Genomic DNA, 144,179 nt, shown 5'->3' with positions numbered 1-144,179 from the left:
TGAAGTAGAGTCTGTGTGTTGTGTGGTTGTAGTCTTTTTTTTTTCTTTTTTTCGCGCACTTCTGCGATATCTAGGCATCGCAGTCAAAGGGCACATCAAATCTCAGAAGCGTTCCACATCAGAAACATTTCTTATAATTGCATATCAGTCGCATCTATTTCCCTGTTACAGTGCGAAATATATTTGCAAAGAGGTGCGATTGAATGAGTGCAGGTGCGCGCAGGTTGACTTCTTTTAGATTTATTCGCGGTTTTTCCCTAATAATAATGTAGGCCGTGCTTGTCCTGTGTACTTCTTCCCGTGTATTTCGTCCCATTTGCGCTGTTTCAATATGCTACCATACTGCTATACGGAAATGAAGCTTTCCAGTCAGTACCAAGCTCACTTCCACTGCCACAAATCCTAAGACAACGATCACTTTCAAGATATTCGTCCACAATATGGCAAATGCAATACGTATATTTTAGTTTCACACATTGTCTTCTTTAAAAGCATTTTTTCGACCAGCTCGGGGAAGGCCACACACAATAACCATACGAGCCCATTCCGCGGCAATTCTGGGGCCGAAACTAGGGCTTGCCTCAGTGGTCGTACAAAATGGACACTCGGGCACTGCATGCTTCGATTGCGCAATGGCAATATCCATCCTGGCGTTATATTAAAGTGTTATTACTTTTCCTGATTAGGCTGCTTATTGTGCGTGAGGTAACCATATTGACGTTTACCGCAGCTGATAGTGTGCTGCAGTGTGGATCACCTTTTTTTCTTCTTGCACACTTACTAAAAATTATCTCGTCCTAATCGTCTGCCGCTAGGTTATGTGAAGAGATATACATAACGTTTCCGACAAGTCCCAGTTGGGATTTAGATATAGCCAATGAAATTCAGTCATGAACTTATTGATAATTCACTTTGGGTCATGAAATTTTTGCATTGCACACTTCAGGTACGTCGTTATTCAAGACCATTTTAAATTGCCAAAATCAATTTTAATCGCGGTATTGATTAAACACGTTCATCCAAAAAAGTGCAATCCAGAGCTTTATTTTAAAAAAGCTATATTTGCCGTCGTGCCCCTCAGCGGATGCGAATTCAAATGATTCAGGAACACGAACGAATGAACGAAGGACCGGCCGTGGTTCCTTAGTTGCTTAGGCGTTTGGTTGCTTAGCACAAGGTCACAGGAGCAAATCCCGGCCGCAGCGGTCGCATTTCGATGGAGGCGAAAGGCAAAAACGCGCGTGCACCACGCATTGACGTTAAAGAACCCTTGGTGGGCGAAATTGGTCCGGAGTCCCCCGAAACGGCGCGCCTCATAATCATATCGTGGTTTTGGCACCTGAAACCCCAGAATTTAATTCATTTAATGAACGAAGAAGCTTTGTTTCAAAAGAAAGGCTTTGTAGCCAGACTATGGGGGCAGTTCAGGTAAGGTGACCACATCCGTCGATATACGCCTGCCTCACGAGCTAATTCGGGCACTGTGGGAGCAACGTGTCGCGGGCTCGTTCGTCAAATGTTGTCATTAGAGTGCGCGCAAGCCATAAGGGACGCGCCTAAAGTTGCACTCGTCTTGCACTGAAAAGTGTGCAGAACGGTGTAGCGTGCTTCAAATCATTCTCGCTATAATACTGCTACAGGCATGAAACGAACTCTTAGCCTATATCTGTTCTTTCGTCCGCCGCCACTGTTCCCGTCTCCACATTTTATATACAGCTGTTCTTTCGCCGCGGGCTTTTGTGCCGAAGGTATTGGCAGCCGGACCACTCCCGTATTGAGCGTTCAGCGGTAAATCTACGTATACAGGATGTTTCACTTTAGCTGCACCAAATTTTTAAAAATTGCCTGTGGCAGATAGCACAATCATAATCCTCGATCTAAACTACTCGATGAGGCGGCCATTACTTTGACGAGAAATCAAAACGCCTAATTGAATAATTAACATAATTACGATAGTTAACTTTCTAAATAATTATTTTACGCTACATCTTTCAATCTACGAATTATAGCCGCTCAGTTCTCAAGGCGTATCCACTTGGAACTAATTCTCAGAACTGAACCAGTTTCGAGATATTAATATTCAGTGTCCGACGAAATGCATGGGCGTTGTAGTTAAATTTGTGCTTCATTGCCTAAAACAGCATTTTTCTATTCTTATTATGTTAACTATTCAATTAGTATCAAGGATTATAATTCTGCTATCTGCCACAGACAACGTCAAAAATTGGGTGCAGCTAAATTGAAACACCGTGTATGTATTATACTTGTGATTAGCATGGTGGTTTGAGCTTCTAGTACATTCATTGTCATCGCTATCGGTGGATTCATATGTACGCACCATTTAGCGAGGACTTCCTCGGTAAGCGCGGTTTCCTCGCGGGCCATGCCTATTAATTAGAACTTGAGTCCTTCACGGCAGTATCTGTAGCAGCGGAGGCTGCCACAGATACTGCCAGGACTTGAGCCTTGATGTCGCGAAAGCGTCCGCCTTATGATAACAGTGTTTTAGCATAGTGCAGACGTGCTTGTGTGCTGGTAACCGGCAACGTTTGGCACCAACCCACCAGCCCGCAAGTATATATATACGGTGGCGACGGCATAGTGACGGTGTATTTCAGGCTTTTCTTTTTATGCCCGAACAGGGCGTACGTATATATAAGAGCCTGAAATACTTCGTCATTATTCCGTCGCCACCACCAACGCTGTCATTGTACTATCATTGTCATCACTGCCATTACTTATTCTCTGACACAGCGCCGTCAGTTTATAATCAAATTCTCTTGTGTCAATGGGACGACTACAATACAGCGATGCATTGAAGTTAAGGTATATGAAGAAATGGGACAATCTAAACTTACGCATGCATACATATATGCGTGCGTGCGTGCGTTTTTGAGAATGATAGAGAACCCATACTTGTACTTCCCTGCGTATATGTGTTCGTACTTGTGTGTACATCCATCTTGAATATCTCCAAGTAGCCTCCTAACATCGATGTTACAGATGGCGGTGCTATGGTCGCGTATCGCATGGCAGTGGCTAACGCACTTGGCACGCAGCTAGTAACGGCGTTCAGAGACGAAATTCTTTTGACAACCGAAACTGAGGTTTACTATATTCCCAGCGGAGAATCTCTTTTTCTTTTTTTCCTTGAATGTATTTATAGTCACGCATTCAATGCAAAATTACCTGTGACCTTTTTACTAAGGCATCACGTCATTGTCTTTCGTGTCCTCTGAAATGGCTGGTTCTTGTTAGTGACTTTTTTTTCTCTCCGTAGGAACACCCTCCACGAAGGGAGGAATAAGTCTATGTCTCACTCATGCCGTCACAGTAGAAAAAAAAAGTACAAACACCGATTGTCAGGGTCTCTTTTTTTCTTTTTTTTATTACTGCCCATTTCAGCACCCTTTTGCCTTTTGCTAACATCGTTTCAAATTTTCTGATTTATTTCATGGGTGCACTGCATGAGTGCGTTGTGACCACGCTTTGTGCTGAGACGAATATGACGGTGAACTAACATGTTCGTCTGTATTTTTTTTTCTGTTTTCTTTTTTTAATGTATGCATATAAGGAGATGATGGAGCCTCGTAGAGGCACCGATGATCCCTCTGCTCTGCTTTCTCATAAAAGAAAAAGCACTCCTTCAATGACACTTGGACCGGCATATGACGTCAAACATATTTACAGCGAAAAAAAAGAGGAAGGTTACTCACAAAGTGCATTTTTTAATCTTCAAGAACTCATGAAGGTTTTATAAGGTTGGCTTGGTGGGCAAGTTCGCACATGGTGCTTGGTAAGGGTATGCCAGCAAGCAGAAAACACGAAGCCGCAGCGCCAGCGCGCTGGCTGTCCGCTGCTGGTTGACGTAAGCAGAACGTCGCCTCGAGGGGCGCGGCTTTGAGCTCGCTGCAGCCTCTCAGTTTCGGTTGCGCGCGCTGTGATAGCCGAAATTCGTCGTGCCACAGTTCCGAAGGTAATCGCATTTTTTGCCAGATCCAAAAGTTGATATGGTTGTATGGCGAACTGCCTTCGATTTCCCAATTACGTCGAGCCCGCTGAAACTAAAAGTTTAAAAGTTAGTTAATGAATTTTCGTTAATTCGCCATTACCACGTGTCACCCGTCACCCCGCGGTTGCCATCCCTGACGGCATGTCTCCGAAGGAACCGTCCTATTGTTTCAAAAGGGCTGTGTTTAAATACTACTTAAAGCCTGCGTAGAAACGCCTGGGAGTTCAGGCTGTAATTTAATGTAAAACGAAAACAAAAGCATAAACCCGCCACGGTAGCTTAGCGGCTATGGCGTTGCGCTGCTAAGCGTGAGGAGCTGGGCCCGATCCCGGCCACGGCGGCCGCATTTTGATAGAGTGAAATGTAAAAACACTCGTGTACTTAGATTTAGCTGCACGTTAAATAATCCCACGTGGTCAAGATTAATCCGGAGCCCCTCCACTACGGCGTACCTGATAATCAGAGTCTGATTTCGGCACATAAAGCCGCGGAATTTTTTTTACAAAATCTTAGGGGATGTGGAGGGTGCCCTATCTTAGAATCAGCGCTTGGTTGCCGCATGTGATGAGGTACTATAATCCGAGAGGTAATGCATATCCGATGCTATAATGCATATAGGTAATGCATATCCAAGAGGTTGCAATTTGATGCATGTATAGCGCGCGCGTCGTCATTAAAGATGATTCGCCTAACATCGATTCTCACGGTGCGTGGGATCCATATAATTTTTTTCTCATTTTATTTTATAAGTAATGGGACACAGAAGTTGTGAATAGTACTTCAGGAAACTTCGATAACTTTCATTTACTCACGCCGTTCAAATAAATTTAGCGAACAGTCATTTTGCGCATACTGAAAAAAAAACCTTTGCCCCATGTGTCAATGTGTGAAATGTGGAATGGCTGACAGTCCTGTAAGTGATGTCTGAGGCTACGAGGACAACATTGGCCACCAACAGTGCCAGCAGTGCCACTTGCTGAGGACAACAGTGCCACTTGCCTCAATTTGAAGCACAAAGACAATCTACGTCCAACGCATTCAGGAAACTAGATAATCGTCCTCTGAGTGAACAGACAATACTATAACACCGGCCCCACCGATCATCGGCTCAGAAGGCAGTGAAGGCACTTTTGTGCTTTCTGAGAATGTCTGGCTTGTACGAGCGCCTATGACTCCGTAGTGCTGTCCATGCACGTCTCTCTCTCTCTCTCTCTCTCTCCCCTTCTGTGTCTCAATTCTTTCTATCCCCCTTATCCCTTCCCTCATTGTAGGGTAGCCAACCGGACTCTTGACTGGTTAACATCCCTGTCTTCTTTTTTTATCTCTCTCTCTCTTGTGTCTGCGTGCACGTCATATTATTTGTCTTCGCATTTCACATTACTTAAAGGGGCACTAATGGCAAATGTTAAGTGTGCTAGATCGAAAGATTGTGTTTCTGTAATAGCAAATTCTTCATTCGTAATGAAAACAGAGCTGTTGTAAGCGATAAAATGACGAAAGTAGAAAATCGGAGTGGCACCATCTGTTGTCGACTATGGTACCTCTTATGTGTGGCGTCGGCACCTCTGATTCACAGAGAGTGGCCTCGACCCGCCACTGCGAACGGCATCGCTTTTCTCTGTTTACAACGGCCAAGGTGGCGACGTGCGGCATCTGACCACTCTGCCGGCTCCGGCAGCGGAGGCTCAAGTGACTGTAACTGGTAACCTGAACCAAAGCACAGTCACCGAGTGACTTACGCAAGCTGAACACCAACACCCGCCAAGCAGTACGCTTCGTATATAGAGCTAAATAAAGAGTCTACAAAAGACGCAGCAACGGCATAGAGGATGGTCACGTGGAGATGACGTCAAGTACTCCGGCTTGGCGCGGGCGGTTCAAATTGAGAAGCAGCAGCCGGATCTTCGACAGCAATTTCCTAGACATACAATTGATATATTGGCATGCAGAAAACGATGCTAGACTTCTATACGAATACTCTGTCGATCTAACTCAACTTAATACTTTCCTTTAGTGTCCCCTGAATTATACGAATGGTGACAAAGCGAAATGGTGGTAATGGAGACTGCGAGATTATTGTGCGTCTCGCGGCATTCCACGCTACGAAAGCTACAGCCGCGGCCACAGCCAAAGCCACAGCCACTTCAAATAATAGAGTGCACTGCGTTAGAGTCCACAGCACCTGCTCCCAACAAATTGCCCTAAGATGACTGGCAAGTGGTTGCAATACTTCGCTCTTTCATGAATACCCTTCGCATGCTCTTGAGTAAGCTGCATACTCCGTCAGGCCGAAATGTTTTGCGTGTGTTGTATGCTGATATTCCACTACTTGCAGGCCTCGAGTAGGCACCATGGCTCGCCCACAGCCTTTATGTCGCAAAGGAAGCGATTTTCTAATGGAAGGCCAGAGGTCTGAAGACCCGCATATCGGACTTCCCTCAATTGGTTTTAGAAATCGCCTCCCCACGCTGGTCATTTGTGAACCAAATACATCCGCTTCACTCAGGCTGCCTGGATATGAATCTTACGTCTCGCCCACATGCGATGCGCGCAGCAAAGTAACCATCTACATCCGCACAGATAGAGCCTCATGACGCGGTAGAGCCTCATGACGCGGTAGAGCCTCATGACCACGATCAGTGTGTCCACCTGCATATCAAAAAGAACAGCGTGTCCTTCACGTTTATTGTAGCCTACATATCCTAAGCAGGCCGTTTTGACTGCATGAGGCTTAAATACATACTGCTAATGACCACTAGCCCCTGGGTCATCACAGGTGACTTCAATGCACGTCATCAGCTATGGAGAAGCACCAAGACTGACTTCAGATACAGCAGTCTTGTCTCGATTGCCACCGACCATGATATGTGCTGTGTGAATGATGGCAGCCAAGACATACAACAGCTGCCTGGGCTTGAATTAGGTGTCGTGGTGCTTCGCTTTTAGTGTCCAATAATTTACGTACATGGAGACACGGAAGTGACCATATTCCGACATCCTGCAGGTAGAGATTAGTGGAGTTGATCGGTCCTCCTCTACTATCTTGCGCACAGTTTATTAGTCAAAATTTAAGGAACATATGGCTGCAGCATGTCGCCAAGGCTTTTGACACAATATAGAAGATACAATTCCGGAAGCAATAAAAGCATTCTTCCGCTCGCTTACAAACAGATTTAAATATAGAACTGGAGAGAACTTGCCGCTGTGGCTTAGCGGCTATGTTGTTGCGCTGCTAAGCAGGAGCTCGTGGGATCAAATCCCGGCTGCGGCAGCCGCATTTCGATGGAGGCTGCTGTATCCGTATGACGTCACGCCAGCATAAGGCTGCCGTTATCGACCGAGAAACCGACCGCGGATTATTTTGTGCATCCGCTGCGGAGCGAAAGGGCATGAACCAGAGGATTGCCGGTTCCGTTTGGCAACATGCTTCAAGTGCCAACAGAGGGGTCATATCTGCCGAGCTTGTTTCCGTCGGGAGAGCGAGTTCGTTGAGGGCCTACCAGGGCTGCTGCGTCAGGTACACGCCCTATCGTCTCGGGAGGAGGGCACCGATGTGGGCGCGGATGGTATGTTCGCGCCGGATGCAGCCATGTCAGCCACGTCGGCATCACTCAACCCTTTGTGCGCACCTTGAATTGTGCGGGGGTTCCAGTGGACATGCAGGTCAATACAGGGTCACCGATGTCGGTCATCACGTGGCCCACTTATGAGCAAAACAGAACAGTGTGGCCCAAGCTGCATGATTCGCCACTGAAACTGACTTGCTTTCTGGGAAGGCTTCCCGTGCGTGGACAACTCAAGCTGAAGGTTTCGTGCGGAAACCGGTCGACAGACGAATCCCTGACAATCCTCTGTTGCTCCGACCCCAACCTTCGCGGACGAGACCAGATGCAGGCGTTCCACATGCTCGAGGCGCCAGTAATGAACGTGAGCACGACAGGTGAGCAATTGTCTTTCGTCGGAACTGACGATGTTAACATGGAGAGTTTGGTAACAGAATTCGCTGCAGTGTTTGCGCCAGGCCTAGGTTTTACCAAGGGTCCGCCAGTACACTGTGAGATGCGGGACAACGTGGTACCTAAATTCTGAAAAGCATGCGAATTTCCGTACGCCATTCGTCCAAAAGTAGAAGCTGAACTTGACCGTCTTTTGGTCGCGGGCATTTTTGTTCCTGTACCTCATTCTAAGTGGGACGCACCAGTGATGCCAGTAGGGAAGCGCAACGGCCGCATTCACCTCTGCGGTGATTTCAACTCACGGTAAACAAAGCGTGCCACACTGAGCAATATCCATTGCCCCGTGTGGAAGATATCCTAGCAACGTTGAACGGCGGTGAGGTTTTCACCACGACAAACTTACGTGAGGCTTACAATCAGCTACCGTTCGACAAGAAAACCATGCTATTCACGACCATAAGTACGCACAAGATACTGTTTAGCTTCACTCGCCTACTGTTTGGAGTGGCTTCCACTCCGGCAGTGTTTCAACGTCACACGGATACCATCTTGCAAGGACTTCCTGGGGTTCAGTTCTACTTAGACGATGTCATCGTCGCAGAGAAACACGTGACTGCACCACACTGCGCGAAGTATTGCAGTGGTTTCGGGAATACGGCGTGCGCTTAAATGCGGATAAGTGCATGTTTCGTCAAGCAGAGGTAGATTTCCCAGGACATCGAATTAGTGCTCAGAGCCGTCAGCCAAAGTCAGAAAACGTAGATGCCATTCTTCCGATGCAGGTGCCGCGGAACCTGGCAAAATTTAGGTCGTACCCAGGCCATGGTAAAATACTACCACAAATTTCTTCCCAACGCATCTACGGCCATGACGCCTCTGTATCAACTGCTCCGCAAGGAAGCTAAGTGGGAGTGTGGTCCCAGTCAACAACGGGTGTTCAGCAAGGTGAAGGACCTCCTCAAATCCGCTTATTTCCTGGCACATTTTGACCCACGCAAGACTCTTGTCCTGGAATGCGACGCCTCCCCGGATGGCATCGGTGCAGTGCTTTCGTACGATGTCTGAGTCCATAGGGTTTCGTTCTCAGGTACTGACGGACGCCGAGAAAAATTATTCGCAACTGGAGCGCGAAGCCCTGGCTCGATTTTTCGTGGTCTCCAAATTTCGACAATACCTACTCGGTAACCCATTCCCACTGTTGACTGACCATAAGCCGCTTGTGGGGCTTTTTCATCCAAATAGGGCTGTACCAGTGATGGTCGCCGCACGAATCTAGCGATGCAAATGCAAAAACGCCCGTGTCCCGTGCATTAGGGGCACATTAAGGGTCCCCTGGTGATCAAAATTAATCCAGAGTCCCCCACTACGGCGTGCCTCACAATCAAATCGTGGTTTTGGCACGTACAACCCCAGAATTCAATTCAGAATTGGAGAGATTGCGTGCAGCAGGGTGATAGGTGAAAAGAAGGTATCGGCGCACAAAGCCTGTTCTAGATCTCAGGGCTTCATGACGCATACAAAAGGAAGTCCAGCGTCGCATGGATAAAAATAATGGAAGACAAACGATGAAAAACTTTCTCTCAGTCACTTTATCCAAGAAGACAGATGTCGCACATGGAGCACAGTCTTTCTTCATGTCCGCATCAAAGGCACCCTTTCTCTCTTCTGGCCCACTACCAACGTCGCTCGCAGCTTGAGGAGGCGGAACAGTTCTGTGCACAGGCTGCTGGGGCCATCGTCACCACCAGAGACGCTGCTCCGAGTGTCGTACCTGAGGCACGCGTACCAGAAATGAATGTTCCATTTTCACTCAAGAAGTTTGACGCTGCATTAGCGACCTGCAGATGTTCTTCGTCATCAGGACTAGATGACATCACGTTATGCCACTTTGGACATGGTGCCCGTGGTGAGCTGCTGAATTACTACAGTCAGTCATGGTCCAACGGCGTCTTTCCTAAACAATGAAAATCAAGCCGATTGATCCCCATTCTGAAATCTGGAAAGTCTCCGCTCGAATTATCATCCTATCGTCCGTTTGCACTTTCCAGCTGCATCGGCAAAGTGACGGAAATAATTATTCTTGCTCGCCTAGAATGCCTCCCCCTCCCCAACCTCGAGCGCTAAAACACCTATTCTGACACCATGGCGGGCTTTCGATGAGGTCCTTCATCCATCGAAAACGTTATTGACCTCGTCCCCTGGGTTCAAGAACAAAACATCCTCAAGTGCCTATCAATGGCACTCTTTTTAGACGTCAAAATAGCATACGATCACGTCACCCATAAAACCATCCTAAGCTCACAATGGGCTGTTGGAGTTGGTAGTCAGATTATATGAGACTATTTCACCAAGTGGTACTTCTTGTAGTCCGAGGACGGCCCAACTTCAGAACACTACATTTACTGCGGAGTCCCGCAGGATGAGGTGTTGTGGCCCATTTTGTTCAATCTCCTCCTCGTAGAACTTGCTGATTACTTACCGCGGACAGTTTATATCCAGTATACACCGATGAGACTTGCCTCTGGGTGTCCACGGTGACTCATCCTTAGGTGCGGGCAACGCTTCAGCGGGCGGAAACCACGACTACATCTTATCTTCGAAAACAAGGTATCAGTGTGTCTACCGAAAATGCATGCTGGTTTCCCTTACGCGCAAAGATGTCATCATGCCTCATTTCTATCAATGGCCAACCTGTGTCCTATGTTAAGGCGCATTGCTTCCTGGGCGTCATTATTGACAGCAGCCTCTCGAGGAGCTCACTGTACTTCTATCTGAAGAAGTTAGCTGCTATTGTTCAGGTGTTCAAATTGCTCTGCAGGAAAGCTTGGAGTACAGTGCAAACTATTCTACAGCTGTACAGGACACTGTTGCTGGGACTCCTACCGTACAGTCTGCCAGTGTTGTCAAATACACGCAAGATCAACATTAGCCCTCTGGAAAGTATACATGGTCAACGCCTACATATGTATTTAAAGCAACCTAGACGCACTTTAACAGCAGCAACAACTACCACGGCGAGAAAGAGAAAGATAATTACCATAAGATCCAGACGCACGTAGCTGTCCACTCTCTCAGAGCGCATATTCGCCATCTGTCAGGAATCTCTGACCATCACCTAGCTTCCCTTCCGGCAGAGAAACATCAAGCAACCCTTTTCACACGTGATTAGCGCTCATCAATACTGTACACCATCAACTTATACACCGGCGGTGAAACCTTCATTTCCACTGTGGTGCCTACGGCAACCTCAAGTAAAGATAGCTATTCCCTGAATTACAAAGAATGCCAGTCATTCGTCCCTGGCTCTGAACCGGCTGACGCTACTACTGCACCAGACATACTGAGACCGCATGCGTATTCATGTCGACGGTTTGACCTCGCCTACCAGTTCAGCAAGTTGGAATCAGCTAGCTCAAGACAGGGGTAATTGGAGATCGCAGGGAGAGGTCTTCGTCCTGCAGTGAATATAAAATATATTCATTACGATGATGATGATGATGATGACTAGTTCAGCAGCAGCTTTTGTAGTTCCAGCAAAGCAGGTCACAAATAAATAAAAGGTGACACACATAACGAAAGCAACGGTTGCAGAACTTGCAGCGCTCCGTGCCGCTTTAAACTACGTCACTGATGAACCGACACAGAAATGGGTCGTATTTTGCGACTCTAAAGTATCTCTTCACAGCCTCCAAACTGCTTTCCGCCACATAACCTGCGAGCACATATTATCCGCTATTACAGAAATAAACGATCATGCTCAGGAAAGTGGGCACGACATCATTTTTCAATGAATTCCGGGTCATTTTAGCGCCGCCTATAACAACTTTAATGGCCCCGTCTGCCCTCAAAGCCATACAGACGCTTCCAACTCCTTTGGCGAAAGCAGACGCCGCCACGGAACTTCGTTTATTTGCTTGCACAGACACAACTTTTCTGCAGTTAGGGCGTCCCCGATACCCGACTACCTAACCTAGACTCTATGCTACGGACGGAAGTGCCACCTAGCCTCTCCCGCTGCCAAGCAACATCGTTGTACCGCTTTTGGCCTGGAGATGCGTTTACAAATACTTACTCCCGTATTGCATTAGCCGATAGCCGGACGTGCGACTCCTGTAGAAGTGTGTAGATTTGAGGAAACCATTGAGAAGCTGTTGTGTACCTGACGAATGTCCAACGCCTGTCTCTCTAAACAACTTTAGACCAGCTGGACTCGGGACCATTTTCTGAGTCATAGATACTCGATCCGTACCCACATTCGTCACTGGCGCTAAAAGCTATTCGCACACTAGTGCAGTTCTTGGCGTGCACTGGGCGTGAGTAACCGTTAATAGCCCTACCGTGCATCCTCCCACGTGCACGCAGTGTTCACTCTCTCCATATTTTATATTGTCCCCTTTCCCTTATTCCCTGGGTTGGGTAGCAACCCGTACGCTCTTCTGGCTGACTTTCCTGCCGTTTCACTCCATGCTTTCGCTTTCTCTTTCTCTCTCTGAAATGTTTCGGGAGGACACAAACACAATTTGCTTCTTCTATGATCAGCGGTTGCTGATCGCACTGCTCCAGCGTCGTAGCACTAAATTGCATGTTCATTTTAACCCTAATTGTTGCTTACATTTCTCCGGTGCTTGTGCATATATTAGAAGACGCAACAGTCAACTTACGCGTTGCGCGTGAGCGCCATCGCCAAACATCGTACAGTGCTTATGCATATATATATATATATATATATATATATATATATATATATATATATTGCATGATGTTTGCACGAGGAGGATAAAAACAAAAGTCACACATCCGAAATAATACCTACGCTTTTTGTAGTGCATATGTATACCAACGGTATAACATATCTATAACATGTATACCCACTTTTTCTTATTATTTTGCAGCCTGGCCAGAGGACTACCGGGTCTGGACACTCAAATGCATGTATGGCCGCGTTGAACGCGAAGTACGTATTTTTTTGCACGAGCTGGCTTTTAGGCTGTGTGACGTGGTCGCAAGGCAACAACCCACTTCCCCTCCCCCCCCCCCCTCCACACACACTTTTTTATTGCTTACACAGCATTCTCAGTACCAGTACCTCAGCGGCTGCTAATTCGCGTCCCAGTCTAAATTTCCTTAGTTAAACACGCGACTCTTCCCGAGCACTTGACCAAGTCACGGACTGTGTAATATACCACTTGTTTTTGTCAACGGCTGTTTCATATTATTAAAAATATGTGATTCAAGATAAAATGATGACATTTTACTGATCGCGCTTCATATAAGCGGCATACATCACAGTTTGCGCAATGATCGCCAATTATTAAATAAATTTCACTATTTAACTATATAATTGATTACTTTAGGTGACGTATCGTAATAGCAGAACTGAAGTGAGCCCGTATACTCAAACATATAACCTTTTGCCCGAAACTCTGCGCTTCGCGCCAGTTTTGTAAACTAGGTTACTCAAAATCCGCAGCCAAACGCGTTGCTGTTGGCGTCTATATGTCTCCACACTGTGCAAAAGTGCAGTGCAGAAAGCTATAAAGATGAACAGCAATGCGATTCGCGAAACATTTCGAGTTCGTATTTCTTGAAACTGATGCAAATCGCAGTTTCTAGCAAACTGTTATGCTTTGAGTAACAAGTCTATCATTAGAACATGCCCCCTAAAAGCGAATAATTAAAATTTACTTTAATTCATAATGAAGTTAGCATTGATAATGCAATTATTGAATTATCTATCGTATTCGCGATTATCGCGCCAAGTCTGATGCCCCCCACTGCTACATCGCTTGGTCAGCCAAAATTATTACTTTACCTCCAACCCACTATATTTAATAACCTGGAGAAATCATCGCGGAACCACGCAGCATACTCTTTCGCCTGTGTGGCAACAATGGTGTGTTCGGCGGCACCTGAAAACTTTCGGTATTATGTCTTTAGTTCACGACTTAAAGCAAAAAAAAAAGAATAAAACGAATTGGTTTTGAATAAACGAACCAGGAGCAAATAAATTTTATTGCGACAACAATTATGTAGACACTCCAAGCGGACTTCTGCCGTCGGCGTCACCGCGAGGCTCCGTATAAAGTCCAAGGGCGATGAAATCATTGCCGCGCGCCGTATGCTGCATGTGCGAGTGAGGAGAGCGAACGCACGGCGGAGAGCAAACGCGCCGTCTTCCGTCGTGCGAAAGGCCGTGGGGGTATGGGAGGAAGCGAGGGGAGGCAACGTTTAGCTGCGGCACCAAATGCGTATCTTGCGACCGGACGCAAGGGGAACTGGCGACTCAATCTCCCACGCGACAGGAGGAAAGCGGGAAGGCAGCGCGGGAGGGAGGGGGTGCGGCTTCTGTACTTTGCCAGCAACTGCGTACTTGTACTTTGCGCGGCTGCGAGCTGTCGCGCGCACCGTATTTTGCAAGCGATCTCCACACGGTTCCTACCTTTGTATGCGTTGTGCTTTCGCTGCTCAGTTTCCGTTGAAGCGATAGACCACACGAACCTTCGCTAGCTGCTGCTACCGCGCTTTCTTATGCCAGCATTTTGACAGTGGTTGTCTGCAGTCATCGAGTGTGATCTATTCATGTTTGCCTGTGCACGTGACACCATGCTTGGTAGTTCAGTTAGAAAGCGAATGTGTCCCAGTTTATGCAGCCGATAAAACTACTATCCTTACTCCATATAGCTCTCTACGAATTTGCTATCGCATTTGATGCTTCGCCTTTCGCGCAAAACTGTGACTTTTTTTCATGTGTTTTAATATAGTAAACACGCCGTTATGCATTATTTATTGTGTATCTTACGATAAATTAACTTTGCAAAGTTATGGTGAGCTATCCTGAAAAAAAAATTCAGAGCCCTTCCACTACTGTGAAGATTCCATAGTCACCGCTTCCTTTCCAGCGAAGCGGTGACTATGGTGGGTCTGCTGTAGTGAATATTGTATCCACGATGAGAATGGGCGTATCATCGTTGGGCATTACCCAACCGAATATGTACGTTCCGAACATGTAAATGATAAACGTTACGCTTTAGAAACTCGCGTTGAAACCTGGCCGTCGCACAGGGGAAGTTGGCGCTAGCGTTGCCGAGGCATGCACCACCGTTGTCGGGTTCCTGGAGGGCACGACGACGCTGACTTTTGGCCTCAACATCGAGCGCCCGCAACTCGAGGTCGGCGACACTTTACTGACGTTTGGCCTCAACATCGCGCTCCCTCAACTCGGGATCTGCGGCTCTTCGCCGATGTTTCGTCTGGGCTTCGGAAGCCCTCACGCTAGAATCCGCAAAGTCGACAACGAACCCTTTCCCGAGCGCGTTCACGGCGGCGATGCTCAAACGCGTTAGGACACGTCGTCAGTTGCTCATGAATGGCTCATACCCCCTTAAGCAATGGCTCATACCCCCGTCAATGCGGCCTCCACGACACAGGATAAACCATTACATTGAGACCGAACACCTACTACCTGACACGCTAATCGGTTTCAGCAACACAAGACATTATGCTTCAACTGCAACAAGACATTCTAGATCCACGCCCAATAAGAGCCACTCGTACCATACTGGGCCTGGACGTCTGTAAAGCAGTTGATAATGTAGCACATCAGGCCATCTTAAATGGCCTATCCCAGCTGAATGTAGGCGAAAGAACTTTCGCCTACATTCCGGACTTTCTCAAAGAAAGAACCGCAACCATCCAACTGGGTGAAGTGCGTGGTCAAAAGCTTACTCTAGGGACAAGAGGCACCCCGCAAGGTGCCGTCTTCTCACCCCTACTCTTCAATATCACCATGATGAACCTACCACAACAACTAAACAGGATACCAAACATCAAACATGCCATATACGCGGACGATATTACTATCTGGACAAACAGCGACTCGGATGGTGCAATAAATGACGCGTTACAGGAGGCAGCAAATGTGCAAGAATATGTCAGACCCAACGGGCTAACATGCTCCCCCACGAAATCCGAACTCCTAATCATTAGAAATAAAGCCAAAAAGACGCCAGACACTGACACCCAACAACAGGCACCGATCAAAATTGTCTTGGAAAGCGGCCTGGTTCTTCCGGTTCTGACCATTAGAGTGCTGGGCATGCTTATTCAACACAACACGAAGAATACAGCAGCCCTCACAAAACTGCAGAACACCGCCAAACAAATTTGTGGACTGCTCAGGCGAGTGGACAACAGACACAGAGGAATGAAGGAGATGGACTTGTGTAGGTTGATTCAGGCATTCCTAATAAGCCGCATAGCCTACTCCTTCCCCTATTATCATCTCAGGAAATCAGACAAAGCTAAAATAGAAGTTATAATTCGACAAGCGTACAAATGGGCACTATGTTTGCCTGTTTATACCAGCACTGAGAAGCTCCTCCAACTTGGAATGCACAACACCCTAGAGGAGCTGGTCGAAGCATACAAAACAGCACAAATAACACGGCTATCAGACACGATGACGGGACTACACATCCTAAGTACACTGAACATTAAGCCCATATACACCACGGGAGGCAAAGCACCACTACCTCCCGCAATCAGACATTACCTAATAATCAAGCCAATACCAAAAAACATCCTGGCGGGCAGGCACGACGGCAGGAGAAAAGCCAGGGCAGACACACTACGCGAAAAGCACGAGCAAGACCAAACCGCGGTCTTTGTCGATGCCGCCAACCAGGGACACAACACATACATCCTGAGTGCCGTGGATGGAAAATCTAGAATCGTATATGTGGCCTCAACTAGAGCTGCATATCAATCAAAGAGGCCGAAGGAGTGGTCATAGCGCTGGCCATCATGAACCCAACTACCCATACTCTCCTGAGTATGTCTCTAAGAACGCTAAGAGAACTCTAAGAGCGCTATTCTCAGCTTTATGAGGGGCAGTGTGGGACTAAATACAGCCAAGATCTTGAAAAACTTCAATCAGGAAGACATAACAAAAATCAATCTTGTCTGGGTCCCCGCTCACTCAGGAAATCTCGGCAACGAGGAAGCGCATAAAGTGGCCCGAGGGTTAACAAACCGGGTCACGCTCTCCTTGGAACCAGACCCCCCGATGGGAGAGGTAGTGACTTCCTACAACGAACTTACCAACCTATATAAAGAGAACAGGAGAATATACCCAATACCACACAGCAACCTTACGAGAGCGCAGGCCGCTATCCTCCGCCGAATTCAAACTAACAGCCTTATCACTCCTCATCGCTTAGCGATCTTCACAGATGGGGAGGTTGACCCAATATGCCAAAACTGCGACAGAATTGCCATAGCGAACCAAAGACACATCCTCTGGGAATGCGAGGGTCTTCCCCCACCCAGAGAGCTTCTGCCAGCTCCCTCTGAAACGACATGGGAAACCCTAATACGGTCTCCTGAAGAAAAGCTACAAAAAGAATCGTTGCCTGGGCGGATGAGGTCGCCGCAGACAAGCGGCCACCTACAACGCCCTGACAATTTTCTTAATAAAGTTGTTTCCTCCTCCTCCTCCTCCTCCTCCTCCTCCTCCACGACAGAAGAGAAGTGAAATTCTACGCTGGAATGATTAGAGGCAACGCAGCCAGCTGTGGAAGAAGACGACGACGACGAACGCGGGAGCAGTGCACGAGCACGAGCACAAACCGAGGGGCGCCAACGAGCCAGCTGCGGAAGAAGACGACGACGCTCGAGCCATTGCTGATGCTGATAGTTTTTTTTTTTTTTCTACACGCGGACACAATTCTGGGGGAACTAGGCCTTAAAAGCTTCGCTGTAAAAAAAAAAGAAAGAAACGGGGAGATCACCGTCTACTCTTCAATGGCTCAACTCGAACTCGCGGGCTTTATTCCTGGCCGCGGCGGCCGCACTCCGATGTGAGCGGAATGCAAGAACACTCGCCTACTTAGATTTAGGTGCACGCGAGCTACACCCGAGGTGATAGAAAATTATCCGGAGCTCTCCACTACGGCGTCCCTCTTAATCCACTGCGCAGTCTGAAGGTTTTAAAGTTTTAAAACAAGTCGGTCATACAATTATACCCGTGCTACACGAGCAAAGTAAAGTGCACTTTGAGAGAGTGCACTTCAGCGCGCTGAGTGTCACTTTGGCGGCGCGCTGCTACACGAAAAAGAGAAGTGTTCTTTTAAATTGATGGCCATGGCCATCAGAAGTCAGACGGGAAAGCATATATTTGTCAATAATATAAACATCTGTGCACGAAAACAGTTTATTATTGTTAGAAACAACATTTACAATCAACCTTTACAAGCGCCGGAAACGACGGCAACTTGACCAGCAACAGCCAAAACGACTCGATCCGCCAAACAACTGCGCAGCCATTAAATCCCGGCGTGGTCGTGAACAGCCCGAGAGCGAAAGTAATTTTTTCCTGTTCTTTTTTTCGGTGTGGCACATTTTATTATCTCGTAACGTTAGCAATTTGAAACAATGTTATTAAAAATTACTCCTGACTCTTCTTTCAATATCACTTTGTGTATCTTCTAAGCATTGCTACCGAGGCTACACACTTCGCCGCCACGAAGTGAGTTCGCCGAACACACTCGCCGGCGAGTGCGCTCTGCAGTGAGTGTCACTAAGCGTTCCCGTGTAGCAGCCTGCGAATGACACTAGCCGCGAAGTGCCCTTCCTCGAAGTGCACTTTACTTTGCCCGTGCTGCACGGGTATTAGAAGGGAAACACTTTTGGGACCCAACGAATTATTATTACCGCGATCGTGTCGCAGAACGTGTATTAACGTGTCGCAGGAGATCCGGTGTCGACGTCGGAGACATTGCCCGGCCATGAAAATCATCCCGAACCACCCCGACCGCGCAGTCCCTCCGTGTGGCGCAAGGCGTTAGTGAAAAAAAAATTGAATTTCTCAAAGTAATATCCGTCAAAAAATCGTAAAGTACGACTTAACCACAACCTGCAGACATGATAGCGTCGGACTGTAACATTTAATGTACGATAAAACACAATTATGTTACGAGAAAACTCAAGCACAAACCCCTTTTCCAGCATTTAACCATAAAACAGCGGCGCATCCGGTTAGGTTACTTGCTAAAACACCATCCAGATGGCGCTCGCGTCCACGGCAGGTCAAACTGGGACTTAGCCTGCCTAATGCGTTTTGGACACTCGCGCGCCTCGGGGCAACAGCAAACAATAAAGTAATAAAAAAAGGTCCTAGGGCCTTCACATTTTGATATAAGACGGCTTATATTGCCCATGAAAAAATGTCTCCCCAGCAATGCATTCATATTTAAAAGTGAAGCCGACTTTAAGGAGATTGATGCAAGCTTGGTCTTTGTAAGCGGGCTTTCCCACGTTGTGTGTTGCAGTGAATCCTACTCATAAAGAAAAATGCGATGCGAACGGGGCCCGATAACGCTGTCGCGTTCCACTCTTAAAGGCGAAGCTTAAGCGTCCTCCAATTTTTGCGTGATTAGGGTGAGTCGCCCCACAATTTGATTTGATTTTAATTAATGACTTATATCTGTAGCAGCGGAGAGTCGTCCCTAGGCTATACGGCGTTTCTTCCCTGTTACTGATGGTGCTGCCGATAACGCTCCAGCCGAGTGATGCTGCCGCTGATTGGTGATGCGGCTCATCTAAGACGGTCTCTACCACTCTGCGGCACATTTTACAATAGGTATATAGCTTGCGCTTATCAGGGCTTGAACGTTACATTTGCCATGTTTTTCGTGGTATGTTTATTATCACGCGGGGCGCTGAGTGGCCGATTCCAGTGATAACGGTGGCACAGTGGCGTCCGAGTCAATGAAGAAAGGCGGAAAAAATCTGAAACTTCATCGATCGTTACAAAATATGACCCCGGCACAAAAAGACACCGAATGATTTTCCTAGACTTACGCTTCTTCTACTATGATGCGCTTTTGAGTAAGCCTATCTTCCTGACACTCGGACATGCCCTGACCTACAATTTTACATTTGTCATTCTTCAGGTGAAGCAGCTCATGAACTTCATTCTCAAGAAACAAAGGTGGAGTGTTGAAGAGTTGTCACGGGCATTGTGCAATCCGGTTAGTATGCTAACCTGAACTTGTGTGATACAGTACAATTTCGCCACAAGCATTATTTGACTGTAAACTCAGTGGAGAAAAATGGCGGCTTGTCTCGGAAATAGTAGCGAACTCATATGGCGACGTGCGACTCAAAGGCATGCTTCGCACTGCAGAGTGATTTTGGCCTTGTGAAGCTCGAGTGAATGTCTTTTTGTTGTTTGTCATTTGTAGTGCTTCGTTTGTAGCGCATCCTCTTGATGTGTGGGTTATTATCTCTTCATTCATTTTTAGCTTCTTATTCGCGATAAAAGTTACGGAAGTAACTGGGATATACGCGGTGGTGCGGCGTCGCTCTCGAGGCTGACATGGCGCCGAATCCGAACGATCGCTGTCGTCGGCAGGATGGTGCGGTAGCAGACCATCAGCTCGCTCTAGGCTGACGACAACGTCGACATGACGAAGTGCTGAAGCTGTGTGCGATTTGGTGGAGGTTTAAGGAAGCCATACCACCAACAGAAGTTGCATTCTCACACAGCAATTAACGCAAAGTGACGGACAGACACAAACAAAGAACAGACAAGGACGAGTGCTTTTTTTTTTTTGCGTCTGTCCGGCACTTTGCGCTAAGCAACCGTAGTAAGAATGCAAGACCAACCAGCCCAACAGTCTATAGACAAAAGTTGCAGTCTGACACGGAAGTCCTGAACACGACCGCAGCGAGCTCCTGATGAAACTATCTCTACAAATAAAACTAAGAGTATTGGCAGAAATTTTCGTAAATATGTGTACCCTTAAATAGTTTCGGATGTTCTTACCAATAAACTCTTGCTTTAAGTCGCGCACGATTGTTACAAATGGAAATTGTCGTAAGTGTTGTTTCGTTGAAAGTGCGATAGAAACGTCAAAGCGCAACAAATCGCCTTCTCACGAGTAATATTAGGTGTTCTTGTTTAAACGCCATATCTCTTGAGGGCATCAAGCATTACTTATACGAATATTTTTTCTTCTAAAATAGTTTATTTGTAATTTTTTAAATTGACCAACTCACCCAAATTTCCACCTTGATCATGCAATCCGTCTTCTTTTCTAGTACGAGGTGTTCAAGCTCAGGTTGTACTTCAAGGTGAGTATACGCAGCCTCGATAAACGGCAGCATATGCAACATGCCATATACACAAAGAGGCACGCGGGTTGTAAACGCGGCGCACAATTAAGCAGCAATAAAACGAAATTCGTTATTGCGTAGCTCTCTGCGCATAATATAACAGGTGTTCTTTTTCTCATGCCGAAAACTCTAAAAAGCTGTCATATCTAGGCCCCTGCCCTTTTTGCAGAAAAGCCACGTGGCAAGGCGAATAATAGTAGCAAGAAAATTTCAACAATAATTTCGCTGATTACCTCAAATCTGCTGATAAACTTATAATTGCTTACTGTACGTCACATCTAATTGCGTAGATAAAGTCGATGAGTATAGTGAAGGCATGTCTCCTTAGCATAAATTACTCTAGCGCTCCTTGACCATATCTGACCCTTTGCGCCACTAAGCATCACACATAATCAAATTCTAAGGCTAGCACCACTTACAAAATATGCGTCCCCAAAGTCTGCAACAAAAAAAAAATGCCTAAGCGTTCCAGTTAGATTGGCCCCGAACTGTTAGACGCATGCTTTTGGGAATATGTTAACAGGAACGCCAATATATTTCGTAGCACATTTTAAGGTTGCATATCTCGAAAGTGGCGCTGTACTGCTGAGGATTTCTGCTAAGCAGGCTAGACTTTTCTAATGCTCTGCTTTAATTTCCCAATTGCAACATGTGCCCTAAAGTGAGCAATTAAGAAGTTAATTAGAACATTCTAGGTAATTATCCGATTCAGTGATGAAATTTCTTCGCTGCTTATTAATGTTCGCCCTAGACGCAGAGCCTAGATATGTGTTTTCCTTTTAAGTGATTTACGTAAGAAAAAAACACCTGTGAAAATGGATTCATGGTGCAGCAACGGCTGCCCCTGCTAAGAACAGGAGATTTGAGACAAAATATTCATATTTGCTGACCAAGCTGCACAGCAGTGGCTGATATAAAAATTTGCACGATAATCACCAATACGACCAATAATTAACAAAATTTACTAAGAAACTTCTCATATAATGAAGTTATAGTGCACGTAATTGTAGAATTGAAGTCTGCCAGTACTCAAAGCATAAACAAACATGGGATACGCGCTCAAAATCTGCAGCGAAAAACATTTCTGAACTAAACGTGTAAGTGTTCCCGCACTGCGGAATAATGCGGTACAAGAAATGCTAACTGGAACAATGCCTCTCGAAGCACATTTTAAATCTGTATTTCTCAAAACTGGTACTAGGCACATAGCTTGTAGCAAAATGATGATGTTTCGCATGCCAGATGCTTTCAAACCTGCTATTACAACATGCCCTTAACGTTGTTGTTTTGAAACGTTATTTAGTGATACTTCGTCAAATAATTATTATGTCAGCGATTATCGCCAAACATTTTGACATCCGTCACTGTTATGAAGCTTATCTAGCAAAAATTGTAGTTATTTCTCTAATCCTCTATTCTTAGCAAAGACAGTTGTCGCTGAAATACGCTGTATATTTAAAGTTCAGGGTGCGTATAAGACCAAATAAACGCTTCTTTTCCCTCAAAGTACACTACTGATATGCACGGTTCCAATCGAAGTTCGACAGCATGATGCCGTTAGTATAACCAGAAGTTGACTGTATGCCTAACCTTCTTAGCTCACAAGTTATCCCGTTATGTTGCACCTATAGAGGGTGCGAGATCCGTCAGTTCAAATTGTGCCGCTTCTTGAAACAACGCGTTACGCCTGCCTGAACGATACATAATTTTTTTTTCTTCTAGGGTCTTTCTCCACTTCTTCCTCCCCCCCTTCCCTTGCAAAGTAGCATTTAGGCAATTACTTTTACGTCGCTAAACCTCTCATGCTTTTAAATGAAGAGCTCTCTCTGTCTCTACTTACAAGAGCGGACTTTGAATATAACCCCTTTCGGTATCTTGTATTTCAAGTGAGTTCGTTATCGCGAATTCGCTTGTGGCAGGTAGCATAATTCTTATCGTTGAGCTGGGTTATTCGAAGAGGCGGACAGTAGTAGCACGAGAAATCGAAACAGATATTGAACTAATTAACAAAAGTTGACTAATTAACTCCTTAGTTAATTATTTTACGACACATATTGCAATATATGAATTGTAGCCGGTGAGTTTGCAAAACGCATTCACTTGAAATGAATTTCCAGGATGACACCAGTTTCGAGGTATTATTTCCCAAAGTGTGGGACATGGGCGTTCGAGTTACTTTTGTGCTTCAGTGTATAAAACAGCCATTTTGGTAAAAAAGTAAGCGGAACAACAGTGCATTCTTACGGCGAGTTTGACGGCGCATATCTCCAAACTTGTGTCATTCTGGAAATTCATTCCAAGTGGATACGCCTGACAAGCTCACCAGCTACGATACGTAAATTGCAATATGTGTCCTAAAGTAAATAACTAAGAAGTTAGTTGCGAAAGAAATAAAGAAAGAAAACTAATTAACTTCTTAGTGAATTTTTGTTAATTAGTTGCATATGTGTTTCGATTTCTCTTGCTACGAATGTCTGCCTCATCGAATAACCGAGCTCAACGTTAACAATTATGCTACTGGTCACAGGCGATTTCTAAACATTCCGTGAAACTTAAAAATGAACACCCCGTATATGCGACCTTAAGAAACATTAACGCATACTTCCTCCTCCACGTTTTCTTTCTTTGTTTCTTTCGCGTGCTAATTCTTTTGGCACTCGCCACGGTGAGGGTGCCCGTGCTTCATAATAAAGTCGTTGCTAAAGTGAGGGGGCCCCTTTTGATTCCATCGCATGTTGTGTGCACAGAGATGCGCTAGTCAGTGGTTGGGCCCATGTCACTGGGGTGCACAGTAACAGCGTAACGTGTCATTATTCATTGGTCTGCGGCCGCTACAGCAGCATCTACTTACGCTTCACCCCCCTAGGCAGGAACCAACCGTGTCAGGCCTGGTGGTGAAGCATAGGAAAAAAAGAACATGTACTGCTGAACTCAAAAGACGAAAATAATATAACAATGCAGCAATAATTTTTTTAAGTTACTCCGACACGGGATTCGAACCAAGGATTTCGTATAGTCATGAGCGCCAATGCTTTTGCGCAGTGCCAGGAAACCAGACGGGAAGGTCAGCTATTACACAGGTTCTGTATCGGCTGATGTTGCCCCGTCATTACAGTGCTGTGACTATAGTAAGGTTACCTCGTACTATAGTCGCTACCCGTTCTTTCCTTTGCTTTGTTCACGTTTTTCTTTTGGCCACACTCGGCTAAAAGAATTCCTTTCGTGGAAGTCATGTGACACGCGCTCTTAAAGCGAATAAAGGGCAGGTCAAGGTGCCCTGCACAAGATATACTTTAACTGTATTCATAGCACAACGCGCAATATTAGTCACCATTTTTTACTTTTATTATCATCTTTTTTTTTCAGAAAAGGGCGGATCAGAAACTTCTGAGAGAAGCCACTGTTGAAGCGGACAAGTGCCTTCGCTACCTTCTCAAGAATACAAATAACGCTTGAGGGTTATAAGAAAAAGAAACCATTAAACACAATATTCGAAACCATGACTGTGTTTGATAAATGTGTTTGTGCCAAAGGCACGAAAGAGAGAAAGATGTTTATTTATTGAAAAAATACGTACATATATTAAAAGGCAACACCAGAGGTTTTTCAGGCGAGGTACCTAGATAAGGTTAATTGTTTCGCTCCTGACTAGATAGAGCAGCAAGCTGTCGTATATAGCTTTGCGGTGTTCAGGTTCCCTCTTGGAAGGAACCTGTCGTTCAGTGAAACAACTGAGCTCTGTAGCCCAGCAAGGCAGATTCTTCGCAATGAGGATAGGCCTGGACATGTCCATAGCAGGTGGCGTGCTGTGGCTGACTCACCCGTGTTGCAAGTTCCATAGGTCAGGTGAAGCGACTTGTCAATGTATTGGGCTTTGAACGCAGGCGTGACTGCCGTCCCGGTACGCAGATGGCGGAGTGCCAGGCGTTCCCGGCGTGGAAGCCCAGGAGGAAGCGGATGATGGCCTTCGGGTATAAGCGCTTGTAGAGCAAGCTTTCCATGCTATCGGAGCTGCAAGTGAGCATCAACAGGATCGACATCTTCTGCCGATCGGGCTGCAACGGAAGCAGGGCCAGGAGAATGGGGGTGGTTAAATTTGCTCCCCGCGCGAGCGCGTCCGCTCGCTCATTCCCTTCTGCACCCATATCACTCGGTGTCCAATGAATGTGCAGCTAAATTCCCTTGTGCCGCAGAACTGTTGCTTAGTTCGCTTACGGAGTCTTGCGAATCGGTGTATCTGTGTAGAGGGCTACGACACTGGAGGGGACCATTTCTGGCTGCTTCGACAACCTCTAGAATCGCTGTAGCTCTGCACCGGTCGTGCTTAATGGTGTGCTATGAGCAGTTGCCATGTTGCTACCGTCACTGTCCGTCCAGGCTGTACTGATGTGATTCTGTGAAACAACAGCATTTGTCTAAATGCATTCAGCTGTATTATCGTTAAGGATGGCTCCGCGGTGATGGTAGCGCCTCCGACTTTGTTCATTTTCTCCCACGTTGATTGGAGGGGGGCGAACAATGGCCGCTATCACGGGCAGCCATGGCGCCAAAGGTGTTTGGAGAAAAGGAGCTTGTGGATTCCGACCGACCTGGGCGAGCATTCTTCGTCCTGAAGATGCAGCGGCTAGCCGCAGCACCTGGGAACGCCCTATACGTCCTCCCCCAGTTCTTGAAACGTGTTAATTTGTGCCTCCGAGTAAATCACGTGATTTGGAAAACGCTTCGGCAAACCATATGCTATACACATATTTTGACGATGAGCTGCTTCGAGGCGACGACGCATCGTTACCGCGCTTCGTGTGTATTGTAAGCCGTAAAGAATTCTCGATATGATTACATGTTTCATCACTATAACGAGAGTGTCTTCTCTGAGGCCCGACTTACGACTAGTGAGTCTTCGGAGGAGCCCTTGTGTCGCTCGGCAGCGGCTCAGTGTCTGTTGAAGCCACGCATTGTGGTTGCCTGTGTCCGATGTAGTGAGTCTTAGGATTCTGAGGTCCCGTACTTTTTCGATCGGGCTTCCACGTATTTCCGGCACATTCATTAAGGCTGCTGCTGCTTCCCTCATCTTCTTTGGACCAAGCACAATATACTGTGATTTTGACGGGGAAGGAGAGAGCCTGAGTGCTGAAAGATGGCACTGCATTGAATCTAGAGCTGCTTGAATGGCATCTTGCTGCTCACCAAGTGGCCCTCCCGTGGTTCATACTGTGATGTTGTCTGCGTATACTGAGTGCTGCGTATACTATCTTTGGGATATGGCACAAAGACTACAGCAAATGTCATAAGCAAGGGGGGTAATTTGGAAAGACCGCCTTCCGTCACCTAAACCTGGCGTCGAACGTCCCACGTACCTCGTGCGAACACCACCTAGCTATTTCAGATGGTCGCCACGAGTTGATTTTGATTATGATAATTTCCATACAACAGAACATACCCACAACTGGGGATTGGCCAAGGACCGGGTGGTACATGGCATGGCAAGAACTTTATTTTGGTCCAGAAGAACTAGGGCCCGAGGGCTAAAGCCCCCAGGTTAAGTCAGTGGCTCCGCCCACGTAGGCAGCGGTAGGCCAAAGGCTTTCCCGATGTCGTGAGCTCTCCGGACGGCCAGGAGTTGATCTTGGAGGACTTCGCTAGATATGCGTCGACTCCAGTCCTCCTCACTGTTGAGGTCCGAAGCCCTTTGGTTGGGGCACAGCCAGAACATATGATCAAATAGACACGGAGTGTGTCCACAACTTTTACATTCCGCGGGAAACTCCTGGCAATTTTGTCAAGCACAAAAGGTGTAGGATAAGATTTAGTTTGAATCATTCTCAATGTGACTGCCTGAGCTCGGTTCAGCTTCTGATGGGGGGGGGGGGGGGGGGGAGGAAAAAACCTCCTGCCGTCCCTATGGTGGTACAAGACTATGGAAGATGGATTATGGACAACACATTTTATAAGTCACTGTCGCAGTATCTATATAAAACGGGCGTGCGCGCTTATACTTAATTCCCTACTGATGTTCTGCCGCTTGGCAACCCAAGCCGAAAAAAATCACGCTAAGGCCAACTATCTCTTTGAGATGACCGCCGCATATTGATAATGATTATGGTTTCCGTGCTATGGCGCAGACCCACAACGGGGAATTGGCCAAGAAGCGTCCCGGTACATTTAAAGTAAATACGTACGTAAGTACGTAAAAGAAATGACGAAATTCCGGCCGATATAAGACTTGTCCCATTGCGTAGAACTGGTGCGCGAGAGCATATGCGCGCGCGCCACTTTCCTTTACGCCAAACACGCAGGAATGAAATAGGCAAATTTATAGCATTTCACTAACCACTTCACGAAAGCTTCGCTTCGCATAGATTCGAAAATGTGAGTTGGACCTGGATAACCTTTTGTTTCTGATCAACAACGCTGAACTCTATACACGCACATACACGTCGCCTTTTACAATCGCCGTGGCAAATAGTATTCATATTATTCCATTGACAAATCAATTATGCTTTGAAAGCGAAGCTTTCTTTGACTAACCCCCCTGTGTTTGGCGAGGGTGCTGCTGGGTCGGTAGGTATAAACAGTCGAGGTTTAACGGCTGTCTCGCAAGTGGTGGAGGCTGCTCTCGATCCCTTGGTCCTCTATACGACTTCGAGTTTCCCTGGAGCTTCGTTCAGGTCGCCGCTTGCTCCGCCTTTCCGCCACCATGCCCCAAGAAGATCCACCAGGAGCCTCCAGCGTCACCGTCTCTACCCCACCGGCCGTTCCTTCATGGACCGTCAGCACGCGGCAGCGCGATCCCACCATGTTCGCTGGCATTCGTAGTGACGACGTTGACGACTGGCTGGACAATTATGACCGAGTGAGTGAATCTAACCGGTGGGATGATTTTCACAAGCTTCGCAACGTCACATTCTACCTCACTGACGTTGCCAGGACTTGGCTTCTTCACCATGAGAGCTCCTTGCCTGACTGGGCGGCATTCAAACACCAGCTTCGGCAGATTTTCGGCGCTTCAAGCGTCCGCTCCGAGGTCGCCAAGAAAAAGCTTGATGGAAGCATGCAACTTCCCGGGGAAACATACACCTCTTATATTGAGGACGTCCTCGCCCTTTGTTACCGTGTTGACGCCACTATGACTGAATCTGATCGTGTTCGTCCTATCCTCAAGGGCATTGCCCACGTCGCGTTCAACGCACTGGCCATCAAGAATTCCAATACCGTTAACGATGTGATCGCGACTTGCCAACACCTGGACGCCCTGCAGGCCATCCATTTACAACCTGTCGCCTGTGACCCACCTCCTTCCTCGGACACGACCTGCGTATGCTGATTCGGACTCTCATACACGAAGAGCTCCAAGTGTATGGCCTGCTCAATCCTCCCGTTCTTCAGCCTCAACCTTCGACTCCAGTTCGCGTGCCTAGCTTATGCGAGAAATTTCAGTCCCGGTTTATCGGGCCCTACACTGTTCGGGAACAGACTTCGCCTGTTAACTATCGTGTCATTCCCGTTGTTACGCTTTTGGACGGCCGCTGCCATGCCACAGAGATTGTACATGTTTCACGTTTAAAGCCTTTCATACGGTGTTCACCAGCTTCCACGCGCGGGGGAAATTGTGTGAGCATTATATTACCCCTTCATCTTCTGCATCTGTATATATTCATCATCATGACCAGCGTCATTCTCTTCAGCGCGCGGCCTGCACAATAAACAGTCGATGTTTAACAGCTATCTAGCAGTATATATATATATATATATATATATATATATATATATATATATATATATATATATATATACATTACACGTACGCCGAATGCAAGGGCCAGCAAACGGGCTATATAATATAACCCCTGTATGCTGACCGGCAAAGTAGTGCCAGTGAGCGCACTTGTTTTTCGAGGAGGGCTTTCTTATGGCATAGAAAAACAGAAATAACAACAACTAGAAAATAACTTATAAACACGAATACAACCCTGCGTCGGGCAGGAAGTCCATCAAGGCTCTGTCTATTATGTGTAAACAATGAACTACCGCAACATTGTTGCAACTATGTTGTATACTGTTATATGCTTTATGTTGCAGCTGTATTTTGTATGAACCACATGTCGAAGAGCCAAGGCGTAGCCGGCGCCGTACTTGTGCACCAATATCTCCTTATGCCACGTCCATAAAAAAATTTAGGAAAACTACCGCCTAGAACATGTAAGTACAGTATCGGTTCATACGTATCTCTGACGTGCACAGAACTCGAATTGGAATAGCGCATGATATCCAACGGTTCTATTGATTTGATTTTGTTTCATTTGGCAAATGGGTGTCGGTCGTTAGCTATCTGCCCATTCTTGGCCGATCCTACAGAACAGATGTGTGCCACTGTGACACAAAGGGTATAAAATCCTTAAATGTATTTACAAATGTGTCTCGCTTCTCTGCGAATACGCCTGTCATCCTAATTTTTCCCTGAAAAAGCATCATGCGTCGCCTTCGTCCTCGGGACATGCCTGCATAGTGTCTCACATTGTGCATCCGCCTGATTTGTTGTTTGCATCTGGGCATAGCTTGTAAACGGTGCAGTGCACAAATATAAATATTGCATGATACTAAAGTTGTGACCTATGCGGTGCATTAACCTAAAAACTGCTGCGAGAGATTACTCGTTGCATAGGAAGAAAATAAACACAATTGTACGCATCGCCATTAGTTTTACAGCATTTAATTACACTTCACTAAAGCAGATTGATTCCATGTTCAATCTGATCTTTTTCTTCTTTTTTTTTTTTTTTTTGCTGTCAGACAACAAATTTTTTTTCTTTCTTTCTTTGAACAGCGGTCGAACAAGGAACAAGGAACAGGCTGGAGCCGACGTTTCGACGAAGACAAATGTCCTTGTCGAAACGTTAGCTCCGGCCTTAGAAATCCTTGTTCAATAGTGTTGATCACTCCAAGTCTCTATCTTCCAGTGAACCTCTGTCTTGTTTGGACAACTGCGGTGTTCATTTTTTATTCTATTTTCTGTACAAAACACAAGCTTGCTTGTGTACGTCTCCTTACGTGACATTTGTCGCTCGTTAAAAAATGTATATACATATATACGTACTCCTATTATTCTTTCAGCATACATGCATGTGTCGTGTCGTTGAGCTAGCGATCGGGCGGACAAACAACTAATGCGATGCAATGCAAAAGAAGCCATGAAAGACTGCTCCGATATTTCCATCAATAAAGCCGACAAACATGTATGACAAGTGCAGGGTACAATGCAGATAGTCGGGGAGACAGCTGCCCCACATAAAGCAGCGGGGAAAACGAAACAAGCTTGGTGTCCTTCAAGAGACTCCCACCGCGTGTAAGCAAGGCGCGGAACGCAGAACAACAGTGGCGACCATGAGAGTGACGGTGCTGAGCCTATGCTTGGTGATGAGCGCCATATGCACTGTATGTGCCCAGCAAATGGGGGCCGCTGCGTTCTGCCGTAAGTTTGTGTTTTGCATCTACTCAGAATGAAACTTTCCAGCAAGAATCCTGTCTCGCAGACTCTCCCCAAAAGTAGTCACCCGTTAGTTTGACTTCGTAAGCGTGTTTGCACAAGGAGCGCGAAGTCAGTCCTGTGATAGCGACGTCTGAGTGGTACTGAATCAGAGACTGATTCCGAGTCGCTCAGGTATCTCTACCACATTATTCCATATCTTATCGGCACTTTCACGGTTGTCTAACAAGGGTTAAGGCATGTCTTCAAGTTTGGCGCAGAAATAAGGACACTGCTCAGTTTCCTTATTTAACCATCAGTGTTTTTAAGCTCAGCGTCCTTATTAGTTAACCATCAGTATTTTTTGCCATGGTTGACCACATTGTAGCACAACTTCCTCCTTATGTTTTCTTTATTAGTGAAACGAACAGAAAGAAAATAAATTAAACTTCTTCCCTCAGATGTGAAACCAGAGGCGTACGTATTACGTAAATAGCTGGCAGAAATGGTTCAGCGAACCCCTACAATTCCTCGCTGCATACTAACGCTGCGATGAGGTGAAACTTTCTTGTGGCTTCGGCTTTCTAAAACCTACTGTAAACAGGCGTTGCTTATAGTGCTTATTGCGTTGTACACATTATTTCATACTTGAACTGACCATCCACAAAAACAAAGGGCTATATGACTGCGGAAGCGAAGCAAGAAAAACGGAGAGAGGAGCACGAACAAAAGAACCTGCTCGTCATATCTCTACCTTGGGCGGACATTCAGAGCAACGTTTGCAGAGCAATGATGCCCGCAGAAGTGCAGCCGTCGCAATAGCCGTCTTCCTGCTGCCGAAAGCGGCCTGTCAAGCAGTTTCCTTTTCAGCAACAGACGAGAAGCACTTCGAAAAGCACGCATGCTTGCGAAGAGCCTTCTGAATGTAAGTGTCGTAAAGCGAGATGTACACTCAGCAGGTGACCACAAATCACTCCAAAGAAATGTGATGTCCGACTGGCTCAACTAGTACGCTTCGTCTAGTTTGTGCGTCGAGAGAAAAAAAAACAGGGAGAAGGGAGGGGGGACATGGTGCATGATGCAGGGCTGTACGTAACCTGAACACTCTACTAAAGTTACTGCGCACAAGCTAATTACGTTTGCGAGCAAGTTGCTAGCTCTCAAATATATTTTGGAGCAAGCAGTTAATACTTCAAATGAATTGCATTTTGGCAGTTAAGGTGTACTCACCAGGTGAATCACCTCGCAGTTACCTTTCTTATTAAAGCGGTAGCTATTCCGTACACTTCTCTGGCATGTAACGATGTATAATATGTAGCAATAGTTCCCAGGACAAAGTGCTCGCAGCCCGCTCAGAGTTATCGCTGTATAATAGTTGGCGATGCCCTCAGCAGCTACGGTCTGAATGGTGCATTTGGAGACTCAAACGTCCGGGAGCCTGAAACACTGAAACAAACCCAGCGCGAGCGATAGCAGCATGATTAAACAGCAGTATGTCCGAGCTGGCCTGGAGCAGTCTATCAACAAGTAATACGTCACTACGAACTTAATCAACCATCAGCCGCAGGCTGAAACGAATATAACTTTAAAGAACATATCCTCTATGACCTATAATACAGGAAATCGATATAATTCGTATAGACCTTTTCACAGACCGACGTTTGAGTAGCATTATTGCCCGACATGGGCGACGTCTAGCGTCAGAACATGTTAGGCCGTCATTTTGGACTGTGAGCCTTGCGAGAGCAGGTGGGCCGCACTTTGGTTGTGTGATCTTCGCCGAGCATTATTTCGATTGTTTTCTTCCGCTTCGCTTGCCTTGTGCTGCTTGACTTGTTACATGTATAACGTGCTCGCGTAAGCACTCAGTGTGAAGTGCAATGGCAACAGAAAGCCCAGCCAGTGGATGTGGCGTTTCGTCGTCGGCAGCGCCGGCAACCGCGTCTGCTTCGTCAAGACCTGGCGTGCTAATCAGCGGTATTTTTCGTTGTTATTGCGGGGCACATGTTACTGTAGTCGTCGATTGAATCTGATCACCATTACGTTTCGCGGTTGAGGGTTAACTCATTTAGCGAAAGCAGGCGCGTACGTAGCTATCGGGCAATGCTTAAAACCAGGCGCCGGCGGCCCGGCGACGCGCGTCAGCGGTTGGTAGATATGCGGTGGTTACTCCATAAGCTTCCGACCCAACTAAACAGCTCAATCATCCAAAATTTATTTAATCTGGTGCAGCGCAGGGTGCTTATAACCATATGTCAAAGCAGAAGCGTGGCGCTCGAGCAGCGCGGTACCTGCAGCGAACCGACGTGCGACGGTGATAACAGATGCCAGCGCAACTGATACAGCCCAGGTGCTAGATTTCGAAATTACCTTTATCTGCAGGGCCGCGCAGGGCGCGTGTAAACACCGAGACAATGTTTTGGTGGACACAGGGGCTGCATATCTCTTTCATAGGAAACGATTTTTCCAGATCGTTGCGAAATGTATTTACCGACTAGTTATCTCGCAGAATGTTTCAATTTGTCTTATACCGGTGTCACACGGCCGCTTTTGATCGCGATCGAGCCCGATATTCGACCGCGATTGGCTCCCTTCCGCAGATTGAGCAAAGATATTCGACCGCGATTGGCTCTCTTCCGCAGATTGAGCAAAGAAGTCAATCGCTACCGAGAAATTAGATCCAGTTCGGGCTCGATCACGATCAAAAGTGCGCCTTGTGATTAGGTACTGAATAAAGTCGTGTTTGAAAGAATAACAAATGTAGGCTTTGCCACTACATACGAGAAAATATTGCATCGAAGCTTAAGAGCTGACAATTATCGCAACCTATCGGGAAATGTGCCGAGAAGGGTTTACCAAAATGCGTTATTTAACTGATGTGTGCATTGGTTCATATTAGACTGAAATGCTAAGTTCTCAGGTGATGCAGGAAGCCGGTGCAGCGTGAACATACCACGTCGGCAGTGCTCTCGCGGAATGCTTTGTTGTGGACACACTATAGTCCACAAAATCGTTATTTCCCGCTGGTTTTTTGTGCACCCATGAACTGCACAGTGCTGGCCTGTAGACTTTTCATGAGTATAAATATATATATATATATATATATATATATATATATATATATATATATATATATATATGCCATTATTTACGAGCGCAAGTCATTCGCGACAAAAATAAACGGAAACATTGAAAGAAAGCTACTACTCGGCAACGCAAGCTCACAGTCCAGACCGAACAGGCAACACTAACACATACTCTCGACGCCAGAACGTCGGAAGCGCCCTCGTGAAAACGTCTATAGATACTTCAGTATAAGTTCAAACGCGAAACTATTCCGAAACTACTCCAATGCATTGTTCTGTTTCCAGTTTCATCTCCATTTGTAACAGTGGCTCAATTAAGACTCCAGAACGCACACTTAGGACTACTCCATGCTTAGAAACCGACGACAGAGCGACTACACGTTGCACTTACATGTAATTACGCGTAACAGCCGTTCTGGTCAATTACTTCCTGTTCGCGTTGTAATTTGTGCTGATGGTACATACGAGTTCTTGCACAGGATCTCGGATGATCGTGTGGGATATTCTGGAATAGTGGTCATGTGTACAGTTTTCAATGAGTGACCCACTGAAGACGCACAGAAAAGTGGACCTATATTACTATATAGCTAAAATTTGCCGAATATGTTCCCCAATGGGTCTTTTTTTTTCGTATAACCGATGAACTCCTAATAAACTACGTTTTTCTCGAGAGATATTTTTTGTTTTGTTTTGTTTTTACTCCGACGCCAATTCCGTCAAGTAGTACTCAGCGGACGCCCACTATGAGAGGGCGCCAAGCATCTGGCGCGCCTCATATACCGAACACGTGGTCTTACATTTCTGCGCATGTCCCAAGTCAGTGCAATACCGGGGCATGGGCCAATCCCGGAGCCAGTGCAATACCAGGCCGGCCCACGGCGATTTTTGTTGCTTTTTATGATGCTTAGCAATGTTTTATGGTGGCGGTAGTGCTGTGCGTGAACAATTCTGTGATTCTTTAAATTGCTTTCTGACTGTTCATGGTTTCTTTATGCGTGTATTTCGGTGCTAGAACAGCCTCTCTTTAGTACGGATTTGCTGTAATTATATATGGGCTTACACCACTGCTTCCCATGAAATAAGAAGTGCCTTTCAAGTCGCGGTCGCAAGTAAGTGGTATGTACGAACTAAAGTGTCTGTATGTGCTTTCTAAATAAAAGCTGATGTGAAAATGGCCGCGGACGACCCGAAGGTGTGTGCACCATCGCTCCGCCCGAGCTAGTTAGGAAGGACGTGGCGGCCGATGCTGGCTGTGAGAGGGGCGAGGTGCGGGGGAAGAGGAACATGCCGCTACTACCTACTAAGCAAACATATAGGAGGAATGTACTAACGTCATCGATGCCGCCATATTGCTGTGCAACCAACATGCTAAAAAGCTACTCGTTGCATCGATTCGCTTACCCCCAGCAGCACCGTGGATATTGTGAACAGGACCATGTGCGATTTCGTCGACAGGAAGCATTACTATTATCTCTGCTACTACATTGAATAAGGAAAGGATCTCCTCACACACCAGCAAGGTTATTTAAGACAGGCGCACCAATACCCCGAACTCTACTTCATGAGACGAGACAGGCGACATCGAACACTTTCTGTGGTCTTGCCCAAAATACCGTGATGAAAAGGACGCTCCTCTTGAGAACCTGCAAAAAAAGGACCTTCTGCATGCGTGCCTGCAACACCTTCTGTTCCCAGAAGGGCCTGTTGTAGCCCGCAAGGAAGCATCACGTCTTCTTGTATTTCTAAAAGAGACTGGTTTGCTGGACATGTGGTAACAAACCGCACTTTTCTGGCTCACCTGATGATGTACACGCGAGCGATTCAACTTCGGATGATGAAGACTCCAAGCACGGTACAACGGACGCCTTGACCGCATCATGGTTTCAGAAGCAGCATGCGCATATAGGCACGTAGCGCAATTCGAATCCATTCTATCCGCAAGAAGCGTTTACTTACTCATTACCGAGCAGCCGAGGAAGCGCGAAGACGAGCTTTTTGTTTCTTTCTTTTCCCCGTGGGTTTTCCCCCGTATAATTTCTTGTACAAATATCTGAACACTCTCGCAACCCATTTCCTTTCTTCCGTATTCCTCAGTCGTTCTTCAAAATCAATTTTACTCTGAGCTTCCCTCGCTTCAAAACTAGTCCAGCTTCATTAGTAGTATTCCCGTGAGCGCCCAGCATGCGAGGCGTCCCACTCACCTCTGGTTGCCATCGAGTCTTGATTGTACCCCTAACTTCAAGCACATAACCGCATTTCCAAATGTAAGTCCTGGAATCATTACACCTTTCCACATACGCCAGAGCACCTCGTGCTTGTTGTATCCCCATAGTGCTCTGGTTTTCATTATGGCCACATTTCTCTTCGCTTTAGCTATTATTGTTCTTTCCTGTGTCTCCAGATATCTATCGCCGTCGTTTATCCATACATCAAGGTATTTGTATCCTTTTACCCGAGGTATATCCTGGCCCTGTATTAACACTGTCTGTTCACTTTTTTCGTTAACTACCATACAATCTTATTTTTAATGCTAAATTTTAATCCTAAATTCTCACCTGCTTGTCCATAGATATCAGCCAGACGTTGCATGTCACTTTGCTTGTTAGCAACCAACACAATGTCATCCGCATAAAATAAACCTGGATGCTGCTGCTTAACTATTGCACCCGCTTGTTTTTATGAGAGGCTAAACCCGATATTGATTCCTTCTAGCACCCTTTCCATCCTTGCCATGTACATCATAAGCGACAGCGTCGATAGAGGGCCCCCCTGTCTCAGTCCCTTGGTGATATTAACTTTCTCCTCCCTCCTCATCCCTTGCCATTCACAACCACAATCTCTCTCGGTATTCTCTCGGTATTTTCTCGGTAAATCTCCCTCAAAAGCTGTATACAATCGTTTCTATACTTTCCCCTTCCAGAATATCCCACAGAATGTTGCGGTCTACGTAGTCATACGCTCCGGTATAGTCTAAAAAAGCCACATGTAATGGTCTACTTTATTCTCTGGATATTTCTGTACACGGAATGAGAACAAATAAGTTATCATCAAGACGCCTACCGATTCTGAAGCTATTCTGAAGTTCTCCCAATATTAAATTTTGTTCTGCCTATGCTTCCAGTTTTAATTTAATCACCTGCACTGCTAACCTGTATATTAACGATGTAATGGTCAAAAGTCTACATGAGTGAATTCTATCTTTTTCTTTCTTACCTTTAAAAATTAAATTCATTTTACTTTGTCGCCAACTGTCTGGTATTCGCCTATCTTGTAAGCTTTTTTTTTCTACTTCTTTTAAGAGAGTTTCCTTACATTTTTGGTCCTAGCTCATTATTCAGCCTAATGGGAACTTCGTCTAAACACGTGGCTGTGCCTTTAGGAATTTTCTATTCAGCTTTCTTCCAGTTGAAATTTCTCAGCGCCAACTCCTTTTCCATCTAGTTTTCAGTCATGCTCTTTTTTCTCTCAGAAACCACCTCACCGTTGCCTCGAAATTATTCGGCTGTTATTTTTCGATAAATCTTGTTTCTATACCTTCATCAAGAACTGACGCAGCACAACACTTGAACAAACTAGTACATATATTACATAGGTGGCACCCACCTCATTTCACTCACCATCGTTAGCACTCACTCGATTCTATGCAGCTGCACCTGTTACCAGCTGCACCTGATGCGCTGAAGCGAGCGCCATCTGGTGGGCTTTTTTTTTTGTTTTAGTTAGATGACGATGACGTAATTTGTGTGCCATTTTTCTGCCACGGCTTTCTGATGACGGCAGGTTGCCCAATGAGTCAAGTAATGCTCTCACATTTAAAAAGACGCGCACTGTACGGCCTTCATATATACGAAGTTCTCGCAGATGACTTCAATTGGCAAAATGTGTGGTCACTGTTGACGGTGGTAGCGCCTCTGTGTCGGTAAAAGGAGGCCTTCAGAAAAGCCCACATGGGCCAATGGCGGCAACATAAATGGTCATGATGAAAAGATGCCGTCTGGGCAGGGGACAAACAGGTACAAAGAAATAATACCAAAAAGAATACAGCGAGAAAGAAAAGTGTAAATAAAAGGCTGGGGGGGGGGGGGGGGGGGGCTGAGCTGGTTTAATAAGGACTGAGCCGAGTTGGCTACCCTGCACCGGTCGAAGGAAAAACAGAAGTAGAGGAAGCCTTTCAGTTTATGTCCATTAGAGTCACCGACGTAATTGAAACGCTGTGTCACTGACAGTCATTCTGTCCGGTTGCCTTTAGGAATCGTAAATTCGTAACAGCCCTTTCGTGGCCTTATCCTACTGTGATATGAGAGACCATGCTCCCAAGATCTTGCTCAACGGGAAAAGTCTTCTGTCTACCTGATTTGGAGTAGTGTGGAGGGCAAGCGTCTCATCTTCTAAGGACGAACAGTAGCAAGAAGATGCTCTACAGTTTCTTCACAACAATAGGCATTGCAATCCGTGCTATCGGTCATTCCTATCAAGAATATGTAAGTATGTGGTGGATGTAAAGCCCGGGTGAAAGCAACAAAGTAGTGTTTCTTCACTTATGCGATGACCAGGTAACAGGCGCAGCTGCATAGAATCGAGTGAATTCTAAGAATGGCCAGTGAAATCAAGTGTGTGCCACCTATCTAATATCATATTTGCTAGCTTAATTGCTTAAGTGTTGTGCTGCGTCAGTCACGATAAAGGCATAGAAACCAGATTTATCCCTTCGTGTGTATTCCTAGCATTTTCGTCGACCAGGCAGTTACCGGAGATACTGCAATGACCCGGCAGCCAATTACATGTGCACGATTTTGTGTCCTGCCAGTCTAACGGGGTGTTGCGTTTCTCGTATCTCCGACACAAGCTGTTCTCAGCGCCCGCGACGAATAGCTGACAAAACACACTTTATAGGGCTGCCTTTGATCGCAGAATATCGCCCACCGATTAGCCGATTGTTTATTAATATAATCAATGGCGACTCGGAGAGAAACAAGCTCCGAACGCGCCGGTGTTGGTATGTGAGATATCCTGTGTTTGATGTTAACTGACCTTCATGGCATAACCATTGCGCCGGTGGTTTCTGTCAAAGTAGGATGTTTGCAAACAATCCGGTGTTGCTTGCCTCGAGAAAACAAGCCCTGGGATTAAACGCGTGCTTCGGGTCATTGTAGACCTCACAAAGGTGACATTAAACGTACTTGTTGGGATCTACGTTAAGTGAAATTTTCTTGAATCGTTTCAGTTAAATACTATGCATAAACCCGCCTCACGCGTGAATTTTATTTTATTTCACGTGCCTTTTTCCGAAATAATGACACGAAATTGAGACGCCTTTTCGAGTCATTATTTCGGCAAAAAGGCAGGTGGCAAAGTCCCTTTCTTGCTGACTCCAGTGTCACCTTAATAAACTAGAAGTTCATGATCCGTTCATGATCCGTTTCTAGTTAAATGACCTTCCGATATTATACACCACTTTTCTCAACATTCTGACGTTCCATTTAAGGCCATGTCCATAGACATAAAAGACTTATATTATTCTATTACGCATCAGGCACTCTTGGTTGTTATTGAAACAGCCACCAGGCAGTCCTAAACCGGAAACGATGTGAAAAAAAGTTAAGCGTTGTCGATTGCATGTGACAAGCTGTTCACTATGATCTGCTGCTCCTGAATGTTTCACAGATACCCTCGAATCTTACTATGGGGTGCTGTACCGTCCCATGAAACCTAGTTTAAGCGGTCTTGACGTCAACTTAGTGCCCTAATACCCAGCGCTCTAACTGCAAACTTGAAAACGTTCTCATGCATGGACAAGCTAAGGAGTGATTACGAGATAAGATTTGGTACGGAGAGAGTCAAGGACAGGAGATACCTGGGGCCGTATTCTGTAACGCTTCGGTTTTCGAAGGATTCGGTTTGGCGGTGGCGTCACATTGGGGCGGTCCGTTGACGTAATGAAAACAAGTGGAAGGACAGAGGCCAATCAGCGCGAAGGTTTTCTTTCGTGGCAGTGAACGTCACAAACCGAGTAAAAATATAGTAATTTACGAGCGCTTCTTGGTAAATAAAAATAATTTGTTCATGGTATTGATGAGGTTTATATTTTTCATTATGAAACGTGTGTGAGTTGTACTGGCGGTGAGTGATTTAACGAATTTTGTTAACTTCGGTTGACCTATTTATGCCGCTAGGTGGGACGTCGTACGCTAACTTCGCGTTGCGGCCAAAATACACACTCAAGTTCCTCGCACAGTCGGAGCGCTGTCTCTTTTGAGAATCTGAATTGTCGCCTGAATCCCTCGTCTGTCATCTGAAAGGCGTCTTGTCGACGTCGAGGTCGTCGCTGGCTATCACGGAGGTTCGCTAAAAGCACGATAACAGGCGCCACAGGCGCCGCACACGCCGTCATTTTGCTCCGAGTGCCGCGATCTCGCCCGTGCACACGGCACGCACAGGCTCTGCACACGGCACACCGCGCTTCGGATCAGACCGAAGCAGCGCGCGCGACTTCGCTTCGTAGCAGACGACAAATTCGGTTTCCGCGTGATTGACATGTGCGTGACGTCATCAAAAAATGCGTTCGCGCCCTGAGGCGATGGCGTCACCCAGGCGGCGACCAATCGCTGCACGCAAACCGAATTCTTCGAAAACCGAAGCGTTACAAAATACGGCCCCTGGTAATATTTCTAGGTCGTGAATTAGCTATATTTACTCGGTTCTGAGTCTGCTCCGCACAGAGCGCTTTATAACGCGTTGCTCACCTTTTTGAGGACATGCCGACTGAGTGCGAGACCTTTAAGAGCGGGTTTTTATATGTGGAGCCATTTTGGTACAATTTCTATGCTAATTTGTGGACCATTTGCCGGAAACACCGCCGGGGGGGGGGGGGGGGGGAGGAATTGACGTGCAGGCTGCGAACGTTCCCGTTTATGTGCACAATTCCTCTTTCTGTCATTCCTCTTTCTGCCGTATGTCCACGATTCCTCTCTCTCTATCTCTCTTTTTTACTGCGACATCAGTTAAGAACTCGAAACTGGGTTTGCTTAGTCCGTACGTCCGTCCATTCCGTTCCGATGACGACTACCGTCGTCGTCACCGATGACATTGTGTCGTCGTCAGGCCGCCTCCACATTCTCAGCTTTCCCATCACCATGGCGTGAAGAAAAAGAAAACATAGTCCACCACCATCACTTCATTGCTCACGCTGCAGACAATCCCAGGAAGTCGGTTTATAGAGAAAGCCTTTTGACCCACACAGTGCTATAGCACTGTGTGGGTCAAGCACTTTAGCCAAGCACTGTATACAGTGCTTGGCTAAAGTGAGCTCACGTGTGTTCTACGTACTCAAAAAGTCGCAGTTCCGGGCGAAAGGCGAAGCATCGATTGCGATAGCAGAGAGAGAGAGAAAGAAGGAAAGACAAGGAGGTTAGCCAGTGTGAATACCGGCTTGCTACCCTGTACTGGGGAAAGGGGCAAAGGGAATAAAAGGTGATAGAAGAAAAACAAAAAAAAAACATTGAAGTAAGAAAATTTGCGCAATAACGCGACCCTACGCGCTACAACGTTCAAAGCCGGTCGCACAATTCACAAGCCCTTAAAAACTTCAGCAGAGCCCTTAAGGCCTTGAGTGCCGAAGTCCGTCTAGACCAGTGTCCTAAAACTTTTTCTTCTGTGAGGGGGCGATTGTCCAGTTTTTCAAGCGCAGTCGCGAGCACTTTTCTTGCCACATTGTAGCGGGGACAGTCACAGAGTAGGTGCTTGATTGTCTCCCCGCGGCCACAGTTGTCGCAAGCAGGGCTTTCAGCCATTCCAATGCGGAAGGAATAGGCGTTCGTGAATGCCACGCCGAGCCACAGGCGGCACAGAGCTTCCGCTCGTGGTAACCCTGGTGGAAGACGGAGTTGCAGACATGGATCCAATCTGTGGAGGCGTGCGTTGCTGAAGTCACTGGTGTTCCACAGAGTCTGTGTAAGCTCGCGTGCGAGGGAACGAAGTTTTGTGGCTGCGTCTGTTCTCGACAGTGGTATCGATACAATAGGGGCACCATCGTGGGCCGATCGGGCGGCGTCATCCGCACTGTGATTTCCCGAAATTCCGCAGTTACCCGGTATCCACTGGTAGATGATGTTCACCATTGCAGGTGATTTTGCTTCACCATCACGCCCCTTGTCGGTTGCGTGATGGTGAAGTAGTCGGATGTCTGCGACTAATTGTGCGTTAGGTCCGTGGTTGAAAGGGGACAGCAGGCACTGGAGAGCTGCCTTCGAGTCACAAAAGATGGACCATGACTTTGATAGCAAATTAGTAGACAGGTATACGAAGTAAGGATATGGTTTTATCTGCCGTATAAACTTTTAAACATTCCCTTACTAATTAAATTAACAAGTGTGGTGTCACGCGCGTACAAGCAAACATGAACACATCTCACTCGATGACCACGCACACTCGCTGTCAAAACGCTGGAGTGAGGAAGCGCGGCAGGAGCAGCGAGCACATTTACCTTCGTGTTGCCTCTTGCTTCAACGCGAACTAAGCAGCGAGAACAAAGCGCACACGAAGCTATCAGTACTCGGCGTACTCTGTCTCCATCGCAGATAGCTTTCAAGATAGCGCCCGCGCGGCCGCGCTATACGCAGCCGCCGCCGAAGTAGAACGCCCCCCACTCCCTCTTCCCGCGGTGCCTTGAGTTCGACGGAAGACGGCGCGCTTTCTCCCCTCTTTACTCCCTTGCGCGCGCAAGATTGAGGCACCATCGTTGGCTCACCCTCTCACGCTTTCACTCGCACATGCAGCATACTGCGCGCGTCGACGGTGTTATCGCCCTTGGACTTTGTATAGAACAGCACGGCGACGCCGACGAGGGCGGCAGAAATGCGTCTGGAGTGTCCATATAGTTACTATCGCAATAAAAATAAATCACTACATAATACCAGCATAACAGTATACAGTCGCCTCGTAGGTCTCTCCAAAGCACATTGGCCTGCTAATATAACAGCGCATCATACATAGGGCTCCGTGTTTTCGGTGTTTATTTTTCTTGAAAATCGGCGGGTGTTTATCGGAGTTTATATTTCTGGCGGAAATTCGGCGTTTATCGGAGTTTATTTCCCGTAAATCCCAAGTTCTCCGAAATTGGGAGTTTTGCGTTATTCTCAAAACCCGAAAATCTTAGATCAATTCATATCTGAATACTAAAATAACAAACGAAGCACATTTTATTTTTCCTAAACTGTTTGAATGGACAAAAACGTATACGCACAAGCGAAACACTTGAACACAGAACACCTTTAATTTTGCGTAAACAACCTTAGCTTAAAGCTTATTGTAAAACGCGCAAGCATACTTTGCGAGATTGCTGTCAGTGATCAAAGCACGCTCCTTTCTATTGACGACTCTCAGCTTTGAAAAACGCCCTTTCAACATTAGCGCTAGAAACAGGAAGCGCCAGAAGACGCAGCGCGCAGCGAGAAAGCATTGGCCACTCGACATTATGAAGTCTCCAAAACGACAGGGGTTCAACAATGTTACGTATTTCATAGCACTGATAGTTGGCAAGATCACTCAGGAGCTGGCTCAAGTCGTCAGTCTCAAGAAGCACTAATTGAAAAATAGGCGCATAGGTTTCGAACGCGCAGGGAAGCTCATGCTTCACATTTGGGTTCAAAATTTTAACACAGTACCAAAACGATTATTTGGTGTACTGGAGTTGATCGCACAGGTTCCTCTCAGATGTCTGTCTCCACTTTTCGGCGACAGCAGCGTAGTATCCCTTAAAGTCTGCGACAGTCGTTAAGCGTTGATTCTCGTCAAGGAGGTCCAACATACTTGTGACATCTGATGCGAAGACTTCGGTTGGATCCCGCCATTGACTGATGAGTGCGTGCAAACGAACCCCAGTATGGGATAAACTTGGTGTACCAGGGTACTCTCTGCCTCAAGTTCCTTAATGATTGAGATCACGGTACACGCATTGGTCTTCAGAAACCTCATCTTAACGAGCAAGTCGTGCACAGCTTCAGGCGATGAAACAAGACTCCTGAGCTTCTCACACTTCGTCCCCTTGGCTTCGTCGCTTCTCAAGAAAGACAAAATGGAGCGCCAGTAGTCCAAAATATCTTCTAGAGCTTCATAAAAAGAGAACCACCTCGACGGACATGCGGTTTTCAGCGACTTGATGGTCATACCCATGGCCAAAATCGTGCACTACGTTGAACGAGCTCGTCCTGATTCCATCTTCCAGAGCGTTGTTCAGTAGGTGGCACGGATCTTTGAAGTGAAGCGCCTTGAATTCAGGGTTGGAGAGTTGCAAGTCTTTGTGAAGCTTCTACATGTAGGAAGCTGAGTCAGAGCACAATACAGCTACGTCGCCCAAGGTCTTTCCAACCTTCTGAAGTGCGGTTTGTATCAACATGCCAATTGATACTGTACTGCGTTACACTGCTGCACTATTTGCAAGTCGATCATGAAGGTTCTACGTCCAGAAAGCTCGTCATCGTAGAATGTTGCAAGCACCGCCACGGCCGGACGTCCCCGAAGTTCCAGTGACTCGTCGATGGTGACGGAAATGGGCTCGTCTTTCATCAAAGAGCTTATCGTCGCAAGGTCTTTGTCACTGACCTCATGTAGGTATTTCCGATATTGGTCACTACCTGGCATCGTGCGTGCCGCCGGACACTTGCTTCGAAAGAGGCTGCCAAGAGGTCCATCACCCTGGTGCAGTGGAATCCCAGCATGACATAGGGCACGGCAAAACTGATGCCGGATTTCATTCGCATCTTCTCTCTTTGAGCGGGCCCAAATGATGCATTCTTCCAGCGAACTTTGCTGTGGCGAGTTGCCTGTGAGATAGGAATAACAAGACGATGTGAACAAATCGGACTCCAACCATGCAAGTCTGTTTAGACCCTGGCATAGAAGTAAGCGTGCACGAAGAAACCTCGTGACACTGTACGAAGCATGCTGCATTCACTCTCACGCAGCCGTTAATTCAAAGCACCAACACTTCAGCAAGACCTCACCTGTGTCTGCGTGGCGCTTCTTCATATGGACGTGGCGCTGTGATCGTAAATGCTCCGCAATTCTCACGGCGCCCTTGCCGTTGGCAATGCTAACTGTCACACGACAAAGCTTGCAAACAATGACTCCTTCAGAGGACGTCGACTCTTCGAAATCGCTATACTCTTTTACGTAGTCGCCGCAAAGCTCTCGTTTTCTTCCCATTTTGCTCGCGCGAAATTTCTCTTGACGCGCCACAGAAATGCGTCATGTGAGCATGCGAAGGTTTCCGTGAGCAGGCTTTTCACGCATGGCCCTCATCTGTCGTGGCTGTCTGAAACTGCTCTCTCTCGCACGCGCGCGCGAGAGAGAGCAGACCAATCACACACACCCAATACTCTGCGTGGCTGCAATCCACTCCAATGAAATCTCTTGAGGGGGGCGGCAGCGGGCGGCGAAGCCCGGGGCCCGTATATTCGATGTTTTCTAGGCGCCCTAGCGCCGCTGTCGCCTGGCGCGCCTTAGTGTCGCCAGGGGACCGTATATCAAGATGCCGTCGCGCGCTTCTGGTGCGCCTACATTCGTTGACCTGTTGACGTCTCTCGCTTCGTGCGCGACAATGCCGTTATTAAATGTGCGATGGGTGCGGTCTCCGAGATACTGTCGACGCGCGGTAAACGTAAAATCGGTCAAACCAGAAGTTGTATAAATGAGCGCTTAGAACTTGCCCTTTCGATAAAGACTGGAACCAGATCATATTGTCCCTTGAAATCGGAGTTTATCGGATAAATCCGAATTGTCAAAAATTTTACCGGCGAATGTTTATAGGATTTTTTCGGATAAAACCGAAAACACGGAGCCCTAATTGATATTCAATGTTTCTGTAATAGAGGTAGAACACGTAAGTTGTTGTAAACATATCATGCAGTACAGATCAACGTATACCCAAAACGCGCGGAGGGTAGCCAAATAGATGTTAAAAATAGAACTTTGTCTACCACCGCCACTGGTATTCTAACTCATGTCACTGCAGCAACGTGCACTTGGAAGCCGGACACGCTAACCACTGCGCTATCGCCCAACAATAGCGCCTGATAATTTCTCCAAGGTGTTGCGTTCCACAGATTCTGAGAGTGGTGGCATCTGTGCATGTAATTCGGATGCCACAGAAGACAATTGCAGCTTGTGCATTGCAATGATATGCACGTTGTATGGAAGTTGTTGTTGTTGTTGTTGTTGTTGTTGTTGTTGTTGTTGTTGTTGTTGTTGTTGTTGTTGTTGTTGTTGTTGTTGTTGTTGTTGCTGCTGCTGCTGCTGCTGCTGCCACCACCGCAGCCGCCGCCGCCGCTGCTGCTGCCGCCTTTTACATGTGGAACTTACCCATGAGGGGTACGTTCAATTGACCAAGGTTCGCAACGGAAATTGAGAAGATGGTGGTGTGTAGGTGTGCAATTCTTCGTCCTCATGGTCGTGAAAAAAGTGTCGACGGCACAAATCAGACGTACGTGACAACGATGATGCTAGGTCTCAAGCATGGTGCATACCAAGGATGGAAGATGCGCCAAGAATCCGACGGTTGTCGGAAGACAACACCGAAAGCATCGACAGCGTCACTGTCAACAACGCCATAATTTCTTTTACATAGTAGCTCACAATTCGCAGTGGCCAAACACCATCAACACTGCAAATGTAGAGGGAAAATAGTTCATTCTTTTGCACGAGTCTTGCAGGCCTAGAGCCATCATTTAAATATATTATTCTCTCACTCCCTCTGTCCTACAGGTCTAACTGTATCACTTCGCTCGGGACATATTTCGTAGAAGAACTTATGCCTTATAAGGGGTGGATAATTTCCAGTTCCGGCCTTCAAATCTATACTCACCGAGGTTGAAAAGCGAGAACCTTTTAACACAGCAACTCGTGAAAGACGTGTGCTTACCGTGTACACCAGGCATACTTATTTTCAATTAATACATTACTCTTCAACTGCCCCCAGCATTTCCTTGCTAATGCGAAAGGGAGAAGTTAAAATGAAAATTTACCTGTTAACGCCACAAACAATTTCCATGTGATTCTTGTTCTATTCAGTCCTTCTTGGGAAGCATCGATTATGCACCTGCTGAAGCCTCGTTCACTCTAGTCGAATGTGCTTCTCTAACTATATTGTGTAGCTAAATTGTTGTCTTTTTCGTTTCTTTTAGCTCTGAGAATGAGAGAAAAGATACGAATACTCCAGTGCACGGTGAACAACCTGCAAGAACGAGTAAGTGTGGCACTCTCTAGCTTATCTGTTTGGGCGTTAGGTATGTGTTCGTAATTGAGTTGCCCCCCAATCTGAGCCCACAAGACATTTGCACAGGGATTTTCAAGCTCATAAATAAAAAACAACATTGTTTGGGATTTAGAAAACGCGAAACTAAGCATTCATGTATGTAAAAGTCACATGGTACAAAGTAGCATGTGACAATATTAATTTCGACCCGCCGCGGTAGCCCAGTGAAAAGGCGTTGCGCTGCTGAAGTCGACGGTTCGATACCGGCCGCACTCCGATGGAGGACGTAATGCAAAAACGCTCTTCAACGGTGCATTAGGTGCACGTTAAAGAACCCCAGGTGGTAAAAATTATTCCGGAGCCCCCTACTACGGCATGCCTCATAATCAAATCGTGGTTCTGGCACGTCAATAGTACTCCAAGAATTTAGTTTTTTTAATGTTATTTTCATCAGGCGTTCATTGGCTTTACGAAATGATAGAAACGTACAAAACTCGCTAAGAGTCGGCTATGACGATGGCATTGCTGGTGAGAAAACCGTCTGATTATAATTTCGTTGTGGCGCGCGCTGTATACAGGCCGTTACACGGGCTATTTTTGTAGCTTATGTAACAGGCCATTGCATATGTAATGCAGCTACTCTGACGAGTAGCAGCATAGCAGACGATCGAGCAAGCCGGAGCAAGTGCCCAAAACGTTCCGATTAAAGGTGTGCGAAAGGTAACTTTTGAGACCTAATCGAATAGAAATTCAATAGTGCCAGAAGCGAATAGAATCGAATGCGTTACTAATCGTTTTCGAATAATTAAGAGCTGTTTCACCATTAATATAAAACAATGCTTACATCCCAGTACATTCACAAGGTTAGCAAGCTTCTATCATTACATTGCAAATTATTCAGCGTTGTTTATTAAAAGCACAAGAGGAACACTAGAAGGAAACAGGCAGTTTATTTGCATACTCAGGAATCATTGGTAAGTGCGCATGATGGCAGTTTAACCGGAAAAGCTTGACTCTCTGGGCGACGCAGCGTGCTCCACTACGTAATGTAGCTTCTCTTGTTTTATGTCTACTTTGACCACCGGGAATAAATTTGTCGCACATGTTCTCCACTTTAATGCTTGATCGAGCATAGTTGGCGATCTGAAATATTCGAAAAATATTTGTATTGTGGAATCGCGACGATTCGATTTGAAGACCCAATCGAATAAGTCAATATTCAATTTGTTATTCGAAAGCTCCCAATATATTCGCACACCCATAGTTGCAATGTGCTGCTCCCACGTGACCACCTTCTGCGTCATGACGTCACACCTTCAAGAAGCGAAACCGAGACTGGCTGTAGAAAAGACTAAAAGTTCATAAATAAAAAACAACATTGTTTGGGCTTTAGATAACGTGAAACTAACCATGTATGTAAATGTTGCAGGACAGAGAACGTGTGTTCCAGGTCATGACCTACAATCGCTTGGATGCCAAAAGGCTGGCGAAATGGCTCTGCACGCCGGTAAGGAGACAAGAGCTGCAATCACGAACATAATTTGCGTAGCCACTGTGCAAATTATATTGGATTACAACCTACAATGTACATCATGTTTGCCTTTGCATTTTTACCGAACTAAACGCGGACTTAAACGCCTGCGATGCAGCCAGTGATTAAGCGCAATGAAGAATAGATTGTATTTGCAGATATAGCGCAAAATATGTCAATAAACTAGGTTTTGCTAAAGAAAAATTTTGAACACAAATTCAATTTAACTTCTTTACTCGCGATAATATCGCTCGCTGCAACATACTTCACGCGCGAAGTGCTCACTAGAGAGAGAAAGAATGCATAGAAAGGCAGGGAGGTTAACCAGGTGTAGTTCCGGTTGACTACCCTGTACGGGGGGAAGGGGTAGGGGGATAAAAAGAGAAAGAGAGTGGAAGGGGGAGAGAGAGAAATAGAGACGAGCACAAACAAACTGCGTACACTATAGAGCGGTAGGGGGCGGCGTTCTTAAAGGGACACTAAAGGCAAATAAAAAGTCAAGTTAAAGTGATAGCGCAATGCTCTAGAACGTCTAAGGCATCAATATAATCGCGAAGAGAGCTTTAGTAATCGAGAAATAGAGGTAAATGCAGGACACGATAAGAGACTCCCCAGGGACATTCAGGTACTGATGTCCCTGGGGAGTCTGATGACGAAGGCACTCCTCAAAAAAAATGTCACTAGTACTCAACCACTCGGATTAAAAACATAATTTCGTTGGATTATAAGACGGAAGAAAATGCTACTTGTCTACTTCTATTAGATTCTTATAAAATAGGACTTTTTGGCGTTACCCTTGATAACAACATGGGTGGTGTAAAGGTTTCGTTTTCGCTCGACTCTACGCCGCGCGCTTTCGAGTTGCAGTAGTTCCTATATCGCGTAGTGCTGCGCTGGTGTTACTGGCTCGCTAAACTCGCACTTGAAATTGCAAACAGCACAGAATGCCACGTCCATGTGATGTCGCGGGATGCCCGAACGGTCCGCGCGACGGCACGGCCAGACGGTGACCAGCTTCGTCGCCCGACGTCGCAATGCTGGAGTCCTCGCTGCTTTCGCGCTCGAAAAAGCCGGTGTCGAGGCCACCGTCGTAGTACGCAACGATGCCGGCAGCGCGAGCCCTCAGCAGCATGTCCCGCTCATCGGAGCTTAAATCGCTGAAATCGAGCCCAGCGTCGCGAGCCAATGTGTCATTGTCAGTGTCGTCAACAAGGTCAATTGCGACGAGCGTCGACGGTCATCATGTTTACAATGCGGCGCACGCTTTACCTTCCCTTTCGCTAGAGTGTACTAGACAATGGTGCGTATTCTAGTACACTCTACCTTTCGCTCTGCCGTCGGCTCTTCTTGGCTCTGTTTCTGGCCACGCGTCTGCGTTTTCCGCAAAAAGTCGTAGCGCCGTCTGCGGGCGGCGTCACCGGCGGCACAACGTCACTATGAGACCATGACGACACCACTCCTCACTCGGGAAGGCGGGCGATTTGAATGGCGCTATAGGTACACGGACGCCTCAGACGCAATTTTCTCATAAAATAAGTCTTTTCTTGGCACGAAACAACCGTTTCGAGGTATCTGTGATCTTATTTTAACATTCCACGTTGACTTAATATTTGCCTTTAGTGGCCCTTTAATGTCTATCGTGAAGGCCCGTAGACCACAGGAACCTTAGTAACGCGAGCAAGGCCTTCAGCGCGGATGTTCTGTCGGAGCACAGGCCTAAAGCTTTTAGTTCCGTTAGTGGACGATTGTCCAATTGGTCCAACACTCTGCACATCACTTGTCTTTCGGCATTATAGCTCGGGCAGACACAGATAATGTGTGCGAACGTCTCATCAATGTTGCACATGTCGCACGTGGGGCTGTTGGCCATTCCAATAAGGAAGGCACATGAGTTCGTAAATGCAACGCCTAGCCAGAGACGGTACAGCACTGTCTGTTCACGTCGTGATAATCCAGGCGGTACATGCATCCGTATATCCGGAGACTACGAACGCAAACAGCACATGGTGAGTGTTCGAGTCCCACAGGGGCAAAGCACATTCACCGTTCACGGGACATCAATCGCAGTCCAGCCGCAGCGTCTGTTCGCGAAAGTGGAATGAAGGCACATTGACCACTTTCATGTGCAGATCGGGCGGCCTCGTCGGCGTGGTCATTCCCGCTGAAGTTGAAGTTGTTGTTCATGTTGATGTTGAAGTGCTCACTAAAGGATGAATAAAGTACCGGGTGCATATAGTAATAATATACCCTGGCCTGTAACAATTCTATTGACCCTTTTAGCAGCGATCCACGATTCCATGTTTGATCACGTGTTGACAGGTCCGTTGCTTGCCTCCGCTGCCTACGTGTCTAAAATGGATGTGTATGACGCCATTGCGGCTTAGCAAACCTCTGTTTCGAGAGTTGGTCACAATTACATGATAAAGCTGCAATGCAAAATTTTCGTAACCTGTTCGTGGTTGAATGCCAAAGTTATTTTGATTCACTTTTTCGCAAACAGAGAACCTCGGGATGTCGGCACACAGCGTCGTATCTTGAACCCGGGGTATATACTATATACTAATGGCTTAACGGCATGTCGCGTAAACGTAAACATAACAAACGAGCTTGCCCGACATGTTCTAAATAACTTATAGCGCTGCGCGTCATGCGATATGAGGTAATCTACTAAGGCCAATGCTCCCACCGCAACTGCTGTATCGGCTTTCAGCCTTCCAAGGAAACGTCATGTCTCGTGACACGCAGGCCTGGAAGAAGTTGAAACAATAAATGAAACGCAATGCAGCAGTCCTCATCTTTTCGAATGTGCACTGACACTTGCACAGATGCCGTGGAAAATTTGCCCATGATGTCTGAAGCACGTTGACATTGCGAGAATTTCACGAACTTTTCTTTTAGGGTAACTTGAGACTCCAGTGATATTTTTATTCCCTTAACTAAATTATTGCGAATAGCAGTTATGAGGTGTTTTCTCGCGGCTCCTTCCCTTACCCAGTTCAATTGTTTTCGAGCTACTGCAGCATCTTCTGCCTTTCGTTTTCGAAAAGAAAAGCCCGCAACCGCTACAGGGCTTTTTTTTTTCTTGCCTTTTAGTATATACGATAGGGGACCAAAAAAATTCCCCGACGATTACGATGCAATAATGCGAAATTTTAGTGCAGCTATATGCGTGTTTTCATTACGCGATATATTGGCTGGCGCGGACAATCTCTCTCGTGCAGCACGTTGCAAATCGAGCGAACTGTGGCGCGACGGCCTCGCTAATCGAAAGATCGCGAGAGGCAACGCGTGGGTGAGGCGTGGGCGCGATTCACAGCAGCCGCCGCTAACAGACAGCGCTCATAAAGCCACTAGCCATCTCGCCTCCCACAACGTTTACACCGCAGACAACCTCCAAGATAGGGCGCGCGCGGCCGCGCTCAGGCACGCCATGAGCAGCTACGGCCAGGCGAGACGAGAAGACGCGCGCTCACCTGCCACTTCCCCCCTCCCTCTATTCCCTCCCTACTTAGCGGGAGCTTGATCAAGTGAATGCGCGCTCAGCCCCCCACCGCGCACAATGGGCGAGCGGGAAGACGGCGCGCATCAAGCCACCATCCTTCTCGGCTCTTCTTTCTGGGGTTTAACGTGCCAAAACCAGTTCTGATTATGAGGCACGCCGTAGTGTAGGGCTCCGGATTAATTTTGACCAGCTGGGGTTCTTTAACGTGCACTAAAACGCAAGCACACGGGCGTTTTTGCATTTCGCCTCCGTCGAAATGCTGCCGCCGCGGCCGGGATTCGATCCCGCGATCTCGTGCTCAGCAGCGCAACGCCTTAGATAACTGAGCCACCGCGGTGGGTCATCCTTCTCGGTTCACCCTCGCAAGCTTTTCCTCGCACCTACAGCACACGGCGCGCGGGGCGCGGTACGATCTTATCGCACTTGGACTTTACACGGACCCTCACGGCGACAGCGAAATTTAGCCTGGAGTGTCGCTATAATTGCTATCACTGACAGACTGTCTCCGAAAGAAATTTATTTTCATTTAGGACAATAAAGCCCTTAGTTCCCTTCAAACTCCGACGGAGTAATTAGACTTGCCCAAGTATTTCTCCCATTGTTCGAAGCAACTCAGGAACCCTTCAAGCTTAATGCTGTTGTGTGGCCCCTGCGAAGTGTCCTTCCCCTGGCGCACAGTGGTAAATCTCCTCCCTTTATTGACTATTCATCTTTAAAAATAAAGAAGAAAATCACAGGGAGCTCGGCCCGATGCGTAGGCTGCGTGGGGAACGCCGGTATATCCCTGAGAGGGCCGGCGTCATGTACTAAAATCAGTGTGAAGCTGTATCGGGACTGGCAAACCAAGCACCCGTATTCCGCAATTTCGCCCCTTTCCGTTCCACACATTTTTAATGGCCATAATATCTGCAAGTGAACTTGCTGAATGACAGTCAGTCCAGGTGGACAAACTCCCGCTGCACAATTCCACATACGCCGAAGGAGAAAAAATAAAGAAAAGAAGCGATGATCATGGTCTTAACACGAGCGCACTTGTCACACTTTTTTCCCCGGTATTGATGAAGAAGGCGTCTTAAACTGTGTCTAAACGTGCTTGGTTTCTAGGTCGTACACCCATACCACCAGCTTTCCTCACCAGAGATAACCTCGAAAAAAAAAAAAGCCTAGACAGATCTCAAGAAACAGATTGGAGAAGGTTGCAAACCAGAACCTTCAGAAACCCAGTACATTTAAACAGAGTAAATTCCAGACAATACCCAGAAGCGAGCTGCAAGGTCTGCAAGCACGAACATGCAGACATGGTACACATCTTATGGAAATGCACAGAGATCAGAGCAATATACAGAGAGGACAACATAGAACCGGACCTTCTCGAGGAGCAATGGCTAATCGCTCTGACTAGCTCAGATCTACACGACCAACTATGAGCAATCCAGCGGGACCGGGCAGCGGTGGAAAGGCTATGCCTCACCGAACATAATGCCCGGGTGCCCTGAGCCCGGGCCGGCAACTTCGCAGGAGCTTTTCTCATTGAAGTTTTTTTTTTTTTTTTCGTTCGTCCGTGGGTCACTTGCTATGTAAGTTTCAAATCCTGGCACAAAATCAAACAAGACTTCATTTTTTTTCTTCTTTCTCTGGGAACAAACATTCTGGCAACAAACAGTGCCGCATGTATATATATATATATATATATATATATATGGCCAGTTGGTTCTCATCCACTTTCATTTCCATTATTATATCATTACTGTAATTGAATTATTAAGTACAAGTAATTGTCCCTGTTATTATTGCTGTGTATGTTTGTTGGCTTCTGATGACGTGATTTATATATATATATAGTAACCCCCTCGAGTTTTCTCGATGAACCTTTTCAATGTCTGCTCATTCGAGCTTTTCTTGTCTACCCGTTTGCAAAAAAAAATTGTTTTCTTTCACCGTAATTTCTAATACTTTTGTACTTTCCTTTTTTGTTCTAGGACGCGGCATTTGCATTACCAAAAGTGTTTAAGGTAAGTAAAAAGAAATACATGATGCTGTCGTATCAACAGACACGAGAGTTTACGTGGTTTTTTAATTTGGTATACAATACGTATACTTCATGAAAAACTGAATATATGGAGCATATGTAGAGCTCTGATGTACCCAGAATCGTTCGTTCTCTAACGTAAAATAATTATATGACTTCCCTACGTTAATTCATACTCAATAAATAAGAAAATCTGGTACTTCTTGCACATAGTCGCGATTGAACATTGGCTTTCACAAACGCAATGCGTTCCTTCCTGATTGGGGATTTCCGAACAATGGTGTGAATTTTTTCACAAAAAAACTTTGATTTACAGTATGTTAGAGGCTACTCTTATCAACTGCTACAATTTGCAGTCTGATATCTTCTTTGGTACACGTTTAGTAAATCTTTAAACGTCGCACATCTCGGTAAAATTGTTACGCCGCGCGGACGGGCAAAACAACATGGAATGACACCTGAACAGCTGTCGCTGTAAAACAAAAGACAGCACCGCGATAACGTAAGACTACGTTATCGTAAGACTCTTGCGGTACGTAAAACTCTTGCACAAGTTCGCCTCTCTTCGAAAGCCTGCGGACGAGAGGTGCGAGCCAAGGCAGGGGTAAACAGCGCCGATGGACAGATTTATCGCTGCCTGCATTGCTCGTCTCCTTCAGAACGTAAAGCATCTCACTGTGTGCGTCATTAGTTTTAGGGAGGGATTCTACTAATAAAGAAGAATCCGAACTGTACAACTCGAACAATAAAGACGTGTTACGGCAAATTAAACAACACAAGTCACGTGCCATCAGTCCTTAGGCTAGAATATGCCACACGTTCAATATCCCTAAACGTATTATAATCGCTCCCTGATGCACTCCTCGCTGTATTAAAAGTCAACGCTCTACATTGTATAAAATGTACTTTCACTTTCTTTGCAGAGAAAACAGCTGAAAAGGTTCATCGCAGCTGGCATCAGCTGCCAAAATATACTGATGGGAAACGCTTATGGAGGGCCCTCATCGTACGAGTGACGCACTCGTCACGCATCTGCGACACTCAGCTGTTCTGCAATAAATGACTCATTACATGCGACCCACCTCTATAAAGGAACTCTATCAGTTTCGAGTCTCGGTCAGTGTTTGTCTTTTTTTTTTACTTGCTATATGCCAGGTGTTTTAGCGAAGGCATTGCGCAATTGTTAGAGCAATAGAGAATGCAAAAGTACAAACGCGATAGAGGAGGTCCGGTTCCCTACCCAAGTGAGTGGGAAAGAAAAGGGGATAGAGAAAGAGCGAGAGAGTACTGCACTTTCAACAGATGATCCACACCGCAACTGCCGACAGTCATTCAGAAAGGGGCAGGTGCTCTTCAAGAACTGCAGTAACGCGAGAACTGCTTTTCGCATCATAAATGATGCCACCATCCCAGAACATTTGCCTGTGAATGCGTTCTGCAGTCCACCCGCTTTAACGCAGCATGAGAAAGAGGCACGGGTCGTTGCGCCGAGGACAAATACAAAAAAGTCGCCTCACGGTCAGTGGCGTAGAGCTAGGTTGCCTGTCACTCAGGCACCGTAAGTCTTCTGTGATCCCTCCTCCGAAACCCCCCCCCCCGGGAGGGGGGGGGGGGGGGTTGTAGTAGTAGAAGTAGAAATTCGTTGTTTATTTTATAAAAATGTCGCAGTTTCGCCCGAAATGCGAAGCATCGATTGCGATAGCAAATTAGTAGAGCGTTATTCGGAGTAGCGATAGTAGTTTTACGGCTGCATAAACTTGGACACATTGGCTTACTAACTGAATTAACAATCGTGGTGTCAGCGCGCACAAGCGAACATAAATAGATCACACTGAGTGACCGCAGCCAACGACTGTCAAAACGCTGGCAGCAAGCGCAAGTTCGCGCGGTCTATCGCTTCAACGGAAACTGAGCGGCGAATGCACAGCGCCTACAAAGTCAGAGCCGTGTGGAGATAAGAGACGGTGCGGGCGACCGCCGGGCAGAGAGAAGTTGGCAAAGAAGAAGCTGCCCCCCCCCTCCCCCCCTCTTCCCGTTTCTTGCTTTCGCGTGGGAGATGGAGTGGCAAGATACGCCTTTGGCGCCGGAGCACAGCGCCGCCCCGCCTCCCTCCCTCCCATACCCCAACGGCCTTTCGCGGGACGGTCGCGTTTGCTTTCCGCCGAGCGTTCGCTCTCCGTGATAGCGCGCGTTGGAGTTCGCCCTCCGTGATAGCGCGCGTCCCCCGCGCGCTTTCGCTCGCGCATACGGCGCGCGGCGACGATTTTATCGCCCTTGGAATCTATACGGAACCTCACGGCGACGGCGACGACGACGGCAGAAATCCGGTTGAAGTGTCCATATAACTGCTATCGCAATAAAATAAACCTTGTGGCACTGAATTTGCAACCTCCCGAGGCCACGACCGGCTCCGGTCCATCATCGAAGGCTATTTCGAGGAAGCGAGGAAGCACGTCAAGTGACAACGAGGAAACCGAGTTGTACTGTGCATCAGCTGCTGAGTCCTCGGAAGATGGTTTTGAACCTGTGCTGCACCGCAAGGCTAAACGAAGAATCGTCAACGCATCTTCGGCGTCAAGTACGTCCACCGTCAAGACTGCAGCTAAACGCTGGCCTCATACCATCATGTTTATTCCGGAGAACGCCACTGACAATCTACGCGCCCTCAAGAAGCAAGATATATCCTAGTTTCTTGCAAATGCATCGCTGAATGAGATCAAGGAAGTGAGGCTAAACGCCAGGGAGACTACTATTCAGGGAGACTACTATTCTGACGATCGATATTATGATCAGTGCACTAAGCAATGTGCAACATATTATGCAGCTGTCTAACATCAAGGTCCGATCCGACATCAGAGCGGGAAGTACCACCATAGCAGGCGTAATTTAAGATATTTACGATAGCGTCCCGAATGCAGACCTATCAGTATTTATAAAGCCACGTAGTGATAACACCATCACAGCGCACGTCGATCACCTTGGTAACATACGCTGTGTGCGAACAGTGTTCAAGGGTGAAGGTTGGCCACTTTCGGTACCAGGTTAGACAGTTTATTCCGAAACCGCTGCAATGTTTTAACTGTCAGAAGATCGTCAATGTGAAGGGCGTACGCAACAGCACTGCAGTCTGCGCCCGGTGCGCCGAGCCTCACTCAGAAGACAGCTGTCGTGCAACGGTTTTGAAGTGCCCCAACTGTGAGGGTTCCCATAGTGCCTCCTCTGAAGGCTGTCAAAAATTAAAGAGTTTTCTGATCTCAACTGACAGAGAGGCCGCGGAAACTGTCCGACGAAGACGGCGTCGCCTTCGACGGCCCTCACGAAGGACCACGACAGCTTCAAAAAATGCGACCCGCCGTGGTTGCTCAGTGGCTATGGTGTTGGGCTGCTGAGCACGAGGTCGCGGGATCGAATCCCGGCCACGGCGGCAGCATTTCGATGGGGGCGAAATGTGAAAACACCCGTGTACTTAGATTTAGGTGCACGTTAAAGAACCCCTGGTAGTCTAAATTTCCAGAGTCCCCACTACGGTGTACCTCATAATCAGATCGTGGTTTTGGCCCGTAAAACCCCATAATTTAATTTAATTTTTTTCAAAAAATGCGTCTCCTCTTCGAGAAACAGCATCACCTGCCGTTCCTAGCGGAGCGAACGCCAAGACTGAATGGCACAAAGCTGGGAAATTTCGAAGTACAGAGGAATGGCCTCCGCTTCATTGTACACGACCTATACAAAAGCAGCAGCGTGTGCCGCCACCAGAACAGCAAGATGCTCCTTTAGATGAGGTGCGACCTACGGATCAACAAGTTATATCACTACTGCGATCTATACTGGATGTCATCCGTGTCTTGTTGAACAACGTGCATACAACGCCAGCCAGAAGTACACTGCAAGTACTGGACACACTAAGTCCGGTACTAGCAGCACTTGAGAATCGTGGCTAACCAGCAACTATCTTTCCGGGAGGAGGTCCGAAGAGCATCAATATTTCAGTGGAACGCCCGGGGACTCAAATCACGCATCGCGCATTTCCATCTGTTTGTGTACGCCGACAGGTTCCCTATCATTGTCATCTCAAAGCCGAACCTGTCGAACTCAATCAGTATATCAGGTTTCGAAGCATTTACGTCGTCAACCATCGATGAAAATAGTAAGGTTCTAGTGTTTGTTTGCTGTGACCTCACTTACACTCTTCCGCCTGCGCCGCCTGATGATGATAATCAATACATGTGCCTAACCGCGAAGAAGAACAAACACTATAACTCTCTTGGGGGCTTACTTATCTCCATCAAGTTAGTTTAATTACAAGGGACTACAAAAGATACTCTCATCCTCTTGGGGTCCGGGGGTTATCATCGGGGACTTCAACGCGCATCATACGCTCCGGGGAAGTTCAAATATCAACGCAAAAGGCAAAAACTTGGTATCGTTTGCCTATGATAACGAACTTTGATTTTTGAACGACGGCAGTCCAACGTTTTTACGTGGTTAGGCATACAGCAGTTGCTTTGACTTGGCTTTCGTATCACCAAGACTGGTGAGGCGTGTGCGATGGTTCACAGATATTGAAACGCACGGGAGTATCCCCTACATATGTCAAGATCAGAGGACAGATATCTCGAAGTTCGTGTGACGGTGACAGAAACTTTATTTGGTCCTGAGAAACTGTGGCCCGGGGGAGCCGAAGGCTCCCTCAGGTCAAATCGGAGGCTCCACCCACGACGGCATCGGGAAGCGTGTGGCACGATTAAACGAGTTGACTGGTCTAAATTCCAGTCTGCCTTGGAAGATTTGTGTCTGCAAAACTCATCAATGAACCTAGAAGAAGCAATGAAGAGTACAATGCGCTACCCCACGCGTACACTAACGTGCTCTAAGTTCGCAGAATTTGATTTCGAGTTAGAGCGTCTTCGAGAAATCCGATGTTGTGCTGAAAAAAGGTACAGACGTGCGAGGTGAATCGACGACCTAGGGACATCCAGACGCTTACAAAAGGAGATACAACGCCGTTTAGGTAAGCTCGAATCACAGCGTTGGGCGGCCTTCTGCGAGTCGCTAGACCCCTGCAAGCATTTAACTCATTTATGGAGGACGGTACTAGTCCTCCGAATGGGTACCCCTATTCCGCGGTACCCATTCGAAACTCTAGCCCTCTTCCAACATCAACCAGATATTGCTGTGGCAGAAGATTGTCACGAAACTGTCCAGCCAAGTGAGAGTTCACACCCATCTACCCGCTTCTGTCAGCCCCGCGCTACCACATGATCTCCGCATGGACCTGCTATTTTCTGTCCAAGAACTCAAGGCGGCACTTGCTTTGTGCAGACGCAAATCATCACCAGGACCTGATGAAATTTCATACAGAGCCCTGTGCTACCTTGGTAAGCAGGCACAAGGTGTCTTGATATTTACAATGAATCCCGGCGAGATGACGTGGTTCCCTATAAGCTGGAAGACTAGTCCCTTACTTCCAGTTCTGGAACCTGGGAAATCCCCTTGAATATTTTCATCACAACCCCCAAACGCACTAGAAAGCTGTGTGGGCAATGTGATAGAGCGAATCCTTGCATGGCTGGAGTGGTGTCTTGAGTACCACAATGTCTACCAAGACGCCATGGCAGGTTTCCGGTGTGGTCGTTCGTCGATTGACAATGTTATCAACCTGGTAACGTACGTAGAGCACTAAAACGGCTGTAAGCGTATCTGCGCTGCTTTATTCCTCGATGTCAAAGGGGCCTACGACAACGTCACACACGAAGCGATCCTCGATGCTCTCGAAGCGGTAGGCCTGGGTGGTCGTATGTTTTGCTGAATATACAATTATCTCTCCCTCAGATCTTTTTTGTTAGCACCAAGGGTGGCCCTACTACAGCTTACACCTGCCGAGGCGTCCCCCAAGACGGTGTACTCAGCCCTACGCTGTTTAACCCTGGTTAGTCTACTTGATCACCTTCAAGACACACTTGACTTATCAATGTATGCGGATGATATCTGCATATTGGCGTCCGGGGTAACAAGCCTTCAGGTGCGTGCAAGACTCCAGAAGGCTGCGACTCAGACGAGAAACTGTCTCCGCAACCAAGGCCTCGAAATCTCGTCTCAGAAACGCGCACTTGAGCATTGAGGAAGACACGCGTAAGCACATGGAATATTACAATATATCATTCAATGAGCAAACTGTACAGTATGGGAGGACGCAGAAACTTTTCGGTCCCTTTAGTGAAAGAGACCTATCGTGGAGCGTTCACGTGAAGAAGCCGTTGACAGGTATCTGTCATCTTTTCAAGTTCTGTACCGGAAATAGACGGGTAATATCTGTGAGCGTTATGCTGTAAGTAAAAAAATTCTGGGGTTTTACGTGCGAAAACCACGATATCATTGAAAGGTACGCCATTGCGAATGCAGCCGCCGCAGGCGGGATTCGATCCCGCGCCCTCGGACTTAGCAGCGCAACGCCAAAGCCACTGCATCACTGCGGCGGGTGATGCTGCAGTTATACACAGCGCTTTTTCGAGGCTTTCTGCGATATAGCTTGCCCGCCCTCACCGACGCAAACAAGACAAGCCTACGTATAATCCAAGGTATTCAGGTTCAGGCTCTTCGTATTTGCTTAGGCTTTCTACCATGTGCATCAACGACGGGAACTATCGCGATCACTCGAGATTACCTTATCACGACGCACATTATAGTTGAAGCACTCAGGGTACACATAATGCATCTTGCCTGGACACCTGGTCACCATTTAAATTTAGTTGCTCTACCCACTAAGAGACCCCGTACCTCATGCTGCAAAACTGTATCAGCTCTGCAAAATGAGTTGTCACCATTTGGCTTCACACCTCCACTGACAACTTCGACGCCTCTTTGGTGTCTCATTCAACCCCAAAGCCGCTTGACTGTATACCTGGTATCCACAATAAAGCAGACATCACCACATCACAAACAGCTTGATATGTTGCTCTTATATGAAAGATACAGCGAGTACACTCATATATACACCAACGGCTCGGTCCTACTGAACCGCTGCTTTTGCCATCCAGAAGAAAGCCACCACCATCAATATTAGACATCTCACTGGACGACATCCACAGCTGGAGAACTTGCCACCCTTCCTTCGTGTCGCACTGCGCTTCATTGTTAGCGAACAACCACCCGAATGGTCAATTTTCTGTGACTCGAAGGCGGCTCTGCAGAATTTATTATCAGCATTGCGTCGGAGCCCACATGAACTAATGGTATTTAATATTTCAGAAGCGATACGCCACTTAGCCGAGAAGGGACACTACGTCATTATAACAGCGGAGCTGTTTAAGCTTGAGCTCCAGCCGTGCACGGCGTGGATCGGAAACTATCACCATCAGCATTGGCTCCAGCGTCGTCGTCTCTTTCCGCAGCTGGCTCGTTGGCGCCCCTCGGTTTGCGCTCGTGCCGTTGGATGCCGTGGCAAGCACGAGCGCATGCGCTCGTGCTCGGCACGTCAACCAACGATACGTAGAACAACAAAACGACGCGTAGAACAACAATTTCGGCTCCATGTGCATCCTGGTTTGGCTCCGTGTGCGTGAAAGTTTCTCGCCAGTTGTGCCTTAGCACAGGACGAGAAGAATAGTATGGCGAAGAAGATGGCATTTGCCCACGTGGAGAAGAGGAGGATGAAGAATGGTCATGTGAAGAAGATGAGTGTGAAGAAGCTGACGAAGAAGAGGAAGATAAAATGCGTGACTAAGCAATGTTGACTGATGAAATAAAAGAGAGATGCATTAACTAAGCCATGTATGTTTGTGTGCATTGCATAAACAAATTACGCACAGCTTCGGCAAAGCGGTGCGAAGGCTGAAGGAACAGCGAGCGTCATACCTACTACGCTATACACCCACGCTTGCAGAGCTCCGCTGTTTCGTAAGACTTCACAAGCGTGCAACTAACTGCCTTTAATTTTTTCAGACTGCCCCGAATAGACGCGACCCCCTTATGCCGACTATGGTCGGGTATGGCGTTCACCAATGCCTACGCCTTCCGCATATGAATGGCCCACACCACAGCCTGTGACCCCTGCGGTGAAGAGGAAACAATCAGCCATACCCTGTGCCAGTATCCAGTGTCCACTCTGACTTACTGCCATGCTCAACGATTTCCACGACCGACCTCTTCTCCAACACAGACATGACTTTCTATCTTATCAGTAGACTGCATGTTAAAGCATTGTTGGGCTTCTTGGGATCTACAGGACTCAGTGAACCCCTTTAGTACTGCGGACTGCTTCTTGCTTCTTGCATTTAGTTTTTTAAATGCGAAGCATTTCTTTGCGAGCATTTGCTATTTTGACAGTATCTATCTATCTATCTATCTATCTATCTATCTATCTATCTAATGTCTATCTATCTATCTAATATCTATCTATCTAATATCTATCTATCTATCTATCTATAAATCTAAAAATCTATCTAAATCTAATCTATCTAAATCTAAAAATCTATCTATTTATCTATCTATCTATCTATCTATCTATCTAGCCACCTACGTCTTTGTGCTCTAATGGCCGTTTCGTTAACTTGGTATGTACCAAACTTGGCATACTATGACAAGAGCATATGACGAACATAAATGATATGTCATGACATGAATGTCATTACATGCATGTCATGTAGGTCATGAAACAGAGGCGTCTTGGTGCTCTCATGGTCGTTTCGTTAACTTGGTAGGTACCAAAATTGGCATCGTATGACAGTTGTGTATGACGAACATAAGTGATAGGTCATGACATAAATGTCATGAAATGCGTGTCATGTAGGTCATGACAATGACCCAGCGAAAAAGATTAACACTCAGAAACCACTGGAATGGGTTCGGACGTGGGCACTAAGTGAAGGAAACACTAAATGATGATGGTAGAAATCATAGTCATGAGCATGACTGGCAAAAATGATAATGACTCAGCGAAATAAGATTAACACTCTAAAGCTACTGAAATGGGTTCTGACGTGGGTACTAAGTGAAGGAAACACTAAAGGATTGTGGTAGAAGTCATAGTAATGACCATGACTCTGCAGAAATGAGAATGATTCAGCGAAAAAAGATTAGCACTCAAAAACCAATGAAATGGGTTCGGATGTGGTACTAAGTGAAGGAAAAGGCTAAAGGTTGATGGTCGAAGTGTTAGTCATGAGCATGACTAAGGCTTTCGCGTTAATGTCTCTTCGGTGTAGCTAAAGGGACTCCTGAGGACTCATGACATGAATGTCATGATATGCGTGCCATGTAGGTCATGAAAGTGCCGCCCACGTCTTGGTGTTCTCATGGTCGTTTCGTTAACTTGGTAGGCTCCCCGCACACTTCTTCGCATAACATCGATTCCCACAGGGCGTGGGATCTGCCGGCTTTTTTGCTCCCCTTCCCTTCTTTCCCACCCCCTTTTTCCCCCAACCCACGAGCAGCGTAGCAAACCGGAGATTTGCTTCTGGTTAACCTTCCTGCCTTTCCTCTCTCTTTCTCCCTCTCTCTTGCGTCAATTCCCGGCATCACCATGAAAAAAGTTGGGGTGGACAAATATTCTAAGTTTAGAATACGAATCGAATATTACACACTGACAGTTCTTGTTCGTATTCAAAAAAGAACTATCCGGTATTTTCGAATATTTGAAACTAACCAAATATTTCGCAACAGCCGACTGTTAAAGTCTGGGTACTCTTTTTCATCTGATAAACAAAGTATCGCAAATTGCTAGAAGTGAAACAGCGACAAAAGTTTGAGAAGGAATGCAGGAAAAAAATGGATAATGTAAGTTTTATTTTCAATTTTGCGGCGGAAACCTACATAACAACCTGTGAATATTGCTTGTCTCTAATTTAATACTTCTGGCAGTCTAGTCATGTAGCACTTTTAATCTTTTACGCTACGATAAGAGATGTTTTCCTTCTAACTGGCCCATTTGCAAGCGTTTACGGCACACAAGTCCTTTAGCTGATGTTTTTTTTTTTTTTTTTACCGCAACTTCCCATCGTTTCTTCGGCAACAATTTTCTTGCGTTTTTTTTAACTCTACTCCATACAGCAGCCATTAATTTTTTGAAAGTTTGTTTATAACCACACTCTCACAGTGTTAAGAGCCTAAGAGTGCACTATTTCATAACAATTAATAATCTTCAGTTTAACGCTAATTCTCTGTGCCTGATAATTATTTTCCTTTTTTAGGAATAATCAGTACAGCCGTGGTACGTAATTATGCAGAAATTAATATTCCTGCTGTAAATACGTATATACGTCTGCAGTTGACTATTAGGCATTCGATTCGACATTCGATACTTACTATTCGTATTCGAAAATTTTGGTTGTCACCTACCTTTAAAGAGAGAGAAGGGCGCGATGAAGACAGCGCCAGCGAGAGCTTGCACTACTGTTGGTCTGCACTCGCAAAGGCGAGGGTGGAGAGATCGACGTCACTGGGGCGCTATTTCATATTCGTTTGGGTCCTGGTCCACCCGAAGTGCCTAACTACTCGAGACTGTAGCACCAAAGACAATTTTTTAGAGAAAACGCTTTTGTTGAGTTCGTAGACATGACTTTATGGCTTCGATTCCGGAATTGAAGTGTGCAGGCTATAATCGCCAATGAAACAGTGAATTATTATATCCTTGCTAATCGGCAGCCAAATTTCCCACGATGGCGAGCTCCTAGGGGTCAAAAAACCGTATAACTGGATAGCAGATCGGGCAATAACTCTACACAACTCGCCCCCCCCCCCCTCCTATTTTTTTGTTAAATTTTCTGCAGCTGAATAAAGACACACTATTTGCCACATGTAGTCACGCAGCTACAACAAAATAATAAAAACACGGTTAACCATCGCGAAATGGAATAAAGAGAATAACGTATATACTCGTATACTAACGACGCATGAACCCATAATGTGACATTGAGCGTTTTACACTCAAACTTAATAACAGCTAAAGACTTCCTTCAGAAGTTCTTTTCCCGACAATTGGCTTCTGCAAATTTATTAATTACAGTGGTAACGTTCATATTTCTCGTGTTCTTTGTTTATGGTCAGTATCGACAAGTTTGATAGCTTATCGTCGCTCATGGTGAAATGCAGAGACATTTTGATCCGCCTTAACTCAGAAAAGTTTCTTTCGCATGATGCAACTGACGCAGAGATCGTGAGGAACAAGCAAAACACAACTGTAAGGTTTGGGAGGGTCTCAAACTAGTTCCATTTGGCAATAAATTCCAGGAAATGTTGTGCGAGCTAGGTCTTTGTGGCATCAGGGTTCTTTACGGCCGCCTTGAGGTGCCTTCGCAGCCGGAGGATCTCTGTACCGATTTCATCACCTGAAACCTCGTCATATATTTCAGTAAGACTAGATGTCAACGTCTGAATAGTTTCACGGTCTCCAACGTCATTGAAACAGGCTCAGTGACGCTTAAGATCGATGTCACCTTCTACGTGGTCATTGGGCGGGTGTCCAGCTCTCCGTAGAAGCGGTCAAGGCATTCAAACACTGCCCTTCTGGTCTTTTCTGTTAAGAATAGGCCAGCGTACTCTGCTCTTTCTCCTGACATTTTATTGCGATATCTAATCCGTTGCACTTCAGCCCCAAGTTTCCCGACATTTTCGCGTGGTTTGGGCAATGACCTCTTCCACCACTTCAACGCGCTGCTGCAGGAACATCCTTAATGATTTGAGCTTCAGGGTGCAGCGCTGGAGGCTCAGTGACGCTTAAAATCCCGTCGTCTGCAAGTACTCTGTTTGGTTGACTTATTGTAGGACCTCCAACCACATCTGGAAATACAGTAAACACAGAAAAAATCGCATGCAGCAGTAACCAACTTCAATGCGCCCCTCCTTGTACCACGTTATACTTGGCATCTTGTAGTGATTGCAGCGTCGAGATTACCTGCTCGTAGTTCCTTCCTGTTGCACGCACTGCTTCGTAGTGAGCGCTCCACCTCATCTGGCTGTGATATTTGACTGCCACACCAGCATCCTTCAGTAGCTTCCATCGCCGAAGCGATATTGAAAAAAAGAAAAAAAGAACGTGTACATAGCTACCAAAGGTCCGAAAAATATCAAGCATGCTTTGACGCTTTCAAATAAATGCACGCCGCAGATTCAAGCAAATGCTTGGCACAGGGCACAAACAGGGCCTTTGAATTGACTTGCTTGATCCTGGACCGTACGCCACCGTGAATCCAGGCCATTACTACTGCGTCGTCGTACACTTGGCTGCGGTAAAAGTGTATGTCCAAACCGTCGTCTTCGAGTTGTTTAAGAATATGCGTTGTGCAATCTCAGCGGCTGTTTTTCCCTTCCATGGGGAAGAAAACCCAAGAACTGCTGTTTTACTGTGACTTCGCCCTCACTTACGCATGCGTACCTTATTACTTGAAACATTCATTTTGTCCACATGCGAAGCATCTGAAGTGCTGTCGAACCAAATACACGTGGAAATGGACTTCCCCGCGGAAATGGAAGGCATATTTTTGCCAGAAATAGACAACGTCCAAAAGACGGGGCATTATCTATCTCCAGCGTCTTCTCTCGGGCTCCTTCTCTCGTTGCGAGGCCGCGTCCATTCACGCTTGAGGTCGATGTCCATTGCCCTCCATCGCTTGTAGCAGGACACGTGTGACTGACGACTCGTGTTCCGCTGCCCTATGATTTAGCTTCCATCAAGAAATAAACCTAGCGACAAAGCAGGTTGCTGAAGCTTTTCTCTCGCCAAAGAGCATGCAGCAGAAACCGTAAAACAAATTTGTCGACTCTGAGTACACCATAGGTTCTCAGAACTCGGCTGCCATCTGCGGATGTTTTGTAGAACCAAGACTTCGTTAAACGCCTGTTGAAGGCTTTACTCTGCCCTGCTTCTGTCGTAACACCGGGGGATGGGCCATCCTTTTTGTTTTATGTCGGCTCACTTCCTCTCCTCACTACACTGACATGATCTGGAATGGGTATCGGCTACGTTCCAATGTACATGTCATATTTAAATACATCCGTCGTCTCCGCGTGGTTCGATAATGTGTGAGCTTGAGTGTCTTCACATGACGTCGCAGGGTTCTGCCCTCGTTGTAGCGAGTTGGGCTTCATGTATTGTGGTTGTTGTCTGGTCAGCTAAACTCGGTTGTCGCTGAGTATGCGGGTTTGCGCAGCACCGGACTGTTGCGCTGCTTCTACTCCTGTGTGCGTAAATATACTGGCTTCCGACTTCTGAGAAATGCCCTCTGGCTACTGTATTGCTCCACATGTGCATGAGTCTGATTTCACGTGATCAACTGGTCTCTCTTCAAACAGCATGCACAGGTGCAGAACAAGTGAGAAAAAAATAAGAGCAAGTGCTTACCAACGTTCGTTTAAGCGTTGCAATTGTGAGGTCACCTCAACGCTACTTGTCATTTCGGTGCGTTGGCACATGGCGACAGTGCTTCCGCACCGGTGCCATTATCTACGGCTGAGCGTCTTCAGAATGACCGGGAAATATTTACGCGCTCCATGTCAAAGTACAGAAGTTGGCCCATTCGTGAATCAGAGGAAGCCGAAGGAACGCGCACGGCAATCAACCTTTTTCACCAGAAAGCAAAGCGCAAGCTCGCGTTTCCTCTGCGGCCTCGAAAAATGGCGGAAAGCATGCTTTCAAGAAAGCACGGCAAACAACAAAATGACGCAGAGCACGAATGGCGAAAAGGAAGAAAAAAAATTGACAGTCACTTTAGCGTACGCCAAAGAGGGTGAAGGCGAAAGACTGCGCGCTCAAGAGACATTCATTAAATTACTTGACATTCTCATTCGAATGCAGTTACTTCTTATTACTTTTCTTCCACCAAAGTTAGTGGGTTCGAATGCCTTAATTGACGCTACCTTCATTAACTGTACCTTAACTAACTTCGCCTTAACACCAAATGTCGTGGGTTGACTCCCACATAAGTTCGAGGGTTCGACTCCCACCGAAGGTCGTGGGTTCGAATGACTGAATTAACTCTATCCTAATTAGCTTTGCCTTTTTTTCATGATGAGCGGCATCGGAGCCAGCTGTGGACGAAGACGACGACGAACGCGAGATCAGTGGCACGAGCGCGAGGGGCAGTATGGGAACGCTGGCATGATGACCGGCATCTGAGCCAGATCTCGAAGGAGACGACGACGAACGCGCGACCAGTGGGACGAGCGCGTCTCTGCGCGAGGCGAGCTCACATGCCTTGCCGTACCGCACGCCGCGTTTTCAAGGCCACCGTCTGATGAGGCATTTAAGGGCATTTTAAGAAAAGCTAGAACAGCGCGCCTATATACGCCCAAAACGCTGCCCCTGTGGCACCCTCGCTAGCGGCAGTCGGAGGCGGGAGGGGATGCCCAAAGTGCGCTTCTTGGAATGCACCCGATTTCAGCCGTGACGAGCCCCTCACAAGCTCCTTGTGGGGAGCGGAGAGTGCATCGGGGGCCCCAGTGCCATCGATGGCGGAGGGACGGCGCGGATGTCATGAGCGCGGGCCTGTAGGTTACCGGCGCCTTCTTATTTATTTATGTAGAGTCAAGGCGGCGGACGGACGGACGTCCACAGACATAAATGACACCCCCACCTCTAACTGGCACCCGGGGCCAGTATGTCGACTAGCCTGTGGTCCGTATACTTATTTAGACTATAGGGTTTTACGTGCCAAAACCACGATCTCATTATGAGGCACGCCGTGGGGGACTCCGGAAATTTGAACCACCTGGTGTTCTTTAACGTGCACCTAAATCTAAGCACACGGGTGTTTTCGCATTTCGCTCCCATCGAAATGCGGCCGCCGTGGCCGGGATGTGGTCCGTATACTTTTGCTCACGGGTATACGTAGATGGCAATTACTCTATAGTTGATGTTCACTGTCGTCAAGCATATACGAATCACGGCTGCCGCACCCAGAGAGCTGCCATCATGCGTCGGTGGACGTACTACACGGCCCGTTTGATCTGCTCCAGTGAGCGAGATAGTGTTATTTGCTTAAACCACTACCCCTACTTCGTATAGACCTTTTCATCAGGCGAGGAGGAAAGGGCGCGCGACGAGCCTTTCCTCCTCTCTGGCTTGGGCGAGCCGGCGCGGCGCGGCTTGAATGTGTTGCCGGTCGCGCGCTGTGGAAGGATTTGGAGGTGTTTTAGCTAGTTCTGAGTGCAATTTACGGGATGTCAGTTCTCACGAGGTTGTCGAACAACCACCGTGTAGCCTTTAGGTGCAGCAGTAGCTACAGTATCTGGAAATTTCTCTTGGATGTGCAAAAATGCGACGCGCATCATCAGCCACGGTGTGTGTATGTGTTGTGAAATATGTTGGATGTATCGGTTTTCACTCGACGAAGAGTTGTAAAACATTTCCATCAGCCACCGGCATCGTTCTCACGCATTTTAGGTCTAGTAGACTTCAAATCACTATCTCTACGTTAGCCTCCTACAATAGGCCGAAGGCTTTGCTCAACACAGCGAGCACTCCGGTTGGCAAACCAACATGATATACACAAGCATCGTGCTTCGATCGGCATTGCCATTTTGCTCTGTAAGGCAAAATATACAAAGGGGATCACATAAAGAGAATCCAACAGCTATTTGTAAGGACACAATTTCCCTAAGATGGGTGAATGCATCGTAGATGACTGAACTTACAAGACTAAAAAAAAAAAAAAATCAGAAAAAAAGTTTATATGCCCGCCTTTTGCGGCAAAATATAAATCAGAACAGGGGATAACGACGCAATAAGACTTCGCATGGTCGTGCCGCATGCTTGGACCATGCGCTATATAGAACAGATCTATAACGCAGCATTTAGTATACTGTCTCGGAAGCTCGCGCAGTCTGTAGCTGCTCGTTCGACCACTAGAAAAGTGTGATTCACACTGTACGGTATGCGGTTATTATTAACCAAACTATTTTATTTGTGGGCGGTAACCTTGCCCAACATACAAAGGAGTCGCCCAATGTATCTACAGATAACAACTTGAACGCTTGTCGAAGTAAACAGTACAACTTATTCGCCAGCAGAACGGTACCCACGATGTTAGGATCGTCAAATGTTTCGTAACTACTTGTTGCAGCTAAACCAGAGCTTATAATTACAGTGCTGAGAATGTTGCAGTATGATAACATTCGTGAAAAGAATTTTACGAAATATCTAACTGATATCCGAGGCTGATTGTAAGCTCAAACAAACGCGGACACCTCGCACTGGGTGCTCCGTCCGCCCTAACGCCAGCAGAAACTCCAGCCGCTTAATTACTTCAGACTTAAATTCCTTCACTACGCCTCACAGGACCCTACCTCACGTAGAAGACGCCATTTCATGCTAAATAGACCGCACGAGTGCGAAAAAATCACCAGAAACTGCCGCCGAGCGTATACCATAGCATACAACACGGGCGTTCGCCCAAGCCAGCATGTCAACTGCCCATAGATGGCGCCACTGCCTACGCAATGGCGGCGCCCATGAAAAAACGGTCTATAGCTGTCTGATTTGCTATCGCAATATAGCTGATTTGCTATCGCAATCGATGCTTTGCCTTTCGGGCAAAACTTCGACTTTTGTTCTTCTCTTTCCTTATCTATTCTCCCGTCTTTCCCCTCCACAAGTGTATAGGCAACACCACCTAGATAGCACAAGGCCTACACACTCCGATCCATGACGTCAATGCTGCCTGGCCTGATTGCCATAGAATCTAATAGGGATGCTCCCGCGTATGCAACAGTGATTTTGACGTCACCACTTTCGTCACGCCAGCCTTGGCAATATAAATTTCGGACCAGGTAGCATGACGTCATAGATCGGAGTGTGTAGGCCTTGTGATATCCAGGTGGTGTTGGTATACGGTAAAGTCCCTAGATTCCCTGCTCTTTGCAAGCAGAATAATATCTAGGGACTTTTGTATATAGGGCAGCCAACCGTGCACGTCCTTGGATAACCTCACTACCTGTAACATGATTTCTTTGGTAGCAAACGAAAGGTTCTGAGCAACATCGCTACAGTCGTTTTTCTTGACATCAAGACCCGCCGTCATGGCGTAGTGGCTTTGGCTTGGCGCTGCTAAGCCCGAAGGCGCCGGATCAAATCCCGGCCGCCGCATTTCGATGGGGGCGAAATGCAAAAACGCCCGTGTACCGTGCATTGGGTGCACGTTAAGGAACCCCAGCTGATCAAAATTATTCTGGAGTCCCCCACTAAGGCGTGCTTCATAATCATATCGTGGTTTTGGCACGTAAAACCCCAGAAGTTAAGTGACATCAAGGCTGCTTATGACAGTGTCGCCAACAACTCTATTCGAAGTGGCATGGTCGAGATTAGTCTGCGCAGCCGTATGTACACGCCGCTCACTGACAAACTCGCTGACATTTCAACACCAGATAGAGACATCATTTGGCACAAGTTTATGCAAGGCGTTCCACATGAAGATGATCTGAGTCCGATACTTCTCAGCATCCACCCATGAGGTGGATTCTGAATCGCAGCCATTGCCAAGACATTTCCCACAGAAACTTCAAATTTCCTTCTATGCCAACAAAACCTGTATGGCGAAAAGACCTCCTCAACAATAAGTTATATTGCATTACCACAGTAATCGCAACTTCTGTGACTGTGAAAGGTTACGTTACGTTGTTCTCTGTATAGCTTTAGAGCGAAAGCTCTATTACGCCATGTCTCGCTAGGTCATTCACCGCGTCGCAATGACCTTGAGCCGCCGGAGCGCAAGTGCGGCAGGTGCGACGTAACGCCATGTGATCAGCTGCGGAGAGGCGTCGCAGCTGCGCTCGCTCGGAGCCTCGCCGCTGCGGTACCACGTGACTAGGCGAGGGTTGAACAGCTGCTTCGCCGGCGCTTGGTCGCTCAGTCAAGGTATATGCACGCATGGTAGCGAAAGTGACATATAAGTCCATACTTCCTGCAATGGCGGCTTGTGGAGGAACAGCAATGTCATCAACATTACGCGGGGCCCACTTTTCGGCGGAAAAACATCCACATTTACCGTTTGAGGCTAGTTGCGCCACGTACTCTACTGCTCCAGCTCACATCACATCGCTATGACATCGCAAAACTGAGCACACAATACAAATGAAGCGTAGTAATTGAGAACATTCGCCACAACATCGCGTCACAATCTAACGTGAATACTCTCATCTATATTTATGGACCTCATTCTATAACCGCACACAATACATTGGTGAGCTTGAGAGCTTTGCATGAATTAAGAGCAATGGGTTCACTATGATTTTGAACGAAGTAGCATATCCATGCGTCTTAGTACCAACACACATCTGTTATTCCGTTGATAAGATAAAATCAACATTACATTGACATGATTCATAAAAAATGTCACAGTTTCGCCCTAAGGGCGAAGCAATGAATGCGATAGCAACACACCAATGTGACACGAAGTAAGGTGAGCGGCTTTGGTAGCAATATGAACTGTAGTAAACATGAGCTGATTAAGTAAGCAGGTGTGCTGCGGCGTAAGTAGACCGACATGAAGAGAGACTCGATGACCACGAGAAGGCGCGTGTGAAACGGTGGTGTTGATGAGAAGCGCTTCCCGTGGGCAGCGCGTGCGAAGGGACACACCTGTAGCGCTGCACTGCCGATCCGGGCAGAATTGCATGTGTAGCGTGCGTTGGAAAATGTGGCCCGACTATTACTAACTGAATGAACAAGCGTGGTGTGAGCGCGCACAAGCAAACATAAATAGATCACACTGAATGACCGCAGACAACGACTGTCAAAACGCTGGCAGCAAGCGCATATACGTCGCAGCGGGCGAAGGTACGTGCGGTCTATCGCTTCAACGGAAACTGAGCGGAGAATGCACAGCGCATAGAAAAGGTAAGAGCTGTGTGGAGACAAGAGACAGTGCGGCCGGCGAGCGACGAGCGCGGTTGTTGGCAGAGTAGAAGTGCGCCCCCCCCCCCCCCCCCCCCGCTCCCTCCGGCGCTGCCGTCCCGCTTCCTTGCTTGCGCGTGGGAGATTGAGTGGGAAGTTCCCCTTGCGCCCGGTTGCAAGATAGGCTTTTGGTGCCGGAGCGCAGCGTCGCCCCGCCTCCCTCCCTCCCTCCCATACCCCCACGCGCGACGGTCGCGTTTGCTTTCCCCCGTGCGTTCGCTCTCCGTGATAGCGCGCGTCCCCCGCACGCTACCGCTCGGGCATACGGCGCGCGGCGATGATGTTATCTATACGGAACCTCACGGCGACGGCGACGCCGACGGCAGAAATCCAGTTTAAGTGTCCATATAATTGCTATCGCAATAAAAAATTATAGCTCTTCCACTCCGTGAAGGTGGTCGAACAGCGAAGCTGTGTTAGTTACACCGAGTGTTACATGTGCATGTGTTGCACGTGATGTAATTGCGTAAACACAGATCTACAACACGAACTTAGGCGAGAAGAGGCAGCGACTTCCGACGCTACTCGACGAGTGTCCAGTTCTCTGGTCGAAACCTGCCGAGCCGCCGCCAGAGGCATCGGCTGCAGTCACGGACACCACGCGCGTTCGGTGCGAACGCGGGGAAACGTGAACGGCGTCGGCAGCAGCTCTGCCCGTTGCGCGTTATCCGAAAGAGCGCGCCGCACAGGAACACCTCTATAACCATTGCCTCTCCTCCTCACGGTTAGCGCCGCCTCTCATTGGTCGCCTCCTCCCCCAGCGCACCTCTGCTCTGCTGGTCACGGAACCTGCGCTCCCCCGGCATGGCTTTCATTCTCTCCTGGTCACGTGACCTGCGTGACACCGGCGGACGGACGGACCACGCAGCCTCGACCTAAAACAGCTCCGCTGTTAAAACCACACTTTATTCTTCATTAACACAGCACGCGTACCACCTGTAGTTTTTCTCTGGTATTGAAGACATAGCTAAAATGTAATATTTAGTGAAAAAGCAGTTCAAAAATAAAGTTACTGATCAAATCTTGAGGTTAACACTACATATATAGCCATTACTTTTATGGCTGCGCATAAGAGAGTTTTGACATTACAGTGTTAAATACGATAATACAATCTCGGCATATCTTAGCACGTATCGACACTAGCAAACTTCAGAAGCCTGCACAGTTTTGTATTCATAATTATTCGTGGATGGCAGCAAGCAGCCTGTGATTTCACATTTTCCTATTCTAATGGAATTGTCTGTACTTTTTCAAATGTTTCCATCTGAGACGTATTGGGTGCATAATTTTCAAGTAGTGTTTTGTCACGTTAGATGTAGTCGCCCTTCAATCGCACGACCATAATTGATGTCGCTGCTCATTGGCTTGGAACCGTATTTCAGCCTCGCCTTCGCGACCATGGGAATTGACCTTGGCTCGGTTTCGCCATGGATGGCGCGCCGGCTGGGCCGTCTGTGCGTTAGCTTCAGCGCAAGCGACAGGCTGAATCCAATCATCCAGTAGATATAGCTAGACGGCAGGCTCCGAAATCTCAAGCAAAGGCAAAGTTGGCAGCTGAAACACCGGAGCAAAGGGAGGCCAGATTAGCACGTTATAGAGAACCTTACCAAGCGCGGAAGCGTGCATTAATGAAACACTACATAGTCTTTGCAAAATCAAGCCTAACAGATCTTTTGCTCGTGATAACTAGGTTTACAAGAGTTAAACCTCAGCCATTTTTTTTTTTTTGACATTCGATTTTTTAATGCTACCTGCGCAAGTCCACGAAGGGCTATCGGTCCTTGCCAGAGACTGTTAGGTGACAACAATAATAGTACATTGGATGACCACACAGACTTTGAGTAGCGGTATTCCTCCCAATATAATGGGAGGCGGTATATGAAACGCTTACAAAGTGTCCCGAGGACCAAGGACGACCGCAATTTCATACTTAGAAAAAATAAGGGTCATGCTATGTGTGTCGTGTACCGAAAGTTTGAATTGCGTAAATAATCATGTGTCTTGAAAATAATTAATGAACACTTGTTTTCTCACAATTTTCAAGTGTGATTCGATGCGCGTAGTTCGCTCTCCCGGTATATTCGGTGAACTATGCCAAGCACGTTGTTTACATTTCATTGAAGTAGGAATCACTTTGTAGCTTACGTGCAAATAGGTGTTTGATGTACGTATGTTAATTAGTCTTTGTAGAAGATAACACGTTCAAGCATTCCAGAGTGTAATACTGCCATTTTCCACAATGTTGCCCGGAGTCCCAAGAGAACTATATGACAGAGAGTTCAAATTCAGTAAAAATGAAGGAGGGGGGTATTTTAGGTGTAATGTGTAGCAGAACTTTAACTTCACTGGCTTAATTAGCATTGCAAATAATTGCCGAACCTTCGTTTCATTGGTATTTTCGTACGTTAAACGAGGTCCGTAGTTTGCTTTTCCCGTGTCCTCGGTGATTTAAATGAGCCATCTGTCTATATTTGGTAAAAAAAATGAGGACTTTACGGATAATGTGTAGGCAAAGTTCAGTATGTCTGGGTTTATTGCGGCCTTCGTAATAAATTACGTATTCAAGTGATGCGGAGCCTTATAAAAAAGCATGTTTTATGAGAGGCACAAAATTTAGTACGCGGCCGGCATATTTACAAGTACTATATGGATCAAACTAAGCGACAATTGGGCGACTACTATGGCAAAACCGTACGGGAAATTAAATACGTATGCATCAGATATAGATTTCACAAAATATTTCTTAAGCTAGTGTTGGGAGATGTCATACGTTAGATGTAAGATGTTATCAGCAATGTTTCTCAACGTCCCGAGCGAACTCTACTCGACCCAAAGTTTACATACGTTGGCGATGGGAAGCATAGGGAGTGTAGTATGTAGCGAAATGTTAACCTTTCTGGCTTAATTAGGAGCGCTCAAAAAAATTACCTAACCCTTGTGTTTTCCGTATTTTTCTGTACGTCCCACCAAGCTTAGTGGACTAACAAGCACTTTCTCTCGAAGTGACAGCACAAGCGAACTATGGTTTGTCATGTTGACATAGTTGCGATTATTTTATTTATTATTTTGCCACATTGTACAATGTGTAAATGCTGTCATTCACCCTATTATGTGTTCTCTTCTTATAATCTGTCTACCCCCCCCCCCCCCCCCCCTCTTTTACCCCACTTACACTGCTGCACGCCGCTCATGTGTTCGCATATGTAGCTATAGACAGTTACAGCGCGGTCAGTAGTAATTTTCCTTACTTTCCTTTTCGTCATATTACTTGAAATAAACAATCAATTACTACTACTCCAAGCCTAAAGTTCGTGGAAAAGGGGGAAATATTGTCAATGAAGTGTAGGCAAAGTTACAAGAGTGTTGGTTAATAGCGGCTTTTCCATTAAATCATGTGTTCAAGCGGAGCGCTTGAATACATAATTTACATCATTAGCAGTGCGTTATGTCTTTTACCGATTGGCGCACAATTTATCAACCTACCTTGGGAGAACAATGCCACCAAGATCAAATTTCTCGGAAAGGGAGGGGACGCTATGACAAATTTGTATGCTAAGCTAAATGTGACTGGATCAAAAAGTCTTTGCAATATCTTCTTTTATCAAGATCTCAAAATCGCTGTACATCATTTTACGCTATGTTTCCCAGTGTCCCTAGAGACTGCTACGTCACACCGAGCTTACATTTGGTGGGAACAGAGGGGGAGGGGGGGGGATGGCTTAATTAGGAATTTTTCAAATAATTACTGAAACCTCTTCTCCCTGATTGCATGCGTTATAAGAGGTTTGTACTAAGCGTTCTCGGTTAACTCAATAAGGCACCTTGTTCCTGAAAATAAATTGTAGTTCATGGGTGATATGTAGAAAAAGTTCAAAGTTCGTGGGTTAATTGAGGCCATTACGGTAACTTACGTATGCAAGCGCTCCGAGGTGTGATAAGCGTGTTTTACGAACGGCGCCGAATTTAGCCCGCTGCTCTTAGAGAAATGTGTGCGCCACCGAGACCAAATTTAGTGAAAATTTGGGCCAGTCATGGCCAATGATTGCGAAGTAAAATGTGTGCGGATCAATTAGTCTCTGAAAAAAAATTCTTAGCTGCACGAATGCGTTATATAGGGGGCAAAAGGTAAATTTCAAACGTGTGAGTCATATGCGGGCAACGTTTAAAAGTGTGCGGTTTAATGACAGACAAATGGAAATTTTTAATTTAACTGCTCCAAAGAAAGAGCTTCGCGAGGAATTGTGTTGTGATTCTGCAAGGTCCGACAGCCGTGGCCTAGTGGTAGAACGCCCGCCTCGGCTGCGGGAGGCTGTGGGTTCGATTCCCACCGCCGCCGGGCACCCACTGGTTCAAAAGAGTACAAGCGTTACCCCGGCCTGGCGTTCGGCTTCCTTCGGGGGTGATACGCTTGGGAAAGGAGCCTGCGCCCTGAATTCCCGTCCAAACCAACGTGAGCACGGAAAACCAGTGGTGTCTGGGCCGCTCCCATGGCGGTCATTTCCCATGTGGCACCCCAAGCACCTATTGAAGTGCTCTCACCGTACTTTATTCCCCGCTGCGCTCCGCGTTCGCCATTTCATCTTTCGCTCTGCTCGTTCGCTCAGTTACACCGAGGGACGCCGACGCTCAACACAGGAACGGGCGCCAAGAGCTGCGCTCTAATAATTCATTTTGTTTAATTGTGAGAGTCGGCGACGAAAGATACGGTTTCTTGCGCCGTGTCCACGATATCTTCAAATCGGCCCAAAGTGTTTGCATCAACGCGCCTAGCGCGTTACGGGCTTCTTGCGCCATTTTGTAGTTTGCTGTAAAGTTGATGGAGATTAATTTATTGTCATGGTGGCACTGGACCCAAGAAGCACCTACCGAGCTTCTGTTTCACCAAGTTTAGTCGTCTTATTTCGCATAGTTACATAAACGTATACACCAATGGTCTGGTATCACTACAAGTATACCCGTACCAAGTAGAGCAAACTTAGGCCACACTGAAAATTCCTTTGAGCTTTAAATAAATATATTTATTTATTAATCACGTACATATTTGGTCGGTAGACTCAACGCAGGGCTTTCCATTTCTGTTTCTTTCGCCGTCATTGTCACATGAAGCACTGACGTGACACGTGACGGCAAACACAACCGCAATGAACGTCAGAAGTTTCAACACTACATCTTTCTCTCATGAGTATAGTTGGATTACAACTGCAGCACACCGAACGCGTACAGCATTAAAACAGAATAAGTTGGAACAGAATTGTTTATGTCCCTCTTTGGGGGCGAGACGCATAAAGCGCCCGCATTATTTATCGCTTAAAAGGCTTGCACAAGAATTAACAACATACACGAGTGTCAGAACTGAGTTGGTTATTTGAAGTAATTTTAGCACAGTTAAACCTCGACATAATGAAGTCAGTAAAATTGGCAATTTGGTTTGTTATATCGAAATTTAGTTGTATACAGATTCGACCTTTTATGCAAATGAGTGCAGCCGCCGATCAATTTTTCTTACACGGAAGGGGCCACAAAATTTTCCAAATTTTCGGGCAATCTAAGAAAGATAATTTGAATGAGAAATTCACCGACGATTACGATACTCCCTAATGCGAAATTTGAGCGCAGCTCTATAAGTGTCTTCATTTCGTGATATATTTCGGACATTCTGTCTCGTGCGGCACGTTGCAAACGGAGCGAAGTGTAGCGCGACTGCCTCGCTAATCGGGAGATCGCGAGAGGCAGCGCGGGGGTTGCGAGTGGGCGCGATTCACAGCAGCCGCCGCAGACAGACCTCCGCTCATGCAGCACTTTGTTTCCATATATGGTATCGTTGAACGTGGCCGCCCCATGCCATCGGTGAATAGACGACGACGCGCTACTCTGGCGCCATCTCGTAGCTGCCGTCGCCACATTACGTTTTTTCACGCTTTCGCCATACCCTCCTCTGCTTGCCTCCTCGCGCTCTCACCGTACTTCATTCCCCGCTGCGCTCCGCGTTCGCCATTTCATCTTTCGCTCTGCTCGTTCGCTCGGTTACACCGAGGGACGCCGACGCTCAACACAGGAACGGGCGCCAAGAGCTGCGCTCTAATAATTCATTTTGTTTAATTGTGAGAGTCGGCGACGAAAGATACGGTTTCTTGCGCCGTGTCCACGATATCTTCAAATCGGTGTTACGAAGCGGAGCCAGCCCAGCATTCCGCCCCCGCGGCCGAGTGTCGTAGGTGTCGTCCGCAGTGGGACGACGCCATCATGAAAAGCGCCGGCAGCGGTGAGCGAATGCATCGTATGCTTCTCGCTTCAACGCGTCTCGGACACTTAGAGATTTCGCAACCTCCAGTATTAAACACGCAGGGAGGCACAGGATGCTATGCCATCTAGGAAACAACCGCTCTTTGCACACGCGGCTGATTACTTTTAAAGCATGGCGCGGGGGCTGCGGTCAGCCGCGCCGACAGCCATGGGCAGCCAAGGACGCGCTAGAAAAAGAGACGCACGACCCCCCCCCCCCTCCCCTCCTCACGCGTGCATCGCGTTACCTACCACGAGCACGCTCCCCTGCCCCACCCCCCTTTCCCCTAGCTCGCGCGAGAAGGCACTCAAGCCACCATCATTCCGGATCACCCTCGTACGCTTTCACTCGCAGCCAAAGCGTACACCATGCGGGGCGCGATAAGATCTTATCGCACTTGGACTTTGTGCGGAACATGACGCTGCTCAGCTTCGGCGGTGGCTCTTGTTGGCGCGGCGCGCGATTTGAGGGGTGCGCTCGCAAGCAGTCGCTTGTAATTCAACCATGCATAACATGCATACCTGCATGGTTGAAAGAAGTGCGAAGAAACTAAATCCGGGAGATCTTCCGACCAAGGAGGGGGGGGGGGGGGGTTAGTCGGTTACGCAACCCCCCCCCCCCCCGACGTCTACATTTTCAAGTACTGACAGGAGAACTTCGTTATAATTTTTTTTACAGATATACAAATGACAACATGTACATCCATGTCTCACTTCTGCAAGCATTTCGTTGTTGCTAATGACATCTTCAAAAGTTCTTTAAAATTTAATTACATTCTCGGGTTTTACGTACAACTACCATCTGATTGTGAGGCACGCCGTAGTGGGGAACTCCGGATTAATTTCGACCACCTGGGGTTCTCTAACGTGCACCCAATGGACGGTACACAGGCGTCCCCCCCCCCCCCCCCCCCCCCCTTCGAAATGCGACCTCCGCGGCCTAGATTTGATCCTGCGAACTCTTGCGTAGCAGCGCAATGCCAAGGCCACTAAGCAACCACGGCGGGTGCTCAAAAATTCTTCAGATAATGTTTGATTGTGAGAAATTTCATTTCCTTCACATTTTGCGAGGATGGCGTTTCCCAGCGTCTTAGATGAGCGACACATGGACGAGCGGCACTGCGTCCTCGCATTTTTCCCGGTGTGACATTGCCGCTCGCACTGTGGTATCCACAAAATGCCCAACGTCACTTTGGCTGAGCACTACATTAAAATACTTGAATTTTTTTTTTTTTTTTCCGCTAGCGCTCCTTGCTTCTAAAGGCATGACTGACCGCAGGCCTACGCAATGCCAGAGAGGCCGACGCCAAGGAGAACGATGGAGAGTCGAGTGTTGCTAGTTGCGGAACGCGCCATTTACTCGCTAGATTAATGAGGCTAGGGCCACTAAGGCACCCAAAAACCCCGTTAGCGTTAGAAGCGGCTCTGCGGTTAACGAAATAGCGCATGTATAGGGTCTCCCTACTACTTTCTTAACAATGTTTTGCGCGATGAACTTCCAACTGGATTGGATTGGGTTGGATTCTTTTTGCCAATGTGGCCTGACAAAGCGCTGGACACGGATACAAACGGGACACAACCGCAATTTCCGGGAGATTTTAATATCAACCAGAAGAAATGGTCCAAATCCGGGAGTCTCCCGGGGAATCCGGGAGACTTGGCAGGTATGACCATGCGAGCATCTGCGTCCGCGGAAGTTTCCTTATATTGTCTCGGTATTCCTTCTCGGCGACAGTAAAATTTCGTTATATTTAAATCGCGTATAAACGCACTTCGTTATATTGAGGTTAAAATTTAAATTGTGGGGTTTAACGTGCCAAAGCCACGATCTGATTATGAGGCACGCCGTAGTGGGGGACTCCGGAAATTTGGACCACCTGTGGTTCTTTAACGTGCACCTAAATCTAAGTACACGGGTCTTTTCGCATTTCGCCCCCATCGAAATGCGGCCGCCGTGGCCGGGATTCGATCCCGCAACCTCGTGCTCAGCAGCCCAACACCATAGCCACATATTGACGTTCTAAATACATGGTGTTGTATAGACAAGTTATGAAAATCGCTACGAGAGTTTCGTTATCTGAAGTTCGTTATATCGAGGTTTAACTGTGTTAGCATGGGAATCACAGGAGGCTTTGAGCTTTTGTCAATGTTTTGCCTCTTATTTGCACTTCATATGGTCCACCGGACCTTCTGAATCATTTGTCAAATCACTTTGGGACGATTCCTCTAATAAGTTCTGGTTTGGGTTCAGCTCCAAGATGGCAGAAAAATAATAGTTCAGCTCCAGTTTTTGGTTCAGTTCTGGTTCAGTCTGACACCTTACAGAGCACTGAACGAGTCTTTCGTTTCTTCAAAATGTAATGTAATCCTAGTTAATAAATTCATCCAGAACAGATGCTGTCCCGATCTCATGATGCCACGATGAGCTAGAGAGAAGCTTCAGGCCCATCGTTCATTTTCGTTTTCTATAATTTATCAATACAGTTTAACTTCTGGGTGTCCTTTTCAGCTGTTTTCCTGGGTTGATGTGTGGTGTCAACATTTGTGGATGCAATAAAAACAACAAGAAATCCAAGAAGTTTTACGCTGCTTTGCCAGCGTCCACATTCTTGATGACTTAACATTGACAAAGATGTACTGGAAATAGCTTCTTTTTTTTTTTTTTTTTCATGTCACAAAATTGATTGCCACCTAAGACCAACACAAAAAGTATGGAAACTAAAGCCAAACATTTCATCAAAATATCTAGTGAAATAGCTACTATGGGAAAGGAACTATACTAAAATTAACCAAGTCCAAGTCTGTAAGCGTCAAAATTGTAGCTAAATGATTCCCAAACTAACATTTCACAAACTAAAGTGTCAAAAACGTGCCCTGCTCATCTGCACTCTATTCTATACCATAACAATCTGAAGAAACTGAGTGCAGGAATAAAGCCTTAGAGCGAGGAACACTCCCTAACTTAAGTCACCAATTTTGATGGCATGATCCAATACGTCAAAAACACACATGAGGCATTTTAAAATTGCACAGGCATGCCCCTTCAATAAAAATGGATTTTAAAGACTAGGCTGCACTGTGGCATGAAGGATGAACCTACTCTTTGGTAAAACTAATGCAGCCCTGCACAAAATGCACAAACTTATGTAATTGCTGCAAGCTTTTCTGTTACGATATTGGGCAAAAAACATAGGTAAGGTCATTACACAAAGAGAGATATAAAAGCATTGCCTGGCAGCAATTTTTATTCAAGTGCATTTACTTTCTTTGGCTATGGAGTCCATGTAGTACTACCTTTTCGCTGCATACCAACAATGCCCTCACGACATGTCAAAGTAAATGCCGCTGTGGCATGTGCATGGGTAAGAGTTATCTCATTAATTCTTTCTTCAAAGGGACCGTTATTAAGTTCAAATAAGTAAAGTTTGAACTGATTGTAGCCTCTTAGCTGAAATACCACTTTTCCATTGTGTTATAAAACTTGCAGGGAAAAAAAAGAAAGCTTTGGTTTGGAAACGAAACCAAGAAGCAAAGAAATGCACTTGCATGTAGTCAATGCCAAAAGAGGTCACTACACATACAAGGTTCATTGAAGGTTGACAATGACTTTTGTCTATAACAAACCAATGAAAGTTGCATGCCCAGCATATTTACTGCAGGCACAGCAGCCCCAGCTATCACGGTGGCCAGCAATGTGCCTGCAGCTATGGTGCAGCAGTGCATAATCAAATTCCTGATAAAAAGGGAAGTGAAACAGCATGAAATTTTGAGAAAGTTGCAGGCACAATAAGGCAAAGAAATGATGTTATGGACAAGAGTCTACGAATGGCATCAGCAGTTTGGTGAAGGACAAGAGCCAGTGAGGAATGAACCATATAGACACGTTCCAACAACTGCAGGCATGACTGCCAATACTGCACATTGAATATGGCAAATCATTCTGCAGAAGCCTGCAAGGTGGACCACAAGGAGGAGGAAGGTTCAGGAAAAGAAACATTGTCATGATGGATGGCAATTGTCCCTTTTATGAACCTTCCTCCCCCTTGTGGGCTCCTGCAGAACTGATCGGCCATATTCAGTTTACATGTTCGAGTTGCCGATTAATTTCCCCTTGCACTGTGATTTGCTAGCCCCCTGGTTAGCTGAGATGGTAGAACAACTGCCCCGGAAAGGTGTTGATCCCAAGTTCGATCCCTGGACCAGGGTGCATTTTTCTTCAATTGCAAAGCTTTTTTTCTGAGAAACCCGTATGGGTTTCCTTTGTAGCTTCGTGCTACAGTCGGGTGGATGACAATTTTCTCTTTCATGAATCTTGCACATGTTCAGCATGTCTTCCTTGGGAAGTGGCGATTTAAAGTGCGAGACATTGCAGTTGAAGTGAATATCACTGTCAGCTCGAGAAAATAATTCATGACAATGAAATGTTACGCAAGGTCTCTGAAAGACGAGTTCCTCAACAAGTGACATTTGATCAAAAGTGGCCACCCCTGATCTGTGAAGAACTTCTGAATCAATTTCAAGCCGAAGTTAAGGAACTTTCGCAATCAGTGATTAAATGTGACGAAATGTGGTTGACCCATTTCAACCCTGAGACCAAGATAAACCATCTAAAGTGGTGACACAGAGGCTCACCACCCCCCAAGAAAATAAAGGCACAGCCATCAGCCGCCTAAACAATGGAAATTGTGTTCTGGGACATGCAAAGTGACATTCATGGGGATTTTTTGGAAAGGAAATTACAATTAACACCCGGTACACTGAAGGCTGCTGACACAAGCTATACAAAATGCTTTTTGCAGGGAAAGGCCTAAGAAGTTGTCTGGATAAGTCATTCTCCATAACAATGCCTGGGTCGAAATGAACGGAAATGCAATGGCGCTTTTAACTCATGTGCTTTACAACCAGTACAACAAACAAGTGATAATCACTTGTTTGTACCCATTAAGCAACACCTGAAATGGAAGAAATTCAAGTCATGAAGCCCTACAGGATGAGATCCTTTAGTGGCAATGCCAGCAGCCCAGTTCTTTCAATGCCAAAGGAATCAAGGACCTCCCAAAACAATGGCAGCACTGCCTGAATGCACATAGAAAATAGTTCAAAAGACAGATATGGTTTCGTGCTTCTCAGAATTTCCATTTTGTTCACAGAAATAAATATAGTAGTCACCATTCAACAAACCTTGTAGTAGAAGCCTCCATACTCGAAACAATAACATGCCCTCATGTGCATAGCATGCAGCATACATGACCACGCCAGTCATAGTAAGTAACTCATGCATCAGCAATGTTAATTAGATCAAAAGCCCTCCGCAAGACCAGCAATCGCCAAGTCACACACAGCACGAGTGCCAGAGCATAGCACATTAGCCGCACCACGGGAATAGCATGCTTGCAAGACAGGTTTATTTACAAGGCTAGTTTCAGAAATTCACAATTAGAATGATAAAGACTATGCTGACAGCATGCAAAGCACCAACCGAAAAAATTAAAACGGAGCTGACGGCATGCTACATCCAGTGCTTTGTCAGAGTAGCACTTATCTTTTCTTTAAGCTTGCACTGAGTGCACAAGACGCCCCACACTGTGCAGCAGAAAACTTTTAACAGCAAATACCAACAAGCAACAAACTGTTTCTGGACCACAGTGACTTTTTCAGTGACTAAGCTGTTGCCAATATGACCTGCTTCAAAAACTTGTTTGTATAAACTTGCTCGCAGCAAGCATCCTGCTTGTATCCTTTCACCATCAAAAGATTTGCAATGGAAGGTATACAGAGACAGACGTCCCATACATTTTCACAACCAGAATCACACAGGCACCCTTAAATTCCTTTTATCTCCTTTGTCTTTATCTCGAGGGAGATGCACTCGGTGCCACAGAGCCGCCCTATTGCTAAGGGAGTTTAAAGGAGCTTTTAATGAAGGATGTTCGGCGATCTCCCTTGGCAGCTGAAGGGAGTACTACTAGTACTTTCGTTCCGACGGTGCTTAACATAGAACTAAAATGTTAATTTTCATTTGTATTCTTTTACACTAGCGTGTAAATGTAAAAATATTGGTTCCATTACAGAACAGTTTGCTTGATCACAGTTATGCTTGCTGCTTCCCTATATTCTCAACCCAGAGCGCTCCTCGATTGTACTAACAGACACCATCCTCATTCACTGCGAGGTTTACTGCACGTGTGTCATGTCGTGGCTGTGGCCTGCCGTGCTTCGTAAATATGTGCAAAATGACTGAGAACAGAATGTTGCGATCAGGCCACATAATTACAGCAACAGCAGCAAAAATCAGTAGCTGCGCCACAACATACATAAAAACACGAGTAAGCACAGGTTGCCAGTGTCCCTATGTTTATTGAGTGCATTTCACTTTTTAGAGAAGCAGTTAGCTTTCCATATAAAATGTGTATGATAATTTTTCATTGAAACAACTTTAGGTAAATCATTTTAGGAGCAATCAGAACTGAAACTTTTGGGTGCGTTAAAAACCAAACAGCGCCTAATGAGCCCCTGGCAGCTTTTGTGAAGAAACTCGCAAGTGGCCATGTGACACAACCCCAACTACCTTGAGCTCAAACTCCTTTAGGAAGTTTGTCACTTCTTTAGTTCAAGGGACTTCATGAATGCCTGTGTGACACAGGTATCCTGGCCAACATCAAAGTTTCCATAAGGGAGGGGGGGGGGAGGAGGGACAGCACCTTCCTCGGGACTGTTGCGTGGGGGTACAAAGGCACGCGATGCAGGTTCTGCACTGCTTTTGCAGGGGGATCACGTGTAATAACAGTTTAGAGGGCATTATGGCGACACCCCAAGAGCTCCTGATAGAAAGGTCTATACATATATATATACCTCTAGTACACAGAAATCTTCCCACAGTATATGCCAAAGCATTCAACAGCACAATGCAAAATTTCTCTGAGCATTTTGTTATCCATTTTGGCAAGAAGTGGGAGGCATAAATGGTGAACTTAGTTCAAAAGTAACAGCCGCACATGTTCAAGTATTCGAATTACCAAGAGCTTTTTTTCCCACTGAGATGCATGCAGCTGTAATGAGACCAGAGAGGCTGTTCAAATTATAGATCTATCAGTTATTGAAATATGTGTGCTTTAATTAGTATGATTCCACTACAATTTTCACAACTTCTTAGTTGCAGACTCATGTGTGCAGCTATCGACATGAATATATATTGTAATAATGTACGCAAGGGCATGAAACAAACAAAAAAGAAAGAAAGCAGCTACACTGTTTACCGCACTGCTGACACACAGGTATCACTGACTACATGCACCAATTATTCAGTTCACAGTCACTCCTTGGCACAATGTAGTAATAAAAAATGATTGTATATTAAAATGCTATTTCAGCTCCTTATAACGCCTATTATGTGCACACATACACGATCAACAGAAACAAGTCCTTGAGCTTGTTTTCATAAACCCAAATGTGCACTAAAACTACGTAAAGTTAATATGAGACAACTCCCAATAAACACCAGGCATAATTCGAGGTATTTGTCCAACATTCCTTCACAAGCTCTCCAGTATACACTTTTACATCATTGAGGTAAAACCAAGAAAGCTGACAAAACAGCTTCCCAAAGGGAATGTGATGTGCATGATGTACATGATGAACATTCCTTCCAAAACTTCCTTTGTTGTTTCACAGTCTGTCTGAAAAAAAAAAAGTGAAAGTTTGAAATCTTGTCATGCTCTTTATTCAAACAGAAAAGAGCTGGCAAATACTTTTCTTAATAAGTTTATTATACAGGGTGTTTCAGCGAACACTTTCAAAAATTCTTAAAGGTTGCCTGTGGCAGATAGCACAATTCTAGTTCATGAGCTGGTATACTCGAAGAGGCGGACATTACTTGCACAAGAAATTGAATTGCATAATCGAATAATTACCAGAAATTCACTAATTACCTGATGGCCCACATTGCAATTTACAAATTGCAGCCATGGAGTTCGCAAGGCGGATCCACTTGTAACGAATTCTCGGGATGACACCAGTTTCGAGATATTAATTCCTGAACTTTGCGGAGAAATGCATTGGCATTCCAGTTAGGTTCTTAACAAAACATCGCTTTATGCGTTGAAGCACAAAATTAACCGTAATGCCAATGCATTTCTCTGCAAAATTCGGGAATTAATATCTTGAAACTGGTGTCATCCTGAGAATTAATTCTAAGTGGATCCGCCTTGCGAACTCCACGGCTACAATTTGTAAATTGCAATATGGGCCATCAGGTAATTAGTTAAAACTTAATTAGTGAATTTTTGTTAATTAGTCGATTATGCATTTCAATTTTTTGTGCAAGTAATGTCCGCCTCTTCGAGTAGACCACCTCATTAACTAGAATTGGGCTATCTGCCACAGGCAACCTTAAATAAATTTTGCAAATGTTCGCTGAAACACCCTGTATAGTACAGTACGCTTCTGTTAATTTGACTCCGGTTAATTCGATCCCAACAGAAGGTCCCGGCCGGCACCCATTCATTTCCATGGGCCGAAACTTTCGTTATTTCGAGCCTAAAATTTGTCTTCGCTGGATAACTCAAAACTTGACCAGTCAGCATGCACGTGCCAGACCCCAATGGTGACCCCAATAGCAACCTCTTTGCTAGAAGCATTAGTCTCCGCAGAGCTCATGGGACAGTGAATGCATTAAACACGTCATCTACCATCGAAAATAGCCAATTTTCATCCTGCCCTAGGAAGATTTTCAAGTAATAATGGTAGCTCACAATGTCTGATTATAGTAATTACCTGATTCTAATGCACACCTTTTTTTTTTTTTTTTCACAAGAAAGTAAGGCCGGAAACCATGTTTGTGGCATTCGTCAGCTGAATTGAGGAAACCGTCCGATAATGTGCAACACATCTTAGACCCTTGCCCCTTTTTTTTGTGCTAAAAAAGCGGGTGCAGGTTAGTTTTTCTTTGTTTAGGAGCTTTATTGTTATCTCTACATTAGTTTTTTACTTTGGACACATAGAAAGAGGGCGCGTGTTTAATTCAGGGGCGTGTAAGAATCATGCAAGCACTGCCAAATGAGTCAGCAGTGTGTTTTGAGGTTTTTTTCTGCATCTTGTTTAATTCAATCTGCCAGATAATTCAATCAATTTCATCGCTCCCACAGGGTCAATTAATGGAAGTCGACTGTACATGCCAAAACAAGACACACGTGCAAAGAAAGTTCTTCACTTGTTCCTCGGGGCAGCTCTTTGCTCAACTGCTGTTGTACATTCAGTGAATTCTAACAATAAAATTGTCACCCATGCAATTACAATATCCCTTAATATAATCTTTAGAAAGCACTGATATTGAACATGATGCCCACAAAAACTAACATAACATTAAACAAGCTCAATGTGTACTGCCAAGGTAAATTCACCGTCTAAGGCACCAGTAATGTAACTAGTGACAGCCCAATTCAAATACGATATTATGTCTTTCCCAACAAGTTAAAAAATGCTAACAGTGTTAAGAAAACCGAAAGTCACTCTCCGATTTTGCAGAGAAATTGAATCAACCAATACACTGGGAGGTTTCACTCTGATAATAGTATAACAAACTCAGACAACCTTTTATGTCAACGAAGGGAAAACTACAGAGAGAGAGCTTCTGCACATGTGATAATGCACCAAGTAGTCTGGCAGAGTTTGACAGTGCTTTCTGTTCCAATTTCTCGGTGCACATACTGAATCAGGGTAGCTAGCTACTTGCAGCAGTTTTGCATTTGCTAAAACACGGAAGAGTAAAGCAGCAAAACAAATTCGAATTTAACACTGAGTGGTGCTAAATTTATTATAAGTGCTGTAGCAAATAAGATGTTCAACAATGCCTAGCACACAGGCTTTACAGTCCTCATTCAAATGAAGAAACAAATAATGTACTTCAAGGAACTTCCGGACAAACCCAGTCTGTCTTGTCTGTCTTTTTTCATCGAATGTACAGCCTTCTGCATTTTTAGCTATATCGCGTGAGAACACTACAATATGGTCGTACGTCGTCCTGAAGGGAACATCACATTAGATGGCTCTTGCGCAGGAGAGTGCTTAGTGCACTTGAGAGTACTTCTGCCGGTCTCGCTGATTATCGCCGCTTAAAAGCACTAAAATGACGCATGATGGACGCCCGCGCGATATAGCTAAAAATGCGGGAGGCTGTACAATAAGAAGATACATGGTACATAGCATTTGTGCAACTGAAAACAAGACAACCAACACCACAAGACACTTACCAGGAAGACTGCTTTTTCCTAAGACCTGTTCGTTTGGGAATTACTTTTGCTAAGGAGTTGGCCCAGTCCCCTTGAGTCTCGTGTACATTCAACAAAATGTCGAACACTGTTGAAAGAACACAAAACACAATCCACAACGGAGGGCAAACTGCTGTATATTAGATTGCTGCAAACACCACATGCTTGTCACCTAATGTAAAGTACACTAACAGTCTGCATTTAGAGATACCAAAGCAAACATCGCATAAAGACTACAAACAACCTATTACACACTCTTTGCGAGCCTACTGGCGCACACAAATAAATTATGTGAAAATTCAATAAAAATGCTAACTCTAGCCATAAATGTGTCTACACATTGCCTAAACATAAAATAATGTACTGTAATGCAACAGCGACACGAAAGTGTCTAATATGTAAGAAGACCTGGATACCAGCCTGTGCAATTGCAATATTCCGCCTGACTTGAATATAAATACACTTCATCCATAACAATTTGTTTCAGCACCTTTTTTTAATAAGAGTGTTGTTTAAGTTTCAACTAAAAATAGCCTGCAAAAAGAATTTTGCAGAGGCCCCTTGGATTGGCATTAACCCTTGCAGGTGCAAATATTTCTGTTGATTAAAATCTTACTTTCACCGCATTTCTCGCATCTTGAGAATCATAAAAAGCGTACAGCTACTAGGGGTGTCTGAATAGTGATTTTTGAGACCGAATCGAATACGAATCGAATAGTGCCAGAAGTGAATCAAATCGAATATCGAATAGATTTCAAATAGTTTTTGAATAATGAACAGCCGTTATCCCGATTAATATAAAATGGTGTTCACATCCTAGTATTCTTAAAGTTAGCAAGTTTCTGTCATAACAAGCGTTGCTTGTTAAAAACACAAATGGAGCATTAGGAGCAAACAAATTGTCTCTTTGCATGCACAGGACTTTTCAGCGAGTTCAAATGATAGCTCTATAACCTGTAAAGCATGGCTACCTAAGCGACGTAGCCTGCTCCACTACACAAGTTCTCATGTTTTTAGTTTACACTGTGGCCACAGGGGTGAAAGTTCACCGTACTTTTGCTCCAATTTTATGTTTAATTGGGCGCAGTTGATGTTTTGAAATATTCGAAAGGTACTTTTTGAAAAATATTCACATTTACGAATACTGACTATTCGATTCGAAGACCGAATCGAATAAGACACTATTCGATTTGTTATTCGAAAGTTTCCAATATTCGCACACCCCTAACAGCTACAGAACTGATAAGGAATTTTAAATTCTTTAGCGAGTTTTACCAAGTTAACAGAATGTGGACCGCATCCTAAAATTCACTGCAGGAACATCAGATATGAAAATAACAACTATTTCATGCCTAGCAGGCTTGAAAAGCATCTATTCAGGCACTTGAAAATTATGCCTGGTGCAACACATTGTGAAAAACAATGGAAGAAGTGAAACTGCTACATATAACGACATACTTGCATCGAGCGAGAACACACTGCCATCTACCTTCCCACTCCTTTTACTAAATTATTTTGCAGACATTATTTAAACTTGCATCATAATTCCAATCAGAAGTGTTTCAAGATGTATGCAACACATTTCAACCCTTTCCCTACAGAGATTTTTGGCCAAAAATAATACAAAAATACCAATTTTTTTTATTTGCCTAATTAATTCTGCGTATCTTGAAACAACCAAAATATATCCCGAAAGACACTTTATTTATAACATACACGCGAAACATTTTTTTGAAAATATAGAGAGAGGGTTGGTTTCACTGCACTGCACAGTGGAGATTGCCCGACTTTTTGTAGTAATACCCCGCACAGTTTCCATCCTCTGTCAAGGGTACCTTTATACCAGATGCGGCCGTGAAAACAAACATAGGAGGCGGCGATGGGGGGTTCTTTACATCTATCGGCGTCCACTGCCTACACGTCGAGACGCTGTCATCGTCAGGATCCGATGATCCCGAGAAGATATGCTGCTCAGTATTGTCGCTGCCACTCTTGGAGGAGAAGCAAACTTCTACTTTACTGAGTCCGACAAAACGTCCGCAAATAAAAGTTTCCCCCTCCCCCTTTTTTTTGCGGAATGGAGCCGTTGTAGGCTCGTGCACACACAGAGGAGGAGCAATTTTTAAATCCCAGTTGCCAGCATCGAAACATTTTTCGCACGTTTTTACTTTTTTACTGCACCATCTGTTGAAGCCAAAGAGAACTAAGCAAGATGTATCAGGGTAGCTTGAAGGCAGCAGTGCGCAAGCGCTTGTTTCAGCGTGAAAAGCCCAGCTCGTCTACGGTAGGGATAGGGTTAAATATCATTGCTTCCATCAATGCCTTTGTTGTTGATGCACTAATCTTGTCATACACAGTTGTGTACCCAGCGCTTTAATGGTTTAAGTGTCACCCAGAACAGCAATAGCATTCCCGCCAACCTGTAAACCTTAAAACCTGCAGATATGACCTCGCCGAAGAGGGGGAGGGCGGGCATATCGCGATTTTTTTTCTTTAGTTTTCCAGAACAAACAGCTTTTGTGGGATACATCATCATCAGCCTATATTTATGTCCACGGCAGGACAAAGGCCTCTCCCTGCGATCTCCAATTACCCCCGTTTTGCCCTAGCTGATTCCAACTTGCGCCTGCAAATTTCCTAACTTCATCACTCCACCAAGTTTTCTGCCGTCCTCGACTGCGCTTCCCCTTCTCTTGGTATCCATGCCGTAACTCTAATGGTCCACCGGTTATCCATCCTACGCATTACATGGCCTGCCAAGCTCCATTTCTTCCGCTTAATGTCAACTAGAATATCGGCTATCGGCGTTTGTTCTCTGATCCACACTGCTCTCTTCCCGTCTCTTAACGTTAGGCCGAACATTTTTCGTTCCATCGCTCTTTGTGCGGTCCTTAACCTGTTCTCGAGCTTCTTTGTTAACCTCCAAGTTTCTGCCCCATATGTTAGCACCGGTAGAATGCAATTATTGTACACTTTTTTCATTGACAGTGGTAAGCTCCCAGTCAGGATTTGGTAATGCCTACCGTATGCACTCCAGTCCAATTTTATTCTGTAAATTTCTTTCTCATGATCAGGGTCCCCTGTGAGTAATTGACCTAGATAAACCGTACTCCTTTACAAACTCTAGATGCTGACTGGCGATCCTGAATTCTTGTTTCCTTGCCAGGCTATCGAACATTATCTTTGTCTTCTGCATATTAATCTTCAGCTCCACTCTTACGCTTTCTCGGCTAAGGTCCTCAATCATTTGTTGTAATTCGTCCCCACTGTTGCTGAATAGGACAATGTCATCTGCAAACCGAAGGTTGCTGAGATATTTGCCATTGATCCTCACTCCTAAGCCTCCCCAGTCTAAGAGCTTGAATACTTCTTCTAAGCATGCAGTGAATAGCATTGGAAAGATTGTGTCTCCTTGCCTGACCCCTTTCTTGATGTACCTTTCTACTTTTCCTGTGGAGAACCAAGGTAGCTGTGGAATCCTTGTAGATATACACATATGCCTCCTGTACTCCTTGATTACGCAATGCCTCTATGACTGCAGGTATCTCTACTGAATCAAATGCCTCTTCATAATCAATGAAAGCCATATAAAGAGGTTGATTCTACTCCGCAGATTCCTTGATTACTTGATTGATGACATGAATATGATCCATCGTAGAGTATCCCTTCCTGAAGCCAGCCTGTTCTCTTGGTTGACAGAAGTCAAGTGTTGCCCTGATTCTGTTGGAAATTATCTTGGTGAATATTTTATACAACACTGAAAGCAAGCTAATGGGTCTAAATTTTTTCAATTTTTTAACGTCTCCCTTCTTATGGATTAGTATAATGTTGGCGTTCTTCCAGCTCTCTGGTACACTTGAAGTCGTGAGGCACTCCGTAAAAAGGGCCGCAAGCTTTTCAAGCATGATATCTCCTCCAACTTTGATTAAATCAACTGTTATTCATTCTCCAGCAGCTTTATCCCTTGTCATGTCTTGCAAGGCCCTTCTAACTTCATCGCTAGTTATAGAAGGAGCCTCGGTATCCTGTTCATCACTACTTCGAATGAAAGTAGCTTGGCTGCTCTGGGTACTGTATAGGTCAGTACAGAACCCTGCTTATCTTTCAGTGCATACATCTTGCCTTGTGCTATGCCAAGTTTTCTTCTCACTGATTTGATGCAGCGTCCATATTTTACTGCTTTCTCAATCTTTTGCACATTACAATTTCGAATATCCCTTACTTTCTTCTTGTTGATCTGTTTTGACAGTTGAGTGAATTCTATCTGGTCTCTTGAGTTTGACACTTCCATGCTTTGTTGTTTATTAGGTCCTTCGTTACTTGGGAGAGCTTACCTACTGGTTGCCTTGGTGCCTTACCTCCCACTTGAATTGCTGCTTCTGAGATCAGCCTAGTTACGGTTTCATTCATTACCTCTATGTTGTCTTCATCTTCCTGTTCTAAAGCTGCATATTTGTTTGCAAGCACCAGCCTGAATTGGTCTGCTTTTACCCTTACTGCATCTAGGTTGGCCTGTTTCTTCTTGACTAATTTTATTCTTTCTCTCTTCAAATTGAGAGAAATCCTGGACCTCACTAACCTATGGTCACTGCACTTTACCTTACCTAACACTTCTACATCCTGCACTATGCTGGGAACGGCAGAGAGTATGAAATCTATTTTATTCCTTGTTTCTCCATTAGGGCTTTTCCAGGTCCACTTCCTGTTGCTGCGCTTCCTGAAGGTATTCATTATTCGGAGCCTATTCCTTTCCTCAATTTCTACCAACATCTCTCCTCTAGTGTTGCTAGAATCGATGCCGTAGTTGCCAATTGCGTGCTAACCAGCCTGCTTTTTCCCCACTTTTATACATATACACACTTCATTAACTCTTTCCCTACCATGCCCATTGGGCACCGTTATCCTGCTATTGATGGTTTGAAACGCCGCTTTCGAGACCTTCCACGCCACTCACGGACACAATGCGCCATCGGATGTGAAAGAGGAGAACTATATTTTTGTTTCAAAGCAGTTCGCTTTTTCCCCACTTGGTGGTGATTTTCGAACACGCTCCAAAGATTTGCGATTGTCAAAGTAGAAAGCAAAAATGGCCGCCTCCAAAAGCGGCGCACGCACTTCCAAAGATCGCAGATTTCGCGATTCCACTGCGTCTGTGGCTGATTTTATCGATGAATCAAGCAGCAGCGAGTCCTAGGATGCTGCCTTTTTGTCGGACTTTGACTCTGAGAGCAACAACGCAAACCTGCCCGGAACATCAGCAGCCAGGATACGCCACCAGTTAGCCCTCCCCCACCATCTGAAGCTATTCAGCACCAGCCTGCCAAGATGGAGACATATAGAAACTGCAAGAAATGCTATGACAGGAAAACCAAGCAGAAAACAAGAGTTTACTGCAAGACATGCAACATTCCGCTATGTTTTAAATCGAGGAACTGCTTCACCGCATGGTACGCCCAACTGTAGTGCTTGCAGTGAAATTTTTGTAGTGAAAGTTCTGTTAAATGAAAAATTTTGATTTTTTTGGCAATAGTGCCTATTAGACGGCAATACATTTTGTATATCTCGTAATTTTTGTTGAATTTCTTTCTTAGTAGATACAAGCGTGCCTTTACAAACTTTGCTCAATTTTATCCAAAAATTTTGATTCTGACAATTTACATCTTTTTATGACATACATCTTGTGAATAAACCTTTTATGCATGAAAAGTGCATTCATTCTGCTTTTTATGTATTACATAAAATATTGAGTGCAGCAGCTCCTTCAGAAAAAAAAAAATCTGGCGTAACCTACGTAAAAAACACCTATTTTCTCAACTCTCTCAAGAGTTGATCATGATTTACTTTTAGATGCAGCACACAAGCAGCAACACACTTGGAAAAGCAGAGACTGTCAAGCAGTACATTGTTTTGAGGTTAACAGTGACCTTTGCGCCACTCTGCTGTAGCCAATTTTGCGGGGTGTAAGAGCTTGTCTGAATAAATTTGTTTGAAGCAACTATCCATCAGGTCTTCTTTCACCATCAGAAAATTTTCAAGAATATTTTTGAAGACCGATGAGTGAAACCTTTTGTGAACAGAATTTTTCATAAACTTTGACGCAACATTGGTAAAATTGCAGAACGAGCCCAAATTCATATCCTTTATGAAAAACTCAGAGAGTTGGCCGGCACGCAATAGCTGACAAGGACAGCACTGACAACGACCGGATCACAACATGACAAGGGCAACAATGACTAATGAAGATGACAATGGCAGAATACTCAATCTCGTTGACAGCAACGTCAAACAATCCATGGTAAAGCTAGCCAAACGTTCCAGGAAGTACAGGTTTTCTACTTCAAACTTCTCATTGTGCCAAGACAATATGACAACAGCTTTGTGGCTTGACTTACCAATGTCCATTGCTAAAAGAGCCAATAACAGTTGTTGGTCTCAAAGTGGGTTATATGTAGCTAAGGTGCATCTTGCATGCATCTCCTTGCACAGTTGCCCATTTTTGGTTTTTATAGTTTGTTTAACCCTTCCAGTGCTGGGTTTATTTCTCGAATAATATAAAAACGAATACAACGGTTTATTTCCAATTACATTCAGAAGGGGAAAAAATAGCATAGATAATGGCAAATGCACTCTTAGTATGGCTCTCCCATTCCTATCTTCATTTTCTACCTCCTACCTAGTTTCGTTCTGACGAGCATGCTTCCGCGATAGCGCCGTTGTGTCAGGGTCCAAAAAAGAAAAAAAAAAGTTATGTATGACCGATGGCAGAAAGCTAGCTGCAAGAGTGGTCCCTGCACTATGGTGTGAATATTTTAACTGAGAATCGTCGCTGTAGCGGTGCATAAAGTCCGGGAGCCACCCGTCCGACAGGCAGATGTGCGCTCCGCACGGAGCAATCACACCCACGAAGAGGCGTGTTCCCCAGCACACTAACAAAAACCCAGACTAAGCAAACCCATAAAGATGAGAAAATATGCTTCTAGAAATATACAACAGATGGCAGAACTACCTCGGAACTTGTCAACTTCATGTTACTGCGCAAATCCAACTGGAGAGAGTGGAGAATGTACCGGTATGTCAGTGGCACTGAAAGGGTTAATACAGTTGAGCCCGCTGATAATGAACACCAATGTCATGCAAGATACTTTTGCTATTCCAAGCTATTGTAATAAGCGGACTGCACGCAAAGAAGACACAAAATAAGATGAATTATTATGCTGAAAACAAGTTGGTATTAAGTTTGGTAATTCAATGTAGACGAAATAACTGAGGCTTTTGGGCTATTCATAGCAGCTAGTGATGATGATGATGTGTAGTGTTTAATGGCACAAGGGCCAGCTATGGCCAAAGAGTGCTATGACATATGGTCAGGTAGTAACCACGCAGCTACACTAGTGTATATTGTGCCCTGCACATGCTGCAATGCCGCAGTGGGTTGGCCAATGGGATTGGCATTCCACCAGGTGGAAAGCAACTAGCTCTAGAGATTGCCATTAGTTCTCAGCAACTGAAGGTCACAGACAGCAACAGAATGCCTGTGATTTCGTACAAGGCTTGCCACTCAAGAAGGCACAAAGTGCTTTTTTTGGGGAGGGGGGGGGGGGGGGGGGGACGTTTAGAAGTGTCCACTTGCATCCTCCATGCATTGTGCATTATCACAGAACTTGCAGCACTCCGCCAGCACACTCTCAAGTTCTGATAAGCAAAGCAACCACAAACCCCTTAGGTAATATGACTGATCACGTGCAGCAGTTTATCGGGGGCAGCATGTGCCACAAGACAGCTCCACAAGTGTTTAATGAGGTAGACCTATCGTACCACTCCTACTGTGCAGACGACGACAGCGAAGATGGATGTCCATTAATAGCTGCGTTAAAGAAAGCAGATACCTCGCTGAAGAAGACATAGTAGAAAACAATCTCTCACAGTCCCTCAGTGGTGCTTGACGAGCTTTTGCATTGGCTTCGGCTTATTCAGTAGTAATTCTCCCAACTCTCTGTCAGGCAATGTTGGCAATGAGGGCAGACAATAGCTATAACAAAGTATTTCTGGCTTCCCCTTCAACTTTGTCAATGTGATGTTTTACTGCATTGTCATCATTGCTGCCAAGGTAACATACTGGATTACCAGGGACCATGTAGGAGAAAAGGCTGTGCTACAATCATACAATCACGCAGCGCATTGTGTCTGAATTTTGAATAGTTTTTTGGTATACCTTCAAAACGCCTAATTGGAGCTATAGGCACTCTTGCCACTGGCTGACCCTATCAGAAAGCAACTACAGTAGAATCATGATAATTCGAACTTGAAGGGGCCCGAAAATTTGTTCGAATTAAAAGAAGTTCAAATTTAAAAAAGGACTTATTTTTAAAGTATTCATGCACCATAGCACTGCGTACGAACGGTACGAGTCGTGAAATACAGCGGCGCGCAAGGACATAGCAAGCGAGGGCCACGAAACTGCCTACGTCGGCCAACGCTCACATCCCGATAACAGCAGAAAACGAAACTTTAGGGAGCGGGTGGAGCCAGCATGGCGACGGGCGTGCGCAGGGACCGTCGAAGGTGAGGGAGGAGCGACAGGGAAGCGGATTTGGCCTCGGCAACCCCGTCACTTTGGTGGCTCCCCTCGCGCTCCCTCACCTTCGACTGTCTCCATGTGCACCTGCCGCCATGCCGGCGCCGCCGCTTCCGCTGGCCCGGCACCAGCATATAGCACGCTCCCTGAAGTTTCGTTTTCCGCCATTGAAGCGAGGCATTGGCCGGCATGGGTAGTTTCGTTGGCCGGACTGGGCCTCCATTGTTGCTTCCCTTTGGGCCGTAGCCACAGCGTTGGCTGAGATGTCGGCACGTACATGCGTGTTCCGGCTCGACGCAGAAACGGCGACCTTGCCATTTGAGAGTGTTAAATTTTTGCTGATTTTTTTTTCTCGCTTTTTTTTTTCTCCGCGCGACGTTGAGGGGTCTCGCCTAAGCTTTTGCTCTATGGCAGTGTCGGAGCAATGCCGATCAGAGGCACCGCCACGTGATTTGGCGCACTGCTGAGAGCATTGTCGGTGCGCGGTATGTTCGAATTACCTGTCGCAAATGCTTTCGCGTTGGAAGTACCGGCCATTTTCGCCCATTGGAAAACACATAACTTTGACGGGACCACAGCGTCAGTTCGAATAAACCAGAAGTTCGAATTAAGCGTGTTCGAATTAACGAGATTCGACTGTAATAGTATCCCCGAAAGTGATCGACCCAAAATATAGTTTCTGGTGATGCCAATGGTAGCTGCTTTAGCTAGCCCCCAAGATCTCGTTTATACTTGACAAAAGCAACAGCAGGTTTATTATGCCTTCCACAAGATTTGTCTGATACAAAAAAATGAAAAGTTACACATACAAATTACAGATTAACTAGAAGGTTTGATAGCTGCGAGGTACAAAAGTACTACTGCAAAGCCGGAACGAAAAGCATTCTTCTGGTACACAGGATAACTTTTCAATATTTATGATTATTAACACAAACTGAATTCAAGAATTAAATAATGTTGTCTTTAAACATTCAGTTATGGGTCATGAATGTATGGGGTAACTGTGATTACTGGCGTATGCCTGCCCACCAAAAGGATCATAAATGTGGTGGCTGTGTACTGGCCACTTCAAGTGCCCTCTGGCTAACCTAGCCATATGTGCTTCGCTATTTTAGGAAAGCAACCTCCGTTCCAAGTGAGATTCTACGATGCAAAAGGCATCATCTCCTGCAAAGACGGTGTGGTACTGAGTGAGCACATAGAGCAATTTTTTTTATAGTAACTTAAAGCAACCTAAACACAAGAATGCTCCTTTATAGCCCAGCATCCAGACATCTTATCTTGATTTTATGTAATTTGCTTTAAATTTAACCAGTAGGGGGTAATTTCTATACCCCTAGTGCCCAAACACCCTCTGCAAAACAAACAGGCACACTACGAAAAGAGAACGAGCACAATTGCAAAATTAGATTGCAAATGTGTAAGTTCTGTATTTGGTTACATCATTTTTGTACCCTAGTGCCCATATACCCTCTCTGCAGCACACACAAGGCATTTCATGTACCCCGTTGCGTTTGCTGATACAGCCTACCCGATTTTTTACCTCCCTACACACAACCTGCCCCGGACTGCTGTCGTCAGGATCCGATGATCACGAGAAGATATGCTGCTCAGTATTGTCGCTGCCACTCTTGGAGGAGAAGCAAACTTCTACTTTACTGAGTCCGCAAATAAACGTTTCCCCCTCCCCCTTTTTTTTTGCGGAATGGAGCCGTTGTAGGCACGTGCACACAGAGGAGGACGCAATTTTTAAATCCCAGTTGCCAGCATCGAAATATTTTTCAGCCAAGATGCAAGCTTTGAGCGCGTTTTCATTTTCTTACTGCACCATCTGTTGAAGCCAAAGAGAACTAAGCAAAATGTATCAGGGTAGCAGTGCGCAAGCGCTTGTTTCAAGCGTGGACAAGCCCAGCTCGTCTACGGTAGGGAAAGAGTTAAATATCATTGCTTCCTATCAATGCCTTGTTGTTGATGCACTAATCTTGTCATACACAGTTGTGTACCCAGCGCTTTAATGGTTTAAGTGTCACCCAGAACAGCAATAGCATTCCCGCCAACCTGTAAACCTTAAAACCTGCAGATATGGCCTCGCCGAAGAGGGGGAGGGCGGGCATATTGCGATTTTTTTTCTTTAGTTTTCCAGAACACACAGCTTTTGTGGGATACATCATCATCAGCCTATATTTATGTCCACGGCAGGACGAAGGCCTCTCCCTGCAATCTCCAATTACCCCCGTTTTGCCCTAGCTGATTCCAACTTGCGCCTGCAAATTTCCTAACTTCAACACTCCACCAAGTTTTCTGCCGTCCTCGACTGCGCTTCCCTTCTCTTGGTATCCATTCCGTAACTCTAATGGTCCACCGGTTATCCATCCTACGCATTACATGGCCTGCCAAGCTCCATTTCTTCCGCTTAATGTCAACTAGAATATCAGCTATTGGTGTTTGTTCTCTGATCCACACTGCTCTCTTCCCGTCTCTTAACGTTAGGCCGAACATTTTTCGTTCCATCGCTCTTTGTGCGGTCCTTAACCTGTTCTCGAGCTTCTTTGTTAACCTCCAAGTTTCTGCCCCATATGTTAGCACCGGTAGAATGCAATGATTGTACACTTTTCTTTTCATTGATAGTGGTAAGCTCCCAGTCAGGATTTGGTAATGCCTACCGTATGCACTCCAGACCAATTTTATTCTGTAAATTTCTTTCTCATGATCAGGGTCCCCTGTGAGTAATTGACCTAGATAAACCGTACCCCTTTACAAACTCTAGATGCTGACTGGCGATCCTGAATTCTTGTTTCCTTGCCAGGCTATCGAACATTATCTTTGTCTTCTGCATATTAATCTTCAGCTCTACTCTTACGCTTTCTCGGTTAAGGTCCTCAATCATTTGTTGCAATTCGTCCCCACTGTTGCTGAATAGGACAATGTCATCTGCGAACCGAAGGTTGCTGAGATATTTGCCGTTGATCCTCACTCCTAAGCCTCCCCAGTCTAAGAGCCTACCAGCAACCCTACACACAACCTCCCCCGGACTGCTGCTTTACTTTTTACAGATGGAATATAATGATTGTTTGAATTGACATTTAAATCTGCACTTCCGTAACATTTACATTGTATACAATTCGAAATTTGTGTCATTTTAATTTCTTATACTGAAAGGCACTTGGTGGATGAAAGTGACGGATTAAGGTGAAATATAGGGTTACCTACCCTGGTTGACAGTAAGAATCTTGCAACCTGTGCCCCCACAGCGCTCCATAAATTCATCAATTGGTAGCTGTGCACACCGAATGCCTTCTGCGTGTGCACTGCTCAGGCTAATGTTCTGCACACAAAGAGGCACAATAAATAGGGGTTAAAAATGCTACACACACACTAAGAAATATTTGAGCTTCAATTAATGATCAGGAAAATGCAGAATTTCATTCAACATGAAGGTCTAGCGAAAAATATTTCATTAATGAGTCCTAAATGTGCTTATTATTAAATGTATGTCCAATGCAGCTTCTGTACTCTGATATGGCTTCAAATCGTGGTGCCAAACCAAACCTGAACCAAAAATGATATCTGAAATTATATTCTTGGAACATGGCAGCACCTAACCAAATTGTTACGGAAAAAAAAATGGGGGAAAAAACGGTTCAAGCACAAACTGTGACATAGAATCAAGAAATGCATTAGGCTAAACAAGACATTATTTCTTTGCCAGTCAGCATACAGCCAGGTCAGCTGGGGTCCCTGGCAGAAATCTTTTACTGTTGTAACAGCATTCAAAAGCTTAAAAATGGGTTGTTTTGTCCATTCGTTCATCCATTTCAATACGCTCACGACTTTTGTTGTCATCAATATTATGCATTGTGTCGTCAAGCTGCTTCAACATCCTCAGGCTCCCCATCGCCATAGCGCAAAGAAAATGATAACTTTGCCCACCATCACCATTACATTGGTGACACTGAAAACCTGTTTACGCACGTATAGAGCTGCATTTTGTCCAACACAGTGGTGCCAGGGAGAGCATGTCTGCTTAGCATAGCCAACCAATAAATTACTACATAATACTAGTGATGGGTGACGCCATGGCGCACCGGGTCTTGCGAGAAGGCGCACGGAAGAGATCTGAAAACTATTCGAGAACTGAAGACCACGATGGGAAGACTTTGGCATGGGCTTGTACAAGACACAAGGGTGGTAAACGAGATGAGATGCCTTGAACCGATAGGTTGGTCTCAGAATCAAGGAGACGGCTACAGCGGAGGTCTACCACAAGCTTAAAATGCCATAGGATCGGGGCAGCAGAGTTCGGTGATTTCGTCTGTGCTTGAACGACGAGGAAATAAATATGTGGGAGATCATCAACCACACGTCCTCCCAGCACCAGCATAATATATACAGCAATCCCTCGTTATAATGAAATTGCTTTACACAAAATACCGCTTTATTCTAAATTTCTTCCGGTCCCGACCGAAACGCATGCATTTTAAGCCGCATTACTTGAAGCACACGAAGAGCTTGACCCGCTTAGAGCGAAGTCGCAAGCAGAGGCATCGTCCGCCACTCGGCGGCAGCAACCCTTTTGCGCATGCAATGTCAAATTAATACCGCCGACGAATTAGCCTCATGCAGGCACAGAACAGGCCACAAAAGTACCAAACCCACGACCGATGACCGCGTAATAATGCTCAAGCGAGTGCCGAGTACTCCCAGCTGTTTACTGCGGAGCGAACGAAAGCTGTCAAATTCCATGGCGCAGCGCGCCCGAACCGTTAATCTCGGTCGCAATTGCATCGCTGGTGTCCCCCGTGATAGAATCCACATGAAAATAAAGATTTCCTGACACTTTACGATGCTAGAAAACCACGGTCTCTTGGATGCCAAGAAGTAGCCAAAAGAACGCCGGCAGGCTTGCGCTGTAGCATTCCATAGGGTGCACTTGATGAGCAAAGTTTTACCGCTCCAAAGAGCACTTCTGGCGCTGAAACATGCCGTAAAGCATAAAAGAAGTGCCGCTCCGATTATAAGTGCCATGTTCGACGCGAGGAGCGCCGTTAAAAATCGGAAGACAACTTTGGGGAGGCCGGTCTAGAAATTTGCTTGCCACTCGCCATAATCGGCCTGCATCGCAATAAAACACCGGCCCTAGCTTTGTTGCACTTTTGACGGTGCAAATTGACCGATAACTTGCCAAAAACACGAAAACTCTGAGCGCCGCCAGCGGCGAGTCAGGCTGTCAACATGGCGGGTCAACGCAGGCTGGTGTTTCCCCAGCGATTTTCTTGAGTCGGTCATGCTTGATTCGCGCCATCCGACTTTAGACGAACGGTCTAAATGCATGATAGGGTGATTGAATTTTGTTCTTACACATTTGTCAATGGCGCGGACACGACGGTGCGCTAACACCTACACTCGAACCGTAGAATTAGCACAGTGTCGTCGACAACGGTGCACCAAAAAACAAGAGTTTTTCAAGCTTCACAGCTTCACAACTCGGGAAAAAACTTCCCAGTGATCATGCAAAGCCCCTACTGTAAAACCGTTCAGTTTTCACGATTGCGCTGCATACCACAATGAGCGTAATCGTTTTTTGAGCACAACAAACACAACCTCAGACTACGCCTGCTGCGAAATAAGGTTGAATGTATAGGCGGCGACCACGGCCTCGTGCAATGCTTGGTCAAATTAGAGCAGGGGTTGCTCGCGCCCGATAAGAACTTGAAACAGCCAAAGATCAGTGCCTTTCTTGCACCTGAATAAAGCTTTGCTTCATTGAATACATTGTATTTTGACTTCCTCGCAGTTATAGCGCAATTAAAGCTCGACTGCTTTACCTTTTCTCGAGTGGTCGCTTACATCGAATTACCACTTACTGTAGTTGTCTCATAGGTGTCTTTAAAGTACACAGAACTGCTAGCATATAACGGTCGCATAATTGAAATGGAACACCTAAGTTGTTGCAAGACATCAGGAAGTTGCCTCATACCACATTCATCGATCCATCTACATCACTCCTTGTTCATCCCTCTATCGTGATTATGCTGTCATCATTCAATCGTGGTTATGCCCCATAGTCATGCCATCGTCGTCACACAGATGCTACCATGCCGTCTGTCGTGTCATCGTCATCATTCCCGCTTCTTCATCCGGATGTCATCATACTGTCGATGTTACGACATCATCGTTATAGAGTCATCACTATCTCATTGCTCTCATCGTCCCATTGTCGTCGTTATATCATATTCATAATTTAGGAATCAACATCTCATTGTTGTCACGCTGTCATCGTTATACAGCTTTGTCGATCCATCGATATCATTCCTTCTTCATCATTCCATTGTCACTGTCTCGGCGTCATTCAGTCATCGACATGCCACCATGCTCATGGGCGAACTTGGCAACTGAGTGCCACAGCATAGTGGAACAATATCAGAGTATGTGGCACATAGCCAAAGCAACGAAAGTCTCAGAATTACCACTACACGTGTTAAATAAACCCGACTTCAGGAATAAGGTATGTCGCCACATTGCTTGATTGCTATTTGCGTTACCAACGACAGTCATCGTGAGATGAGTTTTGTAGTACAGTCGAACCCGGGTATACCGAACTTGCCAAAAAACGTTTATTAGTTCGTTCGATATATGGCATAATTCGATATAGGCCCGCTATAGGATTTGATGACGCAAAGGCACATACCAATAAGAAAAGTACTTTATTAATATGGTGGCTTACTTGCGTGCCCTACTTTGGAACATAGGGCACCGGGATGTTTCGCGAACCGAACGTCCACAAACCATTTGTAAACAGCCGCTTCGACATCTTCGTACACAGCAGTGTGCACACGTCGGGCGCCACGGGCACCTGGCCTTTTGTTCGACTTGGCCCTGATGTCTGCCTTGTTCTTCAGGATAGTACTCAAGGTGCTCCTTGGAATCTTGTACGCGGCAGGCGACGTTGGACTTCTTCTCACCGCGCTCGACTCGATTTATGATTTCGAGTTTCGCGGCGAATGGCAAATTCTGCCTCTTTGCACAAGCCATGACGACAGCGCGCCAAGAAAGTTCACAGAGCGCCAACAGGCAACACCACCAGCACGGACCACGCTGAATGAGGACTCGAGGAAAAGAGGCAGCAGCAGGCACACAAGCATAAAGAAAGAAAAAATGGCGCTCACTTGTACCGCCTCCGCGCCTCGGAGAAAGCACGACGGCCTCTGATTGGCTGTGGGTGTTCACCCTTGCACAGCCGGGTCTAAACCACTTTTTCTAGGGTGGCGCCGGCAGTTTTCCCCGCCACCGCAAGGGAAAGCCAACTTGCTGGGGCACTTTTGAGGCACATGGAGTTTGATATATCGGTTGTCGTGGCTATTTTCGTTCGATGTAACAGTAACTTTTGCTATATATTCTCAATGTAAATTTACCGTGTTTAGAAATTGTTCGATATACGGGATAATTTGATATAAACGGGTTCGATATAGTCGGGCTCGACTGTAATGTTTTTCATTCCATCACTCGTTGCGCAGTCCTTAGCTTCTTCTAAAGCTTCTTCGTTATCCAAGTTCCAGCCCCATATGCTACTACCGGTAGAATGAAACAATCATATAGGTAATCTTCTTTTCTCAAGGATAATGGTAAGGTGCCATTAATGACTTGGATGTGCCTGCCTGCTGTACATGCTCCGACTTTTATTCAGAAAACTTCCTTCTCACAACCCCGTTTCCTTGTGACTAATTGGCCTAGCTAAATGTAAACTTGCACAGCTTCTAGAGGATGACTACCAATCACAATTCTTGTTAACTCACGAGGATAATCAACGTTGCTAGTTTCCAAGAGTAACTAGCGAAGTATTAAAGCACATTCACCAGAACTCTCATGCGACAGTGGTGAATGCCAGCGACTTTCACACCATCAACGACTGAGCTTGCACTCTCCTCCTAGTTTGCAAGGGCTATAAGACACACAGTTGCGACGCTGCGCTCACACTATGTGAACTTGCGCAGCATCGTGCATGGCAGCCTCAAGAGCTGGATCAGAAAGGGCTGCCTAACCAAAAGACCTTTTATTTTCATCGAGGTGGGATCGAAATAAACAATTAAAAAGTAATTTTGAACATAAAGACAAATACTGTGTGGTCAGCATATGACTGCAGAAACTAATGCTGAGCCTAGTTGGTTAGCAGCCTTAGCACATTCACTGCAAAGGGGTTCTCAGGTAGATCATGGCAGTTATTCACCCTGTGTGGCTGAATGGGCCTTTCCTGTGGTGCATGAGCGACACCTATGCAAGAAATCAACAGAGGAGAAAATTTCTAGTTGCTTTTCATTGGACACACCATGGAGCCATCTCTCTGGAGGTCAAGAAAGCTGCAGAGGAGCATGACTCACCAGTAAGCTGCTGGTGGGTCATGACACACAGGCGTGAGAACCATCGTCTATCTGCTGCATAGATCTTTAGTCACTCAGCCATTTTTTTCCGCTTCAAATGAAGCCCTTCGTGCGGCAGCAGCTGCTGCTATCAATATCCTGTTGGTGATTCTTTCTCGCAAGCAGCAGATGGCCACTCATCATATTATCATTTTCCTCCTCACAAGCTGCTTGAGCATGCTAGTGCTGCAGCAGCTCACTGGTCCATAAAATCTGCTTCTGTGCCATTCCACTGAACGGTGTCTTTCCTCTTTGATAGCAGTGTGGTAGGCAGTGGAACCAGAGATCCGCCAAAATCCTATAACAGTTTTCCTATTCAGTCATCCTGTTTGCAATGAAACAATTCTTCTTTGTTATGACTTCACCATGACATCAGCTTTGACACCCATGGTGCAGGTTCAAGAACAACAAGGATCTCTTACATTACGGAAACTGTGGTTGGGGGAAGGACTGAATTGTGGAAGTGCTTCTATTCATAAAAATCCAGTACTTATATTTGTTTTGTTAAAGCAAAGCTTCCTTTGCCTCTAAGAAGGCTAAGAAGAGTATGTTTTATCGCTGTATTTTAACTTTTTTCATGTGCAAACTCAGGAAAAATACAACACAGCTTCAATTAAGTGCTAAGTGCTTAAGGAAGCGTGAGCACATTTTATTGTGAGCAGGCGACCTCCCATCGAGATTCAAAGCTTTCTGCACAGCCGCCACCTTGTTTGGACAGCGAAATATCCTGCATCATTTTTTACTTTAGTGTCGTCTTTGCCGTCTTCGGCAGAATTGGAATGAGACTCAAGATGGCCACTGTGCACTTGGCTGCCTATTTAGCCATCTACAGCCAGGACGTACCCAGTGACCCAAGTTGTCTATACAGTGGAACCTCGTTGATACGATCTACACAGGAACCGGAAAATAAAACGTATCATAAAACGTAGACGTGTGTGTGTGTGTGTGTGTGTACAGGGCGTTTCAGTGAACACTTTCAAAATTTATTTAAGGTTGCCTGTGGCAGATAGCCCGATTCTAGTTAATGAGCTAGTCTACTCGAAGAGGCGGACATTACTTGCACAAGAAATTGAAATGCATAATCGACTAATTAACAAAAATTCACTAAGTTTTCAACTAATTACCTGATGGCGCATATTGCAATTTACAAATTGCAGCCGTGGAGTTCGCAAGGCAGATCCATTTAGAATTTACTCTCAGGATGACACCAGTTTCGAAATATTAATTCCCGAAATTTGCGGAAAAATGCATTGGAATTCCAGTTAATCTTGTGCATCAATGCATAAAGCGACGTTTTGTTAAGAAATTAACTGGAACGCCAATGCATTTCGCCGCAAACTTTGGAAATTATATCTCGAAACTGGTGTCCCCTTGAGAATTAATTCGAAGTGGTTGGTGTCATTATGCTGTCATCATTCAATCGTGGTTATGCCCCATAGTCATGCCATCGTCGTCACACAGATGCTACCATGCCGTCTGTCGTGTCATCGTCATCATTCCCGCTTCTTCATCCGGATGTCATCATACTGTCGATGTTACGACATCATCGTTATAGAGTCGTCACTATCTCATTGCTCGTGCCTTCATTGTAGCCTTGCGAACTCCACGGCAACAATTTGTAAATTGCAATATGGGCCATCAGGTAATTAGTTAGAAACTTAATTAGTAATTTTTTGGTAATTATTCATTTATGCAGTTCAATTTCTTGTGCAAGTAACGTCCGCCTCTTTGAGTAGACCAGCTCCTGAACTAAAATTGTGCTATCTGCCACAGGCAACCTTTCAGAATTTTGAAAGTGTTCGCTGAAACACCCTGTATATATATATATATATATATATATAGCATCTCGTTAATTCGAACACTAAGGCGACAAGAAATTTATTCAAGTAAAGCAGAGTTCGAACTAAGGACAGCCCTGTTACATATAGTGCACAAAAGAGGACATGGGTCCCGAGAAAAAAATTTTATTATTGAACCTAGACGCATGAATTTTTCAGGGAACATTCAACTTTCTGTACTGATTACTAATATGCAATTATCTTTTATCTACATGCATCCGAAAAAAAGTTACCATTCTTGCCTTATAAATTTGGGATGTGACTTGCATAAAAAGTAATGCATCAACAGAGCTCAAATTTTAAAGGTATGTTCCCGGATGTTCAAAGAGTGCACATATGCAATTTAATGCTTGTATCTATATTTTAGCCAAAGTTATGAAGTTCCTAAGCAGTCTCATACCTGAATATTCACTGCAGATTTCTACATGATTTTAAAATGTTGCAGTATCCTAAAACACTATATCATAGTTTTCTTGCACACTCTAACTCTCTAGCATTCAAGCAAAAAAAAAAATCAAGAGAATTGACTTAGCATTCGCGACACAGTGTTGATCCCAAAATTCAAAACATGGTAAATTCTTTATTTGAGAAGAAACTTTATGCAGTAAGTTGTTCACCATATCGAGGTTGACAATGGTATAAGTCGTGGTTGACGCACTTTCGGGGATGCACTCGCTCACGAGAAAATTAATTTTGCGATCCGTCGCCGAGACCGAGGAAAGTTCCACTGCTTTTTGCTGTGCACGCTGTTCGATCATATCGCGGTCAGCCGTTGTCAAAAGCGTCGAGTCTATCCTCACACGGTCCGGTCGCTTGCGCATACCCGTAGTACTGGAAGCAGCATCCATAATCACCGTCACGCTTTCTCCAGCTACGAGTTCTTTTGTTGCATCACTACCGTCTGCAGTTGTAATCGCAAGCAGCTGCGATGTTTTCTGGCGCCTTGACGCAGTATCACCGCTGTCAGCTGATTCCGACACCACCATGACCGCTATCGCGATCGCCGGCTGCACTTGTGTCGCACCGCCGCTTCCCCCCGTCGCGGCAACCCTTCCGCTCTTCTGCCGAGGTCTGCAGATGTCATCGTCGATAACAGCGATGTTTTGCAGCAATCTGGCCACGTACCACCACTGTCAGAGGCTGTCGCGATCGGCGGCTGCCTTTGTGACGGGCTGCTACATCGCGGCGTCTGCCAGTCTGCTGTTCCGCTCAGCTCTGTCGATGACCCCGCTGATGACTGCGATGACTCCTCGGGCTGCACAGCACGTTTTCTCCGCCGTTTGCCGAATTTGTGCAGTGTGCGGAACTTCCGAGCACGGTTTGGCATCTTGATCACGATCGTGGAACAAGAAAACGGGCGGAATAGCGTTGCCTGTGCGCATCTTTGGCCGCGCACGCTTGATCGCCAGTGTTGCCAGTCCCCGCGCTCCAATCACAAGCCGTCATTCAGTCATGTGACAGCTATGGACCAATGATACGGCGCGGTTCTTTCTCTTGCTTTTGCCCGGCAGCACTCTCCCGTGGCACCATTGGAGGTTCTTTTATGGCGGGAAAGCAAGCCGAAAAGACGCTCTTTCAAATGAGACCAAGATGGCCGGGCTTCGGCGAGCGGTTAGGGCGTGCCGGACAGCGCAAAAAGGGGCCATTTTCGGCGTTTTCGTAAGCGAAAGCAAGTGCTCCGATGAATAAAGACGGCATTTTTTTACTTAACGACGTGTCATTTTGAGCCAATTTTTTGCTGGCATGTGAGCGATGGTATGAAGAAAACGAAAATCACGTACGTCCAAGTGCGATAAGATTGCGCCGTTTGCTGTAGGTGCGAGGGTGAGCCAAGAAGGATGGCGGCTTTATGCGCGCTTTCCTCCTGGGTGCCCAATGTTGGAGAGGACGTGATAAAGCGCACGGTAATGTGATCAAGCACAAGCTAGGAGGGAGGCAGGAGAGCGCACGGTAACATAACGCAGCTCTGCTTGATCTGGTTTGTTCTCAGCTTCAAGCGCATCTCTCCTTGTCATTTTTACGGCACACGACATTACAGAGCTAGTGAAGCATAGAATCTTTGCCTTTGGCTCGGGTGTGCCCGAAAATCGATCCATGGGATTGAGAAATTTTGTTCAATTTTTCTCTATTCTAATATATAGGACTTTGCTGGGACCAAGAGAGCAGTTCAAATTATCCAATTCGAATTATCTGGATTTCACTGTACGTACAAAAAAATTCCGTCAGAACCCATTTCACAATGAATGTCAATATTAATGCGATTAACATTGAAGCAATGTAGCGACACACTGTATTGTCAACTTCTTCAATTCTGTGTAGCCAACTTCTTGAATTTTCTGTTACCGACATCTTCACTTCTCTGTAGCTCAACGCTCCTTGTTCAATGCACGCTCCGGTCCCATTTTCTTCACTAAACTTTTTCTCCACACTTGGCTACTTTTGACGCCAACTTTTTTACTTCTCTGTTGCGGACTTCATCATTTCTTGCCTTTGGTTTTACATGTCTATCCGGGCACCTACCCAGTGACACGTACCCATTCTGGAGGTTTGGCCAAGACTGTTTGAATACCTAGTGTCACAAGCCCAGCTGCGCATACCCAATGACCCAAGTTGTCAATTCCCAAGTTATCTCGTATTCGGTCACATACCCAGTGCCCCAAGTTGGCACAAGAGAGGTTAAGATACCTACAGACATACCGAAAAGTGCGTGAAGTTCCCAAAAAATGACAATCGCACTAATAGATCCAGCAAGGAAACGACAACGAAACCAAACCCCGAGGAAATAGCAAAACATGCACTCATCATAGGTGTTCGTGTGTTCTTTCGTCTATTCGTCTTCCTTGTTGCGCCGTTCTGAAGCCATGCATCCGTACCAACTCGCCCAATTGTCAGTGCTACTCCAATATATAGACAGAGGCAGAGAACACTCAAAACGACTATCAAGCAGCATCTCTTCTCCTGGCTGGCATCACCACCACAGTGCTTCATGCTGCACCTGCAGAGCCTGGTGTCAGCAAGCACATGAAGACTAAAATTTGATAATGTCAGCAAGGAGTGCATATTATCCTGAACAATGGTGGCACCCTTCAAATGTTTTCAGAGGTTTTCTCTATAGCAAGATGCCTTCACCTTTCCCCATACAGCTCAGACCACTTATAATGTAACTAACTACAGTATAGATCACTTATAACGTAACCGCTTATAGTGCAGGACCGGATATAGTGCGGTCTTTCCAGACTACCGTTCATTTTCCCATAGCACTCCATGTATACACGTATCGCTTACAGTGCAGTTGCGGGAAACGAAATACCAGTTACAGTGCGGCTGCCTGGGAGTACGGAAGTCAGCGGAGACGGCGAACGCTCCCCTCAAACGGGCACCCCAAGGAGTGCTCGAGGAAGAAAGAGAGACGAAGTGGAGAAGAAGGGCACGCGGTGCGAACGAACAGCCAGTGAGGCAGAAACCAGAATCTTGAGTGCGAGTCATGAAATATCACGACGCGCATAGCGAGCGAGGTCCACGAAACTGCCAACGCCGGCCAGCGCTCACTTCACGATAACGGCAGTAAACGAAACTTCAGGGAGCGGGCGGCGCTTCAGGGAGCGCACGGCGAAGGGCGCACGCGGAGACCATGGAATGTGAGGGAGGAGGGCGGCAGGGAAGCGGATTTCGCCTCGGCAACTCCGCCGCTTCAGTGGCTCATCTCTCCCTCCCTCGTAGCTCCCTCACTTTCGACAGTCCCTCACTTTCGACTGTCACTGTGCGTGTTTGCCGCCGTGCAGGAGCCGCCTCTCCAGCCAGCCCGCGCCAGCTCCCCGAAGTTTCGTTTTCTGCCGTTATCGGGAAGCGGGCGTTTGCCGGCATGGGCAGTTTCGTTGGCCGGCCTGGGACAGCACCGCTGCTTCCCTCTGCGCCGTAGCCGCAGCGTACAAGGTTAACACGTGACTAGAAAGTAGAGAAAGCATAAAGGAGAAAGAAGGGTTTCCTGCCATTCTCTACGCGTGGCTACGGTAGCATGGCTGAGACGTCGGCACGTATACGCATGTTCCGGCACAACGCAGAATCAGCGACCTTGCCATTTGAGAGAGGGTGAAATTCCCGCCGCGTTTTTTTTTTTCCTTCTTTCTTTTTTTGTTTTGGGCGCGCGCGACATTGAGGGGTCTCTCCTAAGCTTTTACTCTATGGCGGTGCTGGAGCAATTCCGGTCGGAGGCGCCGCCATGTGATTTGGTTCAAATTAACGAGATTCGACTGTAAATTGAATGCAAACATTCTAGCCGCATTCCTCGACTGTCGCATATGTGTGACGGCTCGGTGCACATGTTTTGCATATGTGCGGGCCTTGAAAATTGTTGCTTTGGTTATAGTGCGGCACCGCTTATAGTGCGGATATTCGCGACTCCAGCGACTTACGTTATAAGCGGTCTACACTGTACTTATAGCGCAGGACTCGATATAACGCAGTCTTTCCTGACTCTCATTTATCTTCCCATAGAGTTCAATGTATACGCATACCGTTTATAGTGCAGCCGCGCTAGACAAAATACCAGTTATAATGCGGTTTCTAGAAAATCCCATAGACAAGCAAGGCAGCAAGCACACTTCTCATTGTCACTCTTTGGCTCTTCAGTTTGTGTGCAAAAAGTAAATACAGTTGCCGGTTGATTTTTTCAGACATGAATGCAGTCTAAAAAATGTCTGAATTACAAGGCAGGCCAAAAAAACGAATTTTGACGGCACAATCAATTTGTTCTTTATTACAACTACAGCCCCGCGGAAAAATTGGTAGATGCCACGAGTGTGTTTCGTGGTCACCCATTACAATGCACATCATCGTGCATGTGACCTTGACTCTGCAACACTGTAAACTATGTTCCACAACTTCATGAGTTCAGAACATTGTCCACACGCAAGCTTTCACCATTTCTACCAGTATGCGCGCATAAGGACTTTTGCTATACGTGTTCGCGGTAGTTGCCGGCTTATTGGCCACAAACTCTGCTTCACGTGCACTGCTGTCAGTTAAGCCTTTGCACATTATCTCACGCCAGATCTCTGTGTACTCGTCTACAGGTACGTACATACATATATCAATGGCGAGCTTCCCTTGAACAGCGTGCCACTTGATATCCCCTCCAGCTAGGCCTAACCAACACTGTCTTGTTGGGATTTGGCAGCCAAAGTTGGAGTTTGATGTAGAGGCAATGAAATACTACGCAGTGCCGGTACGGCACTTGGAAAGCGGAGGAATCACTACGCAATGAAAGTGAGGGCACATCCTAGTCGTATCCAATGCTTTGAATTCCGGATACACACGGCTGCTTGGTCTATGTATTTTGCATGTGCACAGCCTGTGAAAATTGTTGTTTTGGTTATAATGCGGTACCGCTTATACTAGTGTAAAAATTCACGACTTCAGCCACTTACATTATAAGTGGTCTACGCTGTAGTTAGTACACTGTATTTTTTGTATTGCTGTTTTTAAATGTGATACCCAGGAAGATAGGTGGGTTCCTGTTCGCTCAAAAACAGTTTCCATGCTTTTTCCTAAGTATTTATTTGCTTGCCATATATGTGCATGCATCATGGCAGGTGTTAGTTTTCTCCATTCATTTTATAAATGTGTCCCAATGAAGTTGCTTGATTATTGCCCCAGCAATTTTACATTTATGCCAAAATGAATGTTTCATACTTTCATACACTTGTTAAACATTCTGTTAATAATATTACGAGAGACAAAAGTTATATTAACTAATAATGTTGACAGTACAAAGCATTAAACTATGCATGCCTCACCATAGAAGGTATTGTATCGAGCACATCACTTACTACTATGTTCACCTTCTTTCATTGCATTAGTTCGCTCTGCACCTACGGCATCGAAACATTTCTTACAGATGATCTCGAAGCCAGGTCTCGAAAGCCAGATCTCGAAAGCCAGATCTCGAAATTCTCGAAGCCAGATCTCGAAATTTGCAGCTAGAGAAAATATATCAGCTCAAATACATAAAATTTCTATGCTTGAAATCACATAAAGCATCAAGTCCTGGGCTGACATGCAAGTAAGGTCATCTCTAATTCTTCCCAATAAAAACTTACACACATGCACTAGTCACTGAGAGCCATGTCATCTCATCCTAAATTATGCCAAAATTTTTCCTTCAGATTATGCACTCCATGTAGCCTTCACGTGCCTTACTCTAGTAAATACACAGTCAGCTATATAGGCAGCAGTGCTTTTAATGCTGAAAGCAGATAATAAATGTTGAGGCTTTATGTACAAAATACGCCCTGTTGGCTACAAGGGATGCCATAGAGGAGGGCTGCAAATATATTCGACCATCTGGGCATCTCTCTGATAGCGCATGCCCTACCCAGTTCTGAAACTTTAAAATCCCAACATAATTGTGATAAACGAGTTGTACGCTTCTAAAACAGCTATCTACACATAATGCAAGGAAAAACTGAGCTCATACAAAACAGGAAATCAGTTAGGGAGAAAATGAGGCTACTAGTATTTACATGATAAAGTGCAAGCAAACTGCTGCAGTGCCATCATCTATCTGTTGTAACAGAAACCATCCACCTGGAATCAATTTCCATAGCCCCAGGCAGATAGCACTATCAAGTGTATGAATTTGTTTTGCGAAATTGAATTTCTTTTGCAAATTTACAAAATTAACACCACAGTTGGTAACACATCGATTAAGACATTAGCCTGGAAAAGAATGGCAAAAACCTTTGTGTGTATTGTTTGCTCAAGTCGTGAGAAATGGAAAGGAAATGGAAATGGAAACTGTTTCATCCACAAATACGAAAGTGAGTTTCTAAGCTCGCATTGAGGCTAGTTGGAATAGCACTATTGGGATCTGGCACTGAAAAGGTACACTAGACATACAAATAGAACATGAACATGAACCAGGAAGTGCTGTACGTTGTGTCTAGTATACCTCTGCAGTGTTGTATACCAATAGGGCAACATATCCTAGTCTATAGCAAACAAACCACAGTTGCACCACTGCCACAAGTAGTGCGATAAAATTTTATCTGCAATGCAGACAAAACTGTCAGGCCCAAATTTGCCAAAATAAATTATAGTGTAAGCATGCCCAATGCTCAATGCCATTTGATAACATTATAAAATTGCTGTCGCACAACAATGTGCATTACAGAACGCTAACACTGCATTGTTCATTACCTGCTCTTAACCCTTTAGCCGCCAACCCTGAGCTGTACTCATCACACGAATTTGTACCAATATCGCCAACGACGAGTCACACTCGTCCAGCCCGATTTTCCGCTCCTTCCACTGCCTAAGACGTATCCCGGTTGTCAATTGCTTTGCTTGCAATTTTCAACCCTAGATGGCGGTAGTTGTCTATGAAAAACCGCATTTCGTGCCTTTCGCGCATGTTATAAGCCTGGCAATAGTCATTTCATAATGGCGCTTCGCAAGAAGAATGCCGGTGGCGGCGATGCTCCAAGAAAAAGAGGTGCTTCTTGGAGCAGTACAGAAAGCAGCGTTAGTGAGGACATGGAATTTGTTTCTGACAGCGACTCAGATGTTGTCTTTATCCTGGATATTGCTTCAGATGATGACGAGAGCGACGGCGGTGACGACGACGACGGTGACGCACTGAGCAGCGCACGTGTGTGGCCAGTGCATGAACACCGATAACCCGCCACCTGCGCCTCCGTGGTTTCCTTTCTCTTCAATGCCCGGCAGCCCACTGACGAGAATGACATTCTCAGCTGGTTTCATGTATTTTTTGACTGGGGCATCATTGACCTAGTAATCGTCACGAAGACAAACCATTATGCGGTAGCGTACTTTGCTGCTCGGTGTCCTAATTCTAAACAGAAATCAATGATGTAACATATATTTTAGAATCAGAATTGCATTGAAAAAATTATGACTACTTAAAAAAAATGGCTGATTTTGGTACGTTTTTCAGAAGTTAAATTGGCGGTTAAAGGGTTAAGAAAAGAGGGAAGCCACATATTTTAGTCTTGAAATCCTTTTCCCTACAGTGACATTTTCCAACCTTTTCTAAAAGCAACACACTTCAAACATTTACTCAAGATACGGCTCTACGTAAATGAATGGCAAACATAGCCTCCAACAGGCCTCCTGGGAGGAATCCATTAATGTGACGTGAAACATGAAAATTGAGTTACTGCATACAACCTGAAGGGGTAAAAACCTTAAACAGAAGGAAAACACTGTCAGAATATTCTGTCCTTAACATCTCATAAGCAAGCAAGAATAACGCTGCCAATACCTTATGAACTGTTTCATCCACAAGGCCTCCAATAACGTAAACAGTGTTGGATCCCAAGGGTGTAGTTGGGAGGGCCTCAGGTGCATCCGGACTCAGGTAGAGCAGCGAATCCTTAGGAAACAGCTCCACATGACTTTCTGCCCTCATCTCCACCTATCGAAAAAATAAAAAACTATTATGCCCCCAAAGCAACTATTTCAAAAACAACAAACAAAGAAAGTGCCCAGACAAAAGGACATGACTGACATGACATGAAAAAATGTAAACTGGTGGAGGTAGAATACACACTGCAGGTGTGGGCAAAAATCCGTACCAAAGCTACAACGGCAGCTAAACAGGGCTCAGAAAGACGTACATGATGTCATCTACAGCATACACCCAAAACTGAAATTCATTTGGTATCCCTTCAAACTATTGATGAAGTTCTTCAGCCAAGTGTTGATGATTTTGTTTCTGAAGGCCAAACTACACGTATGCGTGCCGGCGCGCGAAAGCTCGTGCCCACGTGCCTCACGCATGCACAGATGGTACAGGACCGATCGTTCTTCATTACCTGCACATGCGTGAGGCACATGGGCCGAGCTTTCGCACGCTGGCACACGTACGTGTAGTTTGGCCTGTGTGTGTTTTGCTGTCTTCCTTGTTTGAACAGTGTTCTGTTCTTTTGTGTATATATGCTACGATTTGTGACTTGTATTTGTTTCATTTTTGCAAATTTTGTAATCACTTTTGTTTTGTAACCTGCCATGCTAAAATCCCCAGTGGGGACTGCAGTTCAATAAATCAATAAAAATAAAGGGACCAACATCTGACCAAAAGGTGTCATGCAATTATGATAGAAATTAAGTGATTCTGGTTCCCATTAATGTTATGTTATTAATATATATTGTAGTAATATAATATTAATTTAATCAAACGCTGGCAGTTCATTGTGTAAGGTGTCCAAAATTTCAAACACCTTACAGCACATCATGCAATAATTTGGACTTCAACTGCAAGACCGTGTGCTAATATGGCCACCAAGTCAAGCAGAAATAGTGATACTGTATTTGCGTTTTGAGACGCTGTCGGCATGGTCGTCAGCCATGTCGCCAGCGCCCCACAAAACCAAAACTAGTGAATCCTCGTCTATCTAGTAGTCGTCGATGAGAATTCCATGCATACGATGACTTGACTGAATTCAGTGCATGCATTGACAGTGGTCAGAGCGTCACTCTGATCAATGACGAAGTGTGAAAAGGTATAGCATAGAAGTCATTGCTAAAAAATCAGGGCCACGAAATGTCTAGGCCAAGGGCAAGTGTACATGTGCCCGCAGCAACACGTGTTTACAAACTTGGTCGTATTCATGAGCGATCACTTTCTAAAGATACCTTCACTTTCGCGATATTTCGCGTTACCAGTATATTTTGCATCGGCGGGCGGCTCCGCACAGTGACAAGATAGCGTGCTTGGCACTGTGCCAAGAATGCCTTCGCTCACTGACGCTGATGCGTCTTGCGCTATAGCCATGTGAAATTAAAGGCACTCCTGCAAGTGACAATCTAAGAATACGGCGCACCCCTTTTGGCCACTTGTGGAATAAAGTCACTTATTTTTGGGCAAACCTGGTATTTCAGACTCCCGATTATTCGGATGCCTTGGCGGTTCCCGCCGGGTCTAAATTATGGGCTGGCGACTGTAATCTCGTGGACGCTCCGGAGCAAGTGTTTCCATTTCAACAGCGAAAAGCTTTCTAGGTATTGAATCAGAAACTAAAGACCTCAAGTGCGACAAGCAGATCGCGAGCGGCATGGGCTGAAGAAAGCAGCAGCAGTTTTGGCAGCCAGTTGTACTCACACCTACCATGAACTGAGCAACGTACAGTGGGCTGCTCCCTGGATTCAATGCGAAGTGTGCGTATTTGGCAAGTGAAAGCCCGGACAGAATGGCGTCGGAGGAGGCTGCTTTGCAAAGGCTGACAGGCTGACGTCAAGCTTTTTCTGTCCTTCACGATGAAAACTTTTTCTATCACCACCTAGCAATTACAATGGTGATGACGTTGGCTCCGATGGTGTGCTGTTGCCAATGCCATAGGCACGATTTTGGTTGCATTTTTAATTGTAACACATGGACAATTTCTTACCTATTTTCTTGGAAAAAAAGGTGCCAGTTAGAATCCGGTAAATACAATGTCCATTCATTGTGAGCTGCCATTTTAGCCTGAAACTCTACCAAGGGCAGGTTGAAAATTGGTGTTTTGGGTAAGTGCACGTGTTCCTCACATTCACTGTCCCCTAGCGCTGTTGGCAACACACACACAGAGCAATGTGTCTGTGTTGGCTCTTTGGCTTTCTTTGGCTCTTTTGGCTGTTTTCATAGATGGTAGTCGATGGTCATGGTCAGACTCTGCAAGAAAAACGTTCGCTTGCTCTCTCTCTCATTCATTCTCTCTCTTGCTTGTTCGTTCGGAGTATTCACTTACATTAACAATCATCATTGATGGTTTATGCACATTATTTTTGTGCACATCATGTAAGCGCTGGCCGTCCAGAATTTAAACGAGACAATGTAGCTAGTGGGGTCATCGTTGGGAGTCAAGTGCATGCGTGCTGACCAGTCAAGTTCGAATTATTGGGCAAGGGGCAATTTCAATGTCAAAATAAATAAATGTATTTGCCCTTCAAAACGTAACGAGCACGAGCTGGAACATTCGGTCCGTATCGAATTAACTGGAGTCAAATTAATGAAAGTCTGAATTAATGAAATACTGATGGCAGGAAGTTCAACTAACGTATGTGTAATATCTGGACAAGGGGAATTATTATACATACACATTTTATTAACGATGACACACCTTTAGACGCAGCACACAAGCAGCAGCAAGCTTGGAGCAGAGACTGACAGGCAACACATTTTTTCTTAAATCACAGCAACTTTGCTGTTGCCGATTTCGCCTGCTTTAGGAACTAGTCTTATGAGCTTGCTTGAAGCAAGTATCCCTAAAGTGAGTGCCCTTACAGCATCAGACTTCCAAGGGTATGGTCGGAGACCAACGAGCCAAACATTGTTCGGGCGTGGTTTGTAGTATTGAACATCTGTTCACATTCAGTATGGCTATGAGAAATTGATCCACAACATTAGAGAGTTTTAGCTTGTCCGGTATTTCGGTAAACATAGGTGGACTGGGCGTTTTACCAGAGGCGTGGAGGCGTAAACGTGAGAGGCCCGCATGGTGCCAGCCACCTGATGGCGCAGAGCTCAGTCAGACAAACATAGATCTAATATTGAAGTAACCGAGTGCATTCTACTTCGGCGCTGGTGTAACTTCTCGACAGCAGCGCAATCGTGTTGCTGCTGAAAATTTACACCAGGGGCAAAATGAAATACACTTGGTTACTGCAATATTAGCTGTGTTTGTCTGACTGAGCTCTGTGCCACCAGGTGGCTGCACAATGCAGGCCACTCACGTTTACGCCTCCGCCCCTCTGGTAAAACACCCAGTCCACCTGCGTTTACCCGAAAACCAAACACGGTAAAACTCTCTATTATCATCGCAATCCTGTGGAACCTCAGCAATCCGTCTGCATCTCGAATATTTCATACCTGTGGCCACTATACGACACACCTTGGTTTGTTCAATATGTCCAACAGAAGTTTTAGTTAGCAAGTTGAATAACTCAACTTTCGTAAAACTTGGCACAACAATCATAAAATCATGGAATGAGCCCAAATTTGCAAACTTGATGCAAAATTGGAGAGACTTATCAGGTATGTATCAGTAAAAAAAAAAATAAACCCTTAAGTGTTAGGAGTAAGACCATAGCTCAAAGTTGGTTTTAAAAAATGATGTAAATACAACTTTTCCATCCACAACACCACATTTTATAGCTCTTTTCTGCTTTGTGCTAATACTATGTGGGCAATAATAAAAGTGAGCAGTCAGCCTGAAGACCTGTATCAACATGTTTTGGTCATACTATTCCTATTGCAAGTGAGAGTAAAAGAACCTCAAGTGGTCAAAATCAATCCAGAGCCCCCCACTTAAGCATGCCTCAAAATCAGACCGTGCTTTTGGCAGGAAAAATCACAAAATAAATTTTTTATAGAGTTCAAGTGCAAATATTTTAAAGCAGTGAGGTGCAATTTTATATCCTATTTTGTTAGGACAAAAAGAAAAAGAAAATATAAAATTAAACAACTCACCGAGTACCTTTCAAATCCTTGATGCTTTTCAACACACATCTTGTAAAGACGGCAAGATGAAGGAAAATGAGTGAAGAATAGCTTCAAGGGAGTGCAGCTATGACGATTAGAGCCATAGAGCCTTCGTAACTGTGATGACAGTTTGTTCAGCTCCTGCAAAAATTTTAGGGAAAACATTGACATGCACCATCACAAGCCGGAACACTCACCCAATCGCCCCCATAACAGCCTAAGAAACTAACCACATATATGTTAGGCTTAGGGCAAGTTATTGTGCAATATCTTCAAACTATATGACGCACTACCACACCATGAAGGGTAAAAAGAAGGACACCGACCACTGAAAAAATACAAGAAAGGACGTTTTGGCTCCCCTGACAGGCTATAAAATATAACGTAAGCAGTGCGTGTAGATGGGGGGGAGGGCTCCGTCATTCCAGTTGAGGGTGCTATCTGTCGTTTGGATTAGAAGGGATTCCAAGCGGAGTCTTGAAGTAAAATTTTATTCCTTTTCTAATATCTTGGCGTTATCCCAATCAATCCTGTGGCTCAAGTTACCTGCATGTTCTTCCAAGGCGTTTGATGCGACTTTTTCTTGTTTACATCGACGATGTAAACAAGAAAAAGTCGCCTCAAACGGCTAAAGCAGCATATCAACGATGATCGTTGATATGCCGCTTCAACCGCTGTACGAAATTGCCTATCTCGCCGATATATGCGCAGTCGCAGTCTTCACATGGAATCCCATAGACGATGCCAGGAAACTTTATCTTCGGAAGCTTGTCTTTCACGTTTACCAGTGAAAAGCAAAATTTTTTTTTATTTTTTACCATAGCAACAAATCACTGTTGCGAAGCAAAGCTTATGGGTACAGTCTAGGATTCAGTCTAGGCAGCTAATGTACCAAATTTGATGAGGTCAAAAATCTAGTGACAGTAGAAAGCGGATTTTTTTATTCAGGCCATCAATTTTTTTATAGATTGTTGAAAATTGCAAAATTTAGAAAAACAAAACTACCAAGTTTAAACTCTGTAACTCAGCAATGAACAACGATATTGCGATTCTGTGAACTACATTTAATAATACGCCTAAAGCAGACAAAACTGATATATTATACATCCCTGTGAAATATATTACGAAAGTGTGAATAGGACTTTTGCAAAACCCTTGTAAACATTCCGACAAATCCATGTAAACTGTACATTAATGTACCAAATTTGTCCGCTTTAGGTGCTCTAACAGATGCAGTTTACAGAAGTGAAATATCTGTTTTCTACGCAGTTACGGATTTGTAAACCTTGTGCTTCTATCTTTTTTTAACTTACCAATTTGCTATAATTTTTGTAATAACTTCTAGGCCCTATATAAGATGCAACACATTTCATTCAACATAGTCCAGGGGTCATCTAAAAACATTTCTGCTTTTTACGTCTATTTTAATAGGCGGCAACGGAGTTGGGCTCAAACTAAAGCTTTCTCTTAATTGTTTCGTTACCGTGCCTATAGAAATCGATCAATTTGATTGACAGTTTTTCAACACGTTGATAAACATTTTTGTTGAAGTTCTTCTACTAGCAACATCATGCACCGTCTGAAATGAACAATGAATTTTAACTGTTTGTCAGATTTTACAATTTTTGGCAGGTTGGAGAGTCTGTAAAAATAAAACTGCAACTGGAGTTATCGTTGAAACTAGCCTCCAGTGCTCCTAGCACTTCTTCAACAAAAAGGCACAAAATTGCACTTTGGTTGACTTTGCTTTAAATGACAGCACCAGTGAAGATGCAGAAGCTTCTCTCAGGTTGTCAATTTTCTGATCCGACGTATGGGCTGTTTTAACAATGTCTCGAACAACAGTAGATGCTCATGAGTGCGTGTTATTTTGATAATTGTGTTGGACTAATATCAAGTGCAGCTTTATTTTCCACACCGTGGGTTGCTTTCATCCATCAGTGCTTCGCCAGCGTATGTACAAGTTATTACGAGCAATCCTTCCTGTGCTGTGAAGTTTTCACTCATACAAGAGCACGCAGTCTATTTCAGACCAATCTTTGACCGAAGCTTGACTAGCTGTCTGATTTCTTACATTTTGAACACCGCCTGCACAAATGCCCTTATTTATTGCTGTACAATATCGTGCAGCGCTCCGTATTACTGTACACCACTGCACAGAAACTGAACAAAGCATGGGGAGGCTCCAGCTCCAGTTGAACACACACTAGACTACCTTGCTTGCACAGAAAATCCAATCTAAAGCAATAATCAAGCATGCGGAGACTTCTGCATGCTCCCTGAACTGGAAACTATCGATTCACAAGCCTAAAGAATGCAGCAAAAAACAAACCAGGTGCCTGATGCAATAAGTAAACACAAATGGTAAACACGAATGCTCCCTGTACAATAGGAACTCACCCGTTTTCACATTTGCAAAGCCACTGCATTCCTGCATAGCATGGACGTCACTATGGCTAGTATTGAGGCCAACAAATCTTCATAAAAATATTTTTGCATGATCTGACTTACAAAAGTTGGGAACTAGGAACCAGGTGCAGATTTTGTATATTTCAGATATTTTTTTTACTTTCAATACCTATACTAAAAATAGCAAATTATTACTTTCATTCGTCTTCTTTGAGGTGCTTATTTCATGTTTCACATAAGAATTCTCTAAAATTGTCGGAGCAATTATTACTGCTATACATTCATTAAGAACACCAGTGATCAGGCTAATGATCAGACTATTTTATGTATCGCAGTATAGATTGTGACTACTACGTCTTGAAGTAAAATGTTACAACATAAAAGCACCGAAAATGAGCACATTTCTAGCAGTAACGAAAGAGTTAAGTGCACTTGCTCATCTGTGCCAGGAATGAACCTCACAGCACCAATGTGGATTAGCTGGCACACATGAAGGCTGGCAGGTGGCCAGGACAGTAGAAGTAATGGCAAGTAGTAAGCTGCACTTGCGAGCAGACACCAAAGCTCAGAGTTGAAGTGCTCAGAGATGAAGTTTACAGGGACACACATGGACCATCAGTGCTGCAAGCTGAAAGTTTCCCGCAGCTGGCCAAAAGCAGCCGAAAAATTGAATGAACCGGAGTCGAATTAACGGAAGTCTTCTGTATATAGCTGATATGTTCCCATCAGCAATGTCTACAGACAGAACATGTTTACTCACTGTGTTCAAAAGGTGCTGCAATGCCCCTTTAACTAACAGCATCACCTTGTTTGCATACATCTAAATGGACCCCTTCCTTCTACTTTGGACATCATCTTTTCTTTTTTTTTTCCTATTCCTGTGTTCAGTAACAAACATGTTTGGTGACATGCATTCATTATGACATGCATGCATGGTGACATTAACTCGCACATCAATAACACTGAAGTTTTCCAATATCATTTGAATGTGTTTCATGCTTCGCAACTACTCTCGTGCAGCTGGTGTAAACTTTTGAAGTCTATTTGACCAGTTTATCATCACACTGAAAAAGTTCCCAACTCTGTTCAATAAAATATACCATCTTAATACAGTAGACAGCAGTTCTCTTTTTCAGCCACCATCATACATTTCTTTGCCCAATAATCACAGATCCAAGGTTCAGGTTCCCAGCAGAACAATAAATTCGTACAGTCACTCCTTGGCCCCTTAAACAAGGCACAAATGGAACCAGTTACCACCCTCCCGCCTTTGTCACTTCGCTCACAGATGCCAATGCATTCGAGACTATACACATTTATAGTGACCTGTTGCATAGTTTGCTATGATATATTACATTCAACTCACTCCTCTCAATAGAACTTGAGTTGAGACTGAGAAAGTAAAATAAATAAAACTGATTACAATTGTTACTATACACTTCCTCTTGTTTATCAGGACAGTTACTGTACTTCCTCTGACTGGACCAAAGATGCATGTGGACAACATGTGATTATGCATTTATAGAAACGTGCTACTGAATATTTGAAAAATTGTCAAAGACAATTTCTATAGATGTGCTATAGATGTATATTTGTAAAACAATAACAATTTAATATCATGACAGTATTATAAGACATGCCATTACAGTATAGACCACTTATAACGTAACCGCTTATAGTGCAGGAACGGATATAGTACGGTCTTTTCAGACTCCCATTAATTTTCCCATAACACTCCATGTATACGCATACAGCTTACAGTGCAGCCGCGCGAGACGAAATGCCGGTTATGATGCAGCTTCCGCGGGAAAATCTCGCCGACAAGGGCGATAGCGAGCACGCTTCTCAACGAGGTGTGCCCACCGATGGGAGAGGAGATCAACGAGGGCGATGCTGAGAAGGAGCATGAGACGTGGAGCATGAGTCCAAGGGCGATAAAATCGTCGCCGCACGCCGTATGTGCGAGTGAAAGCGCGCGGGGGATGCGCGCCTTCACGGAGAGCGAACACACAGCGGAGAGCAAAGGCGACTTCCATTGCGCGAAAGGCCGTGGGGCTATGGAAGGGAGGGAGGGGGGGCGACGCTTTGCCGCGGCACCAAATGCGTATCTTGCAACCGGGCACAATGGGAACTGGCAACACAATCTCCCACGCGAAAGGAGCAAAGCGGGAAGGCAGCACAGGAGAGAGGGAGGGAGTGGGGGCTTTTACTCTGCCAACAAATGCGATCGCGCCTGTGCCGGCTGTCGGTGTTGTCGCGCGCACCGTATCTTGAAAGCTATCTCCACACAGCTCTGACCTTTGTATGCGCTGTGCTTACACCGCTCAGTTTCCGTTGAAGCGATAGACCGCACGAACCGTCGCTCACTGCAGCGGCCGCGTTTCCCCATGCCCGCGTTTTGACAGTGGTTGTCTGTGGTCATCGAGTCTATTCAAGTTTGCTTGTGCGCGTTGACACCATGCTTGTTAATTCAGTTAGTAAGCGAATGTGTCAAGTTTATGCAGCCGATAAAACTACTATCCCTACTCCTTATAGCTCTCTACTAATTTGCTATCGCAATTGATGCTTCGCCTTTCAGGCAAAACTGAGACATTTTTTTAAAATGATTACTTTGTCTGCTTCATGCGAAGATCGTGGGTACTTGGACATTAACCTTTCAACGTTCGTAAATTAAACGGATGCAAAACTCCCAGTCGCATGCTTCGATTCTCGGATACGCGCGGCTGCTTGGTCTACATGTTTTGAAAATCGTTGTTTTGGTTATAGTGCGGTACTGCTTATAGTGCAGACATTCACAACTCCGGCGACTTATGTTATAAGCAGTCTACACTGTATTACAAAGCAGACTTTATCCAAAGCCTCGCTTCATAAACAAGGAGTGCTTCAGTATTAAAAAGTCCAGCAACAAACAGCATGAACACAGTAACGGTGACAGTTTAGGTGGCACAGATTAACAAAGTTAATCCATACTAACACATTTAGAAGCCACGAAAACATGCAAACAATATTTCAGCTACTGGTGCAAGCTGAAGTAATGTTCAGAATAACGCCCTTATATAAGCACAGTGGCATCAGTGGAGTTTATGTGATCTTGGGTATTTGTCACATGTAAGAGAACCACCAGGCAGCTGGCATTCGCTGCAACATAGCTGTCGGGTTTGAATGCCTAGTGCATGCAACTGCTTCATGCCATGTTACAGAGATAAGCTATGTCCTGCAGTGGACATAAATATAGGCTGATGATGATGATGAATTATATGGTGTGTTCAGTTAAGAAAGTCAGTGCATGTCCACTGACCCCTTTTAATTTCGCTGAAAAAAAAAAGTATTTTGCTGTCTGAGCCCCCAGCACCACGAAACCAATCTTAGTTCTACAGAGAAAAAATTTTGCTTTCACCAAAAAAAATTCAGAAGTTCCCACTGAGTTGGAACCGGTTTTTGCGAATTGCATGAAAATGGGATTCTGATTAGGTCCCCCCAAAAAAATTATTGCAGCTGTGGGTCTGAAAAATTTTAGTCACATACTATGAACAGCCTACATTATCCAAATGTTATTACCTTGCAGTGTTGGTGCTGTTATTTTGAGAAAAAAAATCGCAAATATGGCATGTTCAATAATGCTCAGCTTTTATATTTTTAGGAGGCATGAAGCCACTCATGGTAGTCACTATACTTTTCGGGTCACAGGAAAGGAAGGTGCCGTATCACATCAGAGCAGTGAAGCCCATGCACCGAGAGCCAAGGTGAAGCCACTGGACTTCGTATCCAGCTTCGAGGCCTCTACCATGCCAAGGGTACCCCCTTGTGCTCTCGGCGTCATAACCATAACTCCAACTGCATGGATGGATTCCTGGTGTTCGCATGGGGGCAACCAGGACTGTGTTTAGAAGGTGCTTCGCCTCGCCACCATTACTCCACTCCAGACGCCGCCTACGTCACCACCCCACCCAGTCCGTCTTACTGTTACCGTGCAGACCATCAAACTGTAGGCCTTCTGACTTTGATCTTTTCCTTGTAGACTTGTTTTTGTGTGTTTCATTTGTTTGTAGAGTTTCGCTTTCTCATTGTGCTGTATTTTCTTAAATGAATGACCTGTTGTGTGGTAACGAACGACTCCGTCCCTTCATGCACTGAGGCTGAGCGTCAGCAGCAATTAATTGAAAGAACGTCGTCACATCAGTATTATAATGGAGTTCTTTTGCATAAGAAAAAGTTAGCTACAGATTCATGTGTAAGAGAAAAGTGCTGTAACTAAAGTATAGCCAGCAGCCACTATTTGCCATGTTTACTGTCTCATTGGCAGCAATAAAGACAGGAGGCATGGCACAAGTGGTCTGCTGCAGCATTCATGTCTTCTAACAAAGGGCAAGCACATACCTTATCACTCATGTGTTCTGTGTGCCCCATGTCAATGCAGATGCATGGAGCAGGCATTTCAGAGCCTGGCGAAGTGTCACGATTGACTGCCTCCCCCTGTAGCAGCCTTTCAGGCCTCTGCCGCTGACCTGAAATAGTAACATGTAAATTCACCTCAAACCCAAAAACTTAGTTTAATGCTTAAGCTTTTCCAATGTTTTATTAGTAAGTGTGAAATGTTTAGGTGGCGTCAACCAGCCTTCCCTCACTAAGCATCACCAAGAATAATCTGTCAGTGATCAATCAGGTAGCAAAGGAAACAAAGCTCTGGACCAGTGGTTAAGCAATAACCTGAATCCACAACATCTCAATTCCAGGAAAGGCACTCTACACTAAGCCATGAGCTCAGTGCCACCAGTATGTGCTGGAAGGCACTCCTGCAACTTACAAAGCATGTCATATGAGAAAGTTTACTGATGATAAACAAGAAAAATGAACAAAAGTGTCATTCACCACTAAATTTTTTAGCACTAATGATGATCACATGACCAAAATAGGAGGATGTGAACCTGCTGGACAAAGGAAACGAATGCATTGACATTTGTAAAAAAACTGCACCACAGTAAAGTAACTGGTGAAGTCAGCTGGGGATAAGAGCATATGAACCTCGTAAAGGACAGCACCCGAATGTAGTGTCAAAGAAGTGCTGCAGCAAAAAAAGAAGGTTCATTTGGACTATCAAGGAGCTGGTCAAATTGTAATGCAAGGCATCTGGATAACGCACTGCCCAGGAACGAGCCAAACTGAGAGGACACATGCCACTGCAGGCTCAAACTTTTCTTTTTAAAACCTGCCACGGTGACTCAGTAGCTATGGCATAGCACTGCTGAGCATGAGGTTGAGGGTTCAATTCCCACCTGCAGCGACCCCATTCAGATGACGGTGACATGTAAAAATGCTTGTGTACTGTGCTTTGGGTGCTCATTAAAGAACCTCAGGTGGCCAAAATTAATCAGGAGCATTCCACTATGGCATGCCTCATAACCCGCTGCACAGTGTCGAAACATTAAACCCCCCAATCTAGTCAAATCTTTTCCCTTTAAGCTACAGTCACTAACCTTAGCTGCTAGTCAGGTGAACAGTAAGCCAGACCTTAAAAAAGCAAAAATTGTACATTTAGTTGAGGTCTCAGTTGGAGCATTACATTTGCCCCCTAAAGGTACCGTATTTTCTCGCATATAACCCACACCAATAATTGAAAAAAGTTGTTTAAAAAGTGGGGGTGCGGGTTATCTACGAATATTCGCGAAGGGAGGGGGTGGGGGTCGGCTTCACGGCAACGCATGGCCTGTCATGCAGAGTCCGCATTGTCCACATGCCTTTTGACATTGACGTGTGTTAAGCCAATAAGAGGCCAACACAGGCTATAGCCATATCCACATCCATAGTCTGGCCAGTGGATGGCCGACGGTCTTTATGCCCTCAGACCGACAGGACGCGTGCGAAGGCCAGGTATTGAACTGCTGTGCCAGTGGATCGTAGATGCACGAGGGGCGATCTCGGCCGATATGGTGCCCAAAAGCTTTAAAAAATGTGCCATAAGCAACAGCTTAGATGGTTCCGAAGGCGATTACGTCTTTGAGAGCGGCGATGAACCCTCGGATGGCAGCAGTGAATCGGATGACAGCACTAGCGTTGCGGTGGTCGTTTTTAAATAAATTTGTTTAGAAAACGAAATGATGGCTGCGCGTAGTTGTAACTTCCTAGTCCGCATTTTTTTCGGATAAGCGTGCGGGTTATACACAAGGTTTTTTTTTTTTTTTTCTTTTCGTGGAGTTCGAAGTTGAAGTTGCGGGTTATATGCAAGGGCGGGTTATATGCACGAAAATACGGTATCATCATTAAAGCACCCTTTCAGATCCTGAATTTCTTTACTTGATTTTAGCTCATATGACGACAGCATGTGAAGAAAAAAAAAAGCAAATAGGTTTTCATACTAATGCACAGTAGTTGCTTGCAGGATACTGGCATTACGTAAATGCCCTTGCCAAAACGTGCTGCTCAAGACTGGCTCAGGATCCTGCAGAGCCAGCACAGAGACTACTGTGTGTGCAGTGAAGAAAAACTCACATTGAAAATGAATTGTGATACTGAGAAAGGTTTACCATCTGTGGTAAAAACTCTCCAGCCTGTTACTTCAGCAATATTGTGGGAAAGCGAAGCGGTAGCAAAACCACTTCACTTTCCCACCAAACACAAACTCTGCTTATGCAGTGCACAAGATAAAGGATCATAATATGGTTACCACTACAGGGATGGAAATTATAAGCCACAAGTATTTTACAAAGAGTCAGCATGGCTAATAAGCACTAGTGAAGATAACAGACATTCTACTTACCACCAGAAATTGACTTGACGTCACAATCTCCAAGTTCCTTTGCTGCAGCTAGTCTGCTTTTCCGAGCCAGTTTCTTCTCACGACGCTTTGCCTTCCGGGCAGCAACTACCCTCTCATATCGGGCAAGTTTCCTCGCTGCATTTTTCTGTAATGTGCAAAGACAATGCTCAATGTTTCTAGTCAACACAGGCAATCAGCCTAGAGCCTCTCAGCCATTAACACTAACCTGCATCATAGCCACCTGCAATAACAAAAGCAGTCAATGTTCAGAACTACACTCAAATAGCACGACTGATACAAGGACACACAGAGACACAAATACTACAGAACAAGCTATGTATTCATGTCTCTGTGTGTCCTTGTATCACTCACGCTGTTTGAGTATAGTTCTGAAAATGAACAAAATAGCCCTCACCTAGATGTTACAGTCAATGTTAAACTGGCCGTCAAATGTATGCTCAGGACTACTACTCCTCAGAGATTCTAGACAACAAAATATACTGCTACTGGGTAGTTGTAAGCAAGTTGCCTCAATTTATTTTTTTTCTTGAACAGCTTGCCCTGAGGCATATATGTGTGTCTAAATAAAAGCGTGAAGGCCCTCCTCACACAGAAACTGTAGTAGCGGCTTAGCGAACATATCATCTATGAGCCAACGTATATAACTGTGTTTGATCTATTCGTAGCCTCTAAGAATTAGCTTCAGTGTAGCCCTCGTTCCTGGGCAGAACCCCCAAGCTGGTGAATGCCTACTGTAGATGCTGGTGCAGCACACATTAAACAGCTCACAGGGTCTACAGGTGTTGGGCCACAGCTCCAGGTGACAGAAGGTGTAAGGGCTGTCTGAGCCTGCAGTCTCCGAAAAGAGACTTGCATAGAGATTACGGGGAAGGGAGCAGACACATGGAGGAATCTAGGTACATGTGTGTTAACTCTGTGATTAGCAGTGGTCTAACAAGGGTTGTAGCAAACATTCGACAAGGAGACTTGTCTTCGTCAGGGCAACAACATCTGTGTAGGACAGAGAGGAGGTCTGGAGAGAGGGAAGCACGTGGAATTTCCGGTGTGGAAATAGAGCATGCATTTCTGTCCGCCAGATCATAGTACTGGTTTTGGACATGTCCCTGCACCCAGTGTACATTGATGATGAATAAGGAAGAACTGTGAAAACTGTGTACGTCTTCGCAAATTAGTGGCACCTTGGACACTTCCTTGAGGTTTCGTACAGCACTGAACCAGTCAATGCAGATGTCAACTACACTAATGTTCATCAGCATATTAGTGCCTTTGACTGTGTCATGCTTTGCTTAGCTTGCAGCTCACGTAGTAATAACGTGTCCGGATTTTCTGTCCTGTATCACTGAGCAGCTTGAACTTCAGGCTGCGCTGGACTGAAAAAGGTGACTCAGCCTCATCGCGAATCAGCAGTACACCACACAGTGTCCACAAGGGACAGTTGTCTCTAGTGCTCCGGGATGCATATCACCTTACTGATGCTCATCTAACATGGTAACCATGCATGAGATGGTATAAGCTGGGCATGCTCTTGTAGTGTAGGAATTGAAGTGAGACGTGGTTTCATTACTTAAAACAGAATGCAACCAGTGTTACCTAATGTAGAGACACGTCCCTAAATATAGGGACCTTTCAACTTTTTCGTTCCAAGGCCATGTATGCGATTTTTGCTGCAAAGCACAGGAGCTTTTAGAAGTCTTGGAATCACCGTCAGTCAGAATGTGCTAAATATACTACCTTTGATTAATTAAACTGTCAGCTTTTCATTTGTAGCTGCTCTTGTGTACCCAATAATTATGGTATCTACTGCTTTTGTCAAATCTTGTAGTTGTCACGACAAGTGTCCAACTGTTATATTGTTCAAGCTTACAACATGCTAAATACTTCATGTGTGAAAGCTCATCTTTCAAACATGCACTTGCAGTAAGAATAATTTCATTCAATAAAATCACAAAGATACCCGCCGTGGTTGCTCAGTGACTATGGTGTTGGGCTGCTGAACATGAGGTCGTGGGATCGAATCCCGGCCACGGCGGCCGCATTTCGATGGGGGCGAACTGCGAAAACACCCATGTACTTAGATTTAGGTGCACGTTAAAGAACCCCAGGTGGTCCAAATTTCCGGAGTCCCCCCCTACGGTGTGCCTCATAATCAGATCGTGGTTTCGGCACGTAAAACCCTATAATTTAAAATCACAAAGATGTCCTCCCTCTATAAAATGGCAGCAAAGACAAGACAGCATTGATGCTGGTGTTTAGTGCAGTGACTGCTTTGTTTTTCAGTTCCATTTCATTTCTTCAGGATAAAAACAGAATTGGAACTTAAAGCTTACAGAGAGGTTCACAAAGAGGTACACAGAGAATAGTGAACACAAAGACAATAGAAACGATAGTCACGCGCACAATGTCCATGTGCGCCTTTCATATGTACTATGTCAGTGTGCACCGTTCTCACTCTATCACAAATGAACTCACCCAAGTTTCCACCTCTGCAAGATATTCATGAATAACAGTTAGTAGAACTGAATGCAATAGCGAACACCATAAGCAGCATATTTTTTTGCGATAATGTTTAAAATCTGCTGAGCATACCACTGTCTCGTCAACACTCATCTCACATTCATTCTAATCATATTTAACAGTTCATTACTTTTGAAAATAACATGCTAAGAATTCAAACATTTTTTTAGTTCCTCCAGTAGAAATGTAAAATTGATGTCCTGTGTGAGCCTAGCATTCAAAACTGCAAGCTCAGACAGATCAGTCAGCAAGTTTCACCAGCATTCTATAGAGCTCACTGATAATTTTTGCATTGTTTGCCTGTCATCGCTTAAATTAAGCATAACACAAAAACTCGTAGGCACCACAGTCAGATTGCAACGCAATAACTTAAACCGGCTGAATTTGCTTTCTGAGAGTTACTGATGGCATATTGTTCACATTTGTACAGATGAACAGAAAGTACTAATGCCAGTAAGTTATTATATCATATAAACAAATAAATGCGGCATCAAGGAGACTTCACAACGCTGGGTCAGTGTCGAACTCAACATAAAAAGATTTACACTAAGTCCGCAGGTAGCAGTATGTTCATAAAATCCTGAAATGTGATAAAGTGAGCCATAAGGATTTCTTTATCACTGCAGAATACAAAGTACACATGGTTCTCAGCGCAGAAGAACTGCGTTTCCGAGCTGAGATCAAAGGCACCATACATTGATTGTGTAGTGCTGTGTTTCATACTTCCGCAAGAATAAAAAAATCGCTTCCTTCAAGGCGCGCAAATTTAAACAATTATTTCAGCGAAAAACAGTTTCTTGGAGGGCATTACAAGGCACAGCAGCTTACCGACAATGTCTGTGGCTCAGCAACAGGCACGTCCTGATTTTGTGTCTCATCAACAGCATTATCACCGGTGGCAAACAACGGGCTTTCATGGATCGGGGTTGTGCTCTCCATAGTGTCCGCTGATGAGCTGCAACAGGAGGTAAAAGGAGATTTTCAATCGACATTGAATGAATATAACGCGCAAAGAAATTAATTAAAGAAAAACTTTTCGGTACCCAACTTCCTCATAGTATCAAATTTCACTGCACTTTCTTTTTTTAATCTCAAGCTGGTGAAAACTGAAAGCATCTCACTATCTGCGCCAGCTTCAGTGCTTCAATCAGTAAATGTGTAGAAAGGCTCGTTATAGCTGCTTGTTCACAAGAAGGCCGCTACCATTACAACGCTAGCTCATTAGCAATGTATGAACGAGGATAATGAGGAGTACGATGATCAAAACAACCTCCTGTGTAATTTGTCTGACAGACATCCACATTAGTAAATCCGTGCACGATGGACCGAATACACGCAGTCTGCATACAGGGCATGAGAAGGCTAACCAAAAAAAGACGATTTGAGTGAAAAACCTCAATATTATGTCAGGCATTACCTGGAAGCCCCGAGATGACCAAAAACCATGCCGACCACGAGGAGCTAAGCATAGCACGCCATAGGTTGTTTTGAAAATAAATTGGATTGGATTGTCTTGCTTTTTGTACCAGCTACGCGTTCTTCAAAAGACAGTTTCGGTTTCAGTGTTTGGGCATGACGTCACTAAACGTCAGGTATCCATTGCGTTTTCGGCTCATTCAGTACTTTAATTTGGTTTGTTTCGCTCGTCCTCGGTCGACTTTGGCGCCAAAAGTTATACAGCGGAAGAAACTCGCGACCAAGATGTTCTGCTTTTCTGACAGCAAGTGGTGACGACTGCAATATGTCAAAACCGTCACCGTGGCTTCCTTCTTCCAAGATTACATCGCGTCACGCTTTCTACATAAACAGCGTGCCGTACCACGAGGCCATAAGTCATTGGACTTGCGGATAGTGTTCCTGAGTTGCAAACATGGATGGAAAGCTGTTGCCAAAAGCATGATGACTGTGTATGACTCCTGATACCGATTTTACTACCATGATCATGCAAAGCTAGAGCTCACAATTGCACTCCCACATTTGTTTTCCATTGTTTCTCTACGAGCCATGGATTCGCATAGCGTGAAGGATCGAGTCGGAAGTTATTTAGTGCAGCTGATGAACTACGCATTTTCAAACCCCTAGAGGTTTTGTCCACGCAAGTAAAGCGTCAACTGTTCATTTTGCCTAGATATACTAACAGGAATCTCAAAAGAGAAATACCAAAATGTGTTGTCCGTGCATGTGCCTTCAACCTAATATCCACCGCGTAACTAATAATGTTTACACATGGTGTTTCACTTAACTTGGGCCAAATGTTTAAAATATGCAAATGCTACGTAGCTGAATAGAACCAAGGTAATGTTGTTTGCCATCTCAAATATTATAATTAGATGAAAAGTATCAATGAAGAGATTGGACAGCAACATGAAAAACTCCCGATACTGATTTCTGTTGCTCAATACGTGCTGCATCAAATTGTTTTTCGGAGCGTGAAAGAAGCCCGCGAATACACGCAAGATTGCCGCGCGACTGGCCGCTCGAGGCACTTCGGGCATCTTTCACGCTCGTCGACCTCACCAGACAATGACAGCAACGTACTACAGATATGAGCATGACAGGAGATGAAACCAGATATAGCATACATTCTCTCTCTCTCTCTCTCTTTTTCGGTTTTTTAACTGCGAACACTATTGCTTTTTTTTTAACATCCTCAACTCCTCGAATCACATCACTACAGATTAATTATGTTAATTAGGTGCCCTGGCGGATATCATTTGCAAGAAAAGCCAAAGCAATCAATCCGCTCATTAATCTAGCTACATTTTAATTAAGTCGATCCTTAGTTAAAAACCTTAAGACGCATGTTTATATTGGAGAGTTGAAGGAAATCGTCATAAAAGTCTCGTTGCTCGTTACAACATTTCAAAACGGCCATTTAAGCAGAAAAAATTGGTTTCAAATTATTTGTTGAATTTGCCTAATTATGCATGGCAGCACTGTGAAGTGTGAATCGTGGAAGGAAGGAAGGAAATCTACTTTATTCAAGGTCCTGCAGGCCACGAGAGCTTTGGGGTTCTCATGGAGTGGGAGTCTCCCACGACGGAACCGGGAGGTTGAGTTTCCTGGCGGCGGCGTGGATCAGCTGGACGGCCCAAAGTTGGGGAGCGAGTTCTTCGCTCCGGATTGCTTCTTCAAACTTGCGCTTGTCCGGTTCGGAGTTTATGTGAGCGATCTATTGTTGAAACATAGCCTCCTCTAGAGGAGGCTATGGTTGAAAGTATCAGTGGGGGGAAAGCCACCACGCGCAGCAACAAAACAACAATGGTGCGAGGGACAACTCGTGAAAAGAAGGGGGGAGGGGGACTTTTCCTCAATTCGGCGAATCACCTGTCGCCGCGTCGCAAGAGGGCCATCCCGGGGCATGCTACGGCGGCGAAGAGCAGATTTTTTTTTTTTTTTTTTTTTTTTCGCTTTTTCCAAATGACTGAGTGGCGTCGCCTGGTGGGAGAATCTGAACTACACGCAAGATGGCGACAGTGATACCTCCACCTTAAGGGATCTATTGCAATTGGTGCAATAAGACTTGTGGTAGAGCTCAGGCATGTAGTGGTGTAGTCTGTTTTGCGTGGGGTATGTGTCTGTTTGTAACCGCTTGAGCTCGAGTGAGCGTGCGGTGTGGCAGTGGTGTGTAGTGATTTCATTTATGTAGTGGTTGCGTCCTCGTTCTCCGAGTGGTCGGGTGAAGCCGCGCAGTCTGCAGATATACTCCGACGGCACACGAGGCTGCACGCGCAGCCTCGTGTGCCGCCTCGTTAAGGTTGGGGAAGTCGCCGATCTTTGGTCCTAAGTGTGCCGGGAACCAGTATATGACATGGTGCTTAATCTCTTTCTTTGTGACTGAGAGCCTGTGCGCAGACCGTGTTCTTTTGAAAAGCTCTGATAGCGGCCGTGGAGTCGCTGTAGATGTGAGAATAATTCTCGTCGGTGAGCGCAACGGCGATCGCAACCTGTTCGGCCTGTTCAGGCTTCTTTGCGATTACCGTGGCTGCATGTCTTGTAGATCCGCGGCCGTCCACCACCGCCACTGCGAAAGCTTTGTTTCCCGCGTATGCCGCCGCGTTCACAAAAGCCTGAGCGTTCGCGGTTCGCCAAGGCTTGGTTAAGGAGGAATTGTCCTCTCACTTGTCGTCTGCCCCTGTTGTTTTAGGGGTGTACATTTCTGGGTATAGGTCGGACCGTGATCTTGGCGCAGATGTCCCGTGGGAGGTCTGCAAAGTCCTTTTCTATGTTTCCTTGAGCAAAGCCTAGCTTCCCTAAGATCGTGCGCCCCGGAGGCGTCATCGAAAGCCTAGCAAGCTGGGCGCGCTGCTGGGCTTCGGCAATTTCTTCCAGGGTGTTGCGCATGCCCAGGTTCCCCAGCTTCTCGTTGCTCGTGCTGGTCGGAAAGTCCAGGGCTTGCTTGGTGACCTTTCTGATTTGCGCATTGAGTCTCTCTCTTTCGGATCTTGACCAACTGAGCATTGCCATAACGTATGCGAAGTGACAGGTGACGAACGCGTGTATGAGTTTGACGAGATTATGTTCCTTAAGGCCGCTGTGTCTATTGGCAATTCTTCTGACGAGCCCGATAGCGTTGTTGGTCTTGGTGGTGAGCTTCTGAACCAATCGGAGCGTAGCAGTCTTGTTATCCAGGAATGACTTGACGTACGCGTGGAATCTAGCTCCGAGGTTGAGTTCGGAAATGGTGTCCACAATGTATTGGTGAGAGAGGTTATCGAACGCTTTCTCGAGATCCAACCCGAGAATGCCCTTGGCGTTTCCTATGGGGTCATCAATTATTTGGTGCTTGATTAAAATCATGGTGTCTTGAGTTGATAGACCGGGTCTAAATCCAATGAGGGTGTGTGGTAACAGTCCCTTGTTTCCGAGGAATCTGGAGATTCTGTTCTGAACTGCGTGTTCCGCCGCCTTACCCACGCACGACGTGAGCGATATGGGTCTGAGGTTCTCGACGCCCGAGGGCTTGGTGGGCTTTGGGATGAGAACCATGGTGGCGTTCATCTATTCCGGCGGGACCCTGCCGGAAGCCCACACCTGATTGATTCGATCCGCTAGGAACCGGATGGAGTCTTCGTCCAAGTTACGAAGGGCCTTGTTACTAATACTTCCCGCACCTGGGGCCGATGTGCCGTTCAGGTTTTGAAGGACGGTCCTGATTTCTTCCAGGGTGAAGGGTTCGTCGAGGTCGGGGTTGTCCGCTCCCGTGTACGGGGAACCGGGTGCCTCGGCCTCGAGAGTGGCATGCATCTCTCGGCAAGTCTTGTCATAAATTCCTGCTCGTTGGAGTTTTTGAGTTCGCATTTCGCTATCTTGTCAGCCGCTTTTGGTCTGGGAGCCCTTGGTTTGACAATTGTTAAGGAGGTCTTTGAGCAGGCTCCAGGTTTTGTCCGATGTCGCCCTAGCGCATACTTCGTCCCATTGTTGGTTGGAGAGTATCGCACAGTGGTTCTCAATGTCCTAGCTTGTTCAGTAGTGCGATCTTTTTCCTAAGTCTTTCCTATTGAGTCTCTTGGTACGCCATCTTTGCAATATGGATCTTTTTTTGCTTCCAGCATGTGAGCGAGCTTAGCGTCCATCCCGATTGTCTGGACGTCCGTTTCTATTTCTTTGGTCGCATTGCGGGCGTCCTCCTTGAGTTCTTGCGTCCACTGTTCTAGTGTAGCGGGCTTGTCGGTACGTTCCTTTAACTGTCTAAACGCATCCCAATCCGTGTATCTCCACTTTCAGAGTGGTTTCGAGGCGATTGCTATTAGCGTTTGTACAATGTAATGGTCGCTGCCGAGGTCCTCGCCGGTATTATGCCAGGTGGCCCCCTCGGTGTTGAGGACGAACGCGAGGTCTGGGGTGGTGTCCCTCGAGACCGAGTTGCCCATCCTGGTGGGGTAGAGCGCGGACGTGATCAGGGTGAGGCCCATCTCTTCCGCATCGGTGGTAAGATTTCTGCCTTTGGCGCTGGTGACGCCATATCCCCATTCTACGTTTGGGGCGTTGAAATCTCCGGCAGTAATAAGCGGGTTGTACTCGGCTTTGTCCCTGGCCTTCTTCAACAGTCGTCTGAAACTTTGCGTTCTATGGTTCGGGCTGCTGTACGTGTTGAGTGCTAGTATGCTCTTGGCCTTTTTGCCTTTGGGAAAGACTTCGATGAGCAAGTGCTCGCATTTGCTGTCCGGGTTACTTCTGACAAACGTCGCTACACCACTGCAGGCTTTTGTGGGTGTCACGGCAATTGCTTCATATCCGGGAAGTGTGGGTGTGTCGGTGTTGAACTCGGGAATGAGTATGATTTGTTGTTGCAGGACCGCTTTCTTGTTGCGGAACCCGCGACAATTCCATTGCCAGATTATTAGCTTGCCTTGATTGCTCATTTGCGCTTGGTGCCTTTCGGGTGGTTCTGGCTTATTTGCCTTTCCATTTTATTGCGATAGCAATTATATGGACACTTGAACCGGATTTCTGCCGTCGGCGTCGCCGTCGTCGCCGTCGCCGTGAGGTTCCCTATAGATAAAATCTTCGCCGCGCGCCGTATGCCCGAGAGGAAGCGTGCGGAGACGCGCGCTATCACGGAGAGCGAACGCACTCAATCTCCCACGCGCAAGCAAGGAAGCAGGAAGCCAGCGCCGGAGGGAGCAAGGGGGGGGGGGGGGGGGGCGCACTTCTCTGCCAACAACCGCGCTCGTCGCTCGCTCGCACCGTCTCTTATCTCCACACGGCTCTGACCTTTAAGTGCATTCGCCGCTCAGTTTCCGTTGAAGCGATAGACCGCACGTACCTTCGCCCGCTGCGGCGTATGCTTGCTGCCAGCGTTTTGACAGTCGTTGTCTGCTGTCATTCAGTGTGATCTCTTCGTGTTTGTGCGCGCTCACACCACGCTTGTTCATTCAGTTCGTAATAGTAGGGCCACATTTTCCAACGCACGCTACACATGCAATGCTGCCCGGATCGGCAGTGCAGCGCTACAGGTGTGTCCCTTCGCACGCGCTGCCCACGGGAAGCGCTTCTCATCAACACCACCGTTTCACACGCGCCTTCTCGTGGTCATCGAGTCTCTCTTCATGTCGGTCTACTTACGCCGCAGCACACCTGCTTACTTAATCAGCTCATGTTTACTACAATTCATATTGCTACCAAAGCCGCTCACCTTACTTCGTATGACATTGCTGTGTTGCTATCGCATTCATTGCTTCGCCCTTAGGGCGAAACTGTGACATTTTTTTGCTTTCTACTTTGGTTGCGGACTTTACCGCCGTTTTGGGTGTGACAATATCGCTTGTTGCAGTGTTCCTTCTGAGCATGGGGTAGGCGGGGGGGTTGACCGGTGCCATTGAATAAGTAAAGACGGTTCTCTCGAGAGCCTCGATCCTGGCGCCGAAGCCCTTTTCCATGACTTCTACCCTGCTCGTTAGGCCGTCGACCGCCTCTACTAGTCTGTCGTGTCTCTTTTTGAGGGACTCGACATCGAATTGGAGTTGACCTAGGGTAATAAGGATCTTGTCCAATTTACCGTCTATGTCCTTGGCAGGCGTGTCGCCTTCCGTGTTCTTGGCCTTGCGTTTCTTGGTGGCTGGTGTGCCTGCGGGTGGGGTTTGACTAGCCGTTTCTGATTCTGTACGCTGGAGGGAGTCGGGTTGGGTGAAGTGTCCATGTGCGTGTCCTGTGTCTGTGCGTTTGGTTTGCTGGTTTGTGTTTTAAGCAATGTATTCTCGTTAGCCAGTTCTGTCATTGTGCGTCTGAGTTGAGCGTACTCGTGCTCAAGTGATTTGATTCTTTATAAGATGTCTTTGTGTGCACTTTTCTCTGGCCACGCTTGCAAGCTCACCTGAGGTTGGTCTCTCAGCGGCCCGCGGTTTGTGGGTAGCGTCCTCGCCGTTGCGGAGGCCTGGCATCCCGTTGTCGCCTTGACTCCCTGGGCCCAGCTGTTGGCTTCGGCCGGGGGTGCGAAACGCACCCCCGTCGTGGAGCGGCCCCGGCTTCCGGGTGCACAGGAGCGGCTCCTGCGACCTCTGCTGGCCGATCGGGATCCCGAGCTCCCTCTGGATCTGCAGTAGCCTCCGGGCTTGCGCTGTCCGTCTGGCAGCTGCGCCGCACCTGCGTCGTTCTGCCTTACGAGATTCGTCGTCTTTTCTCGAAGTTTCTTGGCCGCAATGGCTGCCTGTTCTCGATTCCTCGCTTGCGTACCACGTACGGGACCTGGTATCTGTTCTTGCATTCCTTGCTGGCCGTGGGGTGTTTCTCGCCGCACAATGCACAAGAGACCTCTTCACAAGCGTGATCTGCTCCGAGGTCTGCAATGCCGCAGCCTCTGCAAGTCTGCTTCTCAGGTGTGGGGCATACGTCTGCTCGGTGACCTAGTTTTCCGCAAGCCTGACATATGGCGATCTGCTTCCTGTAGAGCGAGCACTCTACCCATGCACACACGCACATCACGTGGTTGGAAACTTTGTGTACTTCGAAGACTACGATCACCGTCCCGGTTGCCTTAATGCGCTTCGCCGCCAGTGCGAGTGGGTTTCTCGGTTGACGGTGGACCTGGTTATCGTTTCTTGCGTGTGGTGGAGCGGAATGTTGCGAATGACTCCCTTGCACTTGTCGTCCGGTGCAGTCTGGTAGGAGGAGGCCTCATACGTCTGCCCGGCGATGGTGACGCTCTGAATGTTCAAATTTCCATTGACGTTCTCGGGTAGCGGGGAACTCACGACCATGATGTTCTGTCTGAGGTTGGGGCACATTGTGTGCCCATCGCACTGCGTAGGTTCGGGTCCGCCTGCTTCTTGAATGGCCTGCACAATTTCCACGTATCCGGTTTTGGCCGCCGCGGATGCAAATTACTACTTTGGTCTCGTTTTGCGGGAGTAAGGGCATTCTACTTGGCTTGATGATTTCTTTACGGGCCGACGCGGGCTTGGGTGCTTTCAGTCTGGCGCCGGAGGCTGCCACGTTGGCGATTTTGCGTGCTATCCGTCGTACGACGCGCCGCATCGGCCGCCGCACTCAACAGGCTCTCAATCATTCTGCCGCATGCGGCGGCGGATCGCCGCCGCCGCATGCGACCAACCTGTTGGATACAGTCGTACGACTGCCGGATCGGTCGGACGGCCGCACTAAAGCCCCTATATATAAAAAGTAGCGTCACGCTTTGAAGAATGCCGCCGCCTCCTCGCACACCCTGTCCAAGGCCGACGCCGCGTCGGTATATATTGGCCTAATGGCATCACGTGGACCGTCGAGCCCCCGGGCGCTGGCTGCGTTTAGGATCACGCTTCATCCCCATTTTCGCCCGAGAAGCGTCTACCGACTGGCGAGGAGCACAACGATAGCGGCGAACACAGTCGGCGATCGTCGAATCTGATCAGCGGCGAAAGATAAACAAGTGCACGTGTTTCAAGCGGTGTAGGTGGCGCAACGGTCGAAAAAGGAGCGCGAAAGAGAGGAGAAACGAGGAAAAGGGATGGCGGAGGAGGAGAGTGTCGCTACTTTTTATATATAGGGGCTTTAGGCCGCACCCAATGACAGCGCCGCCAGCGTGTACGTCATGGTCATGTGGTAAAGCCGGCGGGGCGGCGCCGGCAAGCAAGCACTCCGATCGTCCCGGTGCTTTTTTTTTTTATTGCGATAGCAATTATATGGACACTTCAACCGGATTTCTGCCGTCGCCGTCGCCGTCGCCGTGAGGTTCCGTATAGATAAAATCTTCGCCGCGCGCCGTATGCCCCAGCGGAAGCGTGCGGGGACGCGCGCTATCACGGAGAGCGAACGCACTCAATCTCCCACGCGCAAGCAAGGAAGCGGAAAGCCAGCGCCGGAGGGAGCAGGGGGGGGGGGGGGGGCACTTCTCTGCCAACAACCGCGCTTGTCGCTCGTCCGCACCGTCTCTTATCTCTCCCACGCGCAAGCAAGGAAGCGGTAAGCCAGCGCCGGAGGGAGCGGGGGGGGCGCACTTCTACGCTGCCAACAACCGCGATCGTCGCTCGCTCGCACCGTCTCTTATCTCCACACGGCTCTGACCTTTTTACGCTCAGTTTCCGTTGAAGCGATAGACCGCACGTACGTTCGCCGCTGCGGCGTATCCGCTTGCTGCCAGAGTTTTGACGGTCGTTGTCTGCAGTCATTCAGTGTGATCTATTCATGTTTGTTTGTGCGCGCTCACACCACGCTTGTTCATTCAGTTAGTAATAGTCGGGCCACATTTTCCAACGCACGCTACACATGAAATGCTGCCCGGATCGCCAGTGCAGCGCTACAGATGTGTCCCTTCGCACGCGCTGCCCACGGGAAGCGCTTCTCATCAACACCACCGTTTCACACGCGCCTTCTCGTGGTCATCGAGTGTCTCGTCATGTCGGTCTACTTACGCCGCAGCACACCTCCTTACTTAATCAGCTCATGTTTACTACAATTCATATTGCTACCAAAGCCGCTCACCTTACTTCGTATGACATTGCTGTGTTGCTATCGCATTCATTGCTTCGCCCTTAGGGCGAAACTGTGACATTTATTTTTTTTCCTGGTCGAGACGCTCGCCTCTTTGCCGCTGACGGTGACACAAAAATCGAGTACACTTTGTTTCTGACACGAAATAACTGTTAGAATGAAGTTAACTCAAAATTGTGCATGTTATAAAGCTTTGCGCGAAGTAGTAATACCCGTGCCACACGGGCAAAGTAAAGCGCACTTTCATCGAGTGCACTTCGCGGCTAGTGTCATTCGCAGGCTGCCACACGGTAACGCTTAGTGACACTCGCAAGTGTGTTCGGCGAACTCACTTCACGGCAGCGAAGTGTGTAGCCTCGTTAGCAATGTTTAGAAGATACATAAAGTGATATTGAAAGAAGGGTCAGGAGTAATTTTTCATAACATTGTTTGAAATTGCTAACGTTACAATGACAAGATAATAAAATGTGCCACACTGCAAAAAAAAAAAAAAAAAAAAACAGCAAGAACAGCAAAAAAAAAAAAAAAAAAAACTACTACTCTAGCTCTCGGGCTGTTCAACGACACGCCGGATAATGACTGCGCAATTGTTTGGCGGATCGAGTCGTTTTGACTGTTGCTGGTCAAAATGCCGTCGTTGCCGGCGCTTATAAAGGTGGATTGTAAATGTTGTTTCTAACAATAATAAACTGTTTTCATGCACACATTTTTATATTAATAAATATATGCTTTCCCATCTGATTCCCGGTCGCCATGGCCAGCAATTTGAAAGAACACTTTTCTTTCTCGTGTAGCAGCGCGCCGCCAAAGTGACACTCAGCGCGCTGAAGTGCACTCGCTCAAAGTGCACTTTACTTTGCCCGTGTGGCACGGGTATAAGTCGTTGACGTGGTATCGGTTCGGAAGCGGTCAGCGCAGACGCCGCAGCAGTCGTCTATGCGAAGCGGCTCGCCTTTCTAATCGCTACCAACGTCGTCGGGAAAACTAATTGTATTACCACTTATGAGCGACAAATGTTCAGACGTTGATTGTGCTGACGAATATAGGCGCTTTATAACGAGCTGCGGACGGATCGCAAGGGCTGTCGACCCCGGATCCGACGGCCAGCGAGCTAGGCCTATATACCGTCTCCCAGCGATCGCAGGCTCGCCTGGCATGCTCGTTCGCTTCCGTCCGCGCTGATAAAATCAAATGTATTGCAATTTAAGCGCGACATAACTGTGTACACGTTGTGCTGACTAACGTAGAAGGTTTATTACGAGCTACAAGCGGTCGTGTCGCAAGCGACACCGGTCTCGGATTTGACGGCCCAGCGAG

General features: G+C 45.9%; 3 protein-coding genes across 7 annotated transcripts in view; 2 read left to right on the top strand and 1 right to left on the bottom strand.

Annotated features, from left to right (window-relative positions):
- LOC119436222 (uncharacterized) overlaps nt 1-24,647 on the top strand; it is a 25,355-nt gene extending 708 nt beyond the window's left edge. The window contains exons 2-5 of the mRNA XM_037703013.2: nt 12,861-12,922; nt 19,920-19,997; nt 21,070-21,102; nt 24,511-24,647. Coding sequence (XP_037558941.1) covers nt 12,861-12,922; nt 19,920-19,997; nt 21,070-21,102; nt 24,511-24,600 — 263 coding nt within the window. The 3' untranslated portion in view covers nt 24,601-24,647. The remainder of the gene's footprint in view (nt 1-12,860; nt 12,923-19,919; nt 19,998-21,069; nt 21,103-24,510) is intronic.
- Nucleotides 24,648-30,427: 5,780 nt separating this feature from the next.
- On the top strand, nt 30,428-55,106 carry LOC119436221 (uncharacterized). Its single transcript, XM_037703012.2, has 5 exons — nt 30,428-30,610; nt 46,869-46,930; nt 48,369-48,446; nt 53,952-53,984; nt 54,925-55,106. The coding sequence occupies exons 1-5, from the start codon at nt 30,523-30,525 to the stop codon at nt 55,015-55,017; spliced, it is 354 nt and encodes a 117-aa protein (XP_037558940.1). The 5' UTR covers nt 30,428-30,522; the 3' UTR covers nt 55,018-55,106.
- Nucleotides 55,107-82,367: 27,261 nt separating this feature from the next.
- LOC119436217 (tRNA methyltransferase 10 homolog B-like) lies at nt 82,368-133,918 on the bottom strand. Of its 5 annotated transcripts, none has more exons than XM_049656342.1 (10): nt 133,852-133,918; nt 133,263-133,389; nt 129,900-130,044; nt 127,523-127,650; nt 120,725-120,877; nt 116,540-116,692; nt 101,217-101,331; nt 96,438-96,514; nt 89,408-89,519; nt 82,368-86,838 (listed from the first exon to the last, which is right to left on the bottom strand). In XM_049656342.1, the coding sequence occupies exons 1-9, from the start codon at nt 133,878-133,880 to the stop codon at nt 89,502-89,504; spliced, it is 945 nt and encodes a 314-aa protein (XP_049512299.1). In that variant the 5' UTR covers nt 133,881-133,918; the 3' UTR covers nt 82,368-86,838; nt 89,408-89,501. The 5 variants fall into 5 exon arrangements, with proteins under 5 accessions (XP_049512299.1, XP_049512302.1, XP_049512290.1 ...); XM_049656345.1 differs by having other exon boundaries at nt 82,368-86,842; nt 89,410-89,519; XM_049656333.1 differs by lacking the exon at nt 96,438-96,514.
- Between the last annotated feature and the right edge of the window lie 10,261 nt (nt 133,919-144,179).

The sequence above is a fragment of the Dermacentor silvarum genome, chromosome 1, assembly GCF_013339745.2.
Source record: "Dermacentor silvarum isolate Dsil-2018 chromosome 1, BIME_Dsil_1.4, whole genome shotgun sequence".
In the NCBI taxonomy this organism is placed as follows: domain Eukaryota; kingdom Metazoa; phylum Arthropoda; class Arachnida; order Ixodida; family Ixodidae; genus Dermacentor; species Dermacentor silvarum.
Note: the sequence above shows the minus strand (reverse complement) of the source record. Positions and strands in the feature narration are given on the sequence as shown.

Coding starts and splice junctions, on each gene's coding strand:
- LOC119436221 (XM_037703012.2), top strand. CDS start 30,523: ATGAGAGTGACGGTGCTGAGCCTATGCTTGGTGATGAGCGCCATATGC. Junction 46,931..48,368: donor TGAACAACCTGCAAGAACGA/GTAAGTGTGGCA, acceptor TAAATGTTGCAG/GACAGAGAACGTGTGTTCCA. Junction 48,447..53,951: donor CGAAATGGCTCTGCACGCCG/GTAAGGAGACAA, acceptor TTTTTGTTCTAG/GACGCGGCATTTGCATTACC.
- LOC119436217 (XM_049656333.1), bottom strand. CDS start 133,880: ATGGTTTTTGGTCATCTCGGGGCTTCCAG. Junction 133,390..133,851: donor GGTCATCTCGGGGCTTCCAG/GTAATGCCTGAC, acceptor CTCCTGTTGCAG/CTCATCAGCGGACACTATGG. Junction 89,520..101,216: donor GATTCTTACTGTCAACCAGG/GTAGGTAACCCT, acceptor TTCTTTCAACAG/TGTTCGACATTTTGTTGAAT.